The 121,896-nt window shown below is 36.1% G+C and overlaps 7 protein-coding genes across 7 annotated transcripts; 2 read left to right on the top strand and 5 right to left on the bottom strand.

Annotated features, from left to right (window-relative positions):
• Window positions 1–27,577: 27,577 nt before the first annotated feature.
• LOC125059293 (insulin-related peptide 4-like) lies at window positions 27,578–29,530 on the bottom strand. Its single transcript, XM_047663663.1, has 3 exons — window positions 29,472–29,530; window positions 28,579–28,779; window positions 27,578–27,854 (listed from the first exon to the last, which is right to left on the bottom strand). Exons 2-3 carry the CDS (start codon window positions 28,769–28,771, stop codon window positions 27,682–27,684), a joined length of 366 nt encoding a protein of 121 aa, XP_047519619.1. The 5' UTR covers window positions 28,772–28,779; window positions 29,472–29,530; the 3' UTR covers window positions 27,578–27,681.
• An 11,154-nt stretch (window positions 29,531–40,684) lies between these two features.
• LOC125059096 (polyprenol reductase) lies at window positions 40,685–42,742 on the top strand. Its single transcript, XM_047663305.1, has 4 exons — window positions 40,685–41,166; window positions 41,716–41,904; window positions 42,074–42,378; window positions 42,570–42,742. Exons 1-4 carry the CDS (start codon window positions 40,839–40,841, stop codon window positions 42,660–42,662), a joined length of 915 nt encoding a protein of 304 aa, XP_047519261.1. The 5' UTR covers window positions 40,685–40,838; the 3' UTR covers window positions 42,663–42,742.
• LOC125059095 (tumor suppressor candidate 3) lies at window positions 42,743–45,462 on the bottom strand. The gene is made up of 6 exons (XM_047663304.1): window positions 45,282–45,462; window positions 44,922–45,203; window positions 44,710–44,850; window positions 44,194–44,482; window positions 43,438–43,627; window positions 42,743–42,856 (listed from the first exon to the last, which is right to left on the bottom strand). Exons 1-6 carry the CDS (start codon window positions 45,354–45,356, stop codon window positions 42,841–42,843), a joined length of 993 nt encoding a protein of 330 aa, XP_047519260.1. The 5' UTR covers window positions 45,357–45,462; the 3' UTR covers window positions 42,743–42,840.
• A 17,360-nt stretch (window positions 45,463–62,822) lies between these two features.
• Window positions 62,823–68,635, bottom strand: LOC125059057. The gene is made up of 2 exons (XM_047663248.1): window positions 67,737–68,635; window positions 62,823–64,296 (listed from the first exon to the last, which is right to left on the bottom strand). Exons 1-2 carry the CDS (start codon window positions 67,906–67,908, stop codon window positions 63,773–63,775), a joined length of 696 nt encoding a protein of 231 aa, XP_047519204.1. The 5' UTR covers window positions 67,909–68,635; the 3' UTR covers window positions 62,823–63,772.
• Window positions 68,636–69,092: 457 nt separating this feature from the next.
• On the bottom strand, window positions 69,093–72,535 carry LOC125059058 (V-type proton ATPase 16 kDa proteolipid subunit c). The gene is made up of 3 exons (XM_047663249.1): window positions 72,280–72,535; window positions 70,439–70,628; window positions 69,093–70,006 (listed from the first exon to the last, which is right to left on the bottom strand). The coding sequence occupies exons 1-3, from the start codon at window positions 72,350–72,352 to the stop codon at window positions 69,799–69,801; spliced, it is 471 nt and encodes a 156-aa protein (XP_047519205.1). The 5' UTR covers window positions 72,353–72,535; the 3' UTR covers window positions 69,093–69,798.
• Window positions 72,536–73,175: 640 nt separating this feature from the next.
• LOC125059177 (periodic tryptophan protein 2 homolog) lies at window positions 73,176–92,021 on the top strand. The gene is made up of 17 exons (XM_047663467.1): window positions 73,176–73,402; window positions 73,478–73,590; window positions 73,743–73,837; window positions 74,319–74,447; window positions 74,763–75,196; window positions 75,789–75,957; window positions 76,562–76,729; window positions 79,626–79,878; window positions 80,499–80,646; window positions 82,123–82,314; window positions 82,540–82,685; window positions 83,121–83,268; window positions 83,867–84,010; window positions 84,659–84,768; window positions 85,308–85,456; window positions 86,336–86,540; window positions 91,880–92,021. Exons 1-17 carry the CDS (start codon window positions 73,385–73,387, stop codon window positions 92,004–92,006), a joined length of 2,748 nt encoding a protein of 915 aa, XP_047519423.1. The 5' UTR covers window positions 73,176–73,384; the 3' UTR covers window positions 92,007–92,021.
• A 2,444-nt stretch (window positions 92,022–94,465) lies between these two features.
• Window positions 94,466–117,961, bottom strand: LOC125059178 (sensory neuron membrane protein 2-like). Its single transcript, XM_047663468.1, has 10 exons — window positions 117,710–117,961; window positions 111,188–111,345; window positions 106,733–106,877; window positions 104,053–104,221; window positions 101,832–101,923; window positions 100,886–101,103; window positions 98,972–99,097; window positions 96,900–97,086; window positions 96,166–96,291; window positions 94,466–94,780 (listed from the first exon to the last, which is right to left on the bottom strand). Exons 1-10 carry the CDS (start codon window positions 117,821–117,823, stop codon window positions 94,553–94,555), a joined length of 1,563 nt encoding a protein of 520 aa, XP_047519424.1. The 5' UTR covers window positions 117,824–117,961; the 3' UTR covers window positions 94,466–94,552.
• Window positions 117,962–121,896: the final 3,935 nt, after the last annotated feature.

The raw sequence follows: 121,896 nt of genomic DNA on the forward strand, positions 1-121,896 counted from the left end.
TAGCTTGTCTTAAAGTTAAATTTCTTAATCCTATTTTTGCCTATGTTTCCTTAAATAAATAAATTTAGAACATTCATGGTTACCCTACACTTAAACATACTGCATCGGTCATTAAATTTCAACTTCAAGTAATAAGCCACAAATAACGATGAAATAGATACGAGTTATAGATCGTCATAACCATTCCATATAATGCTAAATAGGATACTTGTGGTATTTTCATTAAATTCAGAATGTCTTAAGACATCATAAGTTAGACAACAAAATATTCTAAATAAAGTCTTTATTCTAAAGTAACTTAAGTTTAAATAAAAAACCGTCTTTCTTTTGACTTATAAATAAATATCAAAACCTATAACATCGTAACCTTAACACGGAGGTGGACGGTCCATATAGCGCGATGGACTAGACTCGAAGAAGACCAGTTGGCTGCCTACTGACGACATCACAACGCATTCAGACTGAACATGGATGCAAAAGCCGCAATGCTGGTCGTTTTGGAGGAGAATGGTCTACTTTCAAAGATAGACCTAAAAGAATATAATATATAATATAATATATTATATTATATATATATATATATATATTGTGATTTATGCAATTTTAGTTCAAGAAGAATTATTTTTTATTAATAGCCAATGATCAATTCGGGTAAATTAGACTTTATTTAATAGGAAGGGATACCTTGTGTATCACAATATTTGGCGCACCGCTAACAAGACATTTTCCCTCCAACTGAAGTTATCATTCGTCTCTTTCTGTCAAATTGTACTTACGCTTTGATGAAAAAAGATGAATATTCTATTTAAAACGGTGCAATTAAACAATTTTTTTTGAAGTGAAAACTTCTTTAGCGGCGTTGTACACTTTTTTGGAATGGGTAAAAAAATTTAAACTCGCGTCAGGACACGTGACCTGATCGACAATTCGTAAGACGGATGGAGAGTAGACAGCTGGCGCGGCATATTTAATATAATAAAAATTGTCATATTTGTGTGCGATAGCGCAATAAATAAATATTGTATTCTACCACATAAATGATACTACTGATAATTAAAGCAAATTAATCCCTAACCATTCCAAAATATCAAAAATGCACAACGTTAATATTCAAGTTTTCACTTCTGCCGGCACTCCCGGAGTGCAACCCGTCGTTTTTTTTTTCATAAATAAGGGGAGTGAAGAAGTAGTGTAGGAACTAAAGCATGGTCGTTTTCCTAAAAAAACTAAAGTGTAACTGATTATTAATAATTTAATAATTCCTAATTATTTTAAAAACCCAGTATCAGCTGATGGGTTCATCATTGATTTCTTCATTGGAATCGCTATTTTGTACTGTTATTCCTATTGATCTTAGTTGAAATGCTTGTATTATGTCAATAACTGAGGCGTGTTGCGATATCCTCCTGGGAAGGTGATTAGCACATTTGGTGCATCCATGAGTTAGAGGCGTTGAGAATCCCTATAGGGCAGTTAGTCCTAAATACATTGACAGGCTGATAGGATCATTACGGCTTAATTGAAGTGTGGCACGAGGGTTTCTTTACCCAACTATTACACATTTATTTACACTATATTATACATTTAATATTGCTTATTATTATACTAATATTATAAACGGTAAGATGTGTATGTAAAGAGCGGACCGTATCTTCCTCCTTCTGCTTTATTCTATCTATATTTGCCATAGTCATAGTTAGTAGAGTATTTTACGCCGGATTTTTCTGTCGGCCTATACCCTCTGTCTTCTTTGCCGATGAGTAGGGTTGTCTACATATACAAATTTAATGACGTGGAATAAATGATACCGTTATCTTATGTTTATTCATAAACATTTATTTTTTATTTTGTAACTCAACACTGAATAAAATTTTATTAGAATATTTCACTTCTGCTTTTGTCTGAGTCATATAGGCTTAATTTATGAACATAATATTGTAAATACAACCATGTAAAGGCTTTTGCCCCTAATTGATTTGCCCCTTAAAGTACTATTTAAGACAAATGCACGTCGTTTAATAGCTTGTGTTTTGTTTATATTATGATATTTTTCACTACTAGTTTTTGACCAGAAAATTTAATTTTACAGTAAAATCATATTTTTTAGCAGACGGAAAATGATAAACGGAAATATATAAGAGTCTTTCCTCAACTTTGATACCTTTGAAGTAGACACTTGGCCCGTGGGATTAAAGTGCACAGCAAATTAAAGATTTAAGTTTGCGCCTGGTAGATAGTACCGGTGACCCCTGAGCTGGTGCTTCCTTCTTATACAGCGGCCATCATTAAAAGTTAACTCCAAACTTTTTAATTTATTTAACACTACAGCTTAGGGTAAGATAATATGTAATATTTATAACATATTTTAAGACACAAGTTTGCGCGTTTTCCGCTAAAAAAACACCCTTTATCGCTACTCCTCTTTTCGAAAACACTCTTCTTAAAGCCACAGCCAGCATTGGAATACTTGGCGTTGACATATCGAACGACGTTCAGTTTCGCGGTCACTTGGAGGGAAAGGCTAAATTAGCCTCCAAAAAGCTTGGTGTGCTCAGCAAGGCGAGGCGGTACTTCACTCCGGGCCACCGCATGCAACTATATAAAGCACAAATTCGGCCCCACATGGAGTACTGCTCTGGGCGGGGGCTCCCCAGTACCAGCTCCTTCCACTTGACCGTATACAACGCAGAGCGGTTCGAATCGTCGACGACCAATCCCTCTCCGAGCGGCTTGATCCTTTGGCGTTGCGTAGAGATGTGGGGTCACTCTGCATCTTCTACCGCATTTACCATGGAGAGTGTTCAGAGGAGTTGTTCGGATTAATACCTGCAGCTGAATTTCATCATCGGACGTCGAGACAGAATACGAAATTCCACCCGTATCACCTCGACGTCTGCCGTTCCACAACTAAGCGTTTTTCAAGGCAGTTTTTGCCGCGCACAACCACTATGTGGAACCAGCTGCCCACTGAAGTATTTCCGAACCAATTCGACTTAGGGTCCTTTAAGAAAAGAGCGTACCTATTCTTAAAAGGCCGGCAACGCACTCGCGAGCCCTCTGGCATTGAGAGTGTCCATGGGCGGCGGTATCACTTAACATCAGGTGAGCCTCCTGCCCGTTTGCCCCCCGTTCTATAAAAAAAAAAACAATTACATAATTAACCATATATAGTAATACATCAGAACAAGTCCAATTGTGAACATCATTCATCCCATGAGTTAGACTAATTTAGTTATTTAGTTATCCCTAAATATATAAACTTGTAAAGTTAACCTATAGGACTCCATTAAGATGTCTGAATCGTGTCTGTCGTGATGATGAATTCTTTTGTCAGCAAGGGTAGAAACTTATTCGTGATAGTAAACTGGGCTATTATTTAATATTTCCGTATTTAATGAGATATAAATAAAAAATAAAATCTTCTGCACACTAATAATACTACTTTAATATATAGCTGCGTATTTGTGACATTAGGACAACTTGTCTCTCTTACTCTCTCAACTAGTCTTGTCAGCAAGACACTTCTCTCGCTAACCACGACGGCTGTACTTGAAACAATGAATTATTTCACTAAAATTTAATCGCGACTATCGTTAAAAAGCCAACAAAATATAATTGATATAGGAAATGCAACGTACACTTATGAACGTTAATTGCTAAAGCAAAAGTTGCTTTTATTGCCAGTCCTCGAATCAAAAGTGTGTCTCCACTACTCTTATTAATCGCCAAGTTTTTGTTTTACAAGATACTTGTAAGGAGCTGCACTCAATAAACCATGCCCGTCAAGAAATAAATATATCTAATATATAAAAATCTCGTGTCGCGGTGTTTGTAGTTAAACTCCTCCAATACGGCTAGACCGATTCTCATGAAATTTTGTATGCATACTGGGTATGTCTGAGAATCGGACAAAATCTACTTTTTCATTAATGTTAAGGGTATACTACCCCTAAATTATTATTTGTTAATTTTTAGATATTTTTTTACTTTTTTATGATACAGCATTAAAAAATACAATACAATTCCTAATTTTCACCCCTCTACGATCAACCCCTATTTTTTATTATAAATGAATATTTATACATGGCAAAACGACGTTTGCCAGGTCAGCTAGTATTATACAAAATTAGGAGTCACAAAAAATTGTTTAAAATAAATTTTGTGGTACCCTTATACATAAAACTTTCATAAAAATCATTTAAGCCGTTCCTACGGTGTTTTTTGTTACACACACGGTGATACGACATAATATAGATTAATAATTAAATGAATAAACTCGTTGAAAGAAAAGCGATAACTCCAAAATGAGAGTTTAAATAGGAAAATATCTTGAAGTTGCGAAGTAACAAAACGACTAAAGTCAAGACTTTATTTTCACTAAAACTTTTCATTTCCAGCGCAAAATTTTCATTACCTTCGTTAACTTTTCAATGAATTATGAACAATTAGTTTTTGTTATCTTTAGTTTGAACTTGCTGTTAATAAGTGGTTTATGTTTAAGTAAGATTCAGAGTTCAGATTTAGTTAACTATATTCATTAAAAATTACATTTATTTGCCACAAAATATTGAAATATATTCACTACTAGCTGACCTGGCTAACTTCGTTCCGCCCTACAACCTTATAATATCGTTGTTACTTTAATTTAACTTATTTTAGGATTTCATTAATGTTAAGTATTACATTAATACAACTTTTTTGCAAATACAGAAATGTTTTATTGCTTGCCATTGCGAAAGAAGAATGGCAGTTTTACAAATTCGGCATCTTCTCTCTAGGGTCAATATGGCGATACTGCATGTTAAGCACTTTCTGATATCCAACATCTTTTGATCAGGATCAAAGCATGGTTATGCATCTCCTCATTCACATCAAGATCGGAATTTCTTGAACTGACACGAATTCGACGTAAAATGATGCGTAGTTTTGTCAACAGATGGCACCATATGGTTTTTGCATTCGTAAAATTTATTTATTTATTTATTGTTATTCGATAACTTATCCGATATTTTATTGCTTATTTTGCTATTCGGGACGGAAACAAATCCAACAAATCAAAAACCATGGCAATCGGTCCAGCCGTTCTCGAGTTATAAGTGTTGTAACAAACACGACTTTCTTTTATATATATAGATATATACATAACATAACTTTCGTAAGTCAAAACTCATAACGTTTTTCAGTCAACTAAGCAGTTAAATGTCGTACGTTTCGATTGTGACAAAAGCTTTATCACAAAGCTTTGGTTCTAGTGCTATAAGGCTTTTTAAGGAAATATCAAAAAGGTTAGTCGACATCACAGGAGACCGAAGAGCTGGCAGCTACCTCGGACAAAGAAGTCTAGCTATTCAAAGGGGGAACGCTGCCTGTATCTTCGGAGCCTAAAGGGACTCATTTTAATAAAATATTTAAGTTATTATATTTTAAGGTTAGTTATTGTTTTTGTTGTTCTTTTTTTGTATTTATTACAAAAGCTTTATCAATAACAATTAACATAATTTGTGATTGAAAAAGTGTTTTTTTTTTTTTTAAGTTTTTACTAAATCTCAATCTACCAATAGGCCCTTACAGCATAAATGCCAAAATATTTTTAATTACATATCTACTACCCATGTACTTAAACTACTAAACAATTTTAGCTACTATTTATTTCTACTTAATAAACATATAGAATTGTTTCCATTGGGTATTTCATACAAGATGTATAGACAACAGTGCATATAGATAGTATGCCCTGCAATAATTAGTATCGGTCATTAGAAGCATTATGGCTTCGATATCAAACTGTGTGATAAACGGCCACATTTGTGTGCGTATCCGCAATTCGTCAGACACGGAACATTACAATGTGATCGATGTTATTGGGTTAGGGTTGCTATTTCTTAAATCTTTAGTGATCTGTGCACAATTAATTGAAACTTGTTTTATAATTCGTTCCCTCTAGTTCTTAGTTAAAACTAGAACTTATTTTGAAGTTTTAAAACTAGTATTAGATTTACTTCTTTCGGGGTATATTAGTAAAATTTTATATTACTCTAGCAGACCGGCCAAGCGTTGCTGAGGCTAAGGTTTTAGTTATATTACATAGTAGTAACCTATTCAAGGGAAACGGTAAGAGAACACCAGTCATGGGGACCACCATGCTTTTTTGGTGGTTATGCCATTAAATTGTAGCTTATGTGAAACGTTGGTACTTTTTACACAGCGCCATCTATTAGAATTGTATCAAATACTAAACAAATATTTGCAATAAAATAATATTGCGGGTATAAATTGAGATGTAAGCTATCCTATCTTTTAAGTTAGATAAAACTGCACACGATGTGCAAAATTGATTGAAATCGGTTCAGTAGTTTAGGAGTCCATAGCGGACAAACAACGTGACACGTAATTTATATATATATATTAAGATATGACCCAAATAAATTTAACATATTACTATTAATTAAAAAACTATATACCTCTTAATATAGATGTATATTATTCTTCTATTCATGATTGCTGTAAGTAAAAATCATTTAATTATTATATAAATGAAAGTACAATACAAGATATATAAAGAAACTCTTATATTTTTCTTTCAATAATATTTTTATCCCTGAAATTGCGCAATACATATTGTCTACATAAAGGTTCTACGTACGAAAGTTTAAATGAATATTGTACATTGTATATATATTTTCTGATATCTATATTAAAGAGTCTAAACCAGGTTAGTTAGGATTTTGGATGTCATGCAAAAACCTACTAAAATGTATATAAAGTACATGTAAAATTACAATAAAAAAAATCTGTTAAGCAAATGATAGTGTTATGTTTTTAAGGGAATGACACTGGAATGACATCAAAATGATGAAAAACAAACACGGCCTACACAGATTAAAAACCCCTAGATTAAAAAAAACTTAAACATATTATCGTTTTAATACAGCTTTAATGACAAAATAGTATTTTTTTCATTATTATTGTATAATTAATTATCAATAAGTGGTATATGTGTATATGAAAGGCGTATTATGCGTTATTATATTAAATATTAATAGTATGTATGCATGTATGTTTGCTCAACATATCACCAATAAAAAAATATCATAATGTATATGCATATTTTAGCAACCTTACATCCTTAATTATGTGCTATATTTTATTATTTCGCTATGTTATATTCCTACCTAACACAACTTTTATCTTTGCATTATAAGTGCGGCTTCAAATACATGAAAATACTAAATAAACTTATTGCACTATCTAGTACTATATAACAGACGCCGACAAAAGCTTTAACAAAACGTACTTGAAACTGAAACGCATTTTATAATTGCTCCCGTTACGGAGATTTTCCAGCGTAAATATTTAAATTATGAGGTACAATGACTCTTTCGTACCACTCGTTACGTTATTGAACTTTGGCTTTTATGGACTGTATAAATATGACATGTAAGGACAATTAATATAAATTTTATATAAAACTAGCTGATCCGGCAAACGTCGTTTCGCCATGTATATCATTTATAATAAAAAAATAGGGGTTGATCGTAGAGGGGTGAAAGTTAGGGGTTGTATGTATTTTTTAATGCTGTATCATAAAAAAATAGAAATTAAAAATTTTGTCTAAAAAATAAAAATAAAAATGTAGGGGTGGACTACCCTTAACATCTGGCGGGCTGATTTGTGAATCTAAACCATTCCCAGATCCCCTTGAAGACACACAAAAAATTTCATCAAAATTGGTCCAGTCGTTTAGGAGGAGTTCAGTCACATACACACGCACACAAGAAATATATATATTAAAGATATGACGATGCCCTTTTTTCCTAATTAAAGAGCATCATTGATTATAATATAAAAATAAGTAATTAAATAGGTATTTCAGTGGAAACAACCGATGTTGTTTGTATTGTAATTCTTGTATTGTCAAAAGTCAAAACTTTGTGGTGGTGTCAGGAAAATTTCAAATGTCATTCATGTTTATTATACTTACTATAGAGTAATAATACTACAATACAGACTATTATGACACCATAACTAGTTAAGACAGATGGTTTTTTTTTTATGCGAACGTACAGAAAAAAAATTATCGACCATTCTTCCTAATATAAAGTCATGCGGCGGGTGGTAATCTACTCAAGAATTCTCCAAGAATTCAGCTTCTTTGTACATAAGGCGAAGGGTGCTTGCAATACCAAGGGCTAGACCAGTCTGTTGCACACCAGACGTTGCGCTTACTCATGTCTCCGAGGCTATCGCCATATTTATATGTTCGCTGAGTGAGTTCACAGTACCGATATTATGTTTATTATATATCCTTTTTTTTTCGACAGTATCGGTTTAGTGTAAATTAATCTTTCAAATAAAACAAACCTTTTTCAACAAGTTATCGGAAAAAACTATTTCCGCCCTTTTGTTTGTAGATGGTGTTTAATCAACCAATTCTTTTGTTCAACCAATTCATACAAAGATACCAGCATAGGTGAATTAAAATACTTACACGTTTAACGGACCAGGTAGCATGAGTAGTTAATACATCTAGTTTGGACTTGATAGTATCAATGGGACATGAAAGAGGCGTGGTCTTCAACTGTATAGATGGCTTCACAGAATCGCTTTAAAAGACATTACATATACTAGACAATAGTTACTCACCATTTTAGAAAATGTCTTACTCTATCTTTTAGTGATATAATAAAAAGGGTGCTTGTACTTATGTACGCGCGTAAGAAGTTATACTTCTTAAAAAAATAGTTTTTGATTGCATGCAAATAATTAATTACAATTAAATAATCAAAGACTGGAAAAAGAGTCACTATAGTCAATAAAGTTCAGTTTACATTTGAAAAAAAAAAAATTATTTATTGTTATTCTCTTACATTAAGTGTAACATAAATTCTATTATTATTCCAATGTTGTTTTTAAATTATGTCCAATGCCGTAGCATCTTCCGACAAAACTTCATTCTGTTAATTTTGTGTCACGGTGCGCGCGCATCGTAAAATTTCACTCTCATAAATTTTTCATAACGCGCCTAAAGAAGTATAACTTCAAAAATAATGCATTGGCGCTACTTGCATTATTGCATTTCCTGGTCATTTTTGTAGGTGATATAAATTTTTGGATTTGAGACACGCCAGTTTCCTTTTTTGTTCTTTACCGTTGGTATAATAGCGAATGTTAAGTGCGCACATAGAAAATCCATTGGTACACAGTCGGGGTTTGAACCTACGACGCTAATAATAAGAGTCGCACATTTAAGCCACTATGCCAACACTGCTTTTAGTTAGTGATACATATTATAATTATTCAGTTTCATACTATACAATTATTATCAATATTTCATTTTAATTAGAAGATCTCTGGAGTATGCGGTAAACCTCCAGATAAAATGTAATAAATATAATCCCAGATATATTGTGTTAGCTTTTATTATTTATTTAATTATATTCTAAATAATTTATAAAAACATATTCTTTTGCTACAAGTGCGCATGTGCAATAATTACTCATTTGACTCGTTCGGTTATTTACGAATTGTTACGAATTGACTCGAATAACTGCCCGAAGTGGGAAGGTCGAGTCAGAGTGGGGACTAGATGATAAAACAGCTTGTAGCACATGCGCACAGGCCACGCGCACTGCGGAGACGCTGGCAGCAGACCCGCTGTCCGCGCATGCGCGCAGAACTGCGCACCCTCGCCGAGCGGGTAAAGGCTGCGCTCGAGGACCACAGCAACGAGTCGTGGGAGCGCTGTCTCGACGAGGCCACAACAGATTGGGTACGGCTGGCCCGACTGTGCAGGCGCCTCAATGGCGCAGCCGACCCGATCCGCCCGCTGAGACACCCGGACGGAACGCTGCGCTACGACGCCGAGGCGCGCGCCGAGCTGTTCGCAGACCACCTTCAGCGGCAGTTCTCCCCTAACCCCGCGGCGGACCCGGCACGCGCGTTAGAGGTCGAGAACGCCGTCGTCGAACAGCTAGGCGCCCCTCCGCCGGCAGACGAAGAGGTGCTGTTCGTCTCGCCGAGCGCCGTCAAGCGACAAGCAGCGCGGCTCAAGGCCAAGAAGGCTCCCGGCCCGGACGGCATCACAAACGCAGCTCTGCGTCACCTGCCCCATCGTGCGGTGGTGACGCTCATGCGTCTATTTAATGCGATCCTCCGGACCGGGCACTTCCCCGAGCCATGGAAAGAGGCCAAAGTCATAATGCTGCCCAAAAAGGGAAAAAATACTATGGACCCGGCGAGCTATCGCCCCATCTCTCTACTAGCCACGCAATCCAAGCTGTTCGAGGCCATGCTGCTGCCGACCATCAGGCGGCACTTCACTCCCAGGCCCGAACAGTTTGGATTTCGGAGCGAGCATTCAACTACGCTACAGCTGTCGAGGGTACTGCACGACGTCGTCTTCGCCTTGAACAAGAAGGAGGTGGCGGCGGCGGTATTCCTCGACATGGAGAAAGCTTTCGACCGAGTCTGGCACGCGGGGCTGGTGCACAGGCTCCTCAGCTCTGACTTCCCGCGGCGCGTGGTGGCGATCGTCAGCTCCTTCCTCTCCGACCGGCGTTTCTACGTCTCTGTCGAGGGGGTCAAGTCGAGCTGCCGGCCGATCGCCGCGGGGGTCCCTCAAGGAAGCTGCCTCTCACCGGACCTTTACTCACTCTATACTAACGACGTTCCAGTTGCTGCGGGGTGTGCGGTGGCGCTGTACGCGGACGACACCGCCTACACCGCCTCCTCACTCAATGCGCGCCACGCAGCAACCAAGCTCCAGAGGTCGCTGGACGCCCTCCCAGTCTGGCTGGCGGAGCGGCGCCTCACGGCGAACGCTGCCAAAACACAAGCCATCATCTTCGGGCAGGGGAAAAAGCTCCCGCCGCCGCTCATCCTGCAAGGGGCCGAGGTCCAGTGGCGCCCCCAAGTCACCTACTTGGGCATCACGCTGGACCGAGGCCTCACGATGCGCCCGCACGTCGCCGCAGCCGTAGGCCGCGCGAAGGCGGCCGCCGCCAGACTGCGCCCGGTGCTCCAGTCGAGCCTCCCATTGCGACAAAAACTGGCATTATACAAGATCTATATAAGACCACATCTCACGTACGCGGCGCCCGCGTGGTACGCTCTCGCGGCCGAGACGCACCGGCGTCGGTTGCGCGCCGTGCAGAGCACCACCCTTCGACGTATCGTCGACGCGCCGCGTTACGTGAGAAACGCGACCATCTCGAGGGACCTAAGACAACAAGGTCTGGATGACTTTATCGGCGAGCTGGCGAGGCGCATGTTCGAGCGTGCGGACGCCTCCGGCTTCGAGCACCTCCGGCGCCTCGCCCCGCATCATACTCGGCCTCCAGACCACAGGCGAGCCTTCCCGCGCGAGCTGGTCCGCGCGGAGGCTGAATCCGACGAATCCACATAATATTATGACAACATCCAAGACTAACGGGCTGGACCCCTCCCGTCGGCGTCTCGGAGCGCGCAGAGGATTCGTCCGCTGGTCTGCCTCGCTGGGCTTCCCTCGGGTAACCGAGGGTCTCACCCGGTGTGGTACGACCGCGCCCGCGCGCGCCCGTTACCGCCACGGGGGGGCGCCACCAGCCCCACGGACATGACACGAGAGGCGCTGCGTGAGCGAAGACGCTCCGCAGCGCAAACGAAGTTCAGGGCCGCGCCAGGCCCAACCTAACGACCGTCCCGCCGTTGAGCGGGACGCGTACCCCGCAACCCCCCACAAGCCCATGGGCGTAACGGGGTTTCCAGCGCCACTCAAGGGTGATTGCGCGGAGGAAAGCAGTTAGAACGCACAGGCCATTCCTTTGTTCAAGTTGGTGTTTATACATTTTACGTAGGGTCAGTGTGTGAAATATAGTAAATCAAGTCATCATTGGAGTGTTTAATTTCCTACCCTAAGAACCAGATCAACTAGCCCTAACAATTGAAAAACAAGAGGACATTTATATTTTTTATTAATACAGTGGAATATTACTATGACTGTAATCATAATTTCAAATATATGTCATGTCAACTTCATACGACTAATGCCGGCCATACACACTACGGTCTACCGGAGAGGTCCACCTGTGCTGTGTCCATCGATTAAATAGTAATAATAATAGTTCAAATTTCAATTCATTTAATAAATTAACATGACTGTATGTTTTCCTTTTCAATAACCAATGCTTACACCACTTTCTTCGCTTGTTTTTCGTATCATTTTTCTTCAAAATTAAAGCAAGACCTAGCAACGCCAGCGTGTCATAGTCCACAATGGATGCCATCGCAAAGAGAACTGAAGACCGCTCCGATACACCGGAACGTTCCCATACACGCTACCATTGTTCGGTTGACCTGCGCAGGCATAACTGCACAGATTACCTCTCCCGTAGACCGTAGTGTGTATGGCCGGCATTATGTCAATGTCTTTCTGAGCTACGCCTCAGAAGAGAGCTTGCTTTGTCAGTGTACTTATTTAGGATACTTACGGGTCGGGTTATACCTAATGGAGAGACTGAGTCTACGGGTTCCGAACAAGAACCTGAGACGGAAGTCTCAACTTTTGGATGTACCGCGCGCACATTCTAACTTGGTTAGCGATGTGCCACTCACACGAGAAAAACATAATAAATAAAAGTTCTATCGAGGTTCTATTTGTTAGTACACTGGTGACTGGCTGACTTCACAGGAGCTGCTTGTTATGCTGCTAGTTTTAAGATCTAGGTATAAATACAATATAAATTAAAAATGTATTTCAATTATCGGTATAGTTATTATTGTGTAGTCCTATCGCATTAGTAGTAACTGTTAAGATATAATAATTATATGAAAATAAATATTACTTCTGTTTGGCCAATTACAACGCAAGGTTTCTTTTTCTCTCACTTACGTTACAAGTGTCAAAAAATCTATATTTTTGTTTCATATGAGACCGTGTTCCAGTTCACGTCAGGTGCCAACTGTTTGAAGAATTCACTTTGATATATTACCGAGCGCTCTAATTCTATTTACATTACAAGTAGCTTAAAGCCCAAAAAGTGTGGGATGTGATTTTGTGTGTCCTCTATGTCTTTATAATAATACATAACTTCAATCCGGTAAAAAAGTGTTTTCTTTAAATGTGTAAAAGTTATGTCAATAAAAGACAATACAACTTAAAGCCACATAAACATTTTATATAAATAATCTTTGTGAAGCTTATTCTGTTGATTAGAATAGTAACAACATCAGTTTGTTTATGAATCAACAATGTTATCGTTAACAGTGAAATTCAATTAAAGTCAAGCAAAGACGCAATTTAAATGATACAACTAGGACAATCAAGAGCCCTGAGGCTGAGATGTCCATACCGGCCACATCAATCACGGTCCGTGTCATAACTTGGGCTTATTTGATTAATTCATAGCCTCACCTTGAGACGGTCAACCACTTAAAGCTGTATACTGAACTGCATATCAAATAAGTATATATATATTTCAGATTTTTACATCAGCGCGTGATTTGGCGGGGAGGTTTAAAAAACAAAGCTGATATTAAACTTGATAATTCTAGAGTTAGACAAGGCTTGTTTATATGTCACATATATAAATATGTGCACTTTTTATTTTTCATGTATCCTTTTTTAGGTTTTGTTTTCCTGTTTTAGTTTTTTTGCCTGGAAGTAATCGGGCAAAGCGATAAGGCCGCAAGTTGCCCTCCTTTTCATTTAATTAGGTTCAATTTTTATTATGTTAATGCAACGAAATAAAAAAAAATAATCAGTGGCGCTACAACTACTTTAGATCTTGGCCTGAGATTTCTGAATCTGTTTCATGGTAATTTTTAAATCTAATAGGCAAGTAGGTGATCAGCCTCCAGTGCCTGACACACGCCGTCGACTTTTTGTGTCTAAGACATGTCGGTTTCCTCACGATGTTTTCCTTCACCAACGAGCAAATGTTAAATGCGCACATAGAAAGAAATTCCATTGGTGCACAGCCGGGGATCAAACCTACGACCTTAGGTATTAGAGTCGCACGCTGAAACCACTAGGCCAACACTGCTCTAATTAATGCAACGAAGTGTTAATTAATAAATAAATAAACTGTGACACATTATAATCCATTATAATAAATTTAATGTATGTACTATTATGTTAGAATTAGACGGTTCGAAAATACAACTTGCTTACATTTCTATAGCAAATACCATTTCTATACAATATTTTTCTGTTAAATAAGAATTAATTTAATATTAAACTTTCCTTACATCTCGATCTCCATTTAACCTTTAAACAAAACCGCAACTTTTGATCCCACATTAGCTCCTTGCTCTCACTGGGATAGCCCTTAACACTAACTAAATTTAGCGCATTGTTTCCTCAAAGTTGATTTATCATTTGTAGTTGTTGACAAGAGCTCTCAACGATCCCTTTGGTTAACTATTCTATCGTAATCCCTTTTAATCATACAATGTTAATTTAGAATATTTTAGATAAAATCCATCTCTTATGATATATAAGGATGTCATGAATATAACATTTGATTACACAACTAAGGCCGAAAGATTTCGGCTTGTGTAAATCAATAGGCCACTGTATAAATCAAAAAGACTGCTTAGAAGTAGTCATTTATCCATAGCTATAGCAAACGAGTCCGATTCTAAGGGTAGAATATGTCTCCTGTATTTAATTTTTACATACTTTTTTAAAGTGTTTGACGTACGGAATGACTACTTTATGTCGACGGGATAACTCAAAGCGTTATTCTCGAACTTTGTGACCCTTTGAGAACAGAATTTGGGTCAATTAATAGGTACAATCATACATCTCATGAAAAATCTACAGTCTTCTCAACACGACACTGGCTTCATGCCCGCTGTACTAGACCAACAGGATGGCCCAGCATCTGGGTCCAAGTGCAGTTGGCAGTAGATATGTTTGTAGCTGGCCAGTACGCCAATGGATACAGGAAGCATCTCGCGATACACGATACAAGTCGTATCGAACACGTGCAAATAACAGCTAAATCTCGCGAAATTGTCCAGTCTTAATGATTATAACAAGTGGAATTACGTCGGAAGTATCTTTGAATTTGTAAGATTGGTTTGAAAATTATAATTTGCAAATTCCAATTTAAGCACATTTTGATTGAATTAACTAAATAGAGTTCCATTGAGTTATTACTTCCTTTACAAAGCCTGACGGACGAGAACATCAAAGTATGAAGTGGAATTGATTTAATGAGAACGCTCCTCGATAGTTAACAAGTTTACACTTTTAAATTACTTTTTAATGCTTATTCAATTTTACATATTTCTTTTAATATAATTTTGAATGAAAATTGAATGGGTTTAACTATATATGAATTAACTTTTAATTCATTAATTTCTTCTTGAATAATTCAAATTTGCCTTTGGTGTCATAATATTTTGTCCATATCGTATAAGTCATTCATAAAAAATGTACAGCACTTAGAAAACCAATTAAAAACATTTCCTACACCTTTGATTACTTAATTGAAATTCTGGTATGTTAGGTTTGAACACTTATAATTATATTTATTGAAATTTATGGTCATACTTCCAATTTTATTAAGAGTAGAGTGAGCATAGGTACAGTTTACGTAAAATTAACGATGAACTTGAACTAGCGCACTGTCGCTTTACTCATAAAATTAATGGTATAAATGGATGGTGTATGTATATGCGAGGACGCTATTGCTTCCTCAATATTCAGAAATCCTAAAAAAGGCCTATGCTACCTCCGCTGAGTACACGCTTTGTTCAATATACAGTCGAACCTTTTTCCGAGATGTTTAGAAATTATGAATATTATATATTGTTCTAAGTGACACAAGACGATATAATGGATGACGTCAGCATTAGCAAAATATATTTAGTTTTAACTTAGTTATCTTAATATATTATACTTTATCGTAGTAAACTGATTATTCTTGCAGTAGTAAACACCCTCGCAAAACCCAGCGATAGTAGAGCGGTGCGGACGAGCAGCCGACTCATTATAGTGTCTTGCAAAATTGTTCTTCCTATTTGGTAGGATGTCATCCGATTTATAGGGATTATTTGGACGAGATCCCTCACATAGAACTCCATCACAGAACGTTACTCAAATATGAAAAGTAATGATAAGAAAACAAACAATACTCTCAAATAATACAAACGATTATATTGCAAATGCCCAGTTACACAACACGTAACTTACATGAGTGAGGTCTCACTGGAATTGTTCACTTATTTAACTTGAACGAAAACCACAGAGGCTGTTGAAAGCACACAACAGCAGAATTTCGAATATGCCGAAGTTCCAATGGTTGGCCACAAGCTGGACTGTGAGAGGAAAGTTTTCTTTGTAACTTAAAAACTCGGTTGGAATTATTTCGCATAGTTGAAAATTGTATCGTATATGATTAAATAAATATATTTTTGTGGTTTTGAACTTTCGCTTTAATATTGCTGTTACCATTTAATAAGCATGGTATTTTAGTAATGTAAGCAATATCTTTGGTTTTTTTGTAATCATTTTAGAACGAATCCTGTAGTCACATCATTAGTATTACATCATTATATTAGCGAAATGTTGGCAAAGATAACAAAAAATGGGGTCATAGGATCTTCTAAAAATAAATAATTTATTAATCTTGTATTTATCTAAAATATTTTTAGTAACGAATATAAAGACTGCTTTTTGAATTCTTTTCAGCACTCGTGTAAACACAAGAACGTATTTCTTCGATAATACACAATATAACAAGACTTACATATTAATTTAAATTTCGCGCCTTCTTAATGTCACTTTCACTACTAATTCAATTTGTTATCTGTGCTTTAAACCTTCTACCTACTCTGTGAGTTTTGAGTTACAAATATTGTTTTCTACATTATTCAAAAAATCTATATTCCTGGAAGTGAAATCGGCTATTATACAGTATAAAAAGTAAAGTGTTCTTGAGAGTAATTGGGATAAAACACGGCTCTAAAAACCCTTATGGATTTTTTTACTTCAGTCACGTGATACAAAACGGTCACAGATTAGTAGAATCGACGATGACGTACCGTGATGGAAAATAAAATGTTTTCGCCTGTCTAATCCTAATACTGTTCTGGAGATTCATTTCAGCGGAGACTCTTATTATTATAATTAATTATTAAAGCATTATTAGTTTGTTTACGTGTTTAGAAGCATAGAACGTCATAGAGACTCGAGCGACGCCATATTGCTTATAGACCACAAGCCCATGAACAAAAAATACCTGTGAAATGACCCAACCTGAATTACGCTTAGAAGGCTGTTACTATATCTGAAAATAGCTCTGAGCACTATGCCGTCATTTCTGAGCGGTACATGTGAGTACGTGAGTGAATGGACTTTCTCAGGTACAATGGGGGAATTTCGACTAATTATTAATGTACGGCTTTGTTATAAGTGTATAGATGATTAAAAATAAATGTCGAAAAACCTAGTGCCGTACAAAAGTGATGGTGCCGGAAGTCGGTGCAAATTTTTAATTCGACGACAGTTGCAGAAGCAATATAGGTCATTTATTACTGTACGGCATTTGTGTGATTCCTTTTGGACACATATACAGATACTTTACCCGTAAACGCCGTACATATTCCCAGCGGAGCGGTCGAAAGCCAAGGGTCGCAACATATGTCTGATTAGCATATAGGTGATGATGATATGAAACAACATAAAATTAAATGATCTTGAGAGTACTTCACAAATAGATAACATTTTCCAGCATGCCGTACATTTTTTGTGGAACACATAGGTGTATGGGGTAAATTACTTTCCTCAGAAAAGAGTCATTTTCCGGTGACTTTTATCTGTACGGCAATAACACAAGTTATTAATACTTTAGACAATCTTCAATAAAAGATAAATGCCGTACACTTTCGATAGTCCGCTACCACCGCCTACCAATACAGGGCGTCCCAAAGTTATGGGAAATGAAGGGAAAGTACCTTAAATATCGTAGATAGGGTATTTTACTAAAAGAAGACTTTATGTTATTTTTAAAAGTTATTAATTCTGCATTCAAAGATTTTTTAAAAATTACTTGCCTCGTCTGGGAATCGAACCGACTTAAATGTAAAAAAAAACACCCCTACTTTTATGATGCCAATCGAAAGAATGGCCAAAAACTAATAACTCTTCTTAAGTAACATAGTATTTTAAAAGAAAGGAACAGCGTGAATATATCTTTTTAATCAAATTAAAAACATTATCTATCGTATTCGGCCTAAAAAAATCCCCTATGAGTCTGTTACTTAAGAAAAGTTATTAGGTTTTGGCCATTCTTTCGATTGGCATCATAAAAGTAGGGGTGTTTTTTTTTTTAATTTAAGCCGGTTCGATTTCCAGACGAGGCAAGTAGTTTTTAAAAAATCTTTGAATGCAGAATTACTAACTTTTATAAATAACATAAAGTCTTCTTTTAGTAATATACCCTATCTGCGATATTTAAGGTACTTTCCCTTCATGTCTCATAACTTTGGGACGCCCTGTATTATATTTTTATTTTTGTTAAAAATATTTTTCCTTTACCTCTCTATGCTGGTACGATAAGGCTGTAAATATACTTTACAGCCTTATGGTAGTATACTCGGATATGTACAGTTATTAATGACCTTAAGGGACACCTCAAACGTCGTCGAAGTTTTTATCAGCTGTAAAGAATAATCTGGAGTAAAATGTACGGCATCTGGTTTTTTTTGTTTATTTATTTTTGTTACATATAAAATAACAATAATCTTTGAAAATATTACTCCCCATATTACTCTAGGAGCATTTGAAAAGTCATCTAAATTTCGGAAATTTCATATATTTTTTATCATAATATTTTTATTTGTTACCATTTATAATGAACGGCTATAATGTACAACGGTAATATTTAGTAACATTATGTAAAAAAACAAGTTGCCGTACATTATTCTCTGATCTTACAGCAGTAAGAACTTGGTAAATCCTGAAATTTCGATAAATATTTAATTACACAAATATTAACTATAATATTTGGACGGCATAATTATAAAACATTATTGTCCGTGTTAAATAATATTTTGAACATGTTGCCGTACATTTTACAATGACCTTAGGGTATATGGGTGTAGAGGTAGGGTTCCGACCCTTGGCTTTCGACCGCTCCGCTGGAAATATGTACGGCGTTTACGGGTAAAGTATCTGTATATGTGTCCAAAAGGAATCACACAAATGCCGTACAGTAATAAATGACCTATATTGCTTCTGCAACTGTCGTCGAATTAAAAATTTGCACCGACTTCCGGCACCATCACTTTTGTACGGCACTAGGTTTTTCGACATTTATTTTTAATCATCTATACACTTATAACAAAGCCGTACATTAATAATTAGTCGAAATTCCCCCATTGTACCTGAGAAAGTCCATTCACTCACGTACTCACATGTACCGCTCAGAAATGACGGCATAGTGCTCAGAGCTATTTTCAGATATAGTAACAGCCTTCTAAGCGTAATTCAGGTTGGGTCATTTCACAGGTATTTTTTGTTCATGGGCTTGTGGTCTATTAGAGCGTTTGGGTTCTTTAAATTTATGAATGTTTAATTAGAATTTTAAAAGTCAATACTTATTAGAATAGTTATTCATGTTGTCAAGATACAAATCGAATAAATTAAATAAAATAATAATAATAAAATATGTATTTTATGTATTTTGGATTCTTCTAAAATAGTAAAACACCCCAAAGTTTGTAATAGATTTTCTAGTTTGTGCTGTCATTGAGAAAAACCAATCGTCGGGTTTTTTAGGTACGTTTCAATGTAAAAGTTGCTCACATAGTTGGTTACCATAAGCCACTATTTATGTCAAACAAGGGTCCATTGTAAGGTGTCTAAATTGGAAATTTATACAGAAGCCGGTCGGGTAGGGAATGGAAATCAGCCCCGCAGGTGTTGCGATATTGTTTTGGGAATATTGAATTTCACCAAACTTATTTTACGGAGAAATTAGATACATTCCGATCACGGGTTATTTGAATTTTGAATAATCTGTCCAAATTATGTTTAAACGATCAATCTATTAACGATTGGCAGAGCTTTTACATTAGCAGTAGTGATTATGAACGATTAAACTCGTTTATGAAGAAACATAAATTTAAATCATTTTGAAGCGACACCAATAGTCCACGGTGACACAATCACTGCGATGACGTCATATCCTGAAACGTACCCTTAGCTATTATAGCCTTCAAGCCGTCAGTGACAGGTTAGACTGTTCAAGTATCCTCCATTTTGGACTGTTCACCATTTTCCCTCCACAATTTCCTTTTAGTATTGACTTTCACGTTTAGTATAATATATTCAAGAAAATTTTTATAGTATTTTCCATTAAGGTTTCCGTGATATTAGTGATATAAACAAACCAGTTAGTAAGTGAGCATATTCACGTACCATATTACTTGTGCTAAACAGTTTAGGACAAATTCTTATGTTCGTGTTTAAATTAATACAATAAAAACAAAAGACTACGTGCTCGCTTTTATTTTACCACATATGTGCGTAATGATATAGTCACCTTACCACAGTATCTGATATATTGTTTATACATTTATAAATTTTTACCACTTGCAACATTTTTGCCCTAGAGACTGAAATATTCAGTTTGGCACTAATTATCTATTATACCTTTTAAAATGCTTACAAGAAATGAATATTGTATGGTAACTACAATTGTAAATTCCCTTATAAACGTGAAATTTTATACGTTAATTGTAAATCGTTGAAATGTTTCATAGCAACTCACATTGAAACCCATTTTAACATTAATAAAATTTTAAAATAATAAAACCAGTGGGATTTGGCAACAAATTTTTCTATGAATCTACCCATCAAATTGTGAACGAATCCCGCGTCCTGATTGGTTGAAATAACCTAAGGCAGCGCGGGAAATGTAAGTTTATAGGTTATGTTATACAATATCAAATTAAACCTTTAATTACCCACAAGGTAATACGAATTGTTACATGTTTTTGAGGCGAATTAATTATTTAGGAAAAAAGGGTTGATGGACGCTTGTTGCAACTGAGCCCTCTTGACATTGATTAATTGCGGTCCACTACAACTTTGTTTACTTATTTTTCTTCTAAGTTGCGATGATGGAGGTTTCTGGTTGGTTCCTATTGATAGATGGGTTTTATAGAATATGTTAATTGTGAAAAGGTATATTGTGTGAGTGAGTTTATTTAATATATGTCACATAATACTAATACGTAAACCTACATAGTAATAATAATAATAATTAAAAATTAATAAATAGAAAATTAAAATAAATTTAAAAAGTTCGGTCCCTGTGGCGGTGTACCTTTAATTCTGGCAGCATTTCCTCGCTGTTTTCCTATTGTATGTTCTATATGTTCGTTGAGCGAGGAGAGCACCAGCTCTGGGATCCCCAGTACTATCTACCAGATGCCTACTTAAATCTTTAATACAAGTCGAGAAAAATAAAGACTGAAAACGTTGAAAGTCATTGTTTTTCTTTTATCTTCTTTCTTTAGTTAGTTTATTAAATTATGTTGCGTAATTTATATATTCGGAAATAATGTTTAGCATCCAAAGGCCACTAACTGACCTACATGCCTATTTAGATCATTCTAAAGGCACGAACTTTTTCCTTTGCAAAATTAAGGCCAAGATACTCGCCGATATAATATATCTTCTCTAGGTGATATTTAAAAAATTCACTAGGAATTTCTTAATCAAATCAAAGACCTACAAAACTACCGATATCGAGGGTAGCACTTTAATCATATACATCAGTCACAAATTATTGTGATTTACTACAGGTCGTAAATAGGAAATTGACATCAAGTTCATTTATTTTTGAATTTCCTGTCAATAACATGTTTTGTGATTGAAAAACGGCAATTTGTGAAATATCACGCCGGTCTGTTTTTAAATTATTCATTGTCAATTTTTGTTTAATGTGCGCATATATATCAATGTACTTAAATAAATTTATGAAAAGCCTCGTTCCATCTCGTACTCATTATGGGCATGGTTGTTAAACGCCAAACAATTATTTTTTCTACGCATCGATCCCAAGTCTGAATGCGCAACGTACTAAGGCATGAAGTTGAATCAGGTTAATACATATATGTATTTACTTATTATACCTCGAACCTCACTCTTCTCTCTGTTTAAACCTCCATTTACTAATAAGATAGCATTTGCTTTTCATAAACGAACTAAAAATTATACTGTATATTAAGTCTCAATTTATCTAAATTTTTCCTAGATTATTATAGTTAAGTCTTTAGCCTTAGCATCTAAATAAAATACTACATCTTTAAGTATTTTTTTAAATCTGTGGTGCTACAACCTTTTTAGGTCTGGGCCTCAGATTTCTAAATCTGTTTCATGATCATGATAACTTATAGAATTTAGTTGCCATCAGAAATCATATTTAATTATACGTTAATTGAAATTGGGCCCAGATAATTTGGTTTTAATATAATTAGGAAACCGCAAGCTGTACATTAAAAATAAACAAGCCGAATTGAAGGACGTTACTCGCACAGATAAGGCACGGATATCTTGAACTGAGTACTGGCAATACCGACTCCACCTGTTTTCATGGATGTGAGAAGAAAACAAGGTGTGTAACAGAATATTTAGTAGGTGTATGGGCCGTAGTATTTATAATCGCGATTTGTTAAATTCTGTAATCTTATACCCTTGTAATACGAGCTTGTTAAAACAATATATAATGTTATAAATACAGCACGTGCGTTACAAAATTAAGGTAACTTTTCAAGTTCACACTTTATTTAGTTTGTCTAATGACCAATAGATGGCGCGATACGCTAATGATAATTTACTTAATCGCGTTTACCTACATAACGTTCATAATTGGTATGATATTTTTATTTAATGAGAGTGATCGAGCATGTTTCGTACATTAATCTTAGATTTTTATTTAACAATGTTGAGTGTTGTCCGATTTTACAGTATTATAATGTATGTAATCTATTATTATATTCGAATTATGTTTTTTAGTTGAATCATTTCTAAAAATCTATAACATACCCGCAATTTTACCAATTACTAAAATCTTGTAAAATAACGTTTATTAACTGTTATTAAATATTCTTAACAATTATAAGCACAAAATTTATAAGACTCAATAAACTCAATACTATAAAAGTATGTGAAATTTACACACCTGTTAGGGATTCTAAAATTTCATAACGAATACGTTACTATATCTACCATAATTAATATTTCAATTTATGGTTATTTTATATCGATATAGTTGTGAGTATATATATACTTATCGTATTAAATAATTTAAATATAAATAACACTTGATTGATAACGATTGGAGATTGTCACAAATATTGTGAAGTCTAAATTAGTGTGCAACAATAGACTATTTTCCAAATCTATTGTTTTCTTTTTTAAAACGACATCCCAGCATTACATGTAAGACACAGATAAAATATTTTAAATAATGATACATAAAGTCCTGCATTAACCTTGCAAACCTTTGCAAAAATTCAAATTATGTTTAGTCGTACTCCTCAAATAATGTGTATTTTGTAGGTTGTATGAAAATTTCGTTAAGTAAATTTCATATATGAGTAGGATTCGCAGTAACATATTTATAAAAGGAGCATTACCGGAGGGTAGGTTCATATCAGGTAATCATATTACTAAAATTCTACCACCTACAAAATATTCACTCTTTACAGTAATTCGAACACCATAAGTGCCTTGCCCTGACACGGCACGGACGTCCTCCAGTCAACGGGTCGACCAATTTGTTTCCCAGCTCTTCAAAACCTCTTAATTATTTACCCTGACCCTGTATAACTTCTACACGCCTAGCTTAGACATCTGGCAACCCAAGTTGAATTTCAGCCTGTCAGTCAGATAAATGTACTCTAGTCTCGTAAGCCATGACAGATCTATTCGAATTTTAAAAAGATTTCCCGCGAAAACTTTCTGTGCTTTAGAGATTACCGAAATAACACAAGAAAATTTTAAATATCTTCTGAATGGTGAAATAATACTACGCGACATATAGATTTTATTAAACTGATTAAACTTAGTAGTTAAGTATATTTTTTTATTAATTTAAAAAATATACTTGTTAGGCCCAAGAGATATGTAAAAAAATATTGAATTAAAATCGTTTATTCGTCTTGCATTTTTATATTTTGACCGATAATTGTTTTAACATTTTAACAATAATAGTGTTTTAATATTGACTAAAAGCCAGGGATAAAAGTGAGGAATGAGATTTAAATAGATACTTTTTTTATTTATGTATTTTGAAAAAAACTTAAAACAAAATAAGTAAAAAATATGCAATGGAATTATAATGAAGTTTAAAATTATTATAAATCACTTTCACCTCAATGATTAATATAAATATAAAATTGAAATGTTCGCTAAAGAAACTATTACTCACTCTCTTGTTAAATGATAGGTTTATAGGACACAGTAAGTAATGTTTCAAAACAGATAATGAAAAACTAAAATTCAAATTCCAAATAATTTTAGGAAATTTTCGAATAGCCCCGGTGGGGCGTGGGCCCCACGTTGGGAAACACTGGGTCCTAATTGATGTCAAAGGTTTATTTGTTAATAGATAAATACTCGTAGTTATTTGGATAAACATATATACATATAAGTAGATAGAACTAAGATTATTAATCATATATAGCCGGTGTAAGGTGTAGCTATCTAACATCTGTATAACCACTACATATAATTACAATTAAAACGGAAAATTACAAAACATTAATTTACTTAAGAACCTTCAAAGGGGCTTTGAATCCTTCACATATTACGAAATAAATATCAATTTGCGTAAGTACCAATTAACAAGAAATATTTCCTTAAATAAATTCTAGTATTCTTATACCTCATTAGCTGAAGTTCCTTTGGAAGTAGAAATCAATATGTTCAAACGATACGCTTTGACAACTAACATGGAGCAATTTGAGCAAATAAAACAATAAGGAAAAGTTACTGAAATATTGGATTGGTTTTTAAATTGTCGATGCCTGTGTTATGAGAAAAGTTTGTGAGGGCTTGTGCACACTATATTCATTTTTTTTTAAATTCATAGATAATATAATAATGAGTATCTTAATGATTGGATGATTAATTTACAATGACAAATAGTTTAAAAGAACGCAAGACATAGTTTTGTTTCACCTTTATCGCTGCGGTATAGTTTACACATAATTTTAGACAGTCTACTGATAAAAATAAACATAAGTCATATAACATACAGACTAGGATGACATAATTTGCAACAGAATTACAAAAAAATGCGATTTTTTTCATTGTGCAACTTTTGATTTTGATTTTCTTGATTTAAGTAAATAATATATTATATAGTGAGAGTGTAACTAATTTGTTTGAACCAATCGAGTATTCACATAAAACTATTATTTATGTTGAATCCTAAAAAGTGGTTAAGTGGTCAATCAAGGGTGTTTTGAAAGAGAAGATAAACATTTACCATTTATTTGACAAACCACAGTAAATTGTTTAGAAATTGCTATTCGACATACTATAAATTTAATTGTGTTGGTTAATAATGGTTGATGGACTCAGTTACCTTACCTAGACTCTCATTAGGTCCGTTGTGCGTTAAGTCCTGGCTAACTAAGCTCTGATAAGGGAGCTTGTAGTTTATTGTTTATCAGAATGCCAAATCGTAAAATGACTGCTTTACGACTGATTTGAGCGAGACCGCCGCTGTGAGAGTTCGGAAAGTGAGTTACAGAAAGGCTGCTCCTTCCCAAAGCACAAAAGTCTTTTGGGCACTTCGCAGGCTTCAGGATTTCTGTACGTTGGTTAGCCACAGCCACGTATTCCAGGACTACGTGGTTCAATTATATTGGTTTATTACACAGTATTTGATATCCAAATTTGTACCATACAAGACCCTACGGCCCAGAAGGATGCCGCAGAAATGCCACCACTATAGAAACGACCTGTAGTTTTTTTTGTTATTTTATATGAATATAGGCTGTTTATATATACAAAATCAATTTTGTATCATTAACTTGACCAATAGTTAGTTCGGAAAGGTATTTTCACAATGCAACTATCTTGTATATTTTTTATACATACTATTTTACGTGTTATTTTTTCGATTTAAATGCAAAAAATGTTTAATAATGTGTCTACAGCATTTGCGATGAACAAGATAAGTAAACAAGTGATCTATTATCAGTTAAAGCCTTTGTCCAAGTTTCAAGTTGTTTCTGAAAGATTAAAGTTTGTACGTTATTGAAAAATTTCAACTACTTCGCTATTGAAAATCGATTTACGCGACTTAAGAAAACCGATGTTATTACAACTGTGAAACTTGTTCTTAGAGTGGCAGGAGTAGTGTTGGCCTAGAGGCTTGGGCGTGCGGTTGAGCGTACGTTCAAATCCCGGTTTTGGATGTTTTTGACTATGTATAGGTCGGTTATCGAAAGCTGGCGGGTTCACAGTACTCACACTAATGCAATTTCACATACAGTATGTTTCAAAATATGATGTATGTTTGAAAAACAATAACTGTCTCTTTTATACTCATAAGCTTGACCGAGCGCGAGAGAGACGGACAGTCTTTTCGTGATGTATTTGTGATTGTATTTCAGTTTGACATCACGTCTCGCGCTTATTCACAGACACTACACAAGCGCAAAGTGTAAATGTGTTGAAGCCGCCAGCTTTAGATAACATACCTATACACAATTATCACTTATTCGTATAGTGAAGGCAAATATCTTGATATATTGATTAATGGTCCATTGCTGATCTTTTTCTTTATATTCCGTACCGGTAGCAACTGGATTATTATTACTTTGTCATTCCACGTATACCATGGTGGTATACGTGGAATGACGTGGTCGTGGAATCCACTTTTTTTATATTAAGTTTAGTTTTAAGTTCTGTATAGATTCTATTTATTCTAAATAATATTTACGTCTAGGCTGGAAGAAACAGCTTTTAGGAGTAAGACAGTTTTTGTTGTTTGTTATTTTATTTTATACTTGTTTTGTGTTATTTGGTTGTGATGTATTTAAATTATTTTTTATTAATTGTTTTCTCGATTGTTTAATGTTTTTGAAAACTTAAAGTTGGAGTGATTGTAATTTCATTGCTATCTTGAAGCTTTATGAGACGCATATTAGAATAACCTTTTTAAAAGCTATTACTTTTTAATCAAATTAGCAAATTGCCCCCGCGGATTTTCCGCAAGCAAAATTTTATGAAGCAAACCCTTCGAATTAAACATTGTCAAAGATTGTTTTTATTGAACAGGGGGCAAACGGGCAGGAGGCTCATCTGATGTTAAGTGATTGCGCCGCTCATGCACACTCTCATTGCCAGAGAGCACGCGAATGCGTTGCCGGCCTTTCAATTGGTACGCTCTTTTCTTAAAGGACGCGAAGTTAAGTTATTTAATATCTGTTAGGAATAATATTATTTTGATATATAAAAAGAAACAACAAATTTGCAATAATTTATAATCATAAAAATATCACAACAAATATGACTAGAATTTAAGAAAATCAACAATTAAACACTAAAAAATATAAACAATTTTATAATCTATTAAATAAGTATGATGTACACATTAACAACAACATAATAAAATAGTTTTATACCCATGTTAGACCATTAAAAGCTTTCAGAGATCTATCGATTTAGCAGTAGGACAACAATTCATTGATACTGCAAGCTTTATCACAACATTCACTAACGACGAAATCCCTTTTGCCACGAGCAGATAGGCCAAGAGCCTTGGCTGTCTGCGTAGTCATCCAGGGCCAATCGACTTGTGTAGCCTGGTCCTTGTAGTATGGAGATAAGATTGCATCTGAAAACAGTATTCAAAATTTCACTTTCATCTATACACTAAGGGCCAAAAACGTTGAGGATTTTGATGGGAGTCTACTAGTCTAGTCCCGACTTAGAGTCTATCCTAATAAGTACATTTTTAACACAACTATTTTATATTTTCATTACTTGCCATGACAATTCTCCTTCTGGGCTAACAAAATGAATCCTTTTTAGTTTTAATAGTAATACTAAGAATAGTATTTCTTCGTTAGAGTCCATCGTGAAAATATATACTACACTACGATTCTGAAACTTAGCGACAGCAGTGGGTCTGCAGCGCTGCCGCCGAGCGGCACGTTGCGGCAAATTTGAAGGCGCCCTAAGACTCCTCAAATCAGCCTACCATATGATTTAGCAATAAATAACTAACCGAATAATGAAAAGTTATTTACTAAATTTGGCTGCAATTATGAAACATTACGAACATAAAAAACAGCAAGAAGTAGTAGTGAGTCTGCAGGTGTCTATGGGCGGCGGATATCATTTACTTCTCCCGAAAATTTGACTTGGCTTAAAGGTCTCGTTACCAGGCCATAAAATCTTCCCGGAGAGATACGACCTCCAATTGTTTACTCCTCCCTTAAAGGCAACTAACCCACTAAAATTGAGTATCTATGGGCTGCGATGTCTGCGTTTTTTGGGTATCCATTGGGATTTTAGTACATGAAGTTAAGCGATCTTTGTACATTACGGCCACTTACTATACATAGATCCGCTTTCCGATCTTTTATGGCTGGATGGTGCATCGTAGCAGAGGAAAGCTAGTGTTCTTGCTAGAGTACGTCCGCAGTACATCCGAGAACTGGCCTCTTGAAGACTAACGCCTCCTCCACCAATATGACCATAGCACTCTGAGATTAGTGCCGCAATGAAAACCACGCTTGAAGGGTGCATCTTGAATTCTAGAAACAACTAAGTATATTAAAATACATAAGGAGAAGTCTAGTGGCAGTGGGGTGGAACTACGGTGTGGTGGAGCTGCGGGGTGGAACATCCCTGAGGTTGTAGAATCCCCGGATGTGCATCAATGAACTTTTTGTGCGCATTTAACACTCGTACCGTGAAGAAATGCGGCATGCCTTCGACCTAAATACTCGACGAGAATCATACACAGAAAGAAAAAGCAGATACAGAAACCTAATGTTGAAGACACGAAACGTAAGGTTGAAGCGCTTTTATAATACATGACGAAAGCCTAGCACTATTTTTCAGTATTAATTTTGTTCGCTCGGAACTAGAGAACAAATCGTCTAATATTAAATCCTAAATAATTGTTTACTCAAGGCCGACTATATTTTTAGATATGTGTAAACGACATCTATAAGTAAAAAACAGTAAACTCAAATGTCTTCCAGGTGGACAGACAAAATTGCGATGATAGTAAAAATTTAAAATGGTAGAATATCTTGAGGCTTTTGAGACCCGTGGGGGCCCATATAAATACTTTTTTTATTACTTACTGATAATGTCTTGTGCCGTATAAATTTTTGTATTTTATATAATAAAACAAATTTTTATTTTTAAACTCAAAATAAGTATGTTAACACGTAGATATATGCACGACTTATCTACCAAAACAGATTCTGATACTCACAGTTCCTTTGAAGTGACTTAGACGAGAGAACACTTTCAAATGTGAGGTAACGTGTGAAATTATGCTATTTTATACGCTCTTTGATGAAGGGTGGCGTATTAATATTCACGTCGTCTGGATCACCGAGTAATTGACTAATGAGAATGAAAATCAACCTTGATAGCTTAATGTCAATGTCTAAGAAGCCGTTGCTTTAATTAAAAATGATTTTCATAATTGTGGTGTAGGAGTTGTGCCAACGACTGCCATTTGTTGGTAGTGTAGACCGAAATAATTTAAGATTTTTGTTATTTATTTTATGTTACAGGAGGCAAACGGGCAGGAGGCTCACCTGATGTTAAGTGATACCGCCACCATGGACACTCGCTGCCAGAAGGCTCGCAAGCGCGCTGCCGGCCCAAGTGGAATTGGTTCGGAAATACTTCATGGGCAGCTGGTTCCACATAGTGGTGGTGCGGGGCAGAAATTACCTAAAGAAACGCTCAGTTGTGAAAGGTGATACGGATGGTATTTTGTATTCTGCCTTGACGTCCGATGATGAAACTCAGCTGCAGGTATTAGTCCGAACAACACCTCTGAACACTCTCCATGGTAAATGCGGTAGAAGATGTAGATTTTGTATCTTTTTATTACTAGACTACTACTACTAGCGAGCCTACCCGCACGCGCAACCCTTACCTTAAAAAATCATTTGCCTTAACCTCCCTCAATCATTCTATATATTGTTGAAAATTGCAACAAATTAAATGCAATTTTTGAGTTTATTGCGAACAGAGACTGACGCGGCGGAAGGCTTGTTTTTATATAATATAAAAGTTAGACATATTATGTCGCTGACTTGTTTGTAGACATTATTAATTTTCCCGAAAACACAAAAATCTCACCAGAAGCCAGCGTTTTGTAAGCTACCGTTTCTTCTCAGACTTTGCAAATCCGAAAATACCAGGAAAATGTCATAACACAAAAATGGTTATTGCTAAAAGAAGTTTCAAAATCGGTTTATTAGATCCAGAGATTATCACCTAAAACCTCAAGTATCTACCTCTTTATAATATTAGACTAGCGTATTTTGAGAAGAAGCTTGCCAAGGAGACCTCGTCCGTGGAAGTTCCTGTCCTGCTGGAGATTCTGTGATGGCACTTTTTCAATTGTTTTAAATATTCTAGAATTCCGAAAAGATTTTTTTTTTTTGTGATGAATGAAGGAATGTATAGTGCGTACTGCTTATGTCAAGGTAATAGGTGGGTTTCGTAGCTCGCATGGCAACTCCGCGAGTCAATACTTTAGCAATTAAAACAAAGGTGGCTTCAGCTTTGAAGAGTTATCATCCGCAATGTTAATACTTGTGCCAGTATAAATGCCTTAAAACAACCATAAGTGCGATCGGCGTCCGGCAAAATAACCATGTCGCGCAAAAGTGCACTTCGTTGGATTACGCAATAAAATATTAAACTTAAAATAAAAAGTTCAACAACTTTTTATTCCAATAAAGTATGATCATTAATTTGAGGAATCGTTTAAAGACCTTTTCCTTAACAATTTTTTAAATATTGTGCGAAACCTTTTTTAATTTAATGTTACTATTAAAATGTATAAAGACAGCATTAGCAGCCTTTTCCTAAAACATCGAAAAGAAAACCATCAAAAAGTATTGCAATGATAAATTTTTCTAAAGAAGTAGATAAAAGAAAAACCGCAATAGTCCTATCTTATAAATTATTTTCTTATACCCTATGCGCTAAATGCATCTGTCGGAGCAATCTAGGATACTCTTAACTCTCAAGGCGGTGCAGTGTAGTGAACCGTGAAACATCGAGATCGACATCTCTTAAGCGATTTGATTTTTAATTAAATACCATCCGTGTCATCTCGATGTCTGTCGTTCTGCAACTGAGCCTCTTAAAGCAGTTTTTGACGCGCACCACCACTATGTGGAACCAGCTGCTGAAGTATTTCCGAACCAATTCGACTTAGAGTCCTTCAAGAAAAGAGCGTACCATTCTAAAAAGCCGATAACGCAGAGTGTCACCACATCTCTACGCAACGCCAAGGGATCGAGCCGCTCGAAGAGGGATTGGTCATCAACGATTCGAACCTATCTCGTTAAATACCGTCAAGTGGAAGGAGCTGGTACTGGGGAGCTCCCGCCCAGAGGTGAGAACACATTTGCGGCCGAATTTGCGCTTCTATCGTACATTTACACATCTTGTTGACGCTCAAAGATCGAAGACAAATGATTGACTTTAAAATAATTTATAAAGGGATATACATATTAAAATAACCTAACTCCTTAATTCAAAATTTACGCAATCCGCCTAAAAGTGAGTTATTAAACACACAGCTACAAAAATCAAAATCCTTCTTTTGTCTCTATACGTATAATATGCAAATTTCATATTTCACTTTGTTAGTACAATTTTAATCAATGCATATATCTATACATATATTATCAACATAAAGCTCATAGCGTTGGACGTGTTTAATGAAACGAGGGAATTAATTGAAATGACGCTGTGTAGCCAACTGTACATTGATTTGTACTAAAATGTTTCCCTATTTTCAGTATACAGTCAAAACCGTTTATAACGACATCGTTTACAACGACCTATCGGTTATTACAACCAGATTGTATGGTCCCGTCCGAATCCCTAGTAAACTATTCAGTAAACAAACCGCTTATAACAACATCGGATACAGCGACATATCGCTTACAACGACGAAATTTTATCGATATTCATCGGCTATAACGACCAACCGCTTCTTGTCTCAGCAAAACAAAAAAATACAAACGATTTAAAATCTTATTTATATAGTATATAATATTTAGGCATATTATTAAGTAATATTTAGGCATATTATTACCTAAGCACTTTCACCCACCTCATCCAAACCTCTTCCCGGCCATTTGACCTTGCATACTTTACACATGTTTAGTTCGCTAATTAACTGCGTGAGTAACAGTTTGATTTAAAAGTGTTGGTGTTGTTTACACTGTGCAATTGTGCATTTAGGTGTTATCATGTCGCAAAAAAAGAGAAAAGCGTTTTCTATTGAAGAAAAATCTTATGTCATATGGATAAAATGCAAAAAATATTTGAGACTGGGCTAAAAAAAACGTACCAAAATGACTGATTAATTTATAGCTAATTATTTCGTAATAAATATTTTTGTTTCTTTTATGACTCGTTTACATATTATAATATTAACATACCATATTATAACCCAATTACCTACCTATTCTAGATAGATAACTATGTACATACATATGTACTGTACTTGTGTATATGACATTGCTTATAACGACTATCGGATATAACGTCGGCAACTATACGGTCCCTTCAATGTCGTTATAACCGGTTTTGACTGTAATTATATTTTTGAGAGGCTAGGGAGCTGGTGAGCATTTAAGTTTATGATTTACTCGTATTTTTAAAAATTTTTCTTAATGACATACGTTGCTGCGTTTTTAAGTTACAGGGGTTTAAATCCTTAAAAAATGGATACTAAATAATTTGCTCGTGTCTGCCTCTAGGGTTAATGATCAATACAGGTCTGCATTATCACATGCGTCGGGTTGTCTCTCTCCCTAAAATATGGCGAGGGGACCGATGGCTGGCCATGCGTCATACTCGTAAACGGGTGCTACTTGTGGTGACTGGTCGTACTTGAATTCGTGTATGCGGTGATGTTAGTTATTTCGACTATGTGTTTGCGTGTTGTTCCCACGAGAATGTAAGTGCGTGCTCCTATTTCACCATGCCTCCTGCTGATAGAGGACAAGTCTTTGTTTTTAATTTATGTTATTATTATTAATTTCTTAAGATGTCATGTGGAACATGGTGTAATTGTTGCAGCTCCTTACAAACGTTGTGTAAAAAAAACATGGCGATTAAAAAAGAGTGGCGGAGAGTTTATTGCCAGTTCTTCTCTTCCGTTCTACGCCCTTGATTGGAGAACTGGCATTAAATGTAAAGCTAGAAGCATTTCATATACATTTTTTTTTTTGACGTTCATGAGTGTATATTGTGTTACCCATATGATTAAATGATTTTGACTTTTGACTTTTAGTAGATGTAAAAATGTAAAAAAAGGTCTACTAAATCATTAGCTGTAATTGGGGCCATTCGATTAATTAGAACCCCCTAAATAGAAAAAAAAAATGCAGACATTTTACTTACTGACTTTAACCATTACAGTTCGTTAAATTCCGCGGATCTGAGGAAAAGCGGGTATTATGACTAATGGTTATGCTTGCGCGCGCGTGTGTGTGTGTGTGCATTTTTTATTTCAAGTAATATTTTGAAATACCTAGACCTATTAATTTAATGCTTGACCCAAGCGTCAAATAAAAGAAAAAATTACCTGTTCTGCTTTCGGAATATCTGTGACCTGGATTTCTGCCTCATTAATGTTTTTTTTTGTTAAAAGCAATATAAACAACAGTAAAATTCCACCAGCGCAATTCTGATGCCTAATCAATAGTTTTATTGTTTTAGGTGTTTCTGTGAAAACTGTATATAATATTATAAAAGAAGGAAAAAATGCAGCAAGCACTTGCACTAAAAAAATTGTTACTCTTGGGATAAGCCGTGCGCAATCCAGAAACATTTATTTGGATGATATGGATTTATGTGCTATCCACCAGAAAATTCATTTCTTCTATTTTGTGAAGGAAGAGATGCACCTGGAACTAAAACGAGACATGTTTTTTTAAGGAAGCATTACAACGTTACGATGTATATTAAAAAGAATAGGTTTCCGATTCAAGCGCTGTTAGTCAAAACCCAAGGTTTTCATAGAACGATACGATATTACTGCATGGCGTGCCAGGTATTTCGAAAGAAGGAGAAAAAAAAAATTAGTGGACAAGAGACATGTGGTAGTCTTGGATGAAACCTACATTCATCCCTCTTACTATTCAACCATGACCATAGGTACATATTGTAAAAAGATCTGGTATTAAACATTGATGAAAAATCGGTTGTCTGTTAAGTCGGTTTACTGACGATAGTTGATCGTGACAATGTCATAAGAAAATAGGTACTGATGGAATGGTTGCATTTTTCAAAAGAACATTTTAATTTTATACTTGACGAAAACATGTAAATGTATTATTGTATAGCAGCTGTCCACGCGGACCCATCGCTCACTCAAGTAGGAGAGAGACAGCTGATGTCGAACGCTGCGGAACGTGGAGGCCGATTGTGCCTCTTTGTCGCTCGTTCCACTTCAAGCCTTAAAAGTAACGCCTCAGAGCGAGGTAACGCCGCATGCGTCATGTTTTTTCGTGCGTGCAGCGGCTCCATCGAATTATAAGACGTTGTCACGTCAAAACTACATTAAATTTGTTTTATAAATCTTAGCTTTTATCTTGCTTATTATGCCATAAGGAACTTTAAAGGAGCCAAAGAAAAAGATTTGAAAATATGGGCTTGTAAAATTTGATACCTAATCATTGTCACCGATATGTTCGGCCAGACGTTGCCTTTTATAATAGTTAGAGACTGTGAAATATTATTTTATTCGTATTAAGGTAAAACAATCGAAGCAAATCTTATGGTACGTTGGGTTAAATTACGCCTAGCACTAGCAACATATTACTACGCCGCGCTAGCCCCGCGTTTATCGGCAATCAGCATTGAGCATTCAGTGGTGGCGCGGACTCTAGTCTGTTCTCTGTAGTCTGTAGTTTTAATGCGATATTCTGACAGATGACAGACATGTGATGTAAATAATAAAAAGCACAGGTCAAGTCTTAAGAAGAGGTCGGCTCGCGTTAGCTTTGGTTGACGCACGTGTTAGTGAGATTTCCGTGTTTTTCTCGGAGTTTCTGTGATTTTCCTAAGCTGAAATAGTTGTTATTGTGCTATTTAGATAAAACTAACCCTATTGGTGCTGGTAAAGTATAAAATTTAAATTAATATAGTTGCTGCAGTTTTAGTAATATGGATCTAGATCCTGACCCCGAGCCTCCTGACCCGGGAACCTCTTCTACGTCTCGCAAACGACAAGGAGAGGAGAGAAATGAACCATCCTTTAAAAAAACTATTACGGATCCCGCTCAGGCGAACCCGTCTATACAACACCTTTATGTCCACCCCTCCTTCTCCGATGGACCTAGGTCTTACTCTAATGAAGATAAAGGTCCGTTCATTGTCCAAGTCTCCCGTGAAGTAGAAGACCCATCTTCCGGAGCCACTTTACGTGCTATAACATTCGGCCAGTTTATGCATAAGCACAAAATTAATTCTATCATACACGATGGTGTAAAAAATATAGGCCATAATAAAATCACCGTTGAGTTCTCTTCTGCTGAAGCTGCCAACAACTTTCTGGTCAACCCGGTTCTTAGTATGTGCAAGTTTAAAGCTATTATCCCCACTTACAACATTACCAGAATGGGGTTGGTCAGAGGTGTACCGGTGGACTGGTCAATGGACGAACTCGTGATTTCATTAGAGCTTCCTCCTGGATGTGGTGAAGTATTAAAATCAAGGCGACTGAACCGAAAAACAGTCACTGAGGGTGTCACCACCTGGGTGCCTACCCAATCTGTCGTCCTTACCTTCAGGGGGCAAATGCTCCCTGCCAAGGTTTACTCCTACCACACTTCCCTCCCTGTCGAAACCTACCAACTCCCAACCATACAGTGCCTGAACTGCTGCCGTTTTGGACATATCAAATCGATTTGCCGATCTAAGCCAAGATGTTACAGGTGTGCTCAGCCCCACGTGTGAAGTCACTTTAGAAAAATCCACATGTTTACATTGCTCAGGCAAACATTTTGCTTCTGACAAGGGCTGTCCAGAATTTACTCGACAGCAATCCATAAAAATGGTGATGTCCCAGGACAACATCTCATACGTTGAAGCAGCAATTAAGTTTCCTCCTGTCCGACGTTCATATGCTGAGATGACAAAAGAAATGTTTACCCCTCCTGCCTATTCTCTAAAATCTACTCAAAAAGCCCAAACTCCTACCAATGCCTCCTATCGCCAAACAATTTATCGCTCCCCTCGTCCCCAAGCTCCTCTAGCAAAGGGGTACGATAGAACAGCTCACCAGACTATTGTTGGTGAGTGCTCCTCATCCCTCCCAAATGGTTGTGCTCTCAACAATAATGTTGACACCCTTCCCTCTCAGGGAAAAATGTTAGAATTTATTTCTGAATTTCTTCTAAGTATTGTCGCTCCATGTAGCGAAATCCCCCTACCGCCCAACGTTGCCAAAAACCTATCCCAACTTTTTAAATTACTACAAAACGGACCCAATAACCCTAATTCAATGGAATAGTAAAAGCTTACGTTCAAAAAAACATGAATTAATTTCCCTCATAAACCTCCATAAACCCACGATTGTTGCCATCTCGGAGACATGGCTGAGACCTGGTTCCCGATTTCGGGTGCCTGGCTTTTTCTGTCTGCGGGATGACAGGAATGATGGGTATGCGGGCAGTGCTGTCTTTGTACGGCATTCCCTCCCATTCTCCCAAATTCCTCTCCCTACCCACAGCGATCAGATTAATGCTGTTGCTGTTCGTACCTTAGACATTTCTTTTGTATCTTTGTATATTCCTCACCCTTCTCCTTCTCTTCTTCCTGAGATACAATCAATTTTATCATCCCTTCCCAGCCCTATCATAGCCATGGGTGACTTTAACACCCATCACACTATGTGGGGGTGCCATGCTAGTGATAGGTTTGCTCCACTGCTGATTGACTTACTCGACGATGTCAATCTCTGCATCCTCAATGATGGCTCTCCAACTCGCAGGGTATACCCTAATCAGAATCCCAAATCTGCAGTGGATCTCACCCTCTGTTCCCCTAACCTAGCCTCGCAACTAACTTGGAACGCCCTTGAGTTCACCTATGGCAGTGATCATTTTCCTGTAATTATTTCATTAAATAACAAATCCTTACCCCCCTCTTACCACAACCCCCTTTTAAAATATAAACTCAAAAAAGCAAACTGGAAAGATTATGCCCAATCCGTTGATTGCATGGTAGACACTCTGCCTGATTTGGAATGCGAAGAAAATGTCTTGTCGTGCTATGATCTTTTTTTAAATTCTCTCATATCTTCGGCCGATTCCCAGATCCCCAAAAAGCACTCTCCTAAAAATCAGCTGCTTTCCTCTCCCTGGTGGGATGATGAATGCAGCGATTTGTTTGGTAAGAGAATGGCTGCAGAGAAATCCTACTCAGCCAGTATGTCACAGGAGAATTTTATTAATTACCAGAAGCTTGATGCTAAAATTAAAAGGTTGGTATCCAGAAAGAAAAGATGTAGTTGGATACAATTTTGCGAATCCCTTAGCCCTCGTTCTCCATCCTCTATTGTGTGGTCTAATGTGAGGAGATTCCGTCGTTCCCTGAACCATGTTAATCCTTCTTCAAATAACCCTTCTGACTGGCTTAACAACTTTGCGGATAAACTGGCTCCACCTTTCGCTCCCTATGTGGACTCATTTCTAAGTTCTACGCCAGCTCCGGCTAACAATGAAATGGATGCTCCCTTTTCTTTCTCTGAGCTTCAAATCGCTCTTAATGGTCTCAAAGATTCAACTCCAGGGGAAGATGGCGTTCCATATTCCTTCCTGACTAGACTAAATGACAAAGCTAAACTTTACTATCTAAAAATAATCAACAAAATTTTTGAAACTGGTATTATACCGACATCTTGGACATCTCAAATAGTCATTCCCATTCTCAAACCTGGAAAAAACCCTTCAGATTCAAATTCTTATCGTCCCATAGCTTTGTCATCTACTTTAGCTAAAGTAACGGAACACCTTCTTAAAAACCGACTGGAATGGTTAATGGAAAGTAGAAATATTCTCCCCTCATCCCAATTTGGGTTCCGGAAGGGTATGAGTACCACAGACAGCCTCAGTATACTGACAACAGACATTCGCCTAGCCTTTACAAAAGGAGAGTACCTTGTGGGTGTGTTTCTTGATATTGCTGCTGCATATGACAGTGTCCTACTTCCAGCGCTCAGGCAGAAACTGCTTAAGCTGAGTGTTTCTTCGAGGATGGTACATCTCATATGTAATCTGCTATTTACCAGATCTATTTTGATAAAGCATCAGAATACCTCTCTTCCCCCCAGACTAGTCTGGAAAGGTCTCCCTCAAGGCTCAGTTCTCAGCCCTCTGCTCTATAGTATTTATACCTATGACCTCGAACTGTCTGTTACCAGTTTTTGCAATATTTTACAATATGCTGATGATATTGTCCTCTATCACAGCTCAAGCAGTATAGGGGAAGTATCCTGTCGTATCAATTCTGCTTTGTATTATCTAGGCCAGTGGTTGTCTGACCACGGCTTGTCCCTGTCAGTGGGCAAATCTCAGGCAGTGGTGTTTACAAGGAAGAGATACATTCCCACTCTACTCATTTCATTTGAAAATCAAGCAATCAACCTGACAGATAAAGCAAAATTTTTAGGTATTTATTTAGACAACCGGCTGAACGGAATTGCCCATTCTGAACACATTATCAAAAAATGCGAAAAAGGTATTAACGTACTAAGAGCAGTAGCGGGAGTTTGGTGGGGCGCTCACCCCTATTCTTTAAAGTTATTGTATAATGCCTTAGTACGTAGTCATATGGATTACTGTATGTTTGTTCTGGATCCCTTTAACAAATCAGCTGCTGAGAAACTAAACAAAATTCAATATAGGTGCCTTAGAATCATTCTAGGTGCAATGAAATCCTCCCCCACTAATGCTTTGCAGGTTGAGTGTGTTGATCCTCCTCTACACATCCGCCGGCAGTATTTATGTGACCGCTTTGTTAGCAAGATGTTACAGCTATCATCCCACCCTCTTTGGCATCGATTATCCCAACTATCACATTCTCCTTGTACCCGCAACTCCTCTTCCTATCTGCTAGATAGTTATCTAAAGTTCACCAGCCTCCCTAACCCCCTGATATCTTTTCCAATAAATCCCCTGTATTCTACTTCTTATAAAGCCCTGGTATACAAACCTCCCATCATCACAGACCTTGGTCTGATCAAAGGAGCCCCAGATACCAACATCAAATTACAAAGCTATATTAATCAAAATTGGCCAAATCATCTTCTTATTTACACTGACGCATCAAAGCTGTCTCCAGACGGCTGTGTTGGTGCTGCCTGTTGGGTTCCTCGGTATAGAATTATCCTGAAATTTAAATGTCCTCCCGAATCTTCAGTGTTCACAGGAGAGGCTACTGCTCTATTGGAGGCAATCCTGTTTGCACACTCCCATAACATACAACAGACAGCTATTTTGACAGACTCTTTTAGTTGTTTAATGTCCATTAAAGAAAACCCATTTCGCAGCAAATCACGTTTTCCCATTATTCTAAAAATCAGGGAGACTCTGCTCTCTTGTAATCAAAAAGGATTGTCTATCATACTAGTTTGGATTCCTAGCCACTCAGGTATCCCTGGAAACGAGACTGCTGATTCATGTGCCAAATCAGCTGTTGAGTCAGGTCCTCTAGATCATTTTGAAAATTCATCACAGGATCTTTGTACTCTTGCAAAGACATATCTGGACAGAACCTGGAAGACATTTTGGAATGACTCCAAATCGGTTAAGGGTAAGTTTTATGCTTCCATCCAACCAAACATACCAAGACAACCCTGGTTTTGTCATTATCGGAATGCAAATCGCTGGATTACATCCACAATCTCACGTCTTCGTCTTGGTCATGCTTGCACCCCTGTTCATCTAGCCAAGCTCCGGATAAGGGATCACTCTATCTGTGAGTGTTGCTTGGATGAAGGCACTGTATCTTACATTCTATTTAATTGTCCCAAACTAACCTATCCTCTCTATGCCGTTCTTCCCCGTAAAGTCCCCCGTCCTTTAAGTGTTAAATGTTTGTTAATGTTTGTGTTTAGTCCATATTGTAGATTTTTATGTAAATATATAGAAAGCAATAAAATTAAAGTGTAATATATATATAAAAATTATTATAAAGAGGAAACAGTATTTAATAATGGTATTATTACTCACTCATATTTGTGTTGTCTGTGCAGTCTTAAAACTAACAATCGAATTGCAACTATTTTGTTTTTGTTTAGGTGCATATTCAAAATTAACTTAATTATTATTTTCACCGATCAATCTCCATCGTGCCTTCTCCATCTACACGACACTGGCGAAGTACCTTGTGCCCAGTTGGCACATATAAAAGCCATTAAAAAAAAAAAAAAAAAAAAATTCTTAAGAAAATTAGAAAGGCGAACACATAAACATAATTATTATTCTGCACCTTATCTTACCGTTATGTCCCAGTTTCTCGTCAGTACCGTTTCTAAACACCAAGAATTAATACTTGTGACCACTGACCAGTATATTCTTTAATAATGTTAAATATTCTCGATCTAGGTTTTCTTAGCTTAGCCTTTATGGTTACCTTTACCGGTTTCCTTATTAATCATTATGAAAAGCACGTCCCGGCATTTATCATAAAAGGATTTAAATACGGTGCTTTTGCGTATCAAGGTTCTGGTGCTAATTACTTACATATAATCGAAGTTCCAAAGGCACTTTACAGACATTTTTATGCTTTCTCCTCTATATTTAGTATTTCAACTTTAGTGTATGCAGTTTTAGTATATTACTATGAATTTACTGTCCATAAATATTTACTGTTTATCTTGAAGCTGATTTTGGAACAGGATGAAGCATCTGGTAAGAAATAATATCATGAAATTAAGTTACTCATATTTGAATATCACTTTAGACCAAATATATTATATAAAGAATATTTACATTACACCTTACTATCTATTATTCACTAATTAGTGATACCTAACTGTACTGACACTGATACCTTATTAAGAATATATTTATCAATACAGTAAAAACCATTTAGAACAAATGAAAGGTCCTGGTTAAATTCTATTGTTTTAGGTACTTAATAACAACATCATCGGCTGTTACAACTATTGGTCCAAATAGTCGTCCCTTCGATGTCGTTATAAAAGATTTTAACTGTACTAATAATCTAAAAAACTAGGAAAGATTTCCTAAATCTAGATTTCTATGATGCACCATAGAATATTATTTATACAAGACTTGCCTAAAAATTACATCTAAAAATGAGTTACACATTGGCTTATACAAAAGGGAGGCTGGGTTACTGATTCCCATTTCTAGGCTGGACATTTTACAAATTCACATAGGGGCCTAGGTACACCTGAAATAAACGTAATGTATTTTTGTTGTCTCTGTTTACAGTATCTGCTGCAGCTGTATGCATAGCATTGTCCCTTCTGACTTTGCAATGCTTAAGAAGGTGTTATGAGACATATTTCCTACAAGTCTTTGCCAAGGACAGTAAGATGAACTTAAGCCACTACATAGCTGGGCTTGTTCATTATTTTGCTGTCATTGTTGCAGCAGTAGGACAAGGCCCTTTATTTTGTGGTAAGAAAAGAATATTATACAATTTGTTTAGCAATCACTCTAGGAGGCAACAATTTACTCTAGGAGAAATAACCACTTATTAAATTTAAAAACATTGATCAAATTTGGTAGCTTTAAAAAGACATTTAATTAATTTAAATTGTTATTATCTTATAATATTTGCTTCCAGGTAGTCAAGATAGAGAAAAAATTGTGTGGATTGATAGAAGAACAAAATTTTTGTCAATTCCATGCATATTGATTTTTACATGGGCATTTTATGAACAGTATAAAACAAACATTATTTTTGCAAATTTGAGAAAGGACAAATCAGGAAATGTTATAACAGAAACCCATAAAATACCCCATGGACGGTTATTTAATCACATTTCTAGCCCACATCGATTTTGTGAGATTATAATCTATACAGTATTAATAGCCTTAATACCTACAAAAACATATTTTTGCATTTATTTGTGGGTCTTATGCAATCAGGTATGCTTACAGAACTTATTAACATCATATTTTTTCTTGTTTTCATAGTAGTTCTAACTAGTTTAATAGCATCATCATCAATTTAATCCTGTATTTGCAAATTATAATGTCAAACAATATTTGATATAAAACTGTATCATTATAGTAATTTATAAATTTGAAATAGCTCTAATAATAGTTTATGATTTCAGATTCAGACTGCTATCCATGCACATGTTTGGTATAAAAATACATTTAAAGAGTATCCCTTGAAGCGAGATGCTATTTTTCCAGGAATTCTATAGAATAAGATGTTTTATATTTTGATGTAACATTTGTTATTTATTTTTTATATCAATATAAGATTAAAAATAATACCAACAAATCATTATAATTTAATTTATTTACTTATAAATTGCACATTACAGTAATAAATAGGTAGATCTTCACACCTTAGTGACTGCAAACACTAAGCTTCTATCTTCACTTGAATAAGAAACTGGAAAAAAAGTTCAAAGTTGAGATTTATTATTAAATTACACAAAATTATACAATTATATGGAAAGAGACACTTTATACATCTCCATAGCTAGTCTGCAGAGTCTAGCCAATATGGATTGCTTAACCTATAGTACTCTATGCACCAGATTAACTGGATGGAAATATAATAATGTTAATGAAATTAATTTTATAGTTTACCCATAGTATAACTGTTCAAAAAAGAATTATTATTTTCATATAGAGTGAATTTTATTATCAGTTTATTATAAAAAACCACTTGGGAAACTAAGTATCAGACTCGAAACTTACACCAAACATTATGTGTGACTTCCTTATTTCAAAAATATTTTGACATACATAGCTCCAAGTTAAGACTCTGAATGTTACTCTTAGTGTGGGCATTGGGAACATTGTCACACAGAATCAGAGTGTTTATATATTCCCGTATCATTACTAGGAAATAATTTTGCTATTTAAGTTTTATGTGTGTGGCAAAATGTGGGCAACATTTTCTCTATTTTATATTTAAATTTATTTGATGTCATACTAAAAAGTTTCTGACTGGGTGAATTATCTTACCTATAAGGGTACCCCTGTGTCTTAGATCTAAACACAGACAGCAGCAATGAAAAGAAAACACAAACAAGTACTAGTCCAACTACAGACTGAAACCGACGTTTCTTTCCTTCTTGGGGACTTTTTGCTTCAGTGCCTTTTACTCCACCAGCTGATTCTATCATTAAGATCATACCAACCACTACAGCAGCATCTAATATGGAATTAAGGAATGTATTGATTATAAATATTATTTGTAGTTTGTGACTTAGGACCATGAAAGTCCTAAACTTTATAGATTACATGGCAGTGGCTAGCACTTTATACTGGCAAAAAGACATTGCCTACTCAACTGAAATGTTTAAAAATGTCCCATTGTGCATAAAAATACTGTAATATAAATTAGCATCACTTGACTGAAACTAAGAGCTATATAAAATGTTTGTTTTATTATGTTAATGGTGTGCCTGATTCTTTCTATATATTCAAGTTTTTAGAGTTTAAAAAATGTTTATAATTATAAATAGTTTTTGGAGTTTAAAAGATGTTTATAATTATAAATATGTTCCTAATGTCCTTGAAAAATACATTTGCATATAAACAAAAATAAATATCACATGAGTACCTGTTGTTATCCATTGAAATATTATGTATAAAAAAAGATAATTGTTAACTTTTTAAGTTGCCTACCCAGTCTTAAAACAGTTTACACACCACTTGATATGATACTTGACATCTACCATAACATTGTCAGATTTTCCAACTTAAATAAAAGGATACTTAATGCAGCAACAATGTAGCTTTCTAACACAAATTGTCCATGTGAACCACTATTAATGTAAACTGGTCCAGTCTTGGTTCTATGGTAGAAGGGAGGGCCTCTGATCTGGTTCCACATCTGTCCAGAAACCATAGCAAAGCAGAAAAATAGAGCAGCCACTGCCCACATTTGTTTGTTGTACAAAAACTCCAAGTTGTTGCGCCTTAGATATAAGAATGCAGCCACAAGCACAAACAGTAAAGTAAATGCAACTGCTCCTGAGTAGTTTGGAGGTCTAAATACTCTTATCTGTCAAAAAATTGAAATCATAAATTTATTGTTAATAATTATTTTCAGACCAAAACAATCAAATAAATCCTAAATATGTAAATTAATTAACAACAAAGGAAATGTTAGCACTAAGTTAGAATTAGATATTATGAAGTGCCTATAATACATTATAGACAGTTTGTTGTCTAATAATTTTGGTTTCTTTTATTGACTTTTAAAAAGAGATACAAGCACATAATAATTACCTGTACATCAGTCCTGTCATTTATCCATTTGCCTATAGCTTCAGCATGAATACCAGCTCTTTCAAAATCCATAGAATCCGCAGGTTTTGGCTTTCCTTTAGCAGGAAAGTGCATAATTACAGGGGCTGTATTCAATCTTAACTGAAATATGAACAATATTTACTCAGCAAATGTTATGATGCCTTTTATCATTGGAGGTATTATGCACTTACCATTTGGAAAATATCAGATCCCTCATCAAAATCAACCATACCGAAGAAGAGTTTATTTGTATAAGATTGGGAAAATCTAAAGGAGTTGGCGACTAATAAATACTCATCATAGACGTGCTGGCATATAGCGCAGCGACGCGAGGGTGCCATAGCAGTGAACATTACTATGAAGGAATAGTCTCTAGGTGGTGATTTCACATACTCCTTAAATCTGTTCAAATTTAACGGAATTATTGACGTCTTAGCTGTGAAATCTGTAAGCTGCTGTACCTTTTCTTCTAGCTGTAAGGACAACAAAATTGTTAACTGAAGTAGTAAAACTTTGCCGGCCTACGTAACTCTAATACAGCACAGACATACCTTAACTCGATTCTGAGCGAGTGTCTTAGAATAGGTAAGGATGGCACACACAAAAAGTAAAAGTTTAAACTTCATTTTCTCTCAGAAAAATATTATAAAGGTAGAATAAACAAATTAATGTAATTCTTAACATTCAGCCAATTAATACACGCCAGCCAGCCAACTCGTAAACGTAACAAAATATGTCAATGTCAAATGTTTCCTTTTACTTCAATAAATTTATGTCAACCACCCGTATTGTTTTTATAGACAGTGATCTGTGAATATCACAGGATATGTATTTTTTTCTTAGTTTTATGAATAATCATAGAAACTAGCCCATACCTCGAAGGAGAAAGCCGACCTTTTGGGCTGTCTCTTCGCGTACAACTCGATTTTGGATAACCAAGGGACGTCACTACCAACCATTTCGCGGTTGATACTTAGATGCTAGAACTCATATTCTGGCAACGTGCTGTCCGCAAAGGTCTGTCTAACTTGGACGTTCATAAGTTGACCCTGATGGCATCCCCTCAATTATGCAAGTATGCAACTGGTGCTCCTGAGTTGACTCCGGTCCTGTTAATGCGCTTTTTTCGGTACCTGTACTCGCTTGGCAATGTCCCGAAGTGCCGAAGGCCCCTACAATACATCCGATCCCAATTATCACTACAACTTTCACCCTGGTCGTTCAGCTGGTCACCACCTTGTATACCTTACACATAGGTGGGCAGAGGCAAATGAGTCCAAGGGGGAGGCGCTGGCAGTAAGTTTCACAGCGAAAGCCTTCGATCGGGTGCAGAGCACATAATATCTCGAAGCTTCCAGCCTATGGGCTTCCCGAGAAACTATGCGACTAAATCTCCAGCTTTCTGGCCGATCGGAGCATCAACATTGTAAACGACGGAGCATGTTTCGACCTTAAGCCCGTGAACGCCCACAACGTCCAACAAGGCTGTGTCCGATTCCAGACCTTGTTTCTTCTGCATATCAATGTTATGGTTGCAACTTAGCAACATTCATTGCTATGCGGACGACATCACAGTCAAAACAAACGTGGAGTCTCGGAATGGGGTCGAATAATCTAGTCCAATTTATTTCGTAATCTTACAGCTAACAAAAAATATATGTATAAACAAACAATTACATTAATCATAAAGCCAAAAATGGAATAAGTATATAATTATTTACTGGCCCTTGGACTAATGACTAATTTGGCTGTGATGTGTGATGGTGTAAAAGTGAGGGTATGTACATGAAGGTGTGTATGTGGGGTATGCTCATGATGCAGGTGATTTTGCGCTATGGATATTCTTAATAGTCATTTTAACCATACTCCGCGTATGGCTAAATTCAACGAAGAGCGGTTCAAAACGTCGACGATCCATCCCTTTCCAAGCGGAATCTTCTACCGCATTTACCACGGAGAGCGTTGAGAGGAGTTGTTCAGATTAATACCAGCAGCTGAGTTTCATTATCGGACGTTTCAATCCAATTTTCAATACGAAATTCCACCCGACCTCGACGTCAATCGTTCCACAACTGAGCGTTTTTATGACAGTTTTTGCCGCACAACCACTATGTAGTAGCTACCCACTGCCCACTGAATTTAGGGATGTTTGCTTGAGGTTGACTGGTTCAGAATTACTTGGTCGATGTTAAAATAAAACTCCCTAATTACTTGTAGAGAAGAGGTGAAGATGGAATAGTGAATGATATTTATTTACAAAACTGTGTACAATTATACTTAAAAATTATCCTACACTTACAACTAATATTAACATGTGGTGCCCAAATGCGGAGCGTTGATTGGTTGCGCAGGTACCAGAGTAGACGATAAAAATGCGGCGCGGCAAAAAGTTGGCCTTTTTCTGCACACAGCCGCCGAAGCGTACGAACGTGTTCATCTCAGAACACTTCGGTATCGTAGCCTTACGATAACGCTAAAACTGTCCTTTTCAGGACAAATTATCGTATCACGACTAAACGTCTAACAACTGTCCTTTTCAGGACATATTATTCTTGTTTCACGACGAAAACGTTTGACAACTGCCCTTGTCAGGGCAAATTACCGTGACTTACGACACGATGAAACTGTTCTTTTCAGAACACACGACCGTATCTATTCTGATATGTTCTTCTCAGAACACATCACTGTTTCAATACGACACGTTAATCAATCACCTACAGGATTCCCCCTCTAGCGAAGCGTACCGGCAGGCGTATAACGCGGCCTCGGCGAGTTGTCCTTGTAGGTATTGAGTTGTTCCCAATGTCTTGTTGTTTCATGTCGTTGTCATTTTGATGTTTCAGGTTGTTATCGTTTTGATGTTTCAGGTTGTTGTCGTTTTGATGTTTCAGGCTATTTAATGGTTCATGTGTTTCGTTCGCACTTGATGTGATTTGCTCGTTGCAGGTACTCGGTATTGTATTAGTGGGCACATCTGGCTCGGCGATTGTGTAGGCGGGTTTGAGTCTGTCAATAGAGATCTTTGTTTCACGGTTAGGTAACTGCAGTGTGAATATCTTGATGTTGTGCAGGTAGGTATTTAGCGGCGCTTGTATGGTGGCGGCGTCTTTGATATTTTCGCGGTAGAAGTTTATCATACCGAGAAAACGTCGCAGCTCTTCTACGGTTTGTGGCTTTGGAAAATCTGTGATAGCCTGTACTTTATCTTGGGGTGGCTGTATTCCTTCCGCCGTGACTTGATGACCGAGGAATTTGACAGTTGGCTGGCCGAAAACACATTTTGATGGGTTGATGGTAATACCGTATTCTTCTAGTCGCTGTAATACGGTGCGTAGGTGTTTTCGGTGCTCTTCCTCGTCGATTGACGCTATCAGCAGATCATCAACGAAAGGGAATACGAAGTCGAGTTCGCGCAGTACTTCGTGAATAAAACGTTGGAATGTCTGGCCGGCGTTCTTTAGACCAGGACACATGCGCGGAAACTCGAAAAGGCCAAATGGTGTGATTATGGCGGTTTTCTCCACATCTTGCTCGCTGACTGGCAGTTGTTGGTAGGCGCGGTTGAGGTCGAGTGTGGAGAAAATTTTCTTCCCTGCGAGTTGGTATGTGAAATCACGTATGCGTGGTATGGGATACCGATCGGGCTTGGTTATAGCGTTGAGCCTTCGGTAATCGCCACACACGCGTAACTCTCCACTCTTCTTAGGCACGACGTGAAGAGGTGATGCCCAAGGGCTTTTGCTTGGTCTGCATAACCCTTGGTTAATCATGTTCTGAAATTCTTTCCTGACCATTTCGTAGCGATGCGGCGCAATGGGGCGTGGCCTGCAGTGAAGAGGCGGTCCATTTGTTTCAATGAAGTGTTCGACGGAATGTTTAGGACTTAGCTTCATTGAAGTGAGTCTAGTTGTGCCTGGGAAATCTGCTAGTATGCTGTGGTAATTTTGCCCAATGTCTATACTGCGAACTGTAGGTATGCCCGCAGTACTGAGTTGAGCGTTAGTTACCAGCTGTGTTTTCCCGTCGATTAATCGTCGGTTTTTTACGTCGACAATGAGGTGGTGGTACTGTAAGAAATCTGCTCCCAGGATTGGCTTGGACACATCTGCTACGACGAATTTCCATGTGTATGGTCTTCGGAGGTTAAGATCGAGTGTGAGTGACTTCTCTCCGTATGTTGGAATTACAGTGTTGTTGGCGGCGTACAGTTGAAATGTTAGTGGTTTTTCGCGTGAGCCTTTTTTCTTTGGTAGCACGGAGATATTGGCTCCTGTGTCGACCAAAAAGGTAAGTTTCGATACCCTGTCGGTAACGAAAAGGCGGTGTGATGATTCGGTAACGCCAGTTCCCGCCGCGGCCAGCGTTACTTTTAGTTTTCCGACTGGTTAATGGGCTTGACACTGCATGGTGGTGTGCATTTCTTCGCGTCCATACCGTAGCGTTGATGGTAGTAGCAGTACGGCATCGGAGATTTTTTTCGGCTTCGGTCTTCCATCTGTGACTCTCGTCGGTTCTCGCTGTGATATGGAGATGCGTTCCGCGAGCGTGATTGGTGGACAATCTTCTTATTTCACCGATGAGTGTGTCGATGGTTGGCTGTTGCGGATGAGGTGGTGGGACGCGGAACGACAGTGAAATACCGGAGACTTCCTGGCTCGACGGTGTTGATGAAGTTAGACGCTCTGCACCGGAATTTTCTGTTGTCGACATCTTCAATTTTCTTGGTGTTCTTCTCGGGGTTGTTCTTCTCGGGCTTGTTCTTCTCGGGGTCACCACTTTAGGGATGTTTGCTTGAGGTTGACTGGTTCAGAATTACTTGGTCGATGTTAAAATAAAACTCCCTAATTACTTGTAGAGAAGAGGTGAAGATGGAATAGTGAATGATATTTATTTACAAAACTGTGTACAATTATACTTAAAAAATATCCTACACTTACAACTAATATTAACATGTGGTGCCCAAATGCGGAGCGTTGATTGGTTGCGCAGGTACCAGAGTAGACGATAAAAATGCGGCGCGGCAAAAAGTTGGCCTTGTACAGCTGTCTGCCACCCTGTTGAGCACACGAGCCTTTTCTTTTATCGCGTTTTGTTTAAAATCTTTATTAAGTAAAGATAATAACAAACACCGTACGAGGGAGCCGCCTGCACCAAATATTACGCCGGCACTAAGGTAAGCAAAGTGCTGCGCCTATCCCGGCTTCCCACCAGCGGGTCTCACCGGGGGATGCGCATGCGCGGACCGAACTGAGGTGTCCAGGCTGTGCCTGGCAGACTCCAGCTCCCGCTATGGAGCGAAGATCCCGTCGCGACGAGTCTGGCCCGCGCGCCAAAGAACGCTCCCGCTCGCGCGGTGGAGCCGCGCCGCCGCCGCCGTCGTCAACGAAAAATACACCCGCGTCGCGTATGGCAGACCGGCCCAGGAGTGACTCTCGCTCGCGTAGCGATCGAGCCCTGGGACCGGGAGCCGAAGACAGTGTAAATAAAAACATTTCTTACGAACAGCTCTCGTCGCGGTATACGGCTGACGTATACCCCGTCGCAGCGGCCCCCCACAACCCCTCCCCCGCGGAGGAAAATAGTGGCCAACGCAAACTATTGCGTACGACCTCGGATGTAAATTTAAATGTTAATTTAAATGTAAACTTAAGTGAAAGTGAAAGTTCAAGTGCCCACGGAGGCGATTTAAGGCCGCAGCTCTCGTCACGGTATACGGACGACGAGAGCGCCCTTGTCGCCACCCCGCACCGACCTCAACCTCACCAAATAATAAATCCTGTAAGTAAAGATTTATCAGACCTATCTTACCAAGGTGACAACCCTGCCCATGGGCGCGATCCCGAAGAGTTGATCGCGTACCTAGAGGGCGACCTGCGGCCTTTGCAGCCCGTATCCGCGCGAGCCGGATATGAGTTGGATGCGTTTTTTGTAGCGCAGACAATCATAGGCCGGTACGCAACGGACGGGCTCGCACGTGCCATGTGCGAGTACCTCTCGCAGACCCGCAGGCGCCTACTGGAGCAGGGTGTCTTGACATCGCCGCTATCAAGCGACGAACACAATGCGCTCGCCGAAGCGAGGCGAGCGCGTAATTTCTCCTTACGCCGCCCGCCGCCGCAGGACTTTTACGAGGACGCCGCCGGGACGGCGCCCAAGCGCGTGTGCGCACAGACGACGCCGCCAAACATCGAATCTCAACACACGATGCCGCCGCAACCGCAGGCGCCGTTGTCTCAGAGAGACCCGCGTCGTCGTCGCCTGGCGGATGCGCCCATGGGCATGACGCCCACCATGGCGACCCCCGCACCCCATCAAGTGACGGCTCAAAAAGAGCCGCAGGACACGGCGGGCACGAATAAACTGACGACCGCCTCGCCCATGGGCATGACGCCCACCACGGTGCCTCCTGCACCCCCACAAGCGACGGCTCAATCAACGCCGCAAGACGCGGCGAATTCATACGCCGCGACGACCGCTTCGCCGGCAGTAGCCCGCCGGCCCCCCCTCGCACCCCTGTCCCCCGCCGCGGTGAAACCGAAATACCCGCCATTTGTGATCGAGTCCCTCCCTGATTGGACGGTGCACATCAGGGAGATGAAAAAAAGACTCGGACGCACAATCAACGCGCGCGCTTTCGGACAGGGGTTGAAAATCATCCCCGAAGACGAAGAGGAGTACCGTGTGGTACAACGGTACCTTGGGGAGTTGGAGAGTAGCGGCGTCAACGTCGTTTACTTCTCCTACTCCCTACCAGCTGACAGGCAGCTGAAGGTGGCAGTACGGGGCGTTCCGGCGGACACGGAGCCCGAGGCCATCATGACAGAGCTGCGCGACCTCGGGTTTGAGCCGGAACATGCTCAGCCCATACGCGCCAGGAAGGGTAGACCGGGGTGTATCTTCCTAGTTATTCTGCGCCGCACCCCCGACCTCACCCCCGCTATATATGGCATCAAGGAGTTGCTGTGTATACCGGGGGTCACGATCGAGTCTTGGCGGGGCAAAAGGGGCCCCGCCCAATGTCACCGGTGCCAAGGATTTAGACACTCTTCGCACCAATGCCACCGGGCCTTAGCCTGTGTGAGGTGCGGGGAGGGACACCACGCCACAGATTGCCCCCTGCCAAAGGGGGCAACGCCGAAGTGCGTCAACTGCAAGGGGGCGCACCCGGCGAACCATAGCACGTGCCCTGTGCTAAAGGAGGAGGCGCGCAATAAGCGCGCAGGCACAGTGGCACACACCACACGGGGCATGGGCGCCTCGAAGGCGCGCGGCGCGCCTGGCGCGCCTGGCGCACCTGGCGCAAGTGGCGCGCGGGGCGCGCGTGGTGCGCATGGCGCGCGGAGCGCGCGTGACGCGCATGGCGCGCATGGCGCACATGGCGCTTCTGCCCCTGCACCCGCAAAGCATGGAGACGAGCCGCGCACGCAAGCGCAGGCTGAGCCGCGCGCCCATGGGCAGCACGTTTCGTACCATCGAGATGTAGACATCATCTCCTACCCTACGGAGCCCCTGCGAGGTCAGCGCAGGCGCCCCAGAGGTAGGAGAGGTCGGGGGGGGTTGCAACCCCCCGCCCCGCCGCGCGCGGAGGTTTCTGCGCAAGCCGAGGCTGGCCCCAGTAGGGCCGCCGCCGACTCCGCTCCAGCCGATGGAGCCACCAGAGCCGCCGGACAGCGAGCCGCACGCCCCCACAGTGGGGGCCCACTGGGGGGCCTAACGCCTTCCATTGAGGCGGCGATCGCAGCAGCGGTTGACAGGGCGGTCAACGAATTAATGGGCGCCCTATACCCGCCCCCGTCCGATCATCATGCAGGACGCCGGGGGCGCAGTCGAGGCGTAAGAAAACAAAGAAGATGAACTTACGCCTCCTGCACTGGAACGCCGCAGGCCTTCGGGGAAAAGGCCACCACCTGCGTCACATCTTGCGTACTCAAGACGTGGATGTGGCGCTCATATCCGAGACACACTTGCGCTCCACCGACCGCCTGAGTGCTGCGGGCTACTTCGTCTACCGCGAAGAGCACCAGGCGATCACCGGGGCGCCCATACGTGGCCTGGCGGTACTGATTAGAAGGAGGATTCCTCATCGTGCCATCCAGGCCACAAATCACACTGGCATCCTGACGCTAGGGGTAGAGCTGGAACTGGGTGGCCAGCCCACAGAAGTGTTGGCCATTTACGCTCCCCCTGGCTCTAACTTCATCCCGGCCGAACTGGAGGCCACACTCAACCAGAGGCCCACAATCCTCGCGGGCGACTGGAATGCCAAGCACATCAGCTGGCACTCGCACTCCAACAGCCCGCGGGGGATTCGACTTCTGCAATACGCCGAGACCCGAGGTTACACCGTGTGCGGGCCAGAAGACGCGACACACTACCCAAGAATAGACACCCACAGGCCGGACATTATAGACTTGGTGGTACACAACCGGCCTGGCCTCCACCTGGCGCAGGAGGTACTGATGGACGAATTCCAGTCGGACCACCAGCCAGTGCTGTGCATCGTCGCGGGGGCACCATCCCCACCTGCGCGCACCTGCAGGGTCACCGACTGGAACGCCTTCGAGTCCATCGTTGGAGACACCCCTACACCCGGCCCACCGGACATGACACCAGGCGCCGTTGACGACATGGCGGAGTCCATGACGCGGCAACTCCAGGCGGCTCTGGCGGAAGCTACCACGACGCGTCCACCGGAGATCATACGCCCAGACCTCGCTCCCCACGTGCAAAGGCTGATCCAACAGAAGCGCGCACTCAGGAGGCAGTGGCAGCGCAATCGCTGCCCAGTGCTGAAGACGCAGCTTAACCGCCTCGCCGAGCGTGTCAAGGCCGAACTGGCGACACACGCGCGGCGCACGTGGGAGCACTCACTGGGAGAGGCCACTACAGAGCCTACTCGCCTCTTCCAATTATGCCGCCGTCTCTACCGGACTCCAGAGCCGAAGCGTCCACTGTATGACAGCAACGGCGTCATCACCTACAATGACACCGATCGGGCCGAAATCTTCGCCGAACACCTCCAGCGCCAATTCTCGCCGAACACCGCGACATCCCCTGCGCGTGTGGCTGAGGTAGAGAGCGCTGTCGAGGCCCGGTTGTCGAGCCCGATCCCACCTGACGAAGCCGGGATCTTCTTCTCGCCATCGCAAGTGCGGAAGACGATCCGACGACTGCCGCTGAAGAAGGCCCCAGGACCGGATGGCATCACCCACCAGGCGCTGCGCCATCTGCCGATGAGGTGGATTGTCGCGCTGGCGCGCCTTTTCACGGGAATCCTCCGGACCCTCCACTTCCCGAAGACCTGGAAAGAGGGCAAGGTGATCCTAATACCGAAGCCCGGGAAGGACTCTACCCGACCTGAGAGCTACCGGCCCATCACTCTGCTCTCGACGCAGTCGAAGCTGTTCGAGAGGCTGCTGCTGCAGAGGATCCAACTTTACCTGCAGCCAAGGCCCGAACAGTTTGGCTTCCGCGGCGAGCACAGCACGACGTTGCAGCTGACGAAGGTGCTCTTCACTGCAGCCACGGCCCTGAACAAGAAGAACGCGGCCGCAGCCGTCATGCTGGACATGGAAAAGGCCTTCGACCGTGTCTGGCACGATGGCCTCGTGTTGAAGCTCGCCGAGTCTCCACTGCCCCGCCGCATAGTCGCCGTGCTCCGCGCCTTTCTCACTGATCGCACGTTTTTCGTAGCGACGGGAGAGGCTGCGTCGAGACCGCGACCTATCACGGCGGGTGTACCACAAGGCAGCGTGCTGTCTCCAATCCTGTATGCCACGTATACTGACGACGTCCCGTGCCCAGAAGGGTGCACCTTGGCCCTCTACGCAGACGATACGGCGTACGTGGCCACATCCCTAAAAATAAAGCACGCTGCGGTTAAGCTCCAACGCGCTCTGGACCTCCTGCCAGAGTGGCTAGAAAAGTGGAGACTAGCCGCCAACCCTAACAAGACACAGGCGATTGCCTTTGGCCAGAGTAAGCTGCCGCCGCCCCTGCGATTCCTGGATCAGGACGTGCCGTGGAAGACGCAGGTCACATATTTAGGGGTCACCATAGACCGGCGACTCACAATGCGGCACCATGTCAACAGGGCAATAGGGAGAGCCAAGGGTGCGACGTACGCGCTCTACCCCCTACTCTACGGCAACTTACCCCTCCAGACTAAGCTCGCGCTCTACAAACTGTACGTGCGCCCACACCTAACGTACGCGGCACCGGCGTGGTACTCCTACACAAAGGAGTCCCACCGCCAGAGACTGCGTGCCGTACAAAACATCAATTTACGACGCGCAGTGGGGGCCCCCCGCTACGTTAGGAACGCCACCATAGCGCGGGACTTCAGGATGGAGTCAATCGACGAGTTCGTCGCACGGCTCGCCAAGGTGATGTTCGATCGAGCGGACGCCTCTCAACATCCCCACCTCAAGGACATCGCGCCGTGGCACTCCAGGCCACCTGACAAGTACAGGTATCCGCGTGAGCTATTCTCCGCGGATACCCCAACAACCGGACGTGACACCAGGGCAGCAACCGCGGCTACGACCGCTGGTCGCCTCGCTGGGCCTCCCCCGGGGCCACCGGGGGTCTCACCCGGCGGAGCTTGACCGCGAGCCGCGTAGCTGCCCGATATCAACTACTAAGACACCAGGGCCAAGTCGAGAATACTCCTTGGCCCCCAACCACCGGACTTGACACCCCGGAATAGACCCCACCGGCTGCGCGCAGCGAGTTGAGGCCAACGCCTCCTTGCGCGCTGCAGCCCCCACCAAGAGGAGAAACCTCGACCCCGTACCGCCCTGTATTAGCAGGGCGCGAGAAATCACTCCACCCGAAGGGGGCATAGCCCCGAACGGGCTTAAACACACCCCTCTAGAGGGAGTGTGTAGCAAAAGCAGAACGAAGTTGGCCTTTTTCTGCACGCAGCCGCCGAAGCGTACGAACGTGTTCATCTCAGAACACTTCGGTATCGTAGCCTTACGATAACGCTAAAACTGTCCTTTTCAGGACAAATTATCGTATCACGACTAAACGTCTAACAACTGTCCTTTTCAGGACATATTATTCTTGTTTCACGACGAAAACGTTTGACAACTGCCCTTGTCAGGGCAAATTACCGTGTCTTACGACACGATGAAACTGTTCTTTTCAGAACACACGACCGTATCTATTCTGATATGTTCTTCTCAGAACACATCACTGTTTCAATACGACACGTTAATCAATCACCTACAACCAGCAGCTGAGTTTCATTATCGGACGTTTCAATCCAATTTTCAATACGAAATTCCACCCGACCTCGACGTCAATCGTTCCACAACTGAGCGTTTTTATGACAGTTTTTGCCGCACAACCACTATGTAGTAGCTACCCACTGCCCACTGAAGCATATCCGAACCAATTCGACGCAGGGTCCTTCAAGAAAAGAGCGTACTAATCCATAAAAGACCGGTAACGCTTTCACGACCCTCTGGCATTGAGTGTCCATGAGCGTCGGGTATCACATCAGGTTCTGACTGCCCGTTTGTCCGCTGTTCTATAAAAAAAAAATTAAATAAATCATACAGCCTTGTGTACTCCTAATTATTTCATATTAAAATGTCTTAGTATACTTAGTATCAGTAGCGTCGATGTTCGGGCTGCTGCCAAAACACTTTAATGATATTTAAATAAAAGATTGCTTTGCTCTTAAAAACTAATTTAATGAGTGATCGCGTTGATGGTTGATGATACACTGATGTTATAGAAAAGCGTCGCGCGCAGGCGGCGATCTAACTATATGTACTTATGCTATTTTACAAGGTGTTCGGTTACTTTCCGAACATGCTCCCGGGCGGGAGAAAAAAAACAAAATGCTTAAAATTATACATAATAATGATAGAAAAAAATTTACTGATAAAAAAATAATAAAAAAATGAGTGTTTATGTTACACGACACTATCTTCGATTATCGAGAATGCCTTTCGCGCACTAACACTTTCACTTTCATTGTGAACCACTGATTGTATTTCACTATTATCACTGCGTTGCGCGCCCGGTGAGAGCACCAGACGCCGCCGACGCCGACACCTCCTCCAGGCGACGACGAGCGCCGCGCACGCGCACGCGGCGACCGGGCTGTAACTGATGGAGTATTGATGTATGTCGTGGCTCGATAGCTCAGGCATTTCATTCATGTTGCTCTTCATGCTCTTTATTTGGGATTCCAAGCCATCTATAGAGCTGTTCAGTTTATCGATATCTGTATCGTCTTCTTTGAAGTAAGGCATTGTTATATTGATAATGTGGTTGATTTCTGGAACATCTGGTGTAAGGATGTTCGGTGCCGTTTGTAAAGTATTGAATTGTTGCCCGCTTGCCAGTAATGTGAAATCCTTGCCTTTAATTTGACACTTATCATGCAGAGTTATTATTCCAGATTTCTTTATTTCGCGACTGTGTACTGTATTGTCACATATGATCCGCAAATTGTATGTATCGCAACTGAAGTACAGATACTGCAGAGGATTGTTTAGTTTTATCCACTGGTTGCGGCAGGTTGTGGTAGCTACTTTGCAACTGTCATTGATGTGATTAAAAACACAAAACTTCTCGTCAGTGCTTAGATGATAAATTGGGCTCTTTAATTCACACAAGTAATGTCCCTCGTGTAATATGCATCCTTGTAACTCGTCGATTGATAATATGATGTAGGCGTCCTTGTTTAGATTTAATGATACGTATTGTGATAAGGCGACTATTTCAGTCATTAATTTGCCAAATTGATGTGGTATGGGTATTATCTGATACAGCTGGTATATGTCCCTGCTCACTAGAGGAAATTGTATTTCAAAGATAAGGTATTGTGTAGTGATTCTCGTTTTTATTTTTAAAAGTTTGTATATTTTGTATAAGTCAATTTGTATGTTGTCGATCGGTATGCTTAAATCCTTTGATAACTGTCCTGATATCACATTCAGTTCACTCTGTAGTTGCTTGGGAGTCAACAGGTGGGCGTTCAGTTGGCCTTGATATACGTCAGTGATGGTGTCCAAGAGGGTATTTTGAATGCTTTTTAGATTCTGAAGTAAGTTCATAGCCGACATTGCTGACATAATAAAATCCTCGACTTCCGACATGCTCTGTATTTGCTTATTTAAATCGTTTGTTGCCTTATCGAGAGAGTTTAACCGACTATTTATAATGTTATACTGCCTTTCCATCGATGCTTCTGTTCTTTTTAACAAGTTAAATTCTGACTCTACTATAGAAGTTTGGTTACGCCATAGATTTACTAAGTGTTGTTGATTATTTCTAATCAGTTCAATGTCCTCAGTGTATTTATCTGCAAAATGCTGATCTAGCACACCAAACAATGTGTTCGCAAGGTAGCCTACGCCGTTGATAAGACCGCGACGCTGTCTGGAGTGCTCGGTAAAATGCTGTGTCAATAAAAGTTGATTGTTATATTGTAATTCTGAGTAGTCGTGATTCATTTGTAGTAAAATCATATGGCATTGTTGATTATTCTCGATGTTAGTACATAGTTTGTCCAAGTGATTTGATAATTTTTTGTATGCTAGTTCACCTTGCCAGTACGGGGCCATATCGTGGTACACAACTAAGGTCCATTTGTCTCTGATAAGTTGCATCTTTGTTATGGGGTCGAAATACAACGATTGGCTGGCGCTCATCTCAGTAATATTATACTCCGATCTAGACGTAGACATAATGCTCATGAATGAAAGAAGCGCTATCGCCATTGATATAAAGTCGAATTTCTTCTTAACTGGTCGTGTCTTCTTTCCGGCTGATGACTGACCTTTACATGATTCATTAGTTTGCTTGCTTGATGCTTTTTTCCTGTTTTGTTCTTGCTTGCTTTCAGACGCCATTACGCATGATCTCAAATATTTTTTGGTGGCACTGTATCCTCTTATGATCCAGTACTTCTTTCTTAAACATGTCACAGTAAGTCTTGGCCCACCATGATAAGTTAGTTCATGTGCTTCTGCTATCAGTAAGGTCGTGAGACGCCCTTCGTGGGGTATGATTGCTGGATGCTTCATCTCAGGATCTATGTTTGCTTTTGATAATCTTCCGCCAACTCTAAGGATTCCTGACTTGTCCAGGTGCGGTGTCGAAGGTAATAATTTGCTTTTACTTTGCACACGTTTATGTTCGCGATAATGCTCTATATCGCTTGCGAATGCGGATCTTTGCTCATTGATAATGATCAACCGACTTGCATTTTGTAGCTCGTGCGGCGTTAAATAGATAGGTTCCTCTAGTGAGTTCCTCCATACTATTTTTTGAAGATTTTGATCGGTTTCATATATCAAGATTTTCCGAAACATTTTTTCTATGTCGGCGACGAAGCCGACTTTATATTGTCTCCATGATAAAATTAGTGATTGCAAGTCTTTTTGTAAATTCGGACCTTTGTACATTAAATCATTAAGACTGAACCCAGACGACGTCTTTGCTAACCCACTGTAAACATAGCGTAGGAATTTGCTCGCGTCAGCACGCTGCACGCCGTGGTGCGGGAGATAACATTCCGGGGAAGCCCTTTTGTTATATATACAAGGTGTCATATCACCTAAGTCTAGATATTCCTGCATGAATTGTTTGTAACTTGTTGTCAAATTAGGATCCTTTGCTAGTTTCTTTTCGATGTTACGAAATTGTGCTATTGCTATGTGTTTAGACTCTCCTAGTTTCTCTTCAAAGTTTTTTGTCATTGGTAACCTGACCTGGTACCGTCCGTCTTCGAGTCTTTTTGTTGTTTGCTTGTAAAAATCAATACAATGTTGATCATCTGTGGACATTGAATACTCCTCCGTTATACCCTCGATCTCCCAAAATTGTTTCAGGTCTTCGAAGTTGCTGAGTACAACGTTGCAGTGAAATGATTGGGGCATGTTTCCGCAGAGAATCCAGCCAAGGCGCGTTTGTTGTGCTATTGGTTGTGATTGATGTTCGCCCTTGACTATCCCGTTTAAGATTATAGATGCGTAGACATCCGCTCCGAATAGTAGATCGATTGGTCGGCTCATATTATAATTAGGGTCCGCTAATATTATGTTATCTAAATACGGTAGAAACGGTCTATCGAAGCTGTGATTCGGTAAGCTTTTGATTAAGTTGTTTATAATTAAAACTTCGGTTTCGAATGAATAGTCATCGTTGACAGACGCGCACTTAATAGTGAGCATGCCTTTGCAATTATTCTGCTTTTGACCGACTCCAAAGATAGAGCCGTTGCATTTTTGCCGTTGTAAACCTAATGATTGAGCAGCCTTTTCCGAAATTAATGATATCTGGGATCCTTGGTCAATCAGGACCCTCATTATTTGCTGTGAACCATCGATTGCCGTGATTTTGACTTCTGCGGTCGCTAAGAGAACTTCGGTTGCCTTTCCCACGGCTGCATGGGGCGTAGTTGCTGCGTTGCTATTTGGTTGAACGTGAGACTTCGAAGTACTTGCGGTTGATATGGTTGGTTTTTGCTTGTTAAAGGCGTCATGTAACAGGCTGTTATGATTTTCATTACACGTACGACATCGTTTTATTGAATAACATTTATTATTTTTATGAGAATACAAACAGTTTGCACAGAGTTGTAACTTTTGCACGGTTTTAAGTTTCAATTCGCACGGCAATTGCAAGAAATTATTGCATTGGAATATACCGTGTGCCTGGGAACATAATGGACATATGATACCCGTAGATACGTGAAGCGCTTTCATGATGGGACGCGATGGGAAAGTTTTGTTTGATGGTTGGTGTTCAAAATGCTGTTTTCGATTTTGATAATAAGTTTGTTGAGTCCCTTGATTTGTCTTTTGAGTCGAAAAGTCTTGTTTTCTACGAGACGATTCTAGGGTAGTGAATTTCAATTCTAAGAAGTCGATAAACTCTCGTAAAATAGGCAATTCCCGGGGATTTTTGACTGATTCAATATAATCTGCATGAGTCTCTGTGTCGAGTTTTTGTGATAAGATATGAACTATGATGGGGTCCCAGGTGCTTATGTTGACACCTAGGTTCTTTATAGCATTAAGTACTTCGACTGCTGTGTCATGCATCCTCTTGATCTGGATCAATGACTGCTGCTGCATGGTTGGGAGACTGAACAGAATATTCATGTGTGATGTGAATATTAATCTTTGATTATTATACCTGTTATTTAGGATTTCCCAACATATAGTGTAGTTTTCGGAACTGATTAGTAGGTGACGAATTAAATTTTCAGCTTCACCTTTTACCTTGCTCTTCAAAAACTGCATTTTTTGTGCATTTGATAAGGACGGGTTGCGGTCGATTGTTTCTAGGAAAAGGTCCTTGAATGAGGTCCAGTGCTGGTAGTTACCCGTAAAAACTGGAATATCCATTTTGGGCGTAGAATACTCGCGATGTGCAACGGACCATAATTTGCTGTTGATTGATTTGATGTACTCGTTGTATGTTCGTTCATGCTTAGAAAATATGCTTTGATATACCTCATCCTCACCTTCTTGGTACATGACGACCTCCCAGTGAAGAGAGTCTATAGCTGACCAGCGCTGCTGTATTGATTTTAGGGTGTATTCAAACTCCCATTTTTCGGACGTGCTACTTAAATCTATGTTGCTGATTGTTCTCTCGAATGCTTTGAAGTTTGATATCTGCTTTCTAAGGAGCTCCCGAAGTTTTCCGTTGGATTTCGGGGGTTCTGCTTGCTGTACTGATTCATATGTAGACGATGTTTGCTGTTGACTAGGCTGATAACCTTGATTATGCTGTGCTGCTGCGTCTGGAGTCACAATGGTTGCTGCTGGCTTATTAGCTGACAGTGGAGAGGCTGCCCGATCCCTTACACCAGAAATAGATGCCTTTTCTAATATAGGCTGTTGGACAGAACCTCTTGCTTGTGTCTGCTTGATTAATTCCTTTGTAGATTCATACAAAGTTGTTGCCAATTCATATTCGGAATTGATAATGTACGGATGCTGTTTGATTTCATCGTAGGTACACAACTGTATGTGATTTTGTTGAAAGTCAGACCACAGGTCTTCCAGATTAGCTAACTTACGCCTAGCATAGTCCGGTTGCGACTTTCTTTCCGCGGGGTCTTTTTTAATATTTCTTTGTAACGACTCGAGAGCCTCAAAGGTTGTTTTTTGTTTTTCAATAAGATTATCGAGATACATACTGGATTAAGCAGTAATATGGAAAGATCTCACTTGATATGCTGTTACTGTTGTGCTGTTGCTCGAACCCGCGCGGTGCTGTCGATGTTGTATGCTGCTGCTGTATGCTGTTGCGTAGCAAGCCTGCCTGGCTTGATAACAGGTAATGATGCTGTTGTGTGGTTAGCCTGCCTGGCCACCTCACGAATGCTGATGCTGATGCTATCCCTGGTAGCAAGCCTGCTAGCTTGCCGAACCAGAACTGATGTATGCTGTGATGTATGCTGTGTGGGAGCTGGTTCAGCTCACCGCACTTGATGATTTAATGCAATGGTGCTAGCACTTCGTACACACGAAACTTTCACGAAAACTCGCGTTCCAGGTCCCGCCTGTACGGAGGCTCGAAGGACCAAAAATGTTCGGGCTGCTGCCAAAACACTTTAATGATATTTAAATAAAAGATTGCTTTGCTCTTAAAAACTAATTTAATGAGTGATCGCGTTGATGGTTGATGATACACTGATGTTATAGAAAAGCGTCGCGCGCAGGCGGCGATCTAACTATATGTACTTATGCTATTTTACAAGGTGTTCGGTTACTTTCCGAACAGTCGATGACACAGCTTTGGATTGCGCGGTACAAATAAGTAGGTACATTGAAGTCGGGATCGCAATCGCTATTGAGAGTTATAGATTACTAGCGCACTAAGTGGTTTGACTGGTGGAGGATCAGCGGTACACCTTCCTTTATAAAGAAAAATAACTTTATGCATCTGTAGGTACCTATAGTTAGTATAGTTTTTATACTTACTATGGATTTTGATAGTATTTTTTTATCCCTCGCCACATTACCTCTTAAACTTCTTTGTAGATTTAAAATATGGGGTAGGTATATGGCAATGGAAATGTTTTGAGGACATGGTTCATACACGCATACGTTATTTTTACTTAAAGTCTATTAATTAAATAAAAATTCAACTTTGATAGCTTTGCTAGACTTTTTGTATCTACACTTTCCAAACTAAGAAACTTGATTTTGACAAAGAATATTTGAGCTACAAACACTGTAACATCTTTTTCATGTGGTTTCTATTATATATATGGGAATGGCATTGTAGAAAACTACGACGGACGTCAATATGTTGAAACTAAATGTAGGTACATCATATTATTAGTGCGACGGTTCGGTCCCGTGAAAATTGTATCTTAATGCGATTTAGCGCTGTAATACTATGGCTACTTGGCAACGTAGCCAGTCGGTCGCCAAGTGAGTTAGCCGGCATACATCTCAATAAGAACTAGTTGGCGACGTCGCTGGCCATGGCTACCTCTGGCTTCCTTAGGATGCCAAATGGAGTAGCCAATAGCAGCCATTTTCTGGCCAGTCAGTTCTCTCGGCTTGTAGAAAATGGACGCGTTGTCAATAGAAGAAATCGCACTTATTTATTGGTACGTGCGTCGCAAAGAGAGAAAGAAACCTAAGAAACTTTGGGTCCATCCTTTTGTATCAGACCGAAGCCGGAGTGGTGTTTTTTCTAATCGAAGATTTGTGAAAATATCCTACAAAGTTTTTTAACTACGTGAGAATGTCATTTGATGAATTATTGAGCTTATGTACTATGTAGGAATGAGCTAACAAAACAAGATACTATACTGAGAAAATCCATAAGTCCAGAAGAAAAACTATTTGTGACATTAAGGTAAGCAAGCTGTTTATTGTAATTAAAATTTTTTAACATTAAACTTAAATATAATAACATATTAGTACTGTAGTAGAATATTATTAACCATATGTCTATAATAGAAGAATCATCTGAAATGGCTGTCAGTGCATTCGGAGAGTCAGCATAATAGAAACCTGCGACTGGTGGAATACTCACGATTATAGCTTCAAGATGGCCGATCTGGTGGTGGTGATGACCAATAATCACGAGTATTCTGAGTTTGTTCATTGCAGGTTTCTTCATTGAGAATTGTCATAATTTTAATTTTTGTTGCCATTTTTCTGTTTGGTGGAACTTTTTTTAATGTTCCAACTAATGACAAGAGAAAAAGCTTGTCTTCGTCTTGATTCCCTATCTCACATTTTTCCCTTTTAGATTTATTAAGAAATGCGATGAACTTATTATCTTCAGTGTTTTCTTTTGTTTTCTGCTTCTTTCGACCGTGTAATTGTCTGATTTCTTGTGTGACATGCTCAGGATTATCCTCCGAGTTTGAAGGGTCTACAGTGGCCGAAGTCGGATCTGGCGCTCTTATAGAAACAACTTTTTGAAGAAATTGTAATTGTTTATAATAAATGTATTCACTTTTGCGTGATCCGCAGCCCGACCCAGACTTTACAGATTTTTTCCGATTAACTTCTCTTGTGTAGCAACCTCTGATACTTTTCCACCTTTTCTGCAACGATTCAGCTGAAAATACCAAAATTTACTTAATTTACTACTACCGACTTGGTCATATAGACCACAAGCCCATGAACAAAAAATACCTGTGAAATGACCCAACCTGAATTACGCTTAGAAGGCTGTTACTATATCTGAAAATAGCTCTGAGCACTATGCCGTCATTTCTGAGCGGTACATGTGAGTACGTGAGTGAATGGACTTTCTCAGGTACAATGGGGGAATTTCGACTAATTATTAATGTACGGCTTTGTTATAAGTGTATAGATGATTAAAAATAAATGTCGAAAAACCTAGTGCCGTACAAAAGTGATGGTGCCGGAAGTCGGTGCAAATTTTTAATTCGACGACAGTTGCAGAAGCAATATAGGTCATTTATTACTGAACGGCATTTGTGTGATTCCTTTTGGACACATATACAGATAATTTACCCGTAAACGCCGTACATATTCCCAGCGGAGCGGTCGAAAGCCAAGGGTCGCAACATATGCCTGATTAGCATATAGGTGATGATGATATGAAACAACATAAAATTAAATGATCTTGAGAGTACTTCACAAATAGATAACATTTTCCAGCATGCCGTACATTTTTTGTGGAACACATAGGTGTATGGGGTAAAATACTTTCCTCAGAAAAGAGTCATTTTCCGGTGACTTTTATCTGTACGGCAATAACACAGGTTATTAATACTTTAGACAATCTTCAATAAAAGATAAATGCCGTACACTTTCGATAGTCCGCTACCAGCGCCTACCAATACAGGGCGTCCCAAAGTTATGGGAAATGAAGGGAAAGTACCTTAAATATCGTAGATAGGGTATTTTACTAAAAGAAGACTTTATGTTATTTTTAAAAGTTATTAATTCTGCATTCAAAGATTTTTTTAAAATTACTTGCCTCGTCTGGGAATCGAACCGACTTAAATGTAAAAAAAAAACACCCCTACTTTTATGATGCCAATCGAAAGAATGGCCAAAAACTAATAAATCTTCTTAAGTAACATAGTATTTTAAAAGAAAGTAACAGCGTGAATATATCTTTTTAATTAAATTAAAAACATTATCTATCGTATTCGGCCTAAAAAAATCCCCTACGAGTCTGTTACTTTAGAAAAGTTATTAGGTTTTGGCCATTCTTTCGATTGGCATCATAAAAGTAGGGGTGTTTTTTTTTTTATTTAAGCCGGTTCGATTTCCAGATGAGGCAAGTAGTTTTAAAAAAATCTTTGAATGCAGAATTACTAACTTTTAAAAATAACATAAAGTCTTCTTTTAGTAAAATACCCTATCTGCGATATTTAAGGTACTTTCCCTTCATGTCTCATAACTTTGGGACGCCCTGTATTATATTTTTATTTTTGTTAAAAATATTTTTCCTTTACCTCTCTCTGTTGGTACGATAAGGCTGTAAATATACTTTACAGCCTTATGGTAGTATACTCAGATATGTACAGTTATTAATGACCTTAAGGGACACCTCAAACGTCGTCGAAGTTTTTATCAGCTGTAAAGAATAATCTGGAGTAAAATGTACGGCATCTGGTTTTTTTTGTTTATTTATATTTGTTACATATAAAATAACAATAATCTTTGAAAATATTACTCCCCATATTACTCTAGGAGCATTTGAAAAGTCATCTAAATTTCGGAAATTTCATATATTTTTTATCATAATATTTTTATTTGTTACCATTTATAATGAACGGCTATAATGTACAACGGTAATATTTAGTAACATTATGTAAAAAAACAAGTTGCCGTACATTATTCTCTGATCTTACAGCAGTAAGAACTTGGTAAATCCTGAAATTTCGATAAATATTTAATTACACAAATATTAACTATAATATTTGGACGGCATAATTATAAAACATTATTGTCCGTGTTAAATAATATTTTGAACATGTTGCCGTACATTTTACAATGACCTTAGGGTATATGGGTGTAGGGGTAGGGTTCCGACCCTTGGCTTTCGACTTTCGGTAAAGTATCTGTATATGTGTCCAAAAGGAATCACACAAATGCCGTACAGTAATAAATGACCTATATTGCTTCTGCAACTGTCGTCGAATTAAAAATTTGCACCGACTTCCGGCACCATCACTTGTGTACGGCACTAGGTTTTTCGACATTTATTTTTAATCATCTATACACTTATAACAAAGCCGTACATTAATAATTAGTCGAAATTCCCCCATTGTACTTGAGAAAGTCCATTCACTCACGTACTCACATGTACCGCTCAGAAATGACGGCATAGTGCTCAGAGCTATTTTCAGATATAGTAACAGCCTTCTAAGCGTAATTCAGGTTGGGTCATTTCACAGGTATTTTTTGTTCATGGGCTTGCGGTCTAATACAACAATCTGCACAATTATTCGAGAAGTATGTGACGTGATATGTCAACACCAAGAACAGTTTATACCTACTAGTAGCGATGATTGGGAAAAGTTGCAAGAGGATTTGAAAAAAGTGCCAACTTTCCTCATTGCATTGGTGCCATTGATGGTAAACACATGAGAGTAATTAAACCTATGCATACTGGATCAATGTACTTCAACTATAAAAATATTTTTTCTATTGTGTTACTAGCTATTTGTGATGCTAACTACAAGTTCCTATATATAGACGTTGGAGCATAATATTATGGGAAAAGCGGCGATTCAGGTGTTTTCAGATACTGCTTTTTACACTAAACTTCAAAACAAAACCCTAAATATTCCTAACGCTAAGCCGCTGACAGAGAACGGTGATAATATTCCATACGTGATACTTGGAGATGAAGCTTTTGGCTTACATGAAAACCTCATGTATGGAGGACACAATCTCAGTTCCAATAAAAAATATTCAAGTACCGATTATCACGAGCTCGCCGTTACATCGAATGTACATTTGGTATATTATCGAACAAATGGAGGTATTTCAGACCAATTTTTTTTTTTTAAAGACAATTCACACCAATTGACCTAGTCCCATGCTAAGCTGGTGACGCTTGTGTTATGGGTACTGGGCAACGGATATACATACATATTATTATAGATAGATAGATATAAATACATATTTAAACACCCAAGACCTAAGCACAACACCAAATGCTCATCACATCGATGTTCGTCTCAGCCGGGGATCGAACCCGGGACCCATGTATTCGCAGTCAGGGGTACTAACCACTAGACCAATGAGTCGTCATGACCAATTAATGTCAATATTCATTTTGCGATGAAAATTGTAAGGTCGTGTTGTATTTTGCACAATTTTGTACGTTCTAGAGATGGATATTCTTACGAAGATACGCTGACGGTGACGGGATTTGAACCTGCCACAAATCGAGATCGACAAGTTAGCAGAATATTTTGTAACAAATCCATTAGGTACCATGGCAAGATAGGTTTGCTTAATGTATTGTTGTTAATGGATAAACTAAATAAACAAATGATTTTCACTTACCGAAATGTTGTTTTTCTTGAACCGTAAGATTATCTTGTTCTTTAAAGGTATCTACTATTTCTTCCCAACATTTAATTTTCATATTACGATCAGAATACTCAGATAACGAGGCATCCCATAAACAGGGACGATTCTGAATTTCTACGATGAATCTCTCAGTATCGAAACTCATTTTTCGCTATCTTATTGCAATGAGCGCGAATTTGGCGTCTTGCTTGGCGAACCGTTGGCTACCGAGTGAGTGAGACGCAACTTGCTCGCATACATTTGTTGGCGACGTCTCCACCCAAATGACCCGTCGTCATGGCTACACTTCCAAATTGGCGACGTTGCCAAACCGTCGCCAAGTGAGTGAGGCGCCATACATGTGAATACTAATTGTTTGGATACGTAGTGACGTGTCACGTGGCCATGGCGTCCCTGTGAGGGAGGGCAATTGCATATGCAGCAATTAAGAGCTAGGGTCCATAATTTGATTCTATCTCATATTGGGCGCTATCCATCAATCTTTATGCCGGTTGCAGACCGAAAACTAAGCTATGCCAAGCAAGCTAGGCTAAGCTAAGTTAGAAATAAATAGCGTGCACACCAACAGCTAAGCCAAAGCTCAGTCAGTGTGGCGAAGGATGTGCAAATGGTGTGCGGGGCTTAGCTTAGCTCGTGTAGCTGCGCATCGGCATACACAACTAACTTAGCTTCGCATACTTTAGTTAGGTCACATAGTTTGTGGTCTGCACACAAGTATGGAAAACTGCGTCAGCTATGCGAGCGAAGCTAAACTAACTTAGCTTAGCTCTTGGTCTGCAACCCGTATAATATACGAGAATGTGGTTATATCTCTAAGAATACGAGCCGAAATATTATTTTAACCTTTCAAAAAATAATAGTAGTTTCCTCTTATTAGTGCATATAGATTTCCAAATTTGTTTAATCTAGATAACTTTTATAGAATATTTAATCTTAATAATTTTTATAGGGGATGGATAATGAGCCAACTAAAACACTCGATTCATAATTTACAGTACTTTTCAAAATATTTTATTAACACAATTCATTCAATAACACCAAAGATTATAACATTCTCTAACATGGAACCTAAAATAAAATACAATTTTACCTAATTGTATTTAGTTTACTTACCAATTTATAATTCATTCAAACATCATTTCGACTATGAGGTATACATAAAAATATCTTGAATATATTTCACATAGTAAGTCATCAGAAACATTATAATAATTATTATAATTTAATATATATAATACGACAGTGCGGTGTCATGAAGCATCTGTTTCTTAACATTAAGTATCTTGTTCGCTCATTTTGAAGATCAAGGTAAATAAAACACACAAACAATTAAGTAGAAACAAAATAGTATGGAATGTACAAATCATGTTTATTAACTGATCCCTGGCAATACATTGTTTGTGACTTGCTCTCATTCATTTTGGATAATACAATAGCGGTACATTAAACAGAATGGATAAGTACACCCACTGTGACAAAGCTGTAGACAGCATGTTATATAAGCCAGGTAACACCTAACTGCCCAGAAGACATTGGTACACAGTACCCTGCAGGTTCAACAGTTTATAAATTATATCAATATAACTCGTTTGGACTTAATTTTCTACTCTAACTGTACATTAGTTTCGCCTTAATGCTAAAATAATCTAAAATTGATATCGTCTGTAACATCGTTCGCGATGGGTGGTCACGCAACTCAACTGATATGTTGTGTCAGCCGCAAAATAAAATGGGAGGATTAAGGCAAATAAATTAAGAATAAATAATTTAGGTGTCGCACGGTAGTTCAGAAGTAATTGTGTTTATACAGTTCGCGTCTCGAGGCGCGGCGCAGTCGCAGCATCGAAACCGCGTCGAACCGGAGATATGCGAATGGGAGAGTTATTTGGGATAAGTTCTAAACAGAAGATGCCTCAGAGCGCTATGCAAAGCGTATACTACCGGCGACGATGTGCGCGAGACTGAAAACTGAGCATAGATTAGGAGTTGAGACATAGAGCTCGGAGGCATGTTGCGGAGAGTGTGCGCGCAGAATTTATTGCTTCGTGTAAAGATAGATGGCGACGATAAGTCCGTAAAGACCCAATACCTCAGCGAAAATGAGGATAAGGATCATACCGACGAATAATCTAGGTTGTTGGGCTGTACCACGCACGCCAGCATCACCCACTATGCCTATGGCGAAACCGGCAGCTAGACCTGAGAAACCGACAGCGAGACCCGCGCCCAAGTGGATGAAACCTCTGAAAAATAAAACAATTTTTTTAATAAAATTGATCCCATAAAATCAAAATAACAATCCAATCTTCAATTCAGACATGTGTATGTCATAGTTTTCTTTCATTTGTTTTTTTTTATCTTAAAACCAAATATCAATGTATATTATTGAGACAATGTCCAAGAAATATATTTTGACCTTGTATAAATAAAGTAATTTATCAATTTGAAATGCAACTAATATTGTATAACTTGAGATGCTGCTCTGCTTGGTAAATTAGCAAAAACTATTTTTTTGGTTGAAAATATTACATTTTTTATATAGCAATATTATGCATAGTATTAGAGATTTATGAGTGTGTGTCTTCAGTTCTGAAGTATCAGTTATAAATTTCGAAGACTAGTAAAACTAGGATTAAATTATTAAATATTGTAATTTGTTCTTTGCTAGTTTTTACCTGAAGAGGGAGTAAGTTGCTGATGATTCCAAGGAACCAGCAATCAGCACAGCCACGACCAAACCGTAAATGGCGATAATACCCGCCATGACAACGGGAATGATGGACTTCATGATAAGCTCGGGCCTCATCACCGACATGGCGGCAATACCCGTGCCTGACTTGGCTGTTCCATATGCAGCTCCCAGCGCTGGAATCATACAAGACGAGTATAAGTATGTTATTTGACATTATTGATACTTTAAAGTAAACAAACCAATTTATGACTGTTCTTCTAAAAATGATAACAATTTTAATAGGAAAAGGCAAAAAGTTTTTGAACTATAAGTTGCAATTATATAAAAAAAATATTGTTCTAAATCTCCTTAAGCTATATGCACTTCCAATGTAAAGAAGGTTATTAAAAATGTATTTCATATAATAAGAGCTGATAAAGCAGATAATAAGTAATCATTAGTGGCAAACTATCCCTAATCACTTAAGTAAGTGTCATGTTTACTCACAGCAATGATAATTATAAAATAAGTAATATTGCAAAAATATACTGAAGTATTAATAAATAATATTTCAGGTCTGCTCAATGGTGACCCAATTTTTGAACAAACAGGTCAAACCTTTCACCTAAATGTCTCTTTTTATATACTATGAAATTAATTTAATTTTGAAGAATTTACATAAATTGATTGAATTGAATAAACTCAAATTGGTTTAGATTGAAATAATATATACTTACACTTAATATTATAATTTAAAGAATCATCATTTTTAGGCAGATAATCATATAAATTTGAAAATAAATGAGTGCAAATTCAAGGCAAGACTTTATATTATGAAAGTATGTATTGTTGTTATCATACTGCTTACTAATCTATAGTTCTAAAACAAAATGCAATCAGCAAATTGATTTGCTATTTCTCTCACTGAGAGACTCCTTTTAAGTAATGTCATGGTGTAAGGATGTGAACATGTGACTTAAGAACTAAGTCAGTCATGTGACATAACTTTGGTCATTTAAATAACAGAATTTTTAAGTAGTGGAATGCCTTGATTGGTGTTATAATCACTACTCAAAGATACTACTGTGCATTTTAACTGACACAAACTGTTAACTGCTATGTAAAAAATAATATTTTCACTAATATGGATGAAACAAATATAGCAGAGAAATATGTACAAATTCATGCATGATCTAGTATTTGATAATTGGAGTTCAATAAAATTTTGTTCAATAAACTTAGGTTATGTACTCATGATCAATCACATGATTCAAGTTATCTATCATGTGATGACAATTAGGTACTGCTTTATTGTCAGAATAGCTTCACATAGCTCTATGAAGATTTGTATTAATCAATTAGGTACAACCCAATCCTTCAGTTTATACAATAATTATGCAAGACAATCTATAAGAAATGATATCTAAACTATATACATAATAAAAACTGGCAGAACTGGACTAACGTAAACTACAATGCTACCAACATTCATATACTACAATAATCACATGACTAATCCGAACTTCCCAAGTTTCAACCCTGTAATCTATATTACAACGCCTACTATATCAGCCTTATGCCAACACCAGACAATCTATTGCATATTAGCGTTTTCTGAGGGCCTACGTAAGCGACGGTATAGCATATGCCACAAGGTGCGGCTGTTCCTAAATTTAGGACGCCTAAAATAGCTGATTTCATACTTAGATCGTTTATATCATTCGAATATATAGTACTGTAAGGGCTGATATTCCTGAGGATTGAAGCTAATGAAAAACTAAGTACATTCGAACTAAGATCAATATGAGATCGAAACAGCCATTCTAACAATCGTACTATACATACCGCTAAAGATAATAGCTGACGCCGCCCCCATAACTCCAAAGAAAGGTCCATAAACGGGATTTGCTTCGGCCATTTTGTATGTGTTGAGTGGAAGTATTTACAGGTCCCAAAAATGTGATGACTATCTGCACACACTCACTCCACGAAACTATTTTAGCACAGACAAATATGGCTCAAGCTTTGCCGACTCAATAGAATGGGTCATATGACGATTGATGTTCAAGGCAGAGCTCGATATGCCTCAACTTCTGATTGGCGTTGTGACGCTATTTCCGAAATGCGCAACCAATCCTGAGCTGGGAATTTTGTAGTGACGTTACGCATTTCATTGATGTGGATCGCTGGCCAGCAAATTCCTTCTGCGCATGTCCGAATAAAAATTTTATTCCTTTTTTTAGATAAATATCACCTGATTATACTAACACAAAACCTTTGCATTTTGATTTATTTATTTATTTAAATTTTTCAGTTTACAAGTATAGTTTTTTATGCTGAATATTATGCAATATCAATTTTTGAAAAAAAAAAGTATTTGTTATGACTAAAAAATGTTGCCATTTAAATAATGCGGGATTTTTAAAATAAATTATTATCGATCCAAAGTTTTAGTTTAGCAAAAAATCTCAATTAAGTATTCATTGTATTAAATTTTTAAGTAGTAGTAGAAAATATCTGTTGCATAGTATTTTATTCAACAAATTCATACTTTTGCTGATAATTTTTTCACTTTATTATGGTTATACTTCTATTTTTTTTTATTATGAAATACAATACATTGCTTATAAAAAAATTTATATGTACGCCTTTTTGAAGTTATTAAGATAAGCGTCTGTGGACAACATTCATAGATACGAGTTCTTTCACCGGTCTATTATCAATTATCATTGTCACTGTCATAAACATGTGTTCGTATGTGCATGTGTTGATTGTATCGAGCATCAACTATTGCTAACATTCAATTTAGAGATATTTTGAATTAATTGTTCATTAAACATTTACCATTACTTTGTGTATGTCAATAATGGTTTGTTGATTATTCAAATTCTGAGACATAATTTCTTAAGTAATTTTCACAACTACGTTAAGTTAAAAAAATATAGTAACCATGAAGTATAATTATAAGGTAGGTTTTGAGTTAATTAAGGTTGCAGTAAAATAATTATATAAATGATATTAAATATATACTTATCCTTTTCAGTTTCAAAACCTACTAGGTACCGTTTATCGACGTGGGGACATTTTATTTACTAATGATGGAAACAGTGTTATAAGTCCAGTGGGAAACAAATTAACAGTTTACAATTTAAAACAGTAAGTTTCGTATAAAATAATTTCTCTATTTTTATTATATGAGCTACTTTTTCACAATGTCTGTTTACCTTTATTTCAACTATCAATAATTTTTGTTACCTCCTTTGATCTTGGAATTAAAACTCAAAAGAAAGAACTATTTTTTTTTTCAGAAATAAAAGTAACACTCTAGCGATAGAGAGTCATTATAACTACACTGCACTTGATGTATCTCCTAGTGGAACAGTTCTATTAGCTATTAATGAGCGTAAGTAATCTCTATATATATAAAATTGTTGTGTCACAAATTCATTCCCATACTCCTCCGAAACAGCTTGACCGATTCTTACGAAATTTTTTTTGCATATTGTTTTTATTATTTTATGATACAGCATACAAACACTTAAAATACATATAACCCCTCATTTTCACCCCTCTACGACCAACCTCTATTTTTTATTATTGTAGATACATAGTTATTTTTATTGAACTAAAATTTTTTTTCCTAGAAATAATATACATGGCAAAACAAATATTTGCCGGGTCAGCTAGTTTATTAATATAAATATTTTAAGATTGTTTATTTGAGAAATTGAAATTATTTGAATATTAAACCTTTAACATTCATAATGATACATTTTCAATTTTAACTTTAAAAACAATATTTGGTGGATATATTTATTAAGTAAACTTAATATATCTTTAAGATGTATTATTATTATGGTTTAAAAGTCATCCATTGCTTTCAGAGGGTGAAGCACAAATGATCAGTTTGCTAACATGTACAGTGGTACACAGATATAAATTTAAACAGCATGTTAATGCAGTTAAATTTAGTCCGGATGGAAAACATTTTGCGGCCTGTTGTGATGATACAGGTATAAAATATCAATTTAAAATTATAATTTGTTATAAATAGCTAACATGTGCAACTTTTGATCTAATATTAATTTTCTATTATTCTACTCTTAATTTACGTTGTATTGGGTTAAACAGTAAAGTTATATACCATAACTTTAAAAAAAATGTACATAAACTTCATATAGATTGTTTTGTTTGATGAAGATAGGAAAATGCACATTATATGGAAAATGTTACTGATATAGATAGAAATTTACCAGTAACACAAAAACTTTGAAAGTGTTATTTTAAAATGTAAGCAAAATAATATATTTTATGTAAATTTTTTTCAGTTTTCATTATGACAGCACCAAGTGTGTACACTGGTGAATTCCGTTCCTTTATAATGAAACGAGTTTTCAAAAAGGCACTTGATGATGTGACATGCCTAGACTGGTCTTCCTGTGGCAAGCTTTTGGCTGTTGGTTCAAAAGATACTTCAACAAAAGTATACTCAATAGAATATTTGGACAATATCAACATTTTCTCGTTAAGTGGACATACAGATAAGATTATTGGGGTGTTTTTTGAGAAGAAAAGCCTTGATTTAATAACAGTTAGTAGGAATGGACAAGTTTGTTTGTGGGATGCCAGTATTGAACCTGATGACCTTGTAGTATCCGAGGTCCAGATTTCGCACCAGAAACGAAGAAAAATTAATAAAGAAGATGATCTTGTTGAAGATAATATTGAAGAAAAGGATGTTATAGAAAAAGATAAGGAATATGTAAGTTTAAATTGAAATAATTTAATTTATTGAGTATAATGATTAAGGACATTTGTTGTGGTCATCTGCCACATTTAAATTCAATGAATTAGGGAGTGTTCAAGTATACCATTATGTGGTGTAAAGTACTGGAAAGTCGAAAATAATATTCACAATAACGCGTAATTCAATCCCCGCCCCACACCGTAACGTTTAACAAAATGAACAAACCCCCCCCAAATTCGTTACGTAATACTTGAACGCTCCCTTAGATAATTATTGACAAAATTGACAGTGATACATTGTATTTTCTATATTAGATTTAGAATTACTGGAAATCAGCATTACTGACTGACTTTAATAAACATTACGTTGTTAGAAATCTGTGCAAAAATTATATTAAATAATGCTAATACGCATGTAGGTGATCAGCTTTTTGTGTGTCACACACACCTGTCAATGTTATTCGTCTAAAGCATGCCTATTTGCTCAGGATGTTCAGTGTGTGTTAAATGCGCACATGCGAAAAGTCAATGATGCACAGGCAACACTGCTGAACTAACACGATATTTTAACTTAATAATTTTAATAAATAGTTTTTGAATATTTAAAGGTGAGTGACGAAGATGAAGAAATGTTGCCAGAAGTTAAGGAAGAGGTAAAAAAATTGCAATATAAGAAATTAGGACGCCATTACATTGGTGATGCGATACGGAGCGCAAATAGTAAAGTGAAGTTAACAGCTGCGCAGTATCATAAAGCTAATAAGATGTTAGTCACGGGTAAGTTATGTTTGAGTAGAGTAAGTTGATAAAGTTAAATATTCAGTAACTATTATAATAATATACGCATAAAGACTGCATCAATTTCTTTTTATCTTAACCGTTGTCGGGACAAGATTTGTTTATAAATAAAAGTATTTTTTTTTCTTCGAAAGTTACAGGTTAAATATAATAAGAAAATTCTAGAGACGTGCGACACTCATCCCTGATTCCGTAGGTTCGAACCTCGGCTGTGTACTAATGTACTTTCTGTCTATGCGCACATTTAACACGGTACGGTGAAGAAAAACATCGTGAGGAAACGAACCACTCCAAAAAGTCGACGGCGACGACGATCACCTACTTGCCTACTTAAAAGAAATCTGTTTCAATCTGAGGCCCAGAGCTAAAAACCTTGTAGCGCTTCAATTTATTTTTAATTAATTGAGAAAGCTACATAATTAACAGCGCATTAATGCAGGCCAAAACTCCAGCACATAGCTAGTATGAAAAAAAGTAAATATATTGTTTATAATATTTACATCTCTTTGTGCAATCGGAAATTTAATTAATCAAACGTCGTAGTATTATAACAAATATTTTTATTGTTTAATTGGATTTTTAGGATTTTCGAATGGTATATTTTTCCTACATGAGATGCCAGATGTGAATTTGATTCATACACTGAACATATCGGAACATAGAATTAGTAGTGTCTCCATTTCTGCTCAAGGCGATTGGATAGCCTTTGGTTGCCCGAATATTGGACAGTTGCTTGTTTGGGAATGGCAGAGTAAGTTACAATTTTTTTTTTAAAGACCATTCACACCAATTGACCTAGTCCCATGCTAAGCTGGTAAAGCTTGTGTTATGGGTACTAGGCAACGGATATACATACATAATATTATAGATAGATAGACATATAAGTACATATTTAAACGCCCAAGACCTAAGCACAACACCAAATGCTCATCACATCGATGTTCGTTCGGATCGAACCCGGGACCCATGGATTCGCAGTCAGGGGTACTAACCACTAGACCAATGAGTCGTCAAATTAATCTTCTATATAAAATATCCGAAACAGATCATTTATCAAATTGTGTGTTTGGTAGTATATTTCATACCGCTAGGAATCATCCCAGAAATGTTCTTTGACATATATAACATCAAGTAAAATAACGCGGGTGAAAGCACATGACAGAAGTAGTAATGAATGAATTTTATGGATATAAATGGTAATAACTAATTGTTCTTGTATTGTGTAATGTATGTGCTAAAACATCAAATTAAAAAAAGTTTATCCTGTGGTATTTATTGTACTTAACGATACTTTGCGGTTAAATACTTCAAAATAATAATTAACTGGGGCTGATTTATTGATATGTTTTGGATATTCGTATTATAGACCAGTGCCGATAATTTTTGAAACCAAAAAAAATTACAGTTGGATGAAACCCATTAGAAAAGCAGGGGAATATGATTAAAATGAAAGGAAAAATAAATTACGGTCGATCTGAGGTCGGGAAGGGGTAGGGGGGGGAGGTTTAAGGGTAAAAAACGGTTTATCTCGATTTCCGGCAAAACTAAAAGTCCTATCGAAGAAAGTTAAATGGCAAAGTTGTAGGTAATAAAAAGATCTAAAACTTTTGTATTCACACATTTTTCACATAACCTCAAAATTGGTGTGAAAAATTCAAAAAACCAAGTTTTTTGTTTTTTATTTTTATCTTTTACAAAAATTTATTTTTTTAAACGAAATTTGGTGAAAACTTACCTTATTATGTCCCAAATATACTGTAATTTATTTGATTAAAAATATTTCTTTTTTTCACCTTATTTTGAATTAATTTCGAAAAAACACCCTAATTTTCAATCGAAAATTCTGACGTCAAAATTTCAGCTTTTTTCAAAAAGTTGGTGTGCTTTCAGTTCGTTGAAATCTCTACTTTCCTATGGTAAAAAAATATATATATATTACCATAGTAAATCTTCTCAGAAAATGAAAAAACATCGTATGCAGTAACGCCCAGACCCGTCATACCCTTCCCTACTTCTCTATGAAATACGAAAATTTTAGCTCATCTAAAGGCTAAAAAATTTTTTTAGGTCACTCAGGTATATATAAGTTATCTTAAAATAGTAATAAATAGGCATCTAATTATAATTTAAAGAAGATTCATAGAGAAGTAGGGAAGGGTATGACGGGTCTGGGCGTTACTGCATACGATGTTTTTTCATTTTCTGAGAAGATTTACTATGGTAATATATATATATTTTTTTACCATAGGAAAGTAGAGATTTCAACGAACTGAAAGCATACCAACTTTTTGAAAAAAGCTGAAATTTTGACGTCAGAATTTTCGATTGAAAATTAGGGTGTTTTTTCGATATTAATTCAAAATAAGGTGAAAAAATAAATATTTTTAATCAAATAAATTACAGTATATTTGGGACATAATAAGGTAAGTTTTCACCAAATTTCGTTTAAAAAAATAAATTTTTGTAAAAGATAAAAATAAAAAACCAAAAACTTGGTTTTTTGAATTTTTCACACCAATTTTGAGGTTATGTGAAAAATGTGTGAATACAAAAGTTTTAGATCTTTTTATTACCTACAACTTTGCCATTTAACTTTCTTCGATAGGACTTTTAGTTTTTCCGGAAATCGATATAAACCGTTTTTTACCCTTAAACCTCCCCCCCCTTCCCTTCCCGACCTCAGATCGACCGTAATTTATTTTTCCTTTCATTTTGATCATATTCCCCTGCTTTTCTAATGGGTTTCATCCTACTGTAATTTTTTTCACTTTTTATTTATTTTGAAGGCTATCTGCACTGGTCTATTATATATCCTAATAAAATTAAAATACTCAAATAACACAACAATAAAACTTCAAAGTAACAGTATTCTTCTAGAAATTACCTTACGATTATCTTTGTTAAACGAAAAATTATGAATTTACAATATTAGAAAACCATAGAGTTGATCTATGTTAGGCTTAGTATTTAGTTTGAGCATGATTCGTTCATGCTACCATTTACATCTTTTATTACTAAATAATTCATAGAGTTGTAATTTATTAACACCGGCATTTTAGGTATATTTAAATAATTTTAATAAACTGCGTTGTATTATGATATATGCCTCGAAGAAAGTATAGTGTCTGATATCTTTTATAAATAAAATCGTAATAGAATATTGCAATTTTATATGAAATCTACGACTCAATTACCAATTTGAGGTTTTCAGTTACCTTTGCAAGCAAAACTAGCTGAAAATAGAAAACGATGTTATCAGAATCGGAACGAGAACCGTCCTCCGAATATTTTTTTGATAATTATAAATTATATTAGTTCGCTCCCTGCGTTCAAGTATTACGTCTCGCAATTTTTGGAGAGTATTGACCCCCCCCCATGTAACGCGCCGTAACGTTTTTCTGTACCCAAGTATAGTAAAACGATTCATTACCACCTAGTGACTCTTTATACCTAAAAGTTACCATTATGTGGTGTAAAGTACTGGAAAGTCGAAAATAATATTAACAAATTCAATCCCCGCCCCGCATCATAACGTTTTACAAAAGAAACCCCCCCCCCCCTAATTCGTTACGTAATACTTGAACGCTCCCTAACCACACTACAAGCTTACCGCACTACTATTCCAATGTTATTATAATATTTTCCAGGTGAACAGTATGTAATGAAACAGCAGGGACATTCCCAAGATATGACCTGTTTAACATATTCCCCGGATGGTTTGTACATAGTGACAGGAGCCTATGACGGTAAAATCAAGTTATGGAATACAACATCCGGTTTCTGTTTTGTTACATTTTCGGAACATAAGTCGACGGTAACAGATGTTGTGTTTAGTACAAATAAGAAATTCTTTGTGTCGTCTTCGCTTGATGGGACTGTAAGGTGTTATGATTTGACAAGGTAAAGAGTTTCTATACAAAAGAAAAATATGTACTAAAATTATTACTGTTTTAAATTTATATAAGTTCATTACTAAAGCCATTACCAATAAAGTAAACTACTTAAACTACGCCATCTTTCGGAAAATTGTATTTTTGTTTTTTAAATGGCGTCATCTTTAAGACGTCATGTCATTATTGATTGTCATTGTCATCACCTGTCAAAGTGCGTCTAATTATTGAATATTGGGAGTTAGTGCGTAAATTATTAAAATTCAGTTAAGTTATTTACAATATAATGAAGTATTTGTGGGAAAGTGAGTCTGTAGTCTATCCCTGTAAATGACATGTGTATGACTATACTTAGTTTTGCTAAAATCCTAATTCAATTAGACCACCAGAGCAGGTTTTTTTATATTAATGATCGAACTTTACATATAAAAACAAAGCCCTCCGCGTCTATATGTTTCCGATAAAGTCAAATACAACTGGACGGATTCTCATACGGTTTTTAATAATGTGTAAATTATAGACATAATGTAAAACGGCAATAGTTAATCTTAGTTAGTTCAATAGTTAAACTTATAGATCTGTTAATTTGCTCTTAATAAACTGTATTAATTTTAATTGGGCATTTATTAGGTACCGAAACTTCAGGACGCTAACATCACCCAGTCTCGTACAATTCAGTTGTGTAGCAATTGACTCCAGTAGCGAGTTGTGTGCGGCCGGCGGACAGGATGTCTTCGAGATATTTCTTTGGTCTGTCAAATTTGGAAAGCTTTTGGAGGTATGTATTTTTTAATGGTAATTGTAAATGGTAATGAAATAAAGACGGTTATATATTTTATATAATCTTATTCGGTAATATTCTAATTATGAAATGAAATACAGACTATTATTGGCATATTTTATTTACATACTTTAAGAAAATTAAAAAATTAAATTAAAGCATTATTCTCCTAACAAAACAATGCTTTAAAATATATTTTTAAATATTAAAGTACAATGTGTCCCGACCAAGCAGGTTTCAATTCAATTTAAGTACACATAACCTGTGGTGAGCGCAACGCGCTGGTTCCGAGCCAATAGACCAATAGCAGACTTTTTCCATTTTGGCGCTATTTCGTACAAACGAATTTGAGTAATATTTTGTTGGATAAAACTTTAGTAGCAAAAATGTCAAGCAACACCGACGATACTGATGACAATTTAACTCCACCTGACATTCTAGAAACTGACGAATAGTCTTTTGCCAGACAAATAAGAAAAGCGTACGACAAATGTTATCAAGACTTTATGACTTGGAAACCTATAGCCATGAGATTAAATAAAGTAGTGTATGCAACTGCATATAATTTAGGTATTAAAACACTCGTGTAAACTACACTCATCTTGTAATACCCTCTATTATATGACAGTTGCATAAACCACTATTTAAGGTCCACTGCTTTATTTTAAATAACATTTTAATACAATAATCAATTTTGTGTAAATAAGATAAAATTTAAAAAAATACCAGGAAAACAAGGCAATATCTATGAAACTAAAGTATAATCCTTTTATTCAAAGAAATCATTCAGTTCCGTTGGGTCTCTTTCTTTCTAATTATGTTTACGCTGCGACGGAAAAAGACAGAACAGTGTTAACACAGTTCCGTCCTTTAAGTGCCAGGAGGTCATAAGGCACCCTTACATAAATAATAAAAGTCAGTCCGATTATATTATTTTACTAATGGCCATATTTCATTCCTTCAAATCATGTTTATGCTGAGATGGAAAGAGATGGTGTGTTCTAGTAAAAGCAGTAGAAACATTTAAGTCTTATTTGATTCTGTGATTTAGACGATTCTGTGCACAAACTAAACTACATTTAGTATTGTCTTTTATTGACATAACTTTTAGACATAGAAAAACACTTCTTTAACGGATTTGAAGTTATGTTTTATTATAAATTTACAATTTTTTAGTCGATACCAACTCCGAGGAAATAAATACAGATAACACAACTTTTTCTACAGCTGTGATACTTTTTGACATTCAACACCTTTTGTCTTCAGTCACCGTGACCATGCACGCTCTAAAGCACGCGAAACGTCGGTTAAATTTAAAATTATGTAAAATAATTGTAAAATTATAATAAAACATAAATTCAAATCCGTTAAAAAGGTGTTTTTCTAAACTACATTTATTTTAGTTGTATATTTTTTTGAATAAACACGATCTTTAGTCGTTGAGAAAATATTTTACATAACTTTACAATTTAGGTACTAGGAGGTCATGAGGCGCCAGTATCTAGTCTTTCGTTCAGTCCGAGTTTATCAAGTTCCCGACTTGCATCCGCTTCCTGGGATAAAACTGTCAAGTTGTGGAACTCCATAGAAACTAGTTCTGATTGTGACACGATACAGTTAACTAGTGATGCCCTGCAAGTTGCCTTTAGGCCAGATGGTGAAGAGGTAAGATTTTGAAATCTTTATTCCCTCAAAAACATTTTTTTATGATTAAGCGTGTTTTTATCTGTTAATTATTGGACATGGGCGGCCTTATCGCTTCAAGCGATTTCTTTCAAAAACATCAGTAAAATGTGTTTAATAGATATATAAATCCAGTAATGTGCGTTTTGTGTCAATGTATATAAAATAATAAGAAAATATTTTTTAATAAACTTCATAATTTTACAGATAGCAGTCTCAACGTTAGATGGAAATATCAGCTTTTTCAATGTAACTACTAGTGACCAAACCGGAAGTATCGAGGGCAGAAATGACCTGGGGTCAGGCAGAGCTGACACTGATTTAATAACACCTGAAAAAATGTTAAAAACCAAGTAAGTATATACAAGAAATTCTTGAAATGAAATTTGAATTTATATTACTACAAGATTATTTTTCTACTCATCTCAATAAAATATAAAATATCTTGGAAGATATGTATAATAAAATGAAGTAAAAATAAATATTTATTCTCATCCTCATTCTTCACCATGATATGATAGTTTAATAATTTCAAAAACTACCAAATACCAAACTTCGAAAAATTAATCCATCCAACAGAAATCCATTATGTTTGTGACTGGGAGAATATGTAAAAAAACTTATGTTGTAACATCTAACTGTTGTCATTGTCTAAATTACCATGTGTCAACGTCATTTCCACAGTGAGATGTAGTCTGTATGTTACAGACTATACTAAAATAAATAAACTTTTGTATCTACAATAAACTATTTTTTTTTCTGTTTGATGTATTGTATCCTTTTTTCAGAGCATTCACCACAATATGCTATTCAGCGGATGGCTCATGTCTTCTCGGTGCTGGTAATTCGAAGCATGTCTGTCTATACAGTGTAAAGGAAGCCGTTTTAATACGAAAATTTGTTATCACTCAGAATCGATCCTTGGACGCTGTCAATGTAAGGTTTTTTTTATATTTTTGAAGTTATACGTCTTTAGGCGCGTTATGAAAAATTGAGTGAAATTTTACGATGCGCGCGCACCGTGACACAAAATTAACAGAATGAAATTGCCCACGGAAGATGCTGTTTATTATTATGTTACACTTAATGTAAGAGAATAATGATAAATATGTATTTATTTAATTTTTCAAATGTAAACTGAACTTAATTGACTATAAGGACTCCTTTTCCAGTCTTTGATTATTTAATTGTAATTAACTATTTGCATGCAATCAAAAACTATTTTTAATAATGCCAAAGAAGTATAACTTCTACGTGCGTACATAAGTACACGCACCCTTTTTTTTATATTTACATTTGTTGCTCTAAAATTCCCCTAACCTTATTTTACTTTATTGTTTGTATTATCATTATTATTATTTTTTGTACGGTATTACAAATTAAGTTTCTCAATTGCAAGGATTGCTTAGATCGGTTAGTAGATAAGATTATTGTTGATATTATTGTTTAATTGATTTGTTTATTTTTTATTGTTCGTTGTAAAAATAGAAATCATCCATATTTATGTAGTAATAAATTGGATTATTTTTTCCAGGACTTTATAAACCGTCGTTTTCTGACGGAGTTTGGTAACATGGCTTTAGTGGAGCAGCGGACGGAGTTAGAAGGCGGTGACGTCAGTGTACGTCTCCCAGGGGTTAAGGCTGGAGATATGGCTGATAGGAAAGTCAAACCCGAGGTATGATTTAAAACAACAAGCTACAACCCAACCTTTTAGATTTTTTTTGTCTTAGAGGAGGTACGAGACTTAGCGGGAACTATGACTTCTGTATGTCAAAATAGGGGTTGATCGTAGAGGGGTGAAAATTAAGGGTTGTATGAATTTGTATCATAAAAAAATAAAAACAAAATTATTTATCTAAAAAATAGAAAAATAAATTTAGGGAACCACCCTTAACAATTAATAAATAATCTGGGATGAAAAATAGATGTTCTCGGATTCGCAGACCTAACCGATATACATACAAAATTTCACTAAAATCGATGAGCCACACGAGAATTTTATATATTAGATAGTAATAGATTTATAAGTATATGGGGTAAATAAATTAACCATCACTTTTCAAGTGAATTAATTGTATTTAATGTTTTATAACAATTCACTTAATATATAACGAAGTAAACATATGTGCATCAAATACATAGCCACCAAGCGCACTGACTACGTACCACCTGCGTACACGCACACATTCGCGCGAATCCTGCAAATCCAGTTTTGAAGCTGATTTGGTGGAGATGTTTATTCATATGAGAGATTTATTGTGTCGGGGGTTGTTCAATTGTTTTAATTAATTGGAATTATTATAATTTATTCCCATATTCATAGGTTCGAGTACATAGTATAAGATTTTCACCAACCGGCGAAAGCTTCGCTGTATGCGCTACTGAGGGATTGTTGGTGTATAGTCAAAATGCAGGACTCGATGGGACGTTTAGGTAAATTTCCATAATTTAATAAGTAATTTCTTTCAAAATTCAAAACGGTATTTAATTCCCGGCGAAGTGACATTAAATGGTAGATTTTTTTTCGTAAAATCAGTTTATATTATCATGATTTTTGTTTATAATACCTGCAGCTGAGTTTCATTATTGGACGTCAAAATACCATCCGTATAACCTCGACGTTGTTCCACAACTGAGCGTTTTAAGGCAGTTTTTGCTGCGACACCACCACTTTGTGGAACCAGCTGCCCACTGAAGTATTTCCGAACCAATTTGACTTAGGGTCCTTCAAGAAAAAAGCCTACCAATTCTTGAAAGGCCGGCAATGCATTTGCAAGCCTTCTGGCAGTTTGAGTGTCCATGGGCGGCAGTATAACTTAACATCTAGTGAGCCTCCTGCCCGTTTGCCTCCTATTACATTAAAAAAAATATTTGTTTATAGCTTACCAGAATTGTCCCTAAAATCAAATAATCCAATACGAATATTATTTAGGAAAACTTTTTTTTTTCTAAGATGTTTATTATATTTTCAGACCTTATCGCCTTGAAACCGGATCTACTCCACTTGCAGTGAAGTCACTGTTAGAAGAAAAATCTTGGGGTCTTGCTCTCATCGGAGCTTTGCAACTGAACGAACACAATATTATACAGGAGTGCGTGGAAGCAGTGCCATCTAGCGACAGTATGTATTCATAACGAGTGTTGATTGGTTGGTATAGTTACCGGCAAACATCTTGAACAATTGTCCTTGTCTGCGCAGAAGCGATTTTTATGTGCGGGGAGAGTGACGTGTCGATCGCGTGATTGGTAAATCAGTTACGATGCGCAAACTTTCCCCCACTCCATTGTTTAATGCTCAAGAAGTTTGCCGGTATCTGTAAATGCCCGTGTCATACCATGCCCGTGCTAGGACCGTTTTTGTATAGAAATGTATGTTTAAAACGTAGTTTCTTCTAAAAGCAGTTAGTATTCTTAATCTATACCAAAATTTTGAATGAAATTACATAACATCAAAGAACATTTTGTATGTTTTTTCTTCGGTATGATTTAACTCATGAAAATATTTTCTGCACTAACAAACGATTCAAACTATCATCACCCGTAAGATGATATGATGATTACCATCAACCGTGATGGTAGGTGATGGAATGTTCACGGAATGGAGCTCCTAGGTGCATACCTTTCAATAACAACAATATTTTATCGTCTAACACAGTCCTTGTAAAATATGTAATCTTTTGTTTTTTTAAATATGTAACCTTTTGTTTTTTTAATATGTAATCTTTTGTTTTTTAAATATGTAATCTTTTGCTTTTTTAAATATGTAATCTTTTGTTTTTTTAAATATGTAATCTTTTGTTTTTTTAAATATGTAATCTTTTGTTTTTTAAATATGTAATCTTTTGCTTTTTTAAATATGTAATCTTTTGTTTTTTTAAATATGTAATCTTTTGTTTTTTTAAATATGTAATCTTTTGTTTTTTAAATATGTAATCTTTTGCTTTTTTAAATATGTAATCTTTTGTTTTTTTTTTAATATGTAATCTTTGAATTTTAATAGTCGAACTAACAGTATCAAACCTGGAAGAAGACTACTCGAACCGTCTACTAAACTCCATAGCCCGTCTACTGGAAGACAGTAGACATATAGAGCATCTACTCATTTGGGTGAAGTGTCTCATCAATAGGAACAAGAAAATCCCGCAAACTGCTCTTCTCGCTTTGGAGAAGGTGTTGACGGTGAAATATGGACAGCTTAGTAAGATGTGAGTATTTTTTACGAAAATATTTTTTTTATAGTATTGTCTTTTATTAACATAACTTTTACACATTTAATAAAACTATTTTTTAACCGGATTGAAGTTATGTATTTACAATTATTTTACATAATTTTAAATTTATCCGACGTGCTTTACAGCGTGCGTGATCACCACGCACAAAATTGTTTTATTTTTTAATGTTTATTAGTACATATCAAGTATACATTATGGTTTATTTGAATAAATCCATCGAAATGATCATCCACATGGAATACTGTTTTGGGCAGGGGATCCCCATCACCAGTACCTTAAGACCGCATTCAACGCAGAGCGACTTGACTGTCAATGACCTTGCTCTTTCTGATCGGCTTGATCCTTTGGCACTGCGTAGACATTTAGGCTCTGCATCTTGTATCGCATATGTCATGGGTGTTCGAAGAACTATTCGGATGAATACCTGCAGCTAAATTTAATTATCGGACGTCAATGAATGCAAAATTCGACCAGTTCCACCTTGACGTTCCACGACAGAGCTTTAAGGCACTTCTTGCCGACCACCGCCAATTTATGGAACCAGCTGCCATTCCATGTATTTTCGAATACGACATAAGGGCTTTCAAGAGAAGAGCCTACCACAACTTTAAAGGCAGGTAACAACCTCCTGGCTTGGAAGCAAGATGGAGAAATATATACCTAGTCTTGCCATAAACACTGAAACAAAGAAAAAAAAATTCTTTTGCAAAATAACATATATTACTACAGTGTGTTAGTTTATTTATTTATCACCACTTCGTTGCATATACATAAATATAGTAAAATTGACATAATTAAATAAAAAGGAGAGCAACTGTCGGCCTTATCGCTTTTGAGCGATCTCTTCCAGGCAAAAAAAAAAGTGAGAAAAGAAGTGCAAAAATACATGTATTACATATAGTTGTTGAGAAAAAGAAACTAAACAGGAACAAAAAAAACAAACCGATAAAGGACACATGAAAACAAAATTAATACCTAATAATAAAAAGTGCACATGAATCATTATAATTTAATTTAAGATCTGTGTAATACATTAATATAAAACAATTTTAAATAAATATGATAAAAAGCTTATTCGTAGTGGTCTCCATTGACTGTATTGCAGTATTTTAAACTTTAAGGCCAGTTATGGAAGCACGCACTCTTTCCATGGGAAAATTCTTCACTGTCAATTGTACGGATTGTTTAGAGACTCCAAATTATCATGGCGTTTAGAGCAAGCCGGTACTCTCTAAAACCGACCATAAATCATAATCCAGCGGATTAAGACGGCCGGCCTTCAGCTCTGATGAAGTCCGAAACGTTCGTTTTCCTTAATGGAAGGACCATTCTTGGTAATTGATCATGGTGTTGTTAAGGGGCTTCACTACCTTCTCAAGAATGGTATCCAAAATGAGAAAACTCAATAATATAAAAATGACAGATTCCAAATTCAAATTTAATATTTTGTTTATTTTTAATTGTAACAGTATTTATGGCCAGACTAAGTATAGGAAATCATTAATAAACAGTTGATATTTCAAGTATGGTATCAAATTCCTATGTACCTACCGTTTTTCAAGAAACACGTGATCGTGATTTGTCATATGAAGAGACGGATCGTGTCACGTGTCTATGATTGGTGATATCGTATCGTATAACGTACAAAAATCCATTGGCGCTACAATTTTGTTAGGTCTAGGTTACAGATTTATGTATCTGTTTCGTGATCATTTGTTTTTATCTAATTGGCAAGAATATGACGCCAATTAGATAAAAACGACGCCGTCGACTTTTTGGGTCTAAAGTTTCTTCTCGATGTTTTCCTTCATAGTACGAGCGAGGTATTACATGAGCACATAGAAAGTTCATTGGTACACAGCCGGGTTCGAACCTACGACCTCAGGGAGATTGGTATCTAAAGTCAAGGCCAACACTGCTCCACAATGTCACTTAAACTTAAATCTACTTTCAAGGCCATTTATTCATTTTTCAACTAGGACATATTTATCAAGCGGGGGTTTATTAGACTTGATCTACCATGATTGGGCTAAATATCTGGATCATTAAAATATTCCTAACTTCAGAAATACTCGCCTTGGGCCATTATCTATGTAATATCTTTTTTATTCCTACTACATCCATTTTTGATATGAACATAAATTTGTCAAAGATTTTCTTTACTTGCGATTGTTTACAGTATCAGCTGATTCAGATATTGCCTTGTATAACGGTAGATAACTGTTGCACTGTTGAATTTCCCATCGTCACGTTATTCCCTATTTGTGTCATTCAATTTTTTTTTAATTTAAATAAGTATAGTGTCTTACACTATTGCACTCATCAGATACTTAAGTTTTAAGCCTTTATCCTTAATATATTTATACTATGATATACTACTGAGTTACGTTACAAAATACAAAATTACAATTATCAAGAGTTTTTCATGAGAATATTTCTATAATTCAATTGTGTATTCAGATCCTAACAATGCAATTTCATTATTTATTTATTTATTCACAATTTATTTAGCTTCTAGCTCTTAACTTAACCGAGTCTAGTCTCGACTAAACAAACATTTTGAAGCTGTAAGCTTCTATGTAATTTAATCCAATATTTTTCATCTATTATGTATTTGGGATCCTAAAACAAAAGTGTTTTACGGGTAGCGGGCTCCGATAAATATCGTAGTCGAAGTCGTATTCCGAATAGTCAAATTGTACGTTCAGTGAAGAGACAGATGAATAAAGGGTTTAGTATTTATATATATATATATCATCTGACGATACTACAAATATAGACTATTGGCCGTAGCTATCAGGCGTGAAGGTGATCTAACAAAACGGTTGTTATTACTAAAACAACGACCTTTAGAATCTAAGTGATCTTTAAGTTTAAAATCAAATTTAAATATATAAACTTTAAAAATATTCAGATACTATGATTCTGGTTCAACATTCTAAATATATTATAAAAAATTAACAATCAATCGAAGTCAATAAAAATGATATTAAGAGGAACTGTATCGTACACATTTTTGCCTCTATAGGAATTTTTTTTGTTAATCGAACCAAAATTTAATCAGTCTAAAAACATCCAAGTAAGGAACTGTGCTGGAAGCCATTTCTAATCCTATTTAACACAAATGTATGTACTTAATTATTGAAAAAATATTTATCTTATATATAAAATTCTCGTGTCACAATGTTAGTTACCATACTCCTCCGAAACGACTCGACCGATTGTTATGATTTTTTTAATGTATATTCAGTAAGTCTGAGAATCGGCTACTATCTATCTATACTATCTATCTTTCAAACTCCTAAATATTAAGGGTGGTCCACGCCTAAATTTTTATTTTTTAGATAAAAATTTTTGTTTTTATTTTTTATGATACAGCATATAAAAATACATACAACCCTTAATTTTCATCCCTCTACGATCAACCCCTATTTTTTATTTGTTAAATTAAATCATATGACTTGAACTCTTAACTCTTTATATAGAAAAAAATTCACAGAAAACCCTAAAAAGTTTTTATTCCAGAAAACCTAACAGTGTCTGGGGTAGCATAGCAAAATGTTTCATGTTAGTATGTACTAAAACGGTAGGCTAAGTAAAATCACATTAAGGAGAAACGAAGGTCGCGGGGGCAGCTAGTTAGACAATAAAATTTAGTTTAATTGATTAATTTTAACTGCGGTTGACCTAGAAAATTAATTAATTCCATAAATAGGCAATGTTTGTTAGAAGGCATTTTCAAGTCATAGTCATCTCACTATCTTATATCCACTTGACCTTATCGTGACTGATAACAGATAACGTCATGCTATCAGTTATATTTGACGCCTATGAACTTATGTAATCTTGATGTACTTATTCAGCTTGTGATTTATACTTGGAGAATGGAATAGATATTATGGAAAATCCTCGTGATGTGTATTCCTTATGGAAAGAGATGAATTTTACGAAAATATTTTCTTTAATTTAAACCGAACAAAGTTACAATAAATTTTGACTAACAATCTCTACAGTAGAACATCTACTGAAGGAATACAATACACAAAATATTCTAATTTCGAAGATTCTAGAACCTTTAACAAATATGTTTGGTTAAACTAACATAAAAAATGCACGTTTCAAATGATATTCATCATTGACCTATACCATTTTCATATAGTATAAAAGGAAAGTAAATAACAAACTATTAGACTTTTATTTATAAAAAGTTTTACGATTTCAAACTTTCACTGGGGCACCAATTGATCCATTACATAAAAATCTCCCATTCTTTTTTGTTATGCAAGAGAAATTTATGATTTCTTAATACAGTCATGAAAAAGTAATCACGTGTACTCATTATTAGGTTTTTTTACTTATTTATTTTGTAGCCGTATATTATTCAGTTATTTTCCTTATTTTTTATATAAGCGCTGAGACACAGCGCGCCACAAAGGATGCCATAATACAAATGAGATTATGAAGTCGACGATAACCAGTCTGACCTGACTTGTTTCGTCCCTTTTTGCATAATGTCTTTGATTTTTATATTGCTACGACGGGATGACTGAAATATGTCTCGATTTTTCCACAAGTTAGAGACGTTTTCAGCAAGCTGAAATGTGATTTATGTCCGTTTCAGGTGAGGCTCTATGACATTCCAGAAAATCGGAATTGTAACAATATTATGCTTATGTATATGTCACCGTAAAATTGTAAACGCCGTTAGATTGTAATCTATCTTGCGAGATTATAAACTGTCGAAAGATTGTGAACCTCAACGAACTGCTTACAATTTAACGTATTATTAATCGGTAGTTATATGAAATTGTTGGAAAGTAAAATTAATCTGTAATTGACCAAAGAAGTTTGAATGATAACTAGGTAGTACAATCTACCAAATAATAATACGTTAAATTGTAAGCAGTAAGCTGAGGTTCACAATCTTTCGACAGTTTATAATCTCGCAAGATAAATTACAATCTAACGGTGTTTACAATTTTACGTTAACATATATAAGACTCGAAATCATTGGAATTACCCATGAGATGGTCGCTAGTATTATTTTTGGTATAACTTAGTATTAGCTGCTGTACGTAATTTATTTATAATTAAAAGATCTTGAACGGACCTATAAACTTGGATATGAAACCTAGGATAAAACTCAACCAACCTAAACTTGTCAAGTTATAGTTAAACGATAAAGTTATATTATTATCAGTCTCATAGGTTTCATTCATTTGATATTAATACATATTAATACTTATATTAGTTAATCTTTGCTCTGTATGAAAATACTATGTTGTTATATAATTAAATGTATTTGTTTTCAGATGCGATTTCAACAAATACACAATAAGATGTATTAAAGCGGTTGGTGAAATAACTCCTAAGCAAGATGTGGACATGGACAGCGATGCGTCTAGTGGATTAGGCACAGCGTCTGATTCAGATGAATAAACATTTATACATTGACATTTGTTTCTTATTTATCATACTATATATGCTAGAATTGATTGACCTTCAATCACTGGCAACACTAAAACTAAGATTCATAATTGAGATTTAGCTCAAACGATGACTCCGGACTGTTAAAATCCAATGCTTTTTTAACATCGGGGAGTTGTATTTACAGCTAAGAATCGACTCTGAGTCTTTTCGTTAGCATCATATCGAAGGATTCGAAAAATCTTTACGTTTTTGACCAAAGGTTCCTGTATTCCGGCAACCAAGAGACGGCAAAAGAGGTAGGTGTCGTCAAGTCAGGAGATGGGAAGATGACTTGAAACTGGCAGCGGGACCATTCTGGTTGAGAGTAGCAAGGGACAGGATCCACTGGAAGGAATTGGAGGAGGCTTATGCCAAAAGGCACACCGAACTTAGGGATCTCTTGTAACCCTACGTTTAGGAATAAAAGGCTATTATTATTATTATGATTCCTGTAAGCCAAAAATTTGTTGTAGTATTTTAACATTCAAGAGTATTTTCGCGTTAAGATAAAATTATGACAGGTTCTATATTTACCCTACAAACTATTACGTGTTAATCCATGAAATTTACAAGGATTTTAAATAGTAAATAAGTTACAAATAAGTTTAAATATAATAAATTTGGTATAAAACGAGTTACTTGGCTCATAAAGGCGTTCAATATGCTTGCAATTTTTTTAAATGTTTTTTAAAAACTGTTTGCGGTCGGAATTTTTCTTAATTGACAAGTTAATTTGAAGTGCCATAGTATTGTCACGTTCGTCGTGTAATGGGAAAACCTATAAGGAATTTCGTGACAAAAATTTGACATTGATATAGAGAACCTAATAGTTTTATCACGAGTCACGTGCAATTCGTGACGAAAGAGTGACGTATAGCCGAGCGCCGAGAATTTATTATATATTCATTAGATTGGAAAATTTTCATGTATGACCGTCCCTAACATTTTACACTGATTCAAGTCATCAATTTGGGTATGTCGCTTGTCCCGGGGAAAAAGTCGTTAAAGCAAAATATTTTTTTTTCAGGAAAAATAAAAGAAGGTAATGCTATTATTACTAGGTTACCAAATACATTACATATACAAATATATATCAAATGAAAGCTATATTTTTCTTCTATTTGACGATTTAAACATTGTGGTTATGTATTTAGTGTAAATAGTTAAAAAATAAGTAAATGCATATTACAATATTATGTAATATTTATCTAATTAGACTGAAGAGCAAAAGCGTTATACGAATGTTTCACTGTTTAAATATAATTCCGAACGAACAGTAACAGCACATTACGACGGCACATTTTGACGAATGTCTAGTAACGTATATGTACGAGAATAATGTATTTCCACTCTTTTCGCGGAATATTATGACGTTGGTGAAACAGAGATATGTACCACTCTTTATTTGTTTTTAAACTGTCGCATTAACTCTTATGATTATTTGGTAGAATTAAAATATTATCTAAAACTATCTTTATGGTTGTTGCTATCTATCAGGAAAGTAAAATTAGGAAAACGAGTATTGAGTTACATTGTGCACAAAATAATTTCCGTAGAATAAAGGCATCCCCGCGTTTTTTTTATATTAATATGTTTTACGAAAATTCCGAAAAAAATACAGTTATACAAAAGTTTCATTACACCACACAAGGAAGTCAAAAATGACAAAACATTACTTTTCAATACATCATGCGATGTATTGAAAAGTTAGAACATGTTACAACTTCCTACTTATAAATTTAGTTGTTTTTATAAATAGAGCAATTTAGCCTAGTGGGATGCCATTGCCGAGCTCGCACGGCTGTGCGAGCTCCATGCATGGATATTCCTACGAAAATTAGTATATCTCGGGCAATTTATATTTACTCGTACGGCTAAGCCAATAAATTATCATTTAATTAAATACATTCAGATATGGCCAAGATTTCATTTTGTATTGATGTTAAACAAACTCTGGATTCTCGTAAAATTTTATTTATATATCACGTAAACATATAAACTTACACAATTGTACCTCTACAATCAATTCTACAGATCAAAAATTATAGGGTATTTACAAATAACAATATAATATTCATAACAATTTAAACAAATATATATACAGGAATTAATATTATATAATTTATAAACAATATAAATATATTAACTATTAATAAAATCAGTACCCAACGTATCACAAAAATTAAGTGCTCATTAAAAAAATATGAAGCTCTCAGTAGACATAAATTTAAAAGAGTAGACAACTAAATAGCGCAGAATAAAAGACGTAAATGTCGTTTGACTTTAATTCGTTTTATACAAATTTTATTACAGAATTGTTTACAGAAGATTAATTTTTCGTTTTGATACTGCGGTTCATGATGAGTTGTTTTGACTGTTTTGTAATGTTTTTATTTGTTAAAAATATAACAAGATAATTGAAATGGCTCTTACAAAAAAATAACCACCACGAAATAATCTCTAATATTCAATAAGTGTCAAACATCAAATTACTGTCTCTAGTGGGTCATTATAATCTAATTTCGTCCTTTATTAATATCTAAACGATTTCCAGCGTTTAATACAAAATTATTCGTTCGGGGCCACACGGCTGCGGCGCCTGATCGTACGACACACACCGCTGAACCAATACACATAAATGCTGCGATGACAACAATTAACCACCTTGCTGCCTCCACATAGCCTAAAGTTGTATGCGCATCGCGTAAATCCTTCACAATATCGTCTGGTAACTTCTCTACACCCTGAAAGAATATAAACGGTCATTATATGTTTACTTGTGTAACAGAATATAAAACATTGAGATAAATAACGGCACGCGGGTGTGAGAAGCGGCCGCAATCCGTACTGAAAACAAACGAACTATTTTTGTTCTTATACTACAGTTTGGCTTTATTGCACTGTAAATTATACTTCAATAATAGTAACCGTAACAATAATTGTTACGGTAACTAGCAAGTTTTTCACGCAACCTGAATAATGAATTCAATATTGAAATTATGTACCACGGATTGTGGTAGGCTTGTTAAATCTAAAAGGATTTAAAATTAGGTCTATGCCTACACATATAGGGTGGCCGGGTTGTACTCTATCTCCTAGCGATAGCAACAACGATTCTGAATTTTTCTATGTAATTTATTACAACCTCAAAAGTTTTCATTCCAGAAAATCGAACAGTCTCTGGGGTAGCATAGCAAATGGTTGCAGCTAGTATTGAATATAATAAAACATAAAGTCATAAACTTTATTGTAAAAAGTGATAATCGACACAAAAACCCAACTTTTCAAGTCGGGAACGCAATCGCTATCGCTATTGGGATTTACAGTTAAAGTTAGTGATTAAGCATAATAAGGATTTGTTTATAGAAAGAAAATAAGAAAGCCGACAGTTCCAGAGAACTGAGAGAGGTCAAGCCCCATTAAGACTTGAAACATTTAATTAGTATACTTTCAATTAAAAATAACGTTATTATAGTATGTCTGAAATACTTTTCGTGAAAGAATCGTATTTCGGAGTTATAATTAAATTCATTGTTTAATTTTTCTTAGTTTATAATTACAATATCAAAAGTATTGATATATTTTTCTACATATTAGAAGCCTGTGTAATAATAATAATAATAATTCACTTTCGCTACAACCCTTCTGTGTCTGACACATGTAATTGATTTTTGGGTTGAGTCAAATCGCTCACAAATTACAGGTACTATGTGCGTAACATAGAAAGAAACCTCCATTGGTGCATAGTCGTGATTCGGACGCCTTAGGGATTAGGGTCACACGCTTAAGCCACTAGACAAATATTACTCTAATATATTGTAATAACAGCCAGCAATCAAACTATATAATTGTCTGCCTAGAAGTTAAGAACATTCCCTTGTAATACTTTCAAGGGAAATGTCATTAGGTATATATTTTGACATTTGCATGCTGATTTGATATGGCTGATAGTGCTGGTCTTCGTTATATATCCAACATATGTAGCAGTTAAATAGTAAAGGATTTATCACCACTGATTAATAAAAAAATTAATAGCCTATACAAATTTGCGTGCCTTTTAAGAAAAGAATACTGATGAACAAAAATTTTACATGTAAATCAAAATGACAATTGACATTTCTTTACATACCTCTTCCATCCAAAGTAGAGGAAATAGGCCAGTCTTAACAGTTGCCAACTGGGGCACATTAGGAATATTCCTTAATTCTATATTGAATTGGATCCTTTGGATTCCCCTTAGCATCGCTCCTGTAGTCTGAAAAGTTAAGGGCGTCAAAAACACACATGTGGACGATGCTTTAATTTTTCCTTTTGCCTTCATGATATCGTAACTATAAAATATGAAAGGTGAAGATGCAGTCAAGCAATATAAAGTTGTTTAAAGTTATCTACTTGAATATAAAACATTGAAGGAGGGGAACAGTATCATGATGTTATATAATAAACTATCGGTCAAGAACTAATTGCCGTATACGTATAGAAGGAAGAAATCTTTAAGCTTGTCGCTTATATAGACAAAAACCTCATTTTGAGTTTAAGCATCATAGTAACGGTTCATGTAGATACTACGTACTCGGATGATTTTTGCAATAGTCACTTCAATGATATACATATTTGGAATGTCTATACATTAATTAGTTTCATTATGTAGTGGAATATATTAAAATTGTTTCACTGTTATTTTCGACGTGTTTTTCATCACATTTAACATTGTAAACGTCTCGCGTTTGAAGTCTGGTTTGGCCAATGTTATTATAATAATAACTTATTTATATCCATATGTTTCAGAGTTAGTAATAACAATAAATATATTTTTTAAATACACCACGATAAATAAAGAGACCGGGAATAGGAATTACTTACAGGTTCAATGTATAGAAAGCTCGTATGTAATTCACGATCGGGGCTAATTCCACCACCGAAGTAGTCCAGTAGTTCTTCAGAAGCGAGGTAGAAATGCGGTAAAGAGATAATAGCGGGGCCACCCTGACATGGCATTAGATTAAATGTCCCCATAAGCAAACAACCGTCATGATTGCTACTCCAATTCCTGTAATAGACAATGAAATAGTTATAGAATTTAAAGCTTGAACGAAATTTTTAATTAAAACGTAAATTATCGTTTGAATATAAACTGACGTTTAAAAAAGCATTTATTATTCGAGTAAAATACCTAAAAACCAAGTCCCTTCTTCATGATAAAAGTATCAACTTTTTGTTTTCTTGCAAAAAGGGTGAAAGTTAACGACGCAGATTTTAATTTTTCGCAAATTAAATGTCATCTATATGGTATTCATTTGAGCGCCATTTGTATTACTTACACAAATAGTATTTTGTTAGATATTCGTTTCATATTTAGAGTAAGTCCATCAAAACAGAAACAAAACCTATTTAATAGTTATATTTGTATTCATACTTCAATACGATAATAAAATGTATTTAACCAGCATTTAAAGCGCAATTAGCGCGCAATTCGAAATTCAAATAATCCGTGTCGATTAAATAAATATTCAATCAATAAATCGAAAGCCGTATTAATTTAATTTCAAATTCAGTCTTTTGTTTTTAGATAGCTTTTGTTTTAGTGTAATTCTGGTAGTTTTTGCCATGGATAAACTGAATATCAGTTTGATTTAAATCTGTAAATTTTGAGTTGAAGAACGAGCTTCGCGGTGGGCCGTTAACCATTGTCGACAACGGATTGAAGGCGTAGTGGAAGTGTATCCAATTCAATCTACTACCCGTAGATTGAATTGGAAGCTTGCTTCGGGCCTTGGAGTTAGAGTAAAAAAAACCATTAAAGCAAAGGAACAGATAAAAAAACTAGATAAGTGACCCACACGAACAAGAGACCAATAGCTAGACAAACTCTTCGAAGTATGCAAAGCATCACTGAATCAGCCTGAATAACTTTGTACGGAAATAATATGTTAAGAAGCGAGTGTATTTGGAACTAAACAGAAGCACAAACACCCGTTTTACGAATAGAACATGCGTAGACAACAATGTTGCTTACTAAGTAGTAAGCAACATAGTTAAGTACTTACTTACAAAGTTGTCAGAAAGAAAGATGAGATTAACTTGTATACTTGACGAAACTATCACTAACTTCGTATTAAGGCCGCAGTTTCTAATACAGAAACAATAAATTTTCCAAACATTCTTACAGTTCACTATACAAAACTTTTCGAATTAGTATTACGCAATATTATCACAATAATTTATTAGTATAAATAAGGTTTTGATTACTAATAAAAAAAATAACATAAGATAAGGACATTAAGTGTAAATACGAAGGAGATTAAAACAAATAAACATACGAAACGAATATCCAAGTGGCAAAACTCGTTCTTTCTTGCTTCCCGAGGGATTAGCGACAGTGTGAAATCTAACCAAAACAAAAACAACAGTCATTTGTTTAGTATGTGCTTTTCACATACACCAAAATTTGCCTTTTTGATTTATTTTTATTAAGTGTAAATCTGACGTGTAAAAAAAGTCTAGTGATTAGTAAGTGCTTCTAAGAATAGGTTCTAATACTGGATGGGCCATAAAATATGCACTATTGAATTTTTATATAGAATTGTAGTGCTAAGTTAGGAATGTCTAAAAAACTACGCTCGTTCTACGTCATTCAATGACAAAAGACAAAATGGCGCATTTTGTTTGATTGTGGTGAATGACATCTTTAGTTCATTCGCAGGTCACGCGACAAGATTTAGCTTTGTTCGTTTGACATTGAAACGGGCACTTTTGTGTTTTGTTTTACATTTTTAACATTAATGCTAAAAATGTAAAACTAGTAGAATTAGTGGATTTTTTAAATGTTCTGTGCGGGTTCAGTTTCATACATTTTGCGCTAAAATATGTAGTAAAACACAAACTTGTGTGCTGAAGCAGAAGCACTCTCACTTGTATTTTATATTTTTTCTTACCTTTTGCAGAAGCATTTATTATCTGGATTGGCACTTTTGGAGGCTAGCATAGATGAATCTACTTCATAGTAGTAAGTGCTCATGTTCATAAAAGCACGCTGTCCGACCAGGGACACGAAGATTGATCTGAAAATATTTTATCAAGTTATTAGTAGTTATTCAATTTTTTTTTGCCACCCATTTTAGGTGCGTTGACGGCCGTTGAGGGTGGAGTATGCTCTCTTTTTAAGGCTGCTTGTAAAAGATAAAATTTAACAAAAGGCTTTTATTATCATATACATGAATTCAAATAATGCAATTATTTACCTTATTAATACTAAGATAGATTATTACAGAATTTCATTAATTGCATTTACTTGAAGTAATCCGACTAATTTCAAAGTTTTCTTGCGAGATTTGCCGCCGATATTTTACTGAAAGTTTTGACACGGAATGACCATTCAGGATTCAACCTGCGATCGATCAAGCAATTTGTAGTTGGTATTAAAAAAAAGCAACATGGCGCGTAACCGAAAACGCGTGACGATTTTTTACATAAATTTCTCCCATACAAAAACATTCAAACATCTATTTCGATAAAAAGTGCAACATCTTAATAATGTGAGTATAGTTTGTAATATTACGTTTGTTATATAAGTTATAAGAACCCTGATACCTTAAACCCTTTACGTTTTTTTAAAGCGATAACAATAATTTTTACATGTTTTTTTTTATTTTTTATCCCCGGCTGAGACAAACATCGATGTGATGAGCATTTGGTGTTGTGCTTAGGTCTTGGGTGTTTAAATATGTATTTATATGTCTATCTATCTATAATATGTATGTATATCCATTGCCTAGTACCCACAACACAAGCTTCACCAGCTTAGCATGGGACTAGGTCAATAATGGTGTGAATTGTCCAATCAAAAAAAAAAAACAGTATAGCTAACTAGTATTAGTATAAAATTCTGCGCGAGAGTATTTAATGATAGGAAGAAAATTCAATGAATAGCGACGAGGAATCTCAAAGATATTAAAAACATACTTTTAACTGGATCTAATAAAAAAAAATCTGCTTTAAATTACAATAGACTAAACTAAAAGTTAGCGTCGCAAAACATTACTTTCGTTTTATTCTTAGCAAAACTCTATTACAACGGTACCTCAGTCGTTCGTTCATTCATTTGAGATATTTCAAAGAAAAATAATAATTTATTTATTTTCCCCTATAATAGATCTAGATTACTAATACGATAGAACTACACATTCAAAAATACAGTTGTACAAACAAAAAGGTCTACCTCGAAAGAAACCTTATTAATTACATGTATCGCCTCGCTAACGTAGTCCCAGTCTCACCATTATATCCACATTATGCGACCCGCTAGTATCCTAAATAGGTACGCTGATATAGCAAGCTCTCTTCTGAGGCGTAGCTGGTCATATCCCACCATACCTCTTGTACGGGTTAATTTATTTTGTACTCGCTTTAATATAGCTTCATATGTGGGCCACACCATTCCATTGCAGTATACAATACCGTCTTCACCATAAGGGCAAATGGGGCCCGTGCCCAGGGCCCACATTCCCAGGGGGCCCCGTAGGACCGACAATTTCTTTCCCTTATTCTTTCTTTATTTATTCTCAAAACATTTTTGTCGGGCACATTACACTTTTTTCACAAAAAAGTTATCAGAAGGTATTTACAAGGCATATACTACGCCATTACATCGATAACTGCGCCTATTCCTACTGTACTAATTAATAAGGATATAATAGAAGACTCAACAGAAATCTTGAAAGAAACCGTTATCGTAATCGTAACCAAAAAACCAGCAGCATTCTAATATCATTAATGACATAATATATCATACTGTATTTGATGAGCTAAATGGTCATACTTAGTCATTTTTTTTGTAATGATAATGATACCTGCAAATTTGTGGCTCGAAGTAATACAATCTACTCGGTACATTATTTTCGTTTATCGGTGGATAGATGGAGCCATCTGAGCCATTTATCATCCCGCAGTAGTTATCCATCCATTGGTCCATGGATGGTTTGTCCTGGTACGAGAGGATGTGGCCAAGTTCGTTGATGTTCTGCGTGCCTCGTACCATTTCGTATGGGCCCGATTCTGTTCTGTTTAACTGAAATGAGATTTATGATAGCAAGGTTCGTTAGCCCGAGTAGATTTAAAGAAAAATTTTCGAATTTATTACATTTTTCGAGTGACTGCTTTGCATTCGATGTCAGCGTAATGTATTATATTTGCATTAATATTTGTTACGGCTGTATTGTAATAGCAAAGTTCCTAGAATAATTTAAATACCTACGGCGGCAATTACGATTATAATCTCATCAGACAATAATTATTTAGTACATAACAATAACGGAAGTATAGAAATGACCTCCAAAGTTCTAGTTCTGTTAACATTTATGAATAAAGATTTGTACTCTTTTAATAGTGATTTTAATTGAAATTTTAGTTTAGTGTAAAACATATTTATAAAATGCCGCAAAGGTACTTTAGATTATTTTATACAAATTAACAATTTTATTAGAAACTGATTAGTTAATCCAATTTGATGCCGTGACCATGTCACGAGAGGGTCAGCACATCGCAGTGTCAGTATGACATACTCATTTAAATTATTTCTTTGGTACTTTTTGATAGTCTCTCTGCATTGCAAATATTCCACTAAGTTGGCGAGTAAAGGTCAAAAATCATTATGACAGTTGTTTATACCTAGCTTTCCATGTTATCATGGTACCCATAAAATGGTCACTAATTGCACACCACACAAATAAAACATTTCCTTTTTGTTGGTATTTTCAGAGAGCGCTAATTATGTGTAATTTTTTTTTACAAACTTACATGATCGAACAGTGCGAAATAAAATCCATTCCCTTCTTTTGCTGGTCTCATTACTTGAGGAGTGTCTGCTTTGATTTTCCCGCATATTAAAGCTGGAATAATAAGTCATAAAAATATCAAAATATAATTTACGCAACTAAATGTACACTATAAAGTCACTACAAGAAATATGATTCTAAATTTACATTTACTGCCAGATCTCAGATCATGGGCGCAGAGAAGAACTGACAATTGATCTCTCCGTCACTCTTAAATCGCTTAAGTTTTTTTTTTGCATAATTTTTGTAGTCTGCAGATTTTACATCATGCTACTCGTTGCATGTTTAGAAGTTAATTGTTAAAATCAACAAAAAACAAAGAATTAATAAATAAGGGATAAGTAAAAAATAAATAACTTTTGTCGATGTAAATTTAAAATCAAAATAAACGAACATTTGTTCGTAGTCTTTACATTTTTTGGCGCCTGATTCTCCTCATTTAATCCGTCTTCGACGTTGGAAGATTTAATGAAAATTTGAGCTTTATGACACACAATCGAATGATATTTGTTAGCAAGTAAATTGGGAAAATTACGTTTTGGTGGCCATTGATGTATATATAATGATATTCATTGTGAGCCTCTGTATGAATTCTCTTGGGTGTCCTGGCTGGGATTTCGAATCGATGGCATGGCCATTATACATTAGACCACATAAGGTAGGTTACGGCCCTCTATATACACCGTTACACATACTCACACACCCACATATATTCACACAACCATTTGTTTTTTACTTTAGTAGTACAGTCGTAGTATCTAGTCATCTATATAAAGCTGAACATTTTCTATCCACTAAGAAGGTTGTTGACCTGTTACCATGGACTCCTATTGTCCTATTACCACCCTCTCACAAATATGGTCAACACTTGGAGTATGTAAACTTAAAATGCAAAATTAAGAACAGGCAAATTAACTTATTATTATTTGCAAGTCTTAATCTATATAGTTTCCATCATGATTGATGATGTTAGACTTACTCTAGAAGTTGATCAACTCTAGATAGAGAGTGCCATTAAATGCGTTTCAAGTTTATCACCTATTCGATACGCGTTGTGAGTTTATTGGAAAAGGATAATCGTTAGTAACACGCGTTTTCCGAAGCTTGTTAGGATAATCTTTTTATAGAAAATGGGATCTACAAATAAATGTTACTAAGGAAAATAAGTAAAACTTTCGTATTTGAAACGTGTCAGATGTGTCATAATGTGTCTGAATTTACTATAAAGATTTCTATTGTGTCATTCATTGCACAATGAGAAGTAAATATAAAGCCGTGTAACCGTCTATCGTGGCTTGACATTATTTTAGGTCTGGACACGTCTGTATTACTACTGCTATAGATATAGGGTACGATCCAGAGTCGAGTAGCGCAAACTCCTCTTATAGATGCCCTGTCCTTAAGGAAATTCCATCACACGGCTCATCCTTCTGAGACAATTCGTTTAGGATCGCCGCCATTAAATTGTGGAATAGGCTGCCGACTCCATACGATTGGTTACCTCCCTAACATCTTTTAAAACACTTCTACATAAAAATTTCTTATACATATATTAACCATATCCTATCCTGCTCAATCGTGACTTTTGTAATTCTTGTATTTCTTATTCGTTTGTATTGCATCGCAATTCATGAATCTATGTATGCTTTTTAGTTTATTTTATTAATTTTTTGTATTATTTTAGATTAAGGTGATTTTATTATTGCGATGCTACAATTTTTTTTTATAAGATTTGGTTACGCACTTTATACATATTTCTTTTTTTTTTATTTTGTTTCTCACTAGGGTTGCCTGGAAGATATCGTTTGTTAGCGATAAGGCCACCCGTTGTATTCCATATATATCCCTATATATAATAAAATTAATAAATTATGACTCCCTTATGTCAAGAACTTTGGATATCACACGGAAGTCATGCTTAGTGATTAATGTTTTCGAAGACATATAAAGTAGAAGTGTACAATTTTGTAAGCTTTGTTTTCTTACCTTTAAATTGTACCTTATATTTAATCAACAATAAACAATCAAACATGCTGTTACTAACTCTCGCGTTTTTACTGAATCTAAATGAGTCAGATACTAATAGACTGCCTAATATAGCAGAAAAAGAACATGAGAAATGGTCATAGGTTTGTATCATGCAGCATGCCCAACTGGTATTTAGATTGACTACTATTGCTTACCTAGTGCGGAGTGGTTTAGTGAGCAATTTAAATACATTCCATCGAAGAATAGATCCCTTGCCTTGATCTTAATGAACGGTGTTCCATCAGTACTAAAGAAGCCAGACATCGCATCGTTCAGCATCGGCATAATTCCTGGCATCAGATCATGTGCTGTTAGAATAGCATTCTGAAATAGTGTTTGAATTGTGTGAATATTAAAGGCACAATCTATATATATAAAAGAAAGTCGTGTTTGTTACAACACTTATAACTCGAGAACGGCTGGACCGATTGCCATGGTTTTTGATTTGTTGGATTTGTTTCCGTCCCGAATAGCAGAATAAGCAATAAAATATCGGATAAGTTATCGAATAACAATAAATAAATTAATTAATTTTACGAATGCAAAAACCATATGGTGCCATCTGTTGACAAAACTACGCATCATTTTACGTCGAATTCGTGTCAGTTCAAGAAATTCCGATCTTGAGCTGAATGAGGAGATGCATAACCATGCTTTGATCCTGATCAAAAGATGTTGGATATCAGAAAGTGCTTAACATGCAGTATCGCCATATTGACGCTAGAGAGAAGATGCCTAATGTGTAAAACTGCCATTCTTCTTTCGCAATGGCAAGCAATAAAACATTTCTGTATTTGCAAAAAAGTTGTATTAATGTAATACTTAACATTAATGAAATCCTAAAATAAGTTAAATTAAAGTAACAACGATATTATAAGGTTTAATTATAAACTTATAATATAATAATCATTATGTTGGTATTTATAACAGACTATTTATTGTGTTTTTACTGTTAGCAATTTTTTTCAATTTACATTTCTACATAATTTTTTGTGTCTAATAAATTAACACCATTAATTAATGTAATTATTATAATTATTGATCATTGTTATAGTCAATAGTGCCGTTTCACCTTGACGCCTAGCGTTCTACAACGCACTATTTAAGCAATTTCTCGCCGCGCACAACAATAGTATGCACCGTTACGACTTAGGGACCTAAAAGGCTAACAACTGACTTGATTCCTGGCGATGCAGGTATCCATAGGCGGTTAGAACTTTACTTTATGTGAACCGCCTGTTCGTTTGCCTGCTTTCACATAAAAAGGCTCAGACAGAGCTATAGATAGCAGGGATTTAATTTGACATGGAATGCTAGTTGGGAGAGATCTATGGAGTCATAATACACTACCTATGAGGTTGGATGGTGGGTACTATCGAAAGACCCAAAGAGCATTTATAGTTGAGGTCATATTGGAGCACATATTTTTATTACTGTGTGATTGTCTTTTACGACATATTAGTGACTTAAAAAACATTCAATAAACAACGTAATAATATAATTATGAATTGGCGATTAGGATAAATTATTCTCAGGAAGTATGGTAATTAATGTGGGAAAATTAGATACAAAGAGTAATTATTCATTGATGCTTAAACCTTAGGAAAACCTTGGGCACGTAAATTTAGCGAGTTTCAACTTTGTAAAATAAACAATAAATTTTATTTGAAGCAAATAATTCAAATTTGCAAATCTAATTCCCGATCGCATAATTTCACGAAATTCAACTGTCACGTTGCGAGATTTGAGATGATTGATTCATGTTACTTAACACCGCCGCTTTTGTCTATTGGCTCCCAATTGAATTGATGTTTATAATTCGTGTATTAAGTTATTTATAGACCCACTATGTCAAAAACATATTAAAAACTGATGAAATGAAAAATTCTGTAATTATATATTCATAATTGCCAAACCTTACTTTGTTTAAAACACTAAACATTTGAAATTCAGTCATCTAAATTTGTTTTATTTTTCAGCCTCATTGTAATAAATAGCAAAATCTATTACAATTTAAATTTTTCATCAATTAGTCATATAATTTATACCAGTGGTGGTACAAGCTTTTAAAGTCTGGGCCTCAGATCTCTTTATCAATTTCGTGATAAATTGTTTTTTCTAGGTCTAAGGAACGTCTCCTTCCTTCACCATACGATCGACTGTTAAATACGCTTAACTCAAGTATGAGAGTCGCACTTTGAAACCACTAGGCAAACACTGCTCTATATATTGTATATAAGTTATATATTCAAAGATAGGGAATCAGCTTCTATAGACAACAACTACATCTAAATAAACTAGAATTTTTCCTCGTCTAAATATTCATAAATTCGCGAATCGCGTCTCATACTGTCAAACTCGTTAGGCGTGTCATTTATCTAATATACCTAATATTAGATACGAAAATATTAATCAAATTATATATAAAGCTTCTGTACGTATGAGGTAAATACATTAATTAATTAAAAAAGTCTTTTATTTCATGCATTATATCTGAAACGTTAGTGTCACGATAAAATATTGAAGTCTTAGGGTCTGTTTCACAATGTACGGATAAGTTCTACATAAGTTCCAAATTAGCTCTTTATTACTTATTGGTAGGATAAACACTATTGTTGCGTTTCACGACTTGCACATAAAGTCCATCATAAGTTATGAGTCCGACGAAGTGTCAAATAGCACAATTTATATTCCAAATTATTTATGTGTTGCATAGATAGCTATTTGGTACTTTATCGATACATTTACCCTTACAATTTACGAATAATAAATATCATGTGAAAATGTGATAAATTTACAGAAATTATTCCGAATTCGTTGTTGTATTAAACTTACCATATAAGAATAGTTTATAACTGTGAGTTCTTCGTCCTCTGAAAGAGACCCTGACGCTTCTTGGTCATACACAAACGATTTCTTCATGGTGTATTTGATGGTATCGTTCTCACCGTATCCCAGAATAGTCCGTTCGCGATATTCCCTTAAAAAGGAAATATTTAGATTAAAAACTCTATCAAAAATCATTGCAATCAAAAGTTTTTCTTATGACTTAGATAAATAAGATTAGGTTGAATGAAAACGTTTATAATACAGTGGAGCTAGAATCTCCCCCAATTTTTACATAATTATGCAATCAAATTAAAGCTAGCCACTTTTTACGGCTTGCTGTAACATTTCTCTTTATTTTTTATTATTTTTTGCGGTCTCTTTGTTGCTCAACTACTAATTAAATTTCCCTGCAATATCAGCAACTAAGTTTTTAGTTTAGAGAGTTGTATTTAGTAATTAATCTTTTAACATCGTTTTGTTTAAATCCAGTAAAAGTAGGAAATTAAACAGTAAGAAACAAAAAGTGCATTACATACACATATATTTTAGCAATATAAAGAATATAAAAGTGTAAGTGTAATTGTAAACTCTTTATAATGAATTTCAAGGGACTGTGCAGGTTTATTTCTTATAGGGAGGGAAGAATTAATGTTTGGATGGGTATTAGGTTAAACCAAATAAATCTAACTCAGTTTTACGGTATAGAGAAGTTCGTTATAACGAATGAAGTTATAGAGATATTACACTGTATTTCATTCTGCAAAGGTCCGAGGATCATCTTCTGCTTCATTCAACTTTTTTTAATAATCAGTTTTGAAAACGGTGATAGGTTATATGATCACTGTCAACAGTATTGTCTAACGCCCACTAAAAACTGAGTAGAGAGAGGGAAAAGCGTCTAGAAAGAGGAGGAACCTGCCTACGCTGCCGTATGTGTGAGAGAAAGGGAAGCTCTGGCGCCGTAACGCCTTACGTAACGAAGAGGTTTACCGTTTAAAAACTGCATTGTTTTAAACTATTCTGTCTCTTTTCAATATATATAAACTATTTTCAATAATAGATAAAATAATACTCAAATTCAAAGAGTAACTCGACTAACATAGTTTTTATTAAAGGTTTGTTTTAAAAATTCGAAGCTACAATCACTATCATAACGTCATCCCTTAGAAAGCGCTGACTAAGTTATTCCGACCGCTAAGGAGTAAGGTAAGGTATTATCTTAGAACATGTATATACATATTCTCGAACTTAGACAACCACTTCAACTTCTGGTCTTCGGGCCAATCAGCGGTTAGACTTCCCCAAATTAGGTGGTAGAAAACCTTTGTATAAAATCCAATGATAAAATCGTAAAAAATTTCTTTATTAAATAAGTTTAATTAATAATTTAGCACCATAAATAGTTTCACAATGATTATCATACAATACAACTAGCAAATTTTTAGATTTGTATTGTCTTCTGTTAGATGCTGTATTAATTAAAAAAATAAATAGTTTCGCTTCGTTGAAAATGCACTCAAGGGAAATTTCTATTTAAGTTTTGCTGCTGAATTCTTTATTTAACCAATTGTATGTAATGTTAAAATAGTGTTGGCTTAGTGGCATCATCCCTGAGGTCGTGCGTTCGAATTACGGCTGTGCTCCAATGGAATTTCTATGTGCACAATTAGCACTTGCTCCTACGGTGCAATTAAAAAATAAAACAATCCATGACATGTGTCAGACACAAAAAGCTGATCACCTAATTATCTATATAGTAAAAAAATCTCGAAGAAACTGTATCTGGTCAAGGCCCGTTTAGGGTTGTAGCGCCACTGGATTATTATTATTTAAATTATTATATATTACTAGCTGACCAAGCAAACATTTGTTCTGGCATGTATATTATTTCTAGGAAACATTTTTTTAGTTTAATAAAAATAACTATCTACAATAATAAAAAATAGGGGTTGATCGTACAGGGGTGAAAATTTAAGGTTGTATGTATTTTTTAATGGCATGTTATAAAAAAAATATTTATTTTTATTTTTACCCTTACCACTCAGGGGTATGAAAAATAGATAATAGCCGATTCTCAGACCTACTGAATATGCATATAAAATTTGATAACACAACGTTAGTAAGGAGCTGCAATCATTACACCATGTTCCACATGACATGTTAAGTATTAAATAATAATAAAATAAATTAAAAACTAGATTTGTTCTCTATCAGCAGGAGGCATGGTGAATTAGGAGCACGCACTTACATTCTTGTGGGAACAATACCCTAATACATAGTCGAAATATCTAACATCACCGCATACACGAATTCAAGTATGACCAGTCACCACAAGTAGCACCCGTTCACGAGTATGACGCATGGCCATCGGCCCCCTCACCATATTTTAGGGAGAGAGACAACCCGACGCATGGACGCCGCCACAAGCAATGAAATTTAAGCGAGCATGACGATGCTTGAAATGTAAACTTGGCTACATAAGAAAATAATAATAATACTAATATTCTATCTATTTAGATGTGCACCGCTCTTGCTGCGTTACCGATAAACTAACCAACAGAAAGCGACGCAAGTGGATCTGGCTAGGCCATAAACTCCGAACACATTCTAATCATATCCCAAGCAGGCTATTTTTTTGAGCAAGCAGATTTGAACCCATATTATTGCGGAAAGGTGGCCGTCCTAAGAAAACCTTGTGACGTGACAGATGAGGCAAAGATACACGGAAAGACTTGAGCGAGGCACAAGACGTAACGTTATGGAGGATAACTGCGGATGCCCCTTGCCCCATTAAGTCGTAAGACGTTAAGTCAAGTACCTATCGGTATCTAAATTTTATAGTTATCATTATTGTTATATGGAGATTAAGTCGTTACTATGATACCAGTAGTAACTTTAATCCACTCTTTAAAAGGCCGATCTAAATTATATCTGATGGTTCTTAACAAAACACAGTTTTATCTCGAGAGAAATACTATACGAACTTTATTTGTCATACATAAAAAAGCCAGTCAAGCCGTTTCGCTTTAATTAAATACACTGTGACACGAGAGTTAAATATATCCATCGCAATATACTGTACGACAGATTTATGAATAATTAAACGACATCCTTTGAAAATCATTTAAATCAAGAAGCTTCTCTTACTTTAAAAATATTTGTTCAACTGATATACGAATATTCTAATACTGCTAAAAAGCATTCAATAATAATTTTACTCTCATGATCAAAAATAAACATTTCGACACAAGAATGCCTCTTTAAATTTACTCCCTGTACAATAACAAATACTAAATGATAACAAAATCGAGAGATACCGTTTGGCGTTGTAGTTTCGAATCCTCTATATCCAATATTATACCACTGGATAGCTAAAAGATCAAAGTATTTATGACGATAAGCGAAAAAAGTAAAAGTTTGATTTGTTATTAGTAAAACTTTTGACTCGGAGAAGCAACGATGTTGGTATAAGTTTTAACCATCAGCTGTCGTCGAAATCTATCGACACCGTGACCGCACGCACACCCCATTTTTTTAACAACTTTATTATTAAAAGAATTACACGAGATCTGATAGTTCTATTATGTTCTTCTAAGCTCAGAATGTGTCCTTAATGTGGGCTTGAATGGGCCCTTAAATTTATCAAATACGGCAATATTGTGAATTTTTAAATGAACATGAAAGAACATATTAATAGTAAGAATCATAACCAAACATATAATACAAGAACATGGATTGTTATATTATAAGCATAAGGCACTGCAGGCATAAATCATATACATAGGAAGAAGATGATGCAAAATTAAATATTAAACCTTTCTGTTAAAATATTATCTTTAATGTCTAATTTATTCTACGGCATTAAACCAGTAAAATGATAACACTTAATAAGGGCATCTGTCTACTGAAGTGCAAAACTACGACTAATAAAAAACAAAATTCTAAAAAACAAACATATAGAAATCGAGTCAAATAATAAAACCATTGAATTATTTAAGTATTAACGGCATACAGATTTACGCAAAAAAGATATGCCACCCGAAATGTTTAATTCAATTGGAAGCTTATCTCGAATATCCGTAAACGTTAAAAAAATATTTAAAGAACATCTTAGTAAAAAATTCCCAATTAAATTTTAATGAAAACTATTCATCAAATTTATAAGAATATATTAAAACGCGTTAAATATTATAATGTTTCGAGTGTGTCGTTATTTCGTTTCCTTAGCCAGATTTCTGTTATACAGGTGTCTTATAAATCGACATCTAAGGCACTAGCCACCCACTCCAACTACCACCCAAATCCCTCGCTTTCGGCTTGACGTTGATTTATGGGGCACATGAAAATCAAACAATGCAATTTAACTCTCTTAACTATCAATGTTAGAGGCAAAAGGAAAATTTTGATTTCTACAAAACATATTTTCTAAATATTACCGTGAATAATGTTTTTCCTTCTTACTTGTATACAAAAGGTCCAACTTCCTGGAGTACAGGCTTCTTTCCAGCCATTATATCATCAACGTTGGTAACGTTAAACACGTGGACTTTGAAAAACAGCGGAAATGGAATTTTGCGCCATTTCTCAAACATCATCGAGTCGTTGTCCAATTGTACGCTCTGAAATAAACAGTAATGGTTAGTGGCATAAATGATTCGAAGGTAAAATATTTACTTAAAAGTATACAAAAAAACACAATCATTTAAATAAAAAATGGGCCAACTGAGCTATGCTAAGTGCTTATGCTGTCATCGGCACCACTACCTTAGTCAGCCCATACTATCATGACCACGTACCAGTTACCCACGTACTAGATGCATAGAACATTTATTAGCTATTTGACAATTGACAATCTGAATGATTTTATGTTATTGAAGTGAAACTTCTTTATCGGGGTTGGAAAAAAATTTAGTGTAACATTTTTTCGTTACGCGTCTCATTTTTCCGTTACGCGCCATCTTTTGAAGTGAAACTTCTTTATCGACGTATGGGAGAAATTTTGTAGCAGGTTACGCGCCATGTTACTTTTTGAAATCAAACTTCTTTATCGGCGTTGGAACATTTGTCACATTTTTCGGTTACGCGCCATCTTTTTCTTGTCCCTACCACGGTTGATCCGAAAAGATTCGAAGCCATTAGTAACAAAAATATATAATAACGATAACAATGATAGTAATACTAATAAGTCTATTACAATTAAAGAAATTCTGTAATAATCTTAGTACTACATAGTAGTACAGTAATAAGTTAAAATGAAATAATTGTATTTGTGTTCATGTCTATGATAAAAAAAGCCTTTTGTTAAGCTTTATCTAATTTAACTTTATTTAACCAATTTCTGTAAAGTTGCATATAGTAGATCATTTTTCGAAAAATAAGGTCATAAAGAAGTTTCACTTCTTACGTGTGTACACCTAGTACACGCACACATTTTTTTTGTGGTTGTTATGTTACTAGTAACTGGAAGAACTATGTTTCTGGAAACGATTTAAATTGTTGCATTAGGTTATCATTATTTCTCGCAGTTTAAATCACATATTTTAACTAACATAATAGAGGAGCTTAGAAACAAAAGGTGACATTTACGTATTCAGCTTAACTCGTTTTATTTTATATAAGAACTTTATTATTAAAAGAATGATAAACATGATACCAGATAGTTTTATTATAGGTTTAGATCTCTTTATCTTTATCAACTTTAAAAGGTGTCTAATTTCGTAGAAATCTCATTAATTAATAATAACTAAATGTGAAATTTTTTCAGTACATACGTCCAACGCTGATAAAGTCGTATAAAAATGGATACATTTGCTGACAAAATGTATTGATTTTGATTTCTTCCATTGTATGTTGATTAAATCGTAATCGTTAAAACGTATATGCATAGAAAAGAAACTTGTGAGAAATAGAATTGAAGCACTAGTCAAAACTTTCAGAAACTATACATTTCAAAGCATTGAAGAAGAAAGGGGTAAAAATCTATTAAAGTGAAGAAAGTATCAGGCCATTTCATCAAAGGTGCGAAGAAAAATGGACGTTGAAAGTGTACTAATAAAACAGTTTGGAGCAGACTGGCAAAATGAACCCTCCTTGAAATGGTTTCGCGAAATTTTATATGAAAAAATATCACTGAAAGTGATGTTGAAGATAATGAAAATGCTTCCTGTCCTGTCTAGAATCGGATTGTGGAGAATTGCATATTTAATGACCTCATTTTGAAAAAACCTATTTCTCTTTTTCTTACGTAGTTTGTTTCATAACAATTCATAAGGTAACATTTTTTATTCAGTGATTTTCAACTACTTTGAATCGGATCAAAAGATGTCATATCATAAATACTCTATAAAATATTGGCTTTATTCAAACGTCTACATAAATACTTTAAAATCTAGCTACTAACTGACACATATATGGTTTACAAAATACAACTACAACAAAATACGACAATTACTACTAACATAGTAGTTTTATGTATATGTATATGCATGCTGTTACCCCGTTCGATTTTATTGTTTGGCTCTAGATGTAAAAAAGAACGTGAGGGTGACCCCGGAGCGTCTCCAGCGGGGCCTTGTAGGAACTACCCGAGGTGGTTTAGTGGGTGCTCATCCAGTCTCTTAATATCAGAGACATTAGTGTGGGTTAAGTCTCATATATCAGTACTACTTCGGGGCATGCGCGAAAAAAAACCTTTTCAAATACAGTGGTATCTATAACTCAAATCTCGTTAACTCGAAATCCTCAATAAGTCGAAAAAAATGTCCATTCTCTTCCGCTGAACCCTTAAATACGCGGCATCTTAAATTATTTGGACTTTGTAACTCGAACCAAATGTTATTTCCCTCCGAAATGTTGATAATACATACTATTTACTAGTTATACTCTATAACTCGAATTTCAAAACGGCGCCCCCGTAAGTCGTAGTTATTAAAATATAATAACGTGTTAATTGGAATTCCCCAAAATAATAGGAATAAAATCGAAAATGAATGTTCGAGTTCGGCGCTTCTTATCTATTGTTTTTGTGTTGCAGACGTGTAATATTCATAATTTTTTTTTAGTGTTCAGTTTACTTAATTAATATGTAATTTGTTTTAATATGTAAATATGTTCTACAAAACATAAGTTGAATTGTTATTCAAATTCGACTATACAAATCGAAAAATACACATAGAAATCGTGCCTCTGTAATCGAAATTTCAACAGTTACGTCATATGTATCTCGAAGTTTATGTTAAGTCGAAAACTCGTTTTTTTATTTCCCTTGACATTCGAGTTATCGAGATTCCACTGCTATAAGAAAAAAACTATTATATAAACTCCTTAGTCTGTGTTACATCGGATGTCAGCCGTTTTCAATTTGACATACCAACAAGTCATACATAGCTTTAAGTTTTTGACGACTTTGAAGTAACCCATGGAGTCATTGACATTGGGTTCATACCCATTGGTTATATATATCAGTTCAATAAACTTGGTGGATGTTTTTTGTCATTTGAAACGAGTTATAACCAGTTTTAGGTATTAAACGAATCTAAATTTGGGTACACTTGGTAACAACAAACAAATATAATTGAAAATCCAATCTCGAACCACACCATTTTGTTTATAAAAATCGGTCAAGCCATTTAGTAGGAATTTAATTACAACATTCGCACATAAGATTTATATATATTAAGATTATCTTTTACCAAGAACTAAGTTAACAGTGTGAAGCGCTGTTAAAAAATAGTAACATTTGAACAAGTGTTACACTAAATATAATTTACTATTTATTCTGTCAATAATGTTTAAATTAAGCGTGTTATCGCTAACAAGCGATCTGTGCTAAGCACTGGCGTTTCAAATGACATATAATGATGATGGTGGATATCTCATACATCATTTCTTTAACAAACAATGGGTTTGTTTGTTAAAATCTAAAGACGTATTCGGTTTATACTTCCATATACATTCCAAAGACTCTTATTATCAAATCCTTAAAAATTTACTTTTACTTAAAAGGCACAAAATTATAGATAAATTCAGACACTAACCTCGAAATAAACAAGATGTCAACAATTATTAAAACACAGATAGTTGCCTCGAACACTTAACCTTTTAGTCCCACGTCGAACATACTGTCAAAAACGGGGACGTAGGGCAGAATGTTAATCCCAGAAAAATGAATCAATATTCAATATTCATATCCCGTATTTTTTAAAGTGTGTTAAAATTATTTTAACGTCCAATTGTGAAAAAAAAACAACCAGCAATGTTGGCAAGTGATATCAAGATGTCGGAAGGCCAAATTCCAAAGTATAATACAATTTTAATTGTAAATACAACAAAATAAGATTTTTTATACCCAAAGTCCCCAACTGCTTTTATGGGACACCCTGGAATATTGCTAAACATTTAAAATTTTCAAATCTTTTGATTTAGTAAACCTACAATGTCTAATAATTTTAAAACCAGCCAGCAAAGCAACAAGTAAATCTAATTATACGAATTAACGAAGTAAAGATTTTTGCGAATTATATTTTATAATCTTAATCGCATCTGATGTAATTATGTTTTATGTTTTAGTATGAAAACAAAAAATATTTAAAATATTATTATTTAAACCAAATAATAATCGCCACAATTTTGATAAATTACTTATATCGAGTTTATACTTGGAAATCTGCTACAATTTTCTCCCACGATGCATTTGATGTAATTGAAAGCTTTTAGATTGAGTGTAAACGAAAAGAATTGCTTTTCTCATCTACTTCTGTCTCGACCTTCTAGAAGAATAATCTTTTTTGGTCCCGGTAGAATGCGACAGCGACCCCGGAGCCTCTGTAACGCGGCTTTGTCGGAACTACTCGAGGTGGTTTTAGTGGGTATTGCTCACCCAGTCTCTGAATAGCAGAGATTTTGGCGTGGGTCGAGTCCCAAATACCCCTTTTCAGGGGATGCGCAAATGCATTTCCACCTCGTATATCAAAAAAAAAAGAAGTAGCCCAGTAGAATCGTTAATCGTTTTTAATAAAATTACTAAAATACAAGGGATTTTTTTTAAAAGTAGTAAGTATAAATAATTGAAATGCCTATAAAAGGAAGTGTAAATTGACTTATCAATTTTCAACAATTATTAATAATCAATATTATATCATCTGTACAAGTACATCGTAATTAAATTCCTTCTAATACGGCTAGACCGAATTTGATGAATTTTTTTGTGTGTTCAAGTGGAGGCGAGAACTGTTTAGATTTATAATTAGAGATTTTCTTTTGGTTTGACGTGTGAAAAAAAATGTTAACGTCTAAAAACTCAGTATTATTGGTAGTAATATTCCGAAATTAGAATTTCAAACAATCTACTATAAATCGTTATTTTGAATAAAACAGACATTAATTTAAAAAAAACAATATTAGTTTAGTTATTTTGATTACTAATAAATACATAATATTTGCTAAAATATAATTTGAATACAGAATAACAATTTCCATACAAAAAAATTTCTTCAACTTCATTAAAATATATTTATTTAATAGAAAAACGTATAATGATACCAACTTAGGAATAAGGAAGTCGTTAAATTTAATTTTATTACTTAGTAAGATAAGTTGTTTTTCATCTAGTGACTACATTAACTTGGTAAGGATATAATGTTCTACAGTCCAAGAAGCCAAAGTACATTTAAACATTGCTCATAAATAAATGGTAAAACGAGACACTTTAGTGCAGAATAAACGAAGGACATAAGCACTTAAGCATTATTATAGTAATATAAAACACGAATTGATTACACCTAATTATTTTCTATGGACGATCGGCGATCACCTTGAACATTTTAACTAAATAACTTAGACATTTAAGCGTACCCAGTAACTTCCAATAGCGATACAAACCCCGACATATTTACATACAATTTCGATGGAGTTCACATTCAGTTAATATTCCTAGCGAAAATCAAATTTAAATCGGGTTTTCGTTATATTTCAGAAGTTGCTGGTGATCGTTCGTTCGCAAGTGATGAGTTTTAGTTATGTGGTATTCAGACTCCTGATCTTTTATAATTATTGTTCTCTCTTTTATATTTATAAAGTTTTATTAATAACCCTTTGTCAATAAAATAAATTTTTATTCGTATCGACTCCAGATCCTTCTTCTTCGTAGTTCGTAGAAGATCGCACCTGTCTTGAAAAGCCCTATCTTGTTGCGACTTGCTGCCTCCACACCACTCTATCCTCAGCTCAGGGCATTAGGGATGTTGAGATATAATTGTCTTAATTTGGTCAGACCACCAAGTCGATCGACGCGGACTTGCCATCACTCCTCCTACCATTACCAGTTTGTCGAGACTATTCGGTTCTCTCCTGGCAATATGGTAGTAGTAGCTAAGCACCCGTTTGTAAATATTACTTCTCAATCTTGTGGTGATCTTTTGTTGGTTGATAATGGACTTATTAGACAGATATTCATCGAAACCAATAAGGCTAGTTGCTTTCTTTTTTATTGAATTATTTTAATTGTACTGTATAACTGTAAGTGTTCATAAATAAAATATATATTAAATTTAAGACAATACAATCTTGTCGAATTCGAAATGCGTCCGGGGAGAATTCAATGGGTATTGTGTAGCTGTGGTATGGCGAGTCTCAGATAGCTGGAGAAGAGTGACATTTCCGTTCTGGATATTTATAAGAGATTCTTCAACGAACAAACTATGTGCATAATTTATTTACTTGTAAAGGATATACTATCGTGAGAACAACCTAGAAATAATATTATTGACCCCATTTCGATTGTCACGTCATGCCATTTACCATCAACTATTGCTATCTCTAACCAAGGTTGAGCGTTATATTTCGATTTAATGACCATGTTACATACATTTGGATCCAAATTAATGCTTTTGTTTCACACACAATTATACCACTCATAAATAATAATATATATATAATATTAAAAAAAGTATATTTTAAAATTAACATTAAACATATTTTACAAACCTTCTGGATCTGCTGTTTGACGATTCTCGGGAAGCCCCATGCAGCTAGCAACACTGATATTATTAATGCACATATTGACAGTCCAAATAACATTTTTGCATTTTTGCCCAACATTTTTCACTTTTACGCACTGCTTAGTAATTTTTAAAGTGGTCCAAACTATTTGAAATAATAATTAAATTCTTGTTAATTTTAAACGAACCGTCCTCAATGGCTACGTAAACAATAATACAGCCTGCGCCGGCGCACATGTGTAATACTTTTCACTATAAGAACACAACGCCTGACTGAAGATATGACGTCATTTTATAGCCTTTTTTGTGCTATAACAGTTTTAGTTAATTTAATATTTCGCGGTTGTCGTTACTTGTTGTATCTCGTTAGTTGTAATTAATACAATTATCATCAAAATATGAACTTATGATTAAATCTGCTTAAATAAATAAATAATTATTATTACTCAAATGCGTTAATTTGGTCGTAGCTTGTCTTTAGATTATTCAATACAAATAAAACTAAGTTTTAGAGTTAGAGGGAGAGAAAAACAACTACTTTTAAGAATTTATTTTGTAATTTGCCATACTTTAATATATAATTTCGGTTTTTGAAACATTAAGTATGTATATTGTATATGGAAATTCATTTAGGTGAAGTCTAAAAACAAAACAAAAATAAGCAACGAACACGATTTTTATTTGATTGTGACGTTTCAGAGGCTACAAACAAATTATACAATAAAGTGCGCTTTACGGCTTTTTAAAAGAAACATGACATTAATTCCATTATACGAAAAATCTTTTTAAACGGTGAAACACAAAACAAAAGAACAAAGTGTTTCGCCTTATAGAGACTAAAATAATATACGACACATCTACGTATACATCGAAGTGAACAGAGCTAAAATCAAAATGATGATCGTGGACCGAGCCGTAAAATATAAATCTTAAATGTCACTTGCCACATCCCAGACAACACTTCGGATCACAAATCTGGAATGATAGCAGCTCTGTTTCCGGAATAAAAAGAGCTTCTTCCGCCATACCAATTCTCCTTTTTATTGACACGTTTATACAACATATAGAAAAGGAGAGGAATATCATTGGTATCAAAACCAAAATTAGAATGATCCATGCTCTTGTATTTCCTATCTTTCTGTATAGATACGTGGACACGAGCAAGGCAAAGGATTGACGCTTTCAAATTGTGGGGCTGGAGATGCTTGATAAAAATAGCGTGGACCGCTAAACGCACCAATGTATCGATATTTCCCCTTGACACCCGTGAACGCTGGGGCGACACGGTCTTGTTACCCCAGAGTTCACAGGTTCGAACTCGAAAAATGCTCCGTCAATGACGACCCTGAAGCTCCAATAGGCTCGAAAGCTGGAGATCCAGCCCAACAGAACTTCAAGAGAAGCACTTTATGCCACACCCGATCGAAGGCTTATGCTATATCCAAACTTACCGCTAGCGCCTCCCCCTTAGACTCAATTGCCTCTGTCGATTTATGCGTAACGTATACACGAAGGTCACCAGCTCGGTGACCGCGACTAAAGCCGTACTGACAATCGCTTATCAGCTGGTGGTACTAATGACTGCTGCTTGTGTTTAATGCGATGCTCAATCTAAGAACACATGTTCATTTAATACATTATGTGATCTAAATATATAACATGATATTGTTAGGATTAAATAATATAATCGCATTCTCTTATTATTTAAGATAACAAATCTCTTAAGATAATGGAATAATGGTATGAAAATTAACCATCTATAACTGACATATCTTGTGGGTAATGCATGTATCAATTCGCATTATAGTTCTGGGACTAATATAATATTTGATTTATAAGAGTGATTTTTTAAATGTCATAAAAATGAAATAATTGTAGTCAAGATGATTTGTAGACATTGAAAATATTTGAGTTACTATTATTGGATAGCACGGTAAGATAAAGTAATCGGGATTCAGCGCACCTATATGGTCTCATTTGTCATTTGTCAAAAACTTATTGGACTATGATATACGAGTCACAGTTCTCGCTAAGAAAATTCAGAAACGTTTTTGTATGAATTATGTCTCCCGTTTGTCAAAAATCACCTCTAGATTTCTAAAACGGTCAAAGACAAACTTAGGCTTAGTATACGCCAAGTAATGAAAATCGGCGACTTGAGCAAGACTAAATTGCGAATCTGCGAGCGATATTTTTATACAACAGGGACAAAAAGGTAGGCGGCAATGTTGATGTTTAGCACAGATTGTTAACAAAACAAATGTTTAAGACAATATTTTGCAGTTCTATTTAATAAAGAACTACTTTGAATTTGAAATTAGTTTCTCCTTAAAGTTCTACTCTTAAATTGATGGCTCTTGCAGAGTCAGATAATATTAATGTTTAAATATGTTTTTGCAATTAATAACCTTTGATATGGCTTAGTTAGATTAGTAAAAGGTTTTCTTTGGTATTACCAAAAATAGTTAAAATACGGTTCTGTATACTTGGCTTGGCCGCGACTTGGTTTAGCTTGGACTTCGACCACTTAACAATAATATCTCTGAATCTCATCCTAAGTCTCGCGCTAACAAAACCCTCAATATTTAGTTATTAGTTAATAATGGTGAGTTTGCAATAATACGACTAGGGGCACAGCCTACTAGTAATAACATACCATTGTGATTCGAACATAAGGTCAGTTAATTATCATCGGAATTATTAAACCACGTTGATTTGAAATAAGGTAGGTAGTCTTAAGTGGAATGACTTGTGTTACTAAGTATTTATTATGGATATCACGTTTGTTTAATAGTCTAGTTTGATGACGTGTGGTGCACGGTGAGATAGAGACATCTAGGGATAAGTCTTTGAATCTTACCCAAGTCTGGCTTCCGTATTTTAGAGGTGTTTATTAAATAGTGATAAAATGATACATTCCTCTTCTGGAAAGTAAATTAAGGAATCGTAACATGTTTTAAATATGGATAAAATTTAAGTTCGGACGATTGTTGATCAAAAGGATTTTTTAAAAATAAGCTTTATAAAAAAGATATACAAAATGTATAAACCTGAAAAGAGACTACGTCGAAAAATAAAAGAATATTTAATAAAAGATAATTGCGCAAAACTAAAAAAGTTTTGCGAATAGCAGAACATGGATAAGGGATCGATTGGTGTATAGAGTGAAATTTGACAATCAAGATACACAGGATTCGGGAGAAGTTATAACTAAAACTTTGTATAGAATTTGATTTTCTTATTGTGTAAGTCTAATATCAATTAAATACGACGTTGCCGCACTTCTTAAATGGGAACATTATATTTTTGATATAGGTTCTAACTTGGGTAGGAAATAATAGGAACTGAAAATTATTTGATGTAACAAAATGAATTAAAACAAAATAAGCATAATTATATATAAAGTATTTAAATAAAATAAATCGGGCAAAAAAAACCATAAAAACCTAGCTAGTTATATCATGAATCATCAACGCAATAAAAACTGTATAATTTGCTTTATAGAGATTTGTATGTTAGCGTACCAGTTTTATATATTATATTATATTATAATTTATTTATATTTGAATAATTTAATAGGCAAACCTTAGGCGTTTTTGGGCATACGAAAATTAGCGCGGCAGGGTGATAAAAATAGTAAAAAATCAAAAATATCAAGAATTAAATAAAATAACAATATAAGCACTCAATACGTGTTACTTTTTTTACGCCGTTTTTTGTTTTTCTCCAATCAATATGTTTTTTCAATGAATCAGGCTTACAGGGTCAAATACACACTAAAATACAACGCGTTTTTGAGCTCGGGTTTGACCCAAAATATTTTAAGGGTAATTGATTATTTCTTTACCCGGTGCAGAGTTGGTGCATTTCACCCTCAACGTATAAATACCGCAATAAAGGGAAAACATCGGATCAATTTTTTTATTTAAGATTAGTTTATTATACGTAATTAAATACCCAATATCGTTTCCCAACCCAATATCGTTTTATTGTTCGAAAAGTACTCAAAATTTGTTGAAGTAATATAAAACTGATTGAATAAGGATTTATATTAAATGCTCGACGACTTTGCACTCGACATCACAATTATTATTATATTAGTCATCTTTTTGTATAAGTATATTTAAAATTAATATTTTCTAAATTGAATTAGACTCTAAACGTTCGTACTTT

This window comes from Pieris napi, chromosome 19 (assembly GCF_905475465.1).
Source record: "Pieris napi chromosome 19, ilPieNapi1.2, whole genome shotgun sequence".
Classification (NCBI taxonomy): Eukaryota; Metazoa; Arthropoda; class Insecta; order Lepidoptera; family Pieridae; genus Pieris; species Pieris napi.

Excerpts from the sequence above, each read along its gene's own strand:
- LOC125059293 (XM_047663663.1), bottom strand. The coding sequence starts at position 28,771 with ATGCACCCTTCAAGCGTGGTTTTCATTGCGGCACTAATCTCAGAGTGC. Across the intron at positions 27,855-28,578 it reads GGAAAGCGGATCTATGTATA|ATGCAATCTTATCTCCATAC; the intron begins GTAAGTGGCCGT and ends TACTGTTTTCAG.
- LOC125059178 (XM_047663468.1), bottom strand. The coding sequence starts at position 117,823 with ATGTTGGGCAAAAATGCAAAAATGTTATTTGGACTGTCAATATGTGCA. Across the intron at positions 101,104-101,831 it reads ATTTCGCACTGTTCGATCAT|TTAAACAGAACAGAATCGGG; the intron begins GTAAGTTTGTAA and ends ATCTCATTTCAG. Across the intron at positions 99,098-100,885 it reads TTCGAGCCACAAATTTGCAG|ATCAATCTTCGTGTCCCTGG; the intron begins GTATCATTATCA and ends AAATATTTTCAG.
- LOC125059058 (XM_047663249.1), bottom strand. The coding sequence starts at position 72,352 with ATGGCCGAAGCAAATCCCGTTTATGGACCTTTCTTTGGAGTTATGGGG. Across the intron at positions 70,629-72,279 it reads GTCAGCTATTATCTTTAGCG|CGCTGGGAGCTGCATATGGA; the intron begins GTATGTATAGTA and ends GTATGATTCCAG. Across the intron at positions 70,007-70,438 it reads GCAACTTACTCCCTCTTCAG|AGGTTTCATCCACTTGGGCG; the intron begins GTAAAAACTAGC and ends TTTATTTTTCAG.
- LOC125059095 (XM_047663304.1), bottom strand. The coding sequence starts at position 45,356 with ATGAAGTTTAAACTTTTACTTTTTGTGTGTGCCATCCTTACCTATTCT. Across the intron at positions 45,204-45,281 it reads TCGCTCAGAATCGAGTTAAG|CTAGAAGAAAAGGTACAGCA; the intron begins GTATGTCTGTGC and ends TTGTCCTTACAG. Across the intron at positions 44,851-44,921 it reads GATCTGATATTTTCCAAATG|TTAAGATTGAATACAGCCCC; the intron begins GTAAGTGCATAA and ends TTCATATTTCAG.
- LOC125059057 (XM_047663248.1), bottom strand. The coding sequence starts at position 67,908 with ATGAGTTTCGATACTGAGAGATTCATCGTAGAAATTCAGAATCGTCCC. Across the intron at positions 64,297-67,736 it reads TCAAGAAAAACAACATTTCG|CTGAATCGTTGCAGAAAAGG; the intron begins GTAAGTGAAAAT and ends TGGTATTTTCAG.
- LOC125059096 (XM_047663305.1), top strand. The coding sequence starts at position 40,839 with ATGTTAAATATTCTCGATCTAGGTTTTCTTAGCTTAGCCTTTATGGTT. Across the intron at positions 41,905-42,073 it reads ACAAGGCCCTTTATTTTGTG|GTAGTCAAGATAGAGAAAAA; the intron begins GTAAGAAAAGAA and ends ATTTGCTTCCAG. Across the intron at positions 42,379-42,569 it reads TGTGGGTCTTATGCAATCAG|ATTCAGACTGCTATCCATGC; the intron begins GTATGCTTACAG and ends TTATGATTTCAG.
- LOC125059177 (XM_047663467.1), top strand. Across the intron at positions 73,838-74,318 it reads TCTATTAGCTATTAATGAGC|AGGGTGAAGCACAAATGATC; the intron begins GTAAGTAATCTC and ends CATTGCTTTCAG. Across the intron at positions 75,197-75,788 it reads TAGAAAAAGATAAGGAATAT|GTGAGTGACGAAGATGAAGA; the intron begins GTAAGTTTAAAT and ends GAATATTTAAAG.